Genomic DNA, 117,500 nt, shown 5'->3' with positions numbered 1-117,500 from the left:
CCTCCTCCCCTGCCCATCAAGCCCGCTACACCCGACCACAGAGCAATGGTGCAGCAGTAAAGCAATTCTCAATGATGAACACATTCCTATCCCCTGGGGTGAGGGGGAGGAGGCCAAGATCCAACCTGCAGCTGAAACAACGCACCCACACACACACACACACACACACACACACACATGCACACAAGGCCCCCACACACACACACACACACACACACACACACACACATACTCTCTCTTTCTCTCTTTCTCTCTCTCTCTCTCTCTTTAGTCATCCTCTGTGTAATACACCAAAATGAAGTTCACACTTAATTGACCCTTCGCTAAGCCACGCCCAAAAACTGCCCCAGGCCAATCGTAGTTTAGCAACGGGTAACTAAGCGCGGAGGACCTGACAAGCACTTGGCAAAGTGAAGATTCCGAAGCACTGTGCCTATGGGTTGTGCAAAACCGACAGCCCGATACCCAAAGAGTTTGGAGGGTGGGGTTGAATTTTTGCTTTCCCAAAACCCAAAACTCAATATGAGAAATGCCGTGAGTGGATAAAGAAGTGTGGGAGGCCCCAATCGTAGCTGAATGTTTACAAAGAACACTTATATTTGCTTACAACAAGCTAATGTTAGCAAGCGAGCTAACTCATCTCAGTATTGTTTGCATATAATTACAGTTCTTTGTTCACAATGCACATATTTTAACGTAAAATGAGACTATAAGATACATATCTACTGTTCGCGTTTGACATACTGTTTAATGTATTTTGGCACTTTGTTAAGTCTCCAACATGAGGACAAGCTAATGTTATCAAGCTAGCGGATAGTTAACTCATCTCAGTATTGCTTGCAAATGATTACAGTTCTTTGTTTAGAATGCGTACATTTTAACGTAAAATAAAATGGTAAGAGACAAGATGCAGGCTCGCTTTGACATACTGTTCAATATATTTTAGCATTTTGTTAAATGACGGCCGACACACGACTTCCCCAATCCGATTGCTGCTCTCCCTGTGTCAGTTCCTACGTGGGAGCATCAGGGGGGTTGCCGGAGGTTTTAATATGTATTTCCCCATTGTCTGACTTCGCGCAGATATCATGTATGTATCCATTAAAAGCATACTGAAGCCCCTTTTGCCTCGTTCTTTCAGAGATCTCCCCTGAACTCCAGAAATTAGTAATTATCTCTCTGCGGACGTCAGATAACGGCACTTATCATTGAGATTGATATGCCAGGTACGAAAGCTTGTCAGGCGTAGCAACAGTAGTTAAGGTGGGCGGGGCTTAGCGAAGGGTGAATTCCATTCATATAAGGGGCCTAGCAAGAACACGGTCCCCACCACATCAGCCCACAGTAGTGTTCAACCCTCAGCACCTGGGAGAGCTCCCATCAGAAGAAGGGCCATTCCTTTGTTTCACACTCATTTCTTCTTGACATTATAAATCACGATGGTTAGCGAAGCTGATACAAACGAAATAATGGATAATCATGGTTTCGAGAGAATGCAGGAAATGTGGAAACTGATAAAGTAAAAGATGAAGCTGCAGTGAAGAATGGCCGACATGGCTGCCTGAGCTAGAAGAACCTTAAAATTGTCACATTTATGTCAGTCAGTTTAAAAAATCTTCCACAAGCAAGAGTCCCAAGAAAAGGGCCACGTGCTGTAAGCTCAGGAAGTGGCCGAGACATCCCATTGGCCATACGCATGGCTACCTGCTTCGCTGCTAAATATCGCACTGATGCCAGCGCGTTACGATTGCCATGACTAAGGGATGCGGATGCCTGGTTAGCAGTGGACAGCCCTTTCAGTAGATGGCCTTAATTGGGCTGACCTGTTTAGCACTTGACGCCTCACTCGCTGTTACGTAACGCTGTGTGGTACAGTATGCTGTGTGGCGGAGGAAGGCGCTGAGGGCTGGTCAGGCAGCCAGGCGAGGTTTGCTCAAGGCAACAGCATACAGAGTGCCTCAAGAGTGCCGCTTTTTTCTGTCTTTTTATTTTCTTTTTTCCCCCTCTTTTTTTCAGATTTCACTCCGAACCGGCCTTCTCAGCAAACAAGGCGAAGCCCGGATGAAATATTCATAGTCACTAAATTACAGTGGGAATGAGAAACACACAGTAAGGATGGGGTGAAGTGTGAACAGAACCCACGGGAGGCACCGTGAATTATTAACAGGGCGACAGACATACAGACGTACACACACTCATGCGTGTAAACACAGCAGCAGGGTTTGGGAAGGTTACTTTTGAAATGCAATAGGTTACAGATTAGCCTACTAGTTGGCCTCCTAAAAATGTAATTACTAATGTAACTTTTTAAATGACATCATCAAAATAATACACCTTATAACATTTGATTTGATTTGTATTACTTTTTGATTTGATTGACTGGTGCGATTTAAACAGAAAGAGAAAACAACTTCCATACTGCCAAAAGAATGGAGCCTGTCTGGACAGCAGAAGATGCAAAGCAACAGAATGAATGTCATATTCTACTTATTAGCTTTAACGCTTTTTACCGAAATGAATATATTCAGATGTAACTGTAACAGATTACAAATACATTTATTTTGTAATTTCAGGTAAGTAGTTACTCCCCAGCCCTGCACAGCACACACACACACACACACACAGGTTACCCACACACACACACACACAGGCTCACCCACAAACACACACACACACACACACACACACACACACACACACACACACACACACACACACACACACACATACCTTTAGTGACTGTTTTTAACTAAAAAAAACAAACTACACTGGAGTCCAGAAAAAAAGCAATATTCCTGGAGAAGACCTAATCTGTCGATGGTTTTTGAGGACAGTGAAATCCTTATCAACATGGTTGACTTGAGTGAATGGCCAGTTGTGCTGGTTTGACATATGGCTGTTCAAATGTACACACACTTCTCACTTACTACATATTTAACACAAAGAGGTCAACTATCTTAAATCCAATGAGATGTAAAAGAAAAAAAAAAAAGAAATAAAAAGATGGTGAAGATAGTCCCATATTTCAGCTCAACAACATTGTCTAAAGCTTTCTGTGGATCTTGAGATCAATGCGCTGTACTCTCAAGTGTACACATTCACTGCACCCCCATTTGCAGCGTCTCCAATCAATAAGAGGGGTTCTCTTACCGGGCCTTGGGCACTTCTTTCCTCACTCAGGTTCCTTACCTAGAGACACCAAACGCATTATCAACATATCAGATCCTGAAATTGGACTGACACCAGGGAATCCAAGTGTATTTCTCTAACTAAACTGAAAAAAGTGGGTTTGGCTTCAGATAACGCACACAAATATTTTATGGAGGGTGTATTAGTTTACCAAGTTCAGCTGCTATGTTACTGTAGCCTTCATGAGGATGTTGATTAGTGTAGGACGGTCTTCTGGTGTACCTGTGCCCTCGTGTGGTCTTGTTCTGTTACTACATTCTCCAATCAAACACAAAAGTCAAAATAAAAAGTCATTGTTTAACACTTCCAATGCCATTTTACACATACACTGCGTGCACAGTTATTAGGCATTTGAGTATGTATATTAACTCCAAACCATATAAACTTTAATGTTTATTGGATTTAATCATTTCCATGTAATATCTGTTTGTGTTATAAGGGAGGCTTTGGCCTACAGTGATTAACACCTTAAATTAAGGTGTGCATAATTATTAGGTAGTTTATTACCTCAGGTAAAAAGGAGCCGAAAAAAGAGATTTAACCAAATGTTAAATGTCTTTCAGATGGATGCAACACTATTATAAAACTATTAAGGTGTGACCACCTGACATTCAAATGTTTCGCTGCAAATAATCAATGGTGTTGCAAAAAAAAATGCATTAAGAAGAAAAGGCACAACTGCAAAGGATTCAAGAAGAATTGAACGTGAAGCTACCAGGAACCCATTATCCTCCATTACCTCCATACCCCAGAACTGTAACCTACATGGGGTGTCCAGAAGTACAAGGACTCCAGTACTCAGAGACATTGCCAGGGTAAAGAAGGCTGAAAAATGACCACCACTGAAGAATATTCACAAGTTGATGGGTCAAGATTAGAAATACCGGAAGACAAATTCAGAGGTTTTTATGCACAGATGAAAAGAGAGTGACTGTTAACGACCTAGATGGATGGGCCTGTGGCTGAATCACTATTATGGACACAGAGCACCGCTACCAGTCTGGCGCCAGCAAGGTGGAGAGGGGCGACTGGAACGGGCTGCTAGCATTAAGGATGAGCTTGCTGGATATTTTTGGGTTGAAGATGACCGAATAATGACCTGCCCCCTTATCTCACCTGCCTTAAATCCTACTGAGGACTTGTGGTTCCCTTCCCAAATGTGTGAATTGCAGTGAAGGAGGACAGTGCACCTCTTCAAGCAGCATTTGGGAGGCTGTGGTTGCTGCTTCAGTGCACGTTGATCATCAACAAATCAAGAAACTGACTGCATAGATGGCAGGCTCACGGCAGTTATTGAAAAGAAAGGTGGCCAAAAAAGGAATTTGTCAAACTTAGACTACAAATTTTGAATAAACGTGAGTTGGGAAAATGTATTTAATTTTTGTAATTAAGTTGCCTAATAAAGGTGCACGCTTAGAAAGACAAACTCAGGTTTGTGGCTTAATTACATTTTGGATTGATTGAGAGCTTTTTATTTGTTTAACAATCCGACAAATCCTGATTAATACAATTAGCCAAATTGTACTATACTATATTTAGTAGAGTGCCTTGCATAAGTAAAAACAGATTTCTACACAGTTATGACAATTTAATAAAAATATGTAATGAAAAATAGGAGATCGCATAAGTATTTACCCCCTTTAAAGTGACTGACCTGATTCAACTGAGATCCAGCCAATTGGTGCTAGAAGTCTCACAATTAGTGAAATGGGGATCAGTGTACTGTACAGTGAATGTGTCTTAAGCGATTGTAGTATAATGACACCTGTGTCTGGAAGGTCCATTCACTGGTTAGTATTCAGTAATCAGTATTCCTGGCTACCATTACACCATGACGACCAAAGACTCCAAGCAACTCAGAGAAAAGGTTATTGAAAAGTATAAGTCAGGAGAAGGATACAAAAAAAATGTCCAAGGCACTAAACATCCCCTGGATTTCTGTTAAATCCATCATCAAGAAATGGAAGGCATATGTGTAAATCTGGCTAGAGCAGGCTGTTTCTCACAAACTGAGTGACCGTGCAAGAAGGAGACAAGTGAGAGAGGCCATGAGACACCTATGACTACTCTGAAGGAGTTACAAGTTTCAACAGCTGAGATGGGAGAGACTGCATACAACAACGGTTGCCTGGGTTCTTCTCCAATCAAAGCTTTATGGAAGAGAGCTTTATGGAGCCACTGTTGAAAAAAACTCATATTAAATATCAACTAGAGTTCCCAAAAAGGCATGTGGGAGACTCCATGGTCAAGTGGAAGAAGGTTCTGTGGTCTGATGAGACCAAAGTAGAGCTTTTTGGCCATCAGACAAGATGCTATGTTTGGCAGACACCAAACACTGCTCATTACCAAAAACGCACCATCCCCACCGTGAAGCATGGAGGTGGCAGGACTCATCAGAGAAGACGAACTAGGAGACCCTCCAGTCGGCTTTGGTTCAATCCTTATGGTCTTTTACAAACCTCAGCCAGGCAAAGTACAACGTTGTCCCGGAAGAAAAACTTGCTTCCTTTTGCTCTGACAATGTTCCCCAACTCCGAGAAGTGTTTTTTCCAGCAGGGCAATGCTCCATGCCACACAGCCAGGCCAGTAAAGGTGTGGATGGAGTATCACCAGATCAGGACCCTGTTATGGCCAGCCCAATTTCGAGACCTGAATCCCATAAAAAAAACTCTGAAATGTGATCAAGAGGAAGATGGATGGTCACAAGCCATGAAAAGAAGCCGAGCTGCTTGAATTCTTGCGCCAGGAGTAGCATAAAGTCACCCAACGGCAATGTGAAAGACTGGTGGAGAGCATGCCAAGACACATGAAAGTTGTGATTTTAAATCAAGGTTATTCCACCAAATATTTATTTCTGAACTCTTCCTAAGTTAAAGCATTAGTATTGTGTAGTTTAAAAATGAATATGAGCTTGTTTTCTTTGCATTATTCGAGATCTGAAGACACTGCATCTTTTTTGCTATTTTGACCAATTGTCATTTTTCTGCAAATAAATGATCTAAATGACAATATTTTTATTTGAAATTTGGTAGGAATGTTGCCAGTAGGTTATAGAATAAAACTAAAATGTACATTTTACTTTAACACATACCAATAAATAGTAAAACCAGAGAAACTGATCATTTTGAAGTGGTCTCTTAATTTTTTCCGCGGCTGTATATAACATGACAACCGTTATATCACGATGAGCTGACATCACCTGGTGTCAAGGAGACTTTATATCACTGCCAACTAAAGCGAAACATTTCACATTTTTATGAGGGGAGGCCTCTGGGGGAAATGAACAGATCTGTCAACAGGTACATTGGATGAGTTGCTGTTCAGAGGCAAACAAAAAGGGAGGTTTATATTGATGTACCCCAAAATTTGATTTGACACAGCCTCAATCAAAACCTATTTGTTCACGCCCATCATAAAAGTGATTCTTATTGAAAAGTTTGTTTTTCAAAAGTTATGGTTTATTATTTTCATTGTCAAAAATCTAAATGCTTTTAGTTACAATAACGATGTAATTCTAAACTCACTGTAAAAGGCTAATGTTTCTCATTATTCTATGTGAATTCTATGCACTTTTTTTGAGGTGTTTTCATACATTTGTTGGCCCTGAGGTCTTAAAAACACCAAAAAACGATGTGTTTTTGCACAACGAGCACAATGCATTTACAACATGAAATACAGCAATACAGTGAGATGACTGTTTTGCCTACTGGTGCTAGACTTGGGTTAAGGCCACAGACTTTGTAGGGGAAATGAAATAAATCACTGTGACCGCTTTAGATTGTGATCATGATGACATATGTATATACACACACACACACACACACAGGGCCGCTGACAGGTTTGGCTGGGCCCGGGACAAAATTCTCTCAATTGCCAATTGCACTGTTCAAGGTTTCTTAATGCACATACTTGAAAAGGAACTATTAAACTATGAAAAACACACTGACTGCCAGTTTCTCACTATTTGATGTATGCTCTTTCTCTTAATGATGGTCAATACTAGTCACTAAAGAAGCACTATTTCGATAGTTTATAGATCTTTTCAGTATTTTCAAAATGCACGAGCTTTGCAAGAAAAGTGAGCGTTTATCATAGACCATGCACATGTATGACTGGCGATTTAACTAGCGAGATTCAAAGTAACGTAGAGGCAAATCTTTTTCACACACTTCACGTAGATCATAAACCCTTGAATACTCCATGAAATTGGTTGCGAAATGTAAAAGGTTATCGTGATTTTTATCCAGATAAACCGCAGCTCCTGGCAACTAGCGCTTGTTTGACACGTCTGACAGACCTCTGACGGCAGAGAGCTCCTTTCCCAAAATGGCGGCGACGCGTTTCGCCGAGGCAACGGGCTGAAGCAGTGGAGGCGGCGTCTATCTATACATGTCTATGGCACTGACCACTAATGGAATGATGTCGTCTTTTTTCTTCTCCAAAGACCAAACCATTTTGGCATAGGGGTGATAGGGGGTTATTGGCCGTTTTTTCAAGGGCAATGAAGGCAAACAATCTAGGAGTCATTAATTGAATGCAAATAAAGCACTTTTCTTCTCTAAATCAACACATTTTGAAGTATACATACAATAATTAATCCCAACTTCATGGGAGTCCAGTTATGGGCCCCCCCCCCCCCATTCCAGGGCCAGTCCAGGGCCCGGGACAACGTACCCGTTTGTCCCCCCCTGTTGGCGGGGCTGCACACACACTCCTTACCTGAAGTGTAAGTGCTGCTTGGGGTAGAAACAGCAGGTGGTTCTACACATGTAAATGTGTCTGGTGGCAGTAACCTAATATACAGGAGCAATCTTGCATTTGGACCTGCAATAATAATGTGTTATTTTTGATGGCCTGTCAACACTACAAATACACATCCACTAAATATAACCAATATAACAGGCCAGCCTGCCCCCTCAGAGAGGGGAATGCAACACCAGACTGAACATTTCTCAAAATGCCAGTTCTGCCCCCTGGAGGCAATGCACAGTAATTCCACCCAGTCTTTGCATTCCTCATACATGCCAGAAATGGAGTAAATGCAAGAGGGAACAAACAGCACAGCCACATGTTGAGAAGGGGCCAGGCCGAAGCATACTGTGGTGGAGGGAGAAAAAAACCCAGAGGAAAGCTTTCCCCTTGGAGTCTGGGGTGCGCTTCAATGCACCAGGGTTCACAATTAATGAAAGACATTGATTGGCTTTAAAATTGCAGTCATCTTGTACAGCACGCCTTAATTACCAGCTGTAAGATCAACCCACAAACCAACATGCACTCTCCTCCGGGAATGGCTGAGTAACCTCTGTTCATGAGGGATACGCTCATACAAAGTGTTGATTGAATATTCAACCGTGAAGCCGACTGAAGTCTGAATGAGACTTTGCGTTCATACTGAAACATTTTTCATCCCTTTCCATGTCACTTAAAATATTTAGTGAAATACATTAAAACCTTCCTCAGTACTCACAATCACACAAACAATACAATAGCCTTTATAAAAAGAAGCTCTGTAGACTTAGGAATCTAATGATTATAACATGAATACTTCATAAGTAAGCATATTAAACAATTACGAGTCATTCTCCAATTGAGATCATGTTTATTTTAAAATCACTTTCATTTTTTTTCCCATCATCATCTCTCTTCAGCAGAAAGAGTGCATCAGGTCAGACCTTGTTTGAAAGACAAAAGGTCTTATTTCTCACATTTAATTTCAATAGACCTTTTTCCAAAAAATGTATGTTAAAAATAGGCTATAAAAATGTGACAAGCTGATTCAAGGGCAGTTTCACACACAGTACAATAAAGAAAGATGAGCTGTCTGTGTGTGTTAAGTCAGTGCAAATTGAATGGTGGAAGAACAAAATATAACTGTCAAAGACCTTCCTACTGTAGAGGCTCACACTCTGCAAAACTAACACCCAACTCAGTCCTCGTGTTTCATTTTCAACATTCAAAATGTCTACCTGGCTCCTAAACCCTGCCTAATTACATCAGTTTTTGTTCCTGAACATCCAAAACAAAAGCTTATCTCCATGTGATGGACTCACAGGGAGAGGACTTGCATGCCAAGGCAGTCGTGAAACCAAAAACCAAAAACCAAAGCGGTTCTGGGTTGTTTAGGACCATGGGGAGGGGAGGGAGGGGGCGGGGGGCAGACCACGCTTTGTCTGTTTTATTTGCTTATTGTGTGCAACCGAGAAAAGGGACAAATGTCTCCACTGTTAACCATGAAAACACCAAGGCCAGAAACCAAAAAAGCCAAATTTGAACATGACAGCAGATTTTTGTACCTGGTCAAAATGTGTGGCTTCAATTTGGTCACTACTGAACATTTTCAATACTTTTGAATATTGGCAATTAGAATGATTTAATATTTGGAATTCCACAAAAACATCATTATGAACTGGGCATTTAGCATCAACTCTTATTCATATTTTGCTAATCACAAACACATTCAATTGGACATTTCCATTAGCATCATACTTTTTTCCTGTCATGTCCATGGGGAGAATAGAGCATATTGCACTTGAGCCAAGTGGTGATATGTTGCTATACTTTTATGACACTTTGATAACCTCAAGATAGATATTTTTTTGAAGAGGTTTTTTTTTTTAAGTCATTGTGGTGATCTGAGTGGCGTTCCATGACGGTCATGTACTGTACTGCAGGTGGCATGTCTCAAAGGTTGTTAGAACCGTAAAAAAGAATGAACTAAAAGTATCCATTTGGTCAACCAGGTTGCTTTAAAATTGTGTACATCTGTTGGATTATAAAATATCAAAAACAAGCACAGTTTGTCCTGGTTTGTTAAGTACTCAAGTGACTTTGGGATGATGGGAAGTTAAATGATGGGGAGTCCTTGCCTTCATCCATGGTAGCAGCCATAAATAAACACTAGTAAAAAGTTGGACATCATTTTTAAAATGATCGTTTTAGACCTCTAGAACGGCAACAGGGTTTCTCCATTCCAACTTAACACCAAGAAGAATACAAAGTAGTTTCTCCAACAGCAAAAACTTGTAAATGAAAGTGAAGCGTGAGCGCTTGTCCACTAAAACATCTTCCAAAGTTGAACATGACAAAATAAAAACAAACAAACAAACTGAATGAATGATAACGGGTATTAGATTACTTGAGCAAAAAAAGTAAAGGCTATCATTTTGGGTCTGTGCTTGTCACCGGCCTTCTGGCCTGTTACAAAAAAGTGACAAATTCCTCTTGTTCAAAACAAACTGATTATAACACAAAGTATGACACAAAAGGGTGATACATCTGTGTGTGTGTGTCCCCCCCCCCCCCCCCCCCCATCCTTCCCTTTGTGCAAGTCGTTTCAAAAGCTCCTACACATTTGAAAAGTTATCTCTCCTGGTTCTAATGTCGACTTTGGCCTTCAGGGAGCGGAGTCAGTCACCTCGTTTCAGTGCAACCATGTAATGTTTAGATGTCCAATTACAAAGATCTGATTGAGTTCCTCTTTTGGTCCCCGTTTCCAATTTGATGTCCCAAACCTCGGTGAAGACATGAGGCAGCCAAAGCGAAACCCAATGTCTTCTCTGGGTGTTTGGTTTTGACTGGAAGTCATCACTTGCTTGACGGTCCTTTGTGAAATAGGTAGATCGGTCTCTGAAAACCTGAAAAAACGATATAAACATTTATGAAATGAAACAAATGACAGAATCAACTAAGCTCATCACTAGCACAAAACTGACACAAAAAGGGCAGTGGCAATTTGAAGTTAGCAAACTAATAGCAATATAAAGAAATGTTTGACTGCATGGTGGCAAAACACAGCCTTCTAGCGGTCACATTTTACAGGATATAACTGCACTTCATTAAGGTCTGGACAGACATCTTCTAAGTGTAATTAATTAATATCGAGACACCTTGTTCTCCAGTTTACCTTTACCAACACCTGGCCCCAACTTGGGCTGGATGCATACATTTAATTTATCTTATGGCTTCATTGAATTGAATAGACAAGGGTTTCATTAGTTACTTATGATGCTCATTGATCTTTTGTTATAAATGTTCTAACATGCTAACATCTTCAGCTTACATCTTCACAGTTCAAAAATGGATAGTCTGTAAGTAAACTGCATTGCAGGAGAATGAAACTAATTTGTTCCATCAGGTAGGAAACTATTTTCATTAAATGATATTTATTACTACGTATTATAATACACCCGGTCCTACTTGAAGATAAAATATAAATGTAAGCAAAACCATGCCAGTGCTCAGTACAGTTATCCAGATCATGGTCACCCTGCTTGCCTACACTGGAAAACAAAAACAACTCAAGAACTCCTTGAGGCATGAGGACGGCTTACCTCGTGACAGATGCTCTGGCGTCCCAATGAACTCGTAGCTGCTGAAGCCCACCTCGCAGGTCAGGTACGTAGAGAACTGATCTGGCCTTAAGTGGATGTTGAAATAGTTCTTATAGATGGTGTCCTGGAAGACAACGCAAAAGTAGGGCGTGTAACTGCCGAGGAAAGTTACAAAAAAAGAACACAGCACGGTTTTCGGATCCTTAATCAGCAAAAGCTACGCTGACTAAAAAGCCCAAATTATGCTATCCTGACTGCAAACGGCATAAAAGCTCTGTGGGCAGCGGCTCGGTCCTGTGCGTTCCAGAAATGAAAGGCTCTGCAGTGTCTTGAAAGACTCCGCTCCTATCCACCAGACACAGAAGGGGGCTCATGCCATCACTACACGCTTTACACAGAAACCACAGCACTGTCACCATAGCTTAGGTTGGACTACAAATCACTTAATGACGTTATCCTGTCCAAGCTTCTACAGCAAAAACATCCTCATGTTAGATCATCTATTCCTCATTCCTGTACATAGTCTGAATAATAGCCAACTCCAGTGTTCTCCATTTTTGGACTACATATAGCACTGCAGTTCCCTTGCTTACTTTGCAAGTTTGGTCTAAATTTGTAAACCTCAATATGTGAATAGCTGCTCTATGAAGTGAAGCTCTGTCAAATAAGATTCATAAGAATGGAGTTTTTTTTTCCTTTCCCAATCTACTATCAGTGCAATGGTCCAAAATGGCGACCAGTTAATTAGTCTGAGCTGACTTCTCTTCCTTACCGTTAGTCTCTTCTTCCTGCCATAAGAGCTCCAGGGCTGGGGCTCCAGGATGAGGAGGCCCCCGGGTCGCAGGTGTCTGTAGGCCCTGCGGAAGAGGCGCTTCAGGCCGGCGTCGCCCCAGTTCAGGTGGACCCACTTGGTGACACTGAGACAGAGAATCACATCGTACTCCTCCTTCTCTGGGAGCAGCAGCTGGTCCGCCTCTAGAACATAGTTTCCCTGTGGATAAATAAAGAGAGGATGATGTCATTAAAGACAGAACAACTATTTATTGGACAATGATTGTTTTAAGAGCTGTTCACTAATACTGAAGCCATTTTTCCCCCTCATCGCAGTATCTGTGCGATCTTAAAACACAAGGGCCTCTTTCAAAGTGTACTTTTATCCTGACCTCTGACAGTATAAAAACTGATGAGGTAGGCTCTGAGCTTAATGTCATTATATTCCTCACTCAACCCAAAAGGTTATATGTCCCTTCAAATATGGAACACAAATGCTGGTTACGTGCTGGAAACAAATCAAAAGAAACATGTCTTACTGTGACAAAGGACACATTAGCAGGGAAGCTTCCCCGCTGTTGGCTGGGTGATCGTGGAAGAGGCGGAGCAGCAATAGGGCCTCGAGAGATGCGGAGAGACACGGGGAAGGTGCCACCACCTTTTGGGGAGCCTCTCCCGCCTCCCCCATCCTTTTTCTCACTCGTTCGTTCTTCATTCCTCTCCACCGCCCTTTGTCTCTCGTCCAAACCATTTCCTCCCTGCTCTGCTTTGTTGGACTTCAATCCCCTATCAGTCACTGGCCTCTCCTTTCGGTCTTCTTCCATGGGGTCATTTCTGTGCTCCCTCTTCTCTTCACACACACCATCCTTTCTGTCGTCCGTCACACGACCCCGCTGCCCATCCTCTTCGCCGTGCCGTCGGGCCTCGCGGGCCTGGATCTCTGAGAGGTAGTATCGGATGTTCTGCCTGGCGGCATGGATCAACCCTCCATCGATGTCCAGTCCCACGATCCTACTGGGCCGCCACTGCTTGGCAATGGACATGGTAAGGTGGCCAGTGTTGCATCCCAGGTCCAGCACAGTTTTGCCTTGGAACCACTCAGGCTTCAGCATCTCCATACGTGGGTCGTCACTCGTCCCCGGGTTTCGGTAGCCGTAATATTTGGTGTAGTTGCCATACTGGAACTTCTTCTTCGGTTGCTGGTTGGGCCCACGGTGATTGGAGTGCATCCGCCGACTGATTGTCCTCGATCCTGAGCCCACCACCGGCGTGTGGAAAGGCTGGCCGTGCTTCACCGGGGCAGGCTCCCGCCCCCTCTCTGGTCTGGGGTGCTTGGCTGGGGGGACCGACGACGCTTTCTCAGAGTTCTCAGACCTGCTGGAGACGCGGCGGCGCTTGCGCTGGCGAGTGGGCAGGTGCGGAGGAGCCGGGCCTGTCGACGAACGCACCAGCGTGGCATCCGAGCCAACTGCCACGACTTGGCCGCCGAACCTCTGCGGAGCCTGGGACTTCCTGTTGAGGAAGCTGGAGTTACTCAAGTCTTCACTGAGGGTGTCGACGGTGGCGGGCTTGGCACCTGTGGAAGGCAAAGGGTTGAGCAGGGACGCGCCCTCTGGGAGAGTGTTGCCTACCGTGGTGCCTGACAGAGGGTGTGGTAAAGATGTCGAGGGGGTTTCCTCGGCTGTAGCAGGTGCCCCCTCTACAGATCTTTCACCCTCTGAAAGCTCCAGCTGTACAGCAGCGCACAAACCGGTCGGCCCTCCTCCACCTCCTCCTCCGTGATGGCGGTTACGGTGCCGTCTTCGCCCACCACTCTTCAGTGGGGATATAAGGGCACCCGCATCTCCTGTGAAGCCACTGTTCAGATTCAGAGGATCTGTGATGTCCCTGGGGATGAGAATCTCTACAGGCTCACGACTCTTGGCTGGCAGAGGGGAGGATTTGGGCGTCTCTGCGTTCAGCGCCCGGTTCACCTCCTCGTCCAGCAGGCTGTTGAGGTTGAGCGGGTCGAAGATGTTGCCGCCCAACAGGAAGTTGGTGGGAAGGACAGGGTTGCTCTCGGAATTGGCACGTCGACGCCTCTTTCCAGACATGGGGTGCTTGAAGCCGGAGCTTAGTGTGGTGCGTCGCTTGTTGAGCTTTGGCTGTTGTGCATTTTGCTGCAGTCCACTGTTTGACTCCTGGGGATGGCCGTCACTTTTCTCCAGATCCTTGGTGTCAGAGGTATTGGCCTCCAGTGCATTTGCTGTGCTGCCCATCTCAACCTCTGTACCACCATCATCCTTGCTATTGTGTTTGACAGGAGTCTCCTCCAACATTAAAGTATTATTATTAAAGCTGCTTGTGGATTGTTGATGGGAGCCAACTGATCTCCCCTCTTGAGGCAAAACAGTCTTTTTGTCAACAGACATCTCTATCATCTTCCTTGCAACACAGTTGACATATGGTATGGCATTGACCTAAAACACAAATTAACAGTCATCAAATACTAATACAGTAATGTTTTTTCATTGACGCATAGATATGACCATGAAATAGATTGCAAGGGGATATAATATATAGCAAGCATAACCATAACATTCACATGATATGCTAGTATTGTATCTAACAAAGCAAGGGGGGGAGGGAAAGTATTGACTGTTATTAGAAGTAATACAAGTAACGTTAGGTTCTCATAATGGGCAGTTACTAACTCTACTCATACATTAACAGTGAAAATGAAAACAGGTGGCTCTGAAGACGTCATGGTAACGTTGTAGCTATGTGGCTAGACTACCATACAAGTGTTAACAGTAGTGGACACCCACCTTTGCTATGCGTGAACCCGCCTCCGGGACAGTCTATATTCTGTATATAAGTTACCCGCCTCTGCACGTCACGTTCCTCTCACAGTCATGAATAAATCATGAAACATCGAGACAGAGTTCCATTGAAGGAAAATGCACACATACGGTCAATGTTGTCGCTAAAATACCCAGCACTCTCAACACACCAGCTACAGTGGCGCTTTCTCCGCCTCCTCTTAAAGCGACACTACCTTTAGCCTCACTCGACTTATTTTTCAACATCGACAAGAAAAACAGTCGACTCAGAAGGGTTACCAAGATCACGATAGAATGTATGCAAAGCTAACGTTAACACCGCCAGCGTAACTTCAGTTAGCTAGCAGTATTGATCGTTATCTAGCTAGCTAACGTTATGTTACAAAATCAAAACATAATTTTGGAGGAGACTCCTTTAGATTAAACTGAATTTCTTTTAAAATGACATTTTCAGCAACGAAATAGTTATGTGTGATAAAGTGTATGTTAATGAGCATTATCTGTTTTCCCCCCAACTCCACTCTTCTAAGCTGCACTGACAACTTTCAACTCATCTGCAGAATCTCACAGAACGAAGGGTTTCCTTGCCTTATATATCCCAAGCGCGTGCCTGTTTAGATGGACTACCTTTACAACCAATCCTAGTGGAGCTGGACGACAGTGGTCATCCAGTAGACCAATTGCACGTGCTCTGAGGACGGTCCGCTCTTTCACAGCCCAAAGTCGGACTGTATAGTCGCCCAAAAATGCGCCTGCCACTAAATCAATCTTCCTGAACAATCCTGTATTGGATTTTACAGACTTTTTCTGATAACAATGACTTGTAAATGCAAATCCTATACAACTGCACAGACAAACAAGAGCAAAAACGTCCATATGGAAAAGCAATGTTTACATATTATCAGGCATGCCCGGACGTTTCTTCTACCCCTGCCTGGGGGTAGCTCTACTAAACAAATCACTAACCTATGTCAGGGCTCCACGGGTAAATCAAACCAACTACTATCTGTGTGTCATGTCAACGTGTTTTGTAACGTGCTTTTGATAAAAGTGAAAGAAGAATTTGTCTCATAAGCTCCAAGTGACTAGGCTATATGTTGTTTCCAGAGTCTCCACTAGGCTAGCTACATATGGTCAGGCATGATCAAGTGAACATGGGAAATGAAGTTTTCCTTGTATATTGCCGTGCTGTTCAGAATTTGGCCAGGTTTAAGTATGTAACGTAAGGCCTACATTGTCTTGCGAAAGAGAAGTTAGCCTTCATATCTACTTACCTGCTTGTCTTCGAGGCTACTTTTATCCTGTCTTTTTACTACATCCTCTCCCAAAGATAAGTGTAGGCTATTCATGTCGGGGGTGACTTTGAAGGTAAACTTTGAGATTTTGGGGATTTTCCCATTTCATTGCTACGCCACAGGTGCTGTTACCTGAATTTACCATGCATTCGCTTGTACCGCTTTCACTGTTAAACTAGAAACGGTCCCATACAGGACTCACTGACATATATGACTTCTTTGCATGCATTTTAAGTTCAAATCCTGTGTTGTCATTCAGCTATTTAGGCTATTTGGTCATATTTTGGTACTCATTTTGCATTAGCATGTACAAAAAAACATTCAGATTAAAAGGTTACGTACCATTTAGAAAATGTCTTGTGCTAGTCAGAGACAAAGTTCAGTTTTGCAACAAAAAATGAAAATGCAGAGAAATTCAGAAGGTACTTTCCTCCATGGCTTCATGGAGTACAAATTAAGTGGAAACAGTAGTGTGAACACCCCTGGTATCAATGTGGTCTACAAAATGATGCTGTATAAGGGTTTCAGGAAGAGGATTCTTTAACTGGTGGTGTTTGGGCATAAATATCCTTATTCTTAAAGATGCAGATAACTCTATTCCCCAGGCAGCTTTGGGGGCACTCTGATCACTGCTGGGTTCATCTTACTCCAACCTACAGGCCGAAACTTAAACCTGCAAAGCCTGTGGTAGGGCACAGTGAGTCAATGCTCCATAGAGGCAAAGCAGGAAGTGCCAGATTGTTTTGACTGCACCAACTGGAGTGTTTTTCAAGCGGAACCGTCAACCTGAACAAACTGACTGACTGACACTGACATCAGCTTTTGTGAAGATGTGTGTGCCAACCAAGACCTTCTGCAAATACAACAACAACAAGCCATGGCTCCCAGCCAAGACTAAAAGACTACTTTGTCAGGCCAAGGAGGATCCTACAGAAGTGGGGACAGAGCCCTGTATAAGCAGGCCAGAAACTCACTGACAAAGGAGATCAGACTGGCTAAAATAAACTCCTCTGAAAAGCTGGAAAAGGAGGTTTTCCACAGCAGGAACCTTCCCTGAAAGACCTCTTTCGAGGCCATTTTCGGGGCAAAATAGTACCTACCCCCGGATTGGTCCTTCTGTGCTGCCCTGAAACTGCTGGGTGGTGCTTGCAGTAATGGTTGACTCTTATTGGTTAAACACAATGTTAATGGAAGACAACAACAAACGCCATTTTTAAAACCAGCAAGATATACCAGAAATGATATGGTGCAGAAGTGTATTATAGCTAATATGTTTAGCTTAGTTGAGTTTACAGTCACTGAATGAACACAAGCAAAACGTCAGCTGAAATACGTATATGCTTTAAGTTATCATAGTGGTGCTGATATATTCATTTATCAAGTAATTACAGCTGCCATGTAAAATGTAACTGTCGACTCAACCTTGATGTAATTCTAGCAGACTTTGAGACAGCCCTCAGCACTGCTCCTCTCACAGCATCCTCATCCACGTTCTCCACGTTTCTACTCTTCTTTCTTTAGATGGTTATTACACCCTCCTTAACATCTATAAATACTGTATTGTACAATACTTATACATCACAATTTCATTCCCACATTATTGTTGTTTGCACTACCATACACACACACACTTGCACTTTGTGTATATGGTTTGTGTTTAACATAATCTGTGCATTGCTTGTGTATTGGGTATTGTCTGTAAATAATATGTACCACCCTGGTCACAAACTCTTTGTGACCCTCCCCTCCGGCAGAAGGCTGCGGTCCATCAGGACCAAAACCTCACGCCACCAGAGCAGCTTCTTCCCGTCTGCGGCTGGCCTCATTAACAAGGCCCTGGAGCCCAGCCCCCCAACACGGACTAATCCTGAACTCTTAATTGCACACTAGTCCTGCATTTTCCATTTAATATATTCTGTAAATTTTTAAATCTATTTTATAATTAGTTTTTCCTATGATTAATAACTTAATATGTGTATAATAACTTAATATGTGTATTGTTTATTGTGTATGTTTATTGTTTGCACCAACGTCCCACAAAAAAATCCTGGTAGGTGAAAACCTACTTGGCAGTAAAAAACCTTTCTGATTCTTATTCATTGGCTGTATTTCTTGAGAGTCCCCAATGGCCTGAACAAAATTACTTGTATGTGTTAACATACATACATAATACTGCTCTGATTCTGAAAATTTTCATGAAAACTGTGGACGATTCAAATTCAGATCTTTCACGCTGGCCAATATAGTAGCCATTAGTATGGCCGCCATTTAAACTCCCTCATCCAGATTTTCAGTATGCAGCATGTTCTCACTCAGCATGATCTGTTGGCAAACTATCACATTTTATGAACAATTGTGGCATGCATAAATTAAATATGCTTATGACTGTATCAGTGGTCAGTCATCACTGTTATTGCAAAATGTCAAATATTTCAGTGTTTTTAGCTGCACTGATTTCAGGGCTGGGTTTAGTGGATTTTGAGCTATTATTGTACAATACATAGCTTAAATAAACAGTGAACTGTCTTGTTCAGTGCCATTGGCAAAACAAATTATTCTCTTTTACTGCACTTTGACTATGACACTAACCTTTTCACAATTTCATTGTCTGATGAATTCACAAGTTCTCGAATGTATTAACTTTTGCGGATATCTAAAACAAGAAAATAAAGTGGCACCTTCTTTCTTTTTTTGGCTGGGGATCGGTGAAAGGGGGGGGGGGGGACAGCGTTGCCATGGAGACCATTCATTGGCGGTTACACAAGAGTGTGAGCTCTTGCCATGCTCCCCCTATCTTCCTAAGACTGACACACTTTTTTGTGTTTAGTCATATCACATAACATTATAGTGTAGTGCTGGTGCATTATGCAGAAAAGGATACACACAAGAAACCAATAACTTAAGTAATTTTGGTTTTACGTCAGATGAGATGTAACCTTGTCAACAACCAGTGTATATAGTTTGATTGGAGGTCTGTCCAGTTGAGAAGGAGTTAAATACAGAATGGACTTTGATTGCCTCATGTCTCTCTGTTATTCACTTCAACGACTGCTGAATGGTAGTCTGCGCAATGCTTTTTACTGGTATTATTCACTTCAATGACTACTGAATGATAGTCTGTGCAATGCTTTTTACTGGTATTATTCACTTCAATGACTGCTGAATGATAGTCTGCGCAATGCTTTTTACTGGTATTATTCACTTCAATGACTGCTGAATGATAGTCTGTGAATGCTTTTTACTGGTATTTGAATGCATTCAATGCTTTTTACTGGTATTTTCAATTGGTGTGACACAAAGGGCAGTTTGTTGGTACTTCTTCTTTTTTTTTTACTCATCATCAAAACATGGAAGAAAATAAATTCACTAAACTTTCCTCCTGGACCATGGGTTATCCCTCTATGTCCTCATTGGTATTGACCATCACGCTATAAATAAGGTAATGTTATCATCTATTGTTCTCATTGGTTTTATCATCACCCTATAAATAAGATAACGTTATCATCTATTGTCCTCGTATTGCCCCTTTCAAAGTTTATTTTGTGAATTTAAAGGCCTAATGTAAAAGCTCATGATGTAAAAAAAAAAAATGAAAATTACATACAGAAATGCTCATAATTTATATAATATATGTTTTTACACATTTTTACCAAGTTTTGTAATGACTGTCTATAAGAGGTCAATTTCATATTCAATGTTCTCACATACATATTCATTGATAAGACACAAATGGGTAGGTATTGTATTTAGTTCTGAGTGCTTTTGTGCCATGACATTGATACTGCCATTCTTTATTGGGAAATGTCTTGAGCACGAATTTTAATCATTACAATGGTGACCAGATACTACCATTGTGTTTCTTCTTACAATGTTTACATTAAGTGGAATGCAAAGGTAACAGTCTCATCACCCATTGTGCTTCTTCTAATTTAAATGTCACTGACTGACTTTTGTAACCTGGTGCTCTGAAAACGATTTTTAACTAAACATTGGCAAGAGCAGAAAACTTGATACACATTCTGTGATGAAATCAGTGTAGCAAGGTAGTAGTGGTTAAACTGAATTGGTTACACATAACTTTAGGCTATAGTTGTCATCAAAAACTAAACACCACAGGCATGTTGTGTGGCTACTGTGCACTCTCAATCCAGCCCTGAGTACTGTGCTTTCACTGTTGACATTGGGAACAGCGTCAGGTTTAACTTACCCTAACCCTCGCCTAACCCTACACAGTAAAATCTTACTGACCTAAAAAAAAATCCAGCCTCATACACCTGCTAATGGCTTTCTGTAGGCAGATATGTGTGCTGTCAGTGAGGGGGATTCAGGTGAAGTATGCACCTGGATTTGGTTTCCTAATCAGGAATGTCAGTTGTGCATTAATGGGTGCAGGATGAAACATGCTCCATCCAAGAGGAGATATATGTATGTATAATATTGGCTAGTTTATATATATGGACCATTCTACCGAATTTGTGTAAAGTGCAGTCCCTGAACAATAAAAACTATTTACAAAACAATTAAGTATTTAGCCATAGATATTAACTAAGAATAGGTTATGGTCTATTTAAACCCAAGGCATTTAATGAGATAGTGATAAGCTAAATATATACAAAGTCATCATTTATAGGGAACTTTCTATTGGGAAGTAGCTGTCCCCCACCCTGACATCTAAATTTGAATTTCTGTAAATAACACTTAAAACAATTTTTTTTTCAATAGTGTTATTTCAAAGATCTTTATGATTTAGTTTAAATAGAAGTTGTAAGATTTAGATTTATTGTGGGTTTAGTTTTTAAATAAATAAACTATACTCAAAAAATCATGTCCCCAGTTTTCATGACACTACCGAAACACAAGAGTTTTAGTCCATTGGCTGAGCCTGTGTTTTAGCCACGACCCTGCATTTTTGACCATGCAGTGACACTGCATCCCTGTCCCTCATGGTTGAATGGGCAGGGCCGCGTTTGGGCAATGGGCAGAAGGGGCTACTGCCCCGGGCCCCGGCCACTAGGGGGCCCCGGCCACTAGGGGGCCCCGGCGCGGGGGGTAAAAAAAAAAAAATTATCATATTTTGATCTTTTTAATGCATTTCCCCAGCCGTAGTGAAGTCCACGTTCTATTAGCGTAACGTGTCGTTACCGGTATCAAAGCATGTAAGACAACAATGGCTTCGCATGAAACGATAAGAAAAAACGAAAGTGGGGCTAAAAAACGAAAAATGAATGGCCCGGGGAATTTACTGTGAATTAATCCACCAGTGAAAAGATGAGGAGAGCTATTCTTAAGCGAGTGGTTGAGGTGACTAGGTTTCTGTCAGAGCGCGGTCTTTCATTCCGTGGAAGTGAAGAGACTTTCGGATCACCACGTAGCAATTACCTTGGGATACTAGAGCTTCTCAGCAAGTTTGACCGTTTCTTAGCAGAACACACATTAAGAAATATGGGAACAAGCTGGGGAAGGGGACAACCTCCTATCTCTCTAATACAATTTGTGAGTAGTTCATAGCGTTTGTAGGCTACTTGTTGTTGGTATGTTGGTACAATTGCTATGTAGGTTTTAGGCTACAGTTCCACAAAATAAATGCAAATTTCTTTTTTAAATTATGTCTGTCATAATTTAATTACCAATCCCCCTCTCTCTCTCTAACATATATCAGTAAAAATAATAGCAGTAATAATACAATATTTTATATAATTTATATATATATATTTTTAATCCCCAAAATTAGGGGGGGGGGGGGGGGGGGGGGTACATTTTTTGTAAAAAAAAATAAGTATATTGAGTAATCAACTAAAATGTTATGATACTGATTGGATTAATGTATGTTCAATGTCATCAATCAACAACTCTGGAATCAATATGATCAGTATTTTGCATTTTACAAAGAAATATTGCACTTAGATTTTGATGAATTGTATAAATTGAACTGGGAAATTTGGTAAAAATTTCATTTTTATGGATTTCATTGTGAAAACCTTCAAGAAAAATTTGTAAAAGTACTCTTCAGAGAAGGGAAGAAAACACAATCTGAACAGGTCAATAATAACACTTTTTTACTATAGTAAATGTGATGTTTCGGTAGTGACAATTTTTGGAAGAGTAAAAACATTCCAACACATTCTGAAAATACAATATAAAAATTGATGGTTCTTTTACTAGATATGGGTACTTTAGATATGGTACAATATACATACGGACAAAGTTTTGGGAATAAAACATAAACAAATTCAAACTATTTCCGACCTGACTTTGCACCAATTCGGTAGAATGGCCTATATATATATATAGAAACTAACCTTTATTGTACATACATTAATTAAATTGAGATTATCAGTTTCACTGGCATGACTTCTTTTAGGCGCTGCCTTTGATCCTCATGCCAAACTTAACAACGCTGTGGCCAATGCCATTGGATTTTTGGTGTTAGGAAAGCACTTCAACAACAGTTCAACTGACTTCCAAACACTTCTTAACCTCATTGCAGAATCTATTTTACTTGTGCGTACACCCCTTGCTCAGATAGGTTGTGTTTTCTGTTATATATACAGAATTATTGTATACCAGACAGTTTCAAAGACATGCATATCGCAAGCTTCTAAGTCAGACTAGACTGACCGTGACACATTCGTGCTTTTTTGGTCAGGTCTGTTAATATTTGTCATGTAAACATTCCTTGGTTGTTAAAGTGACATATCACCAAACCTCCACCTCTCTGTGTTCGTTCATTTCACAACAGATGTGTTGTAGGGTTCACAAGATCAAACTCCGTTGTATTCCTAGAGCTAGTCTGAGGCTATGGTAGATATGATTGTTGTTATCGAACCAAAATTAAGACATGGTGTAGAAAACTTTCACACTGCATGAGTACTTTAAAGAAATACTATGCAGCAATATACAGTTTGTTTTTATGGGCAGCTAGTTTTGGTATCGTCTTCAAATTCATACTGATATTATGGATGCTATCCATCCAGGCTATGGTATACGTATGTAATCCAGTGGTCCGGGTCGGCAACCCCCCCAAAAACACACGTACTGTAGGTGAACAGCCAACTTGCCAATTGTCCCATTAGAAAAGAAAATCTAAAAAGAGATCTCTTTATTACACTGAGACAATGAGATTAACATAAATGAAATTGGGATTTAGTCTTAAATCTCCTGCTTCTCGGATGGTCCTATGGTGTAAAAGGAGATATCGCAATGGGGTCACAAATCATGTTCATTTTTTACTAAATGTTAAGACATCTCAATATTTCCTTCTTTTGTTTCTCTCTCGAGGTTACTTTGGTGTTTGAGTGTGGGGCACACAATAAAGTACATCTTATTAGCCTATGACACTAGCCTGTTGAAAACTGTTGCGGAGAAGGATGGTTAACAGATTTTGTTTGTCAATTATGATAGATTTTTACAACAAAGTGCTTCATCTACCTTTGTCTCAAACTGTTTGTCCAAAGGAAGTTTAGGAGAAATACCTATCATTACATTGATCCATAAATGAAACAATGAGAGTCACATAGGTCTCCTGCTGCTTTAAATGCAAAGATAAAAAGATTAAATACATGATTGCATACCAAATATATATTGATGTAGTGTTAAAGAAATGCTTGTTCTTGACTTTTAGCTTTACGATATTTGTCCATGGTTCATGAGGCGGTGATCACACCGTGAGACAATACTGAGCAACTACTGTAAGCTTGCTGCCTTTCTGAGAAATCAAATCTTTCACCCAGATAAAGAAACAATCAGAGTTTCAGAGATGAAAACCTGACGTACTGCAGCCTGGACATGTTTGAGGCTGGCACTGAAACTGTGACCAGAACACTGCGGTAGGCTCTACTCTTCATGATGAAGGATCCAGAAGTGCAGAGTAGGTGTATGTGACGCCAACTCTGTTAGACACATTCTGGGATGTGGTGAGAGATGACGTTGTTCTGAAATGAACTTTGTGTGGAGTTATAAAAGAGACAGTCCACGCAGAGATTGACAGAGTGGTGGCACAATCCCGTCAGCCCAGCCTGGCAGTCAACATGCCCTATATTACCGACCAAGGCTGGTAACATTCTGCCTTTAAACACGCTCAGCATGGCACAGAGAGACACCACACTGAGGGGATATCAGATACCAGAGGTCTTTTACTTGTCTGCTCTTTTCACCACAGGTTGTAGATGGTATGCTGGTGGCAGTTGATGTACTGTGCCAAATGATTAAAAAAATACGGGTATACTTTCTGTCTTCTTTTAGGGGGCTGTGGTCATAACCAGTATCTCCTCAGTGCTGTAAGACAAGTCAAAATGGGAGACTCCAGATTTTAATCCAAATCATTTCCTTGACAGCAAGGGCTCATCTAAGAAAAGAGAGGCCTTCTTTGTTTATTCTGCAGGTATTTTATTCTGACTAGTCCTTGTACCATGCTTTATCTCTTTATATTTGATCAATTTATGTAATATTTATAGATAGATAGATAGATAGATAGATGGATACTTTATTAATCCTGAGGACAATTTCTAAATGCCATCTTAAACATGAGCAGTACACTTTTAGGTTTTTCTGTTTACTTCCTTCTTAATTTAAGTTTCATCTTACAATGAGTGATAATAAACCTGTTCCCTGTCACATCATGAGTTATCTGATATTTATTTATTTTATACACCTTTTGTAGCAATATACACAATGCTTGATTTCTCACTGTAATATTCTTTTTTTGTCACCAAATGTTTGGTTAGTCACTTTTGATAATGGCGTCTGCCAAATGCTTTAAATCTAAACATAGACATAAACATCTCATTTGTAGGCAAAAATGATTTTTCTAAACAGCAACTTACTATGTAAAGTCTACTTGATAGCATGGTGTGGTCGGTGTGACATCCAGTGTTTGTGGTTACGATCAGGGAACAGGATGTGCCTGGGAGAGCAGTTGGCCCAGCTGGAGCTATTCCTGTTCTTCACCTCGCTCCTCCAGAGATTCACCTTCTCTTCTCAAGGTGAGGTAGGGCCAAGCCTGGAGGCCCAAGAGATGACTGTGTTATCCCCCAAGCCTTTCAAAGTCTGGGTGTTGCCTCCCTGATAACACGTTCACTTTGACTCATCACCTTCAGCCTTCTTTGATGTGTGATATGTGCAACTAAGGCCAAACTGAATTCTGAAATTTTCATAGAGTATTTTACCATACGGGTGTTTATCTGTAATTGTCATATCACACTAACTATTAGGTAGCCTATCCCCTCTGAACCTGTGACCTTGTCTACCATAATGGATTTGTTGATGCCCTAATTTGATTTTAAGATCAGAATATCTGAGGATAATTGCTTTGCATTCCTATCTTGTGGAAAAATATGACATCTACGATATCATTATGATTTGCAGTGGTGTATTAGATTTGGTATGTCAAAAACCTTATTTCAAGATTATTGGCAGGCAATATTTGCACATATATGCCACAGGATGGCAGTAGTAGAACTTACTAGAAGAGCTGTCTTCGAAGTCTTCGAAACACGTAAAAATACATTTTATGGAACGCCAGCGTTTTGTAGAGCATTTCACAATGAGGTGAGCTACTTTATTACTTTATTTACTTCCTGCTGTGATTCGTGCAAACTACGTTGTGGTTCGCTGCTGACGAAGATAGAAGTATTGGTGGCTACTTAAAATCACAAAATATCTCGCAGCATTGGTTGGTATCCGCCATACGAAGGTTTAAATATGCGTCGTCAGATGTCCTGTGGAGTTTTTGCAGGATGCATATAGAGATACTTTGCAGCATCACCAAAGATTGAAAACTTGACTAACCTGAATTGTAACAACTATGTGTGCGATAAAGAGTACACATCATTGTCTCTGTAAAGTTAAGCTATATTGGTTAACCAAATATCAACAAGGGAAACTGATAATTGTTGGGCGGTATTGAAATATGAGGAATTGTAATTGGAGGCATTGGTTTAACTCGATAGCGTAAATAGGCTAACCTTAGCTACATATTTGCCATAAGTGCACCCTTAGAGAATCTTGGCTCAAAGATCAGCTTCTCACCTCTGAACTTTGCAAGCAATGAATGATGATCAATTTGCAAGCTAGCCTTTTGCAGACTTTGCAGTAGTAAATAGAATTAACAATCAAATGAGCTGCTTTTCTTTCTGTAGTATTCAAATGTCACGTCTTGTATACCGCTCGTGGACGTCATAAGAGTCAATCTGAGTGCTCTTATCCTCCTGAGCCGAGTCTACAGTGACGGAGTGCAACATGCCTCTTGTAGAGTTTGTTGCAGGATGGCTTTCAGGTAAATCTTCTTGCCAGCTAACGTCAATCCTTAGGTTTTAGTTGTTGTCATTTCAAAAGATTTACACAGCAACAATACTCATTCAATGGTCGTGATGCTTCTTTGTTAAATAGCCTAATGGTAACTACATAATGTTTAGTTTCAGAAATAGTTTATTCAAGCAATTCTCTTGAAGCTTTTTTGTCTCATGTCTGAAATTAATTAATTTCAGGTGCAGTAGGATTGACTGTGGGACACCCAATGGACACAGTAAAGGTTGGAACAGTCTTTATCATATCACATATGTAAATGATAATATTCATGTAACCCACTGAAAGAAGTGTGCAGGCCTACAGTAAATGTGTATTATCTGAATAGGTACGCATTCAGACCCAGTCCAAGTACAAAGGAATACTTGATTGTGTCTTCAGGACATATACACATGAGGGGGTAAGTGTTCAGCAGCACAGTGAAGCAAGTCACACGCTACACACTTTAATGACATTCTCATTCCTTTTACTGATATCTTACACATTAGTTAATATTACCAAAGTGCCACATAATGATATTACCATTGTCCAATGTGATTATCCAGCTAGGTTTGCCCAGAATAACAGAAAATTCCACTAGTCTATTTTCCTAGCCTCCTAGCCTATTTACAGATAGGTTGGTGATCTTGTAACCTAGTCGCCATAAAAGTTAATCAGTAACTGGTAGGTCCAATCTTTGGTAATGCTGCTTTGTCCCTTTGCAATCAGATCCCTGGCTTTTTTAAGGGCATGGCATTCCCTGTCTTGACTGTTGCCATCAGCAATTCAGTGGTCTTTGGTTCCTATAGCAACGCCTTGGATTACCTCACTCAGTCTCAACGGAATGATCGCAGCCAAGGCAACCATGCAACTGCAGCTGCTGTCTTTACAGCTGGATGCTTCTCAGGTGTTGCACAGGTAAGATGGTGCATGCTAAAAACGTCCAAGCTCTATAGTGATGCAAAGAAACACATCATTTGCACTTCGTAATTCTTTTTCACATACAGGTTCACAGGTGAATTGTACTGAAGAAATGTGCCTTCAATCATTATAATAAGCTGACTTGTGTGATTTTGAATTACTCAGTCATATAGTCTTTCTCTCTTTTAGGTTCGTATTCACTTAAGGTTCACATGGGCTAAAGCAGGTGGAGACATCTGTTAGCTTATCGCCCTAGATATTGCCTGCAGGTGAAAGCAACCCTTTAAGCTTACGTGTGTGCTAGCTGTAACTGTTGAAATGTTCTCCGTCTCCAGGTGCTAGTGACAGCTCCCATTGACCTGGTGAAAGTGCGTCTGCAGAGCCAGACTAAAGGAAGGGCTGGTTTAGGAGGAGATCGATACAGAGGCCCCATGCACTGTGTGGCCACCATCCTGAAGGAGGAGGGAGGCAGGGGACTCTTCAGGGGAATGTGGGCTCTGGCGCTGAGGGATGTGCCTTGCTATGGACTCTACTTCCTGCCCTACGAGCTGACTGTTAGGTGGCTGTCTGACAAAGGCCAACAACCAGGTCAGTAGTCACAGTCGGAGGAAATGCAAACATTAAACATAACGAGTAGATTTGATCATGGCACATGCTTAAACATATTTAAATGTTCCAGGTTTTTTTTTGTATTTATCAGTATCAGCTAGTCCATTTAAAATAATGTGCAGTGTATGTTTGAGTAACACAACAAAACTATTCATTACAATTATAAGGTTGAGCTTTATATAATATAAAGTATACATATTGTAATTGGGTTTTTGAAGTGAGGCAATTGTCATGGTGACATTTTCCCACTTTTTCAAAATAATTGCATGACGTGTTTGTTCCTTACCTGCAGGTACCTTTGCAGTGTTAATGGCGGGCGGTGTGGCCGGTGTGGTGACGTGGGCCTTTGCCACTCCCATGGACGTGGTGAAGGCCCGGCTGCAGATGGTGGGGGCCGGGGGACGGGCCTACCGGGGGGTGCTGCACTGCATCACCGAAAGCGTACGTGAGGAGGGTGTCCGGGTCTTCTTCAAGGGCCTGCTCCTCAACAGCCTCAGGGCGTTCCCGGTCAATGCGGTCACCTTCCTCAGCTACGAAAGCCTCATGAGGGCCTTAACATCGGGACCAGACGGCTCTCGCCGCTGAAACAGCCATCAGGCTGGACCTGCTCTCTTTTACCGTCAGATGAGCCATATCTGTGCATAGTACTTCCTTAACACTCCACCGCACCCAGTTGCTTATTCACAGTCAGTGGCCAAATGGGACTTGCATACTTGTGTTTTTAACAGTGCTGTGATTCGGTTACTCCATTCTGTCTGGTCTGCTGCACTCTCTTTGTGCCCTCAATAGCATCAGTAAGAGTGTGTACAGCAGAGGACAGAACTCTAAGTCAGTACTGATTTATTCCAGGTGAGTGGTCTGTGATAAACTACACCGTGAAAATGATTTATGGCTGAATGAACTGAGAACATACAGGTGGGAATGTTAAAATTCAGTACCGTTGTATACCAGGTGTGCAGTCTGGCAGAGATGGCGTTTATAACCGACCAAACTGTACGGAATATCACTTTTAAAAAAAATACTCCAAAAGCTTACTGCTCCTCTGTGGAAGAAGCAGTACTGAGCAATGCTATGAATGTTTTCAGTTTCAAAACCATGTTTACTCTTATCATGTATTGAAATTTGACATGTCAACATGTAATCTGAACATGAACTTTTATTAAATAAGAGACACACGCACATGAATATTTATTTATTTTTGTTTGTTTGTTGAAGGGTAGAGCTGACAACTCACAAATCCCATTCTTTTCTATAATTCCAATGTTAAGCACATTATAGATCACTACAAAAGACTGACATTTTCAGCATTGTTTCTTAACACTGTTAAAAAACAAAAAATACTGCATTTCTTGTGACAGTGTAGTGTAGCTCAAGGCTCCGTCTTTGTCCTAGTCACCACTATTCTGGTGGTCTTTATGTAAAGGGGGAAATAAATTGCTTGAGGTGACAGCATATGAGCCCTTAAACAAGGAATGGGATGCCAACATGTTGTACAGCAAAGAATGTGAAGAGTGAGGAAGCCATTACTGGCAAATATGTTCTATTGTAAAAGGTCACCCTCGCCATCCTTCATTTGGTCAGTTTAGCTGTAGGCCTCTACCACACGAGTACTGGATGTGCACATCTAATCTGTAATCACTGAGTCAGCATTGATGGAAAAGACTTTGATTTGAAAACTGGCCTACTTGATTTTATAACTTGTCAGTCAATTTACACTTGCAATGGCAGGTGGTTTGCTGAAATGTGAATTTCTGTTCTTCTGTTCTTCTAATTATTATAATTAATTATTTTTTATTACTAAAGAGCAAATCTGGACTTTTGCAATCCACTTAAGTAAAAGGAAATGATTCTATGAATAACAAAAATAAGAGAATTGTTCACTGGGCTCAGTTCTTTAAGTGCAAACCTCAGTGATTTTATTCATGACAAATAATCAAAACACAAAATGTAACAACCCTAACCTGTCAAAATCATAAGTCTTCAATTAATTGTTCCAACCTAAATAAGATGTTCCTTAGAAATAGTCTACAAATGTGGTCCTAGCCAACTCATACCTCAGGGCCCAGTATCCAGTGGCAACAGAAGACAAGCAAATGTCTAAAAAAGTCAACCCTATCCCCTTTGCCGATGGATTTTTCCCTGAATGGACACCTAATTCCAAACTTCCACATTGTAAATGTGAATGCCTTTGAATGTGTGTGTGCGTGTGGGTGTGGGTGTGTGCGTGTAAAACAGCTGTCATACTGCAGGTGATAACCATCACCTGATCCTTAACAGCAGAGGAATGAGTACCCAAGTCCACACTTATGACCACAGGTTACCATGGGTTACCGCAGGTGAATGGTCCAGTCGGCCCCAGCGTTCACGCCAGGCTTGCGCAGAGCGAGCAGCTCAGAGGCGGGATCAAACTCAAACTCCAGAGGAGACTCGGTGCCATCTGTGGAGAGAAGCGGATATGAGCTCAAGCCCCAACTGGGTCATGCGTTGAAAGAGGTAAAACATCCAGCGCAGTAACGTAAAAGGCTGGCAGAAGACACAAGTGAGTGTATTATAGACACGGGACTAACCAGCGGTCCTGAGGGTAGCAGCGCTAGGTTTGGGGACACCAATGAAGACCATTTTCTCTACCCAAGAGGCTGTGGAGAACTGAGAGTCTGGAGACAGGTTGCTGGAAATGCAAAAGACAACAAAAAAAAATTCAAAATACACGATTAAAGGCTTCTTTTCTTGTGTTCATCATTTTTAAATTATTCTGGCAGTCTGAGGCTTTTAACAATGATGTAAAAAAGGGCAGAAACAAACCTCGATGACAATGAGCCTTCAGTGAAGGTCAGACGCCGGTGAATAAACTGATTCTGCTTCTCATAGTTGAAAGTGTGGCCATCATCGATGTAAAGTTCTCCCTCTGCCGTTCCCTGGAATATTGCAGTGGCATGTTTCACTTGAATACACAAGACTGATAAGTGCTTTGAACATTCAGTGTTGTGACCTGCATTGTGTTGCAGTGGTTTGGAAATGTTACTTGGCCTAGATAACATAAACCGAGACACGGAAAGTCACAGCAGTCAATAAGTCACTGAAATACGAGGCATGAATAAACCATGCCACGATAATAACATTCTCCTTTCGTCTTGGTTGACCAAACTTTCTTCAACGACTTGGAGTACAATACATGTAGTCCATATACCTGTGCATTTACAGCCACGTAGAGAGTGTAGGGGTCATCTTCCATACAGGACGAGGACCTCCGCACACGCTCCTTCCTAGTGATGATGGAGCCGCCTCTCTGAAAGACAGGAATCTGGAAAAAAGATAAGGCAGCAGGGAGGCATTAGTGGTAGTTCTTCTTATAGGATACGTGTATCTTTAATACCGGTAATAACTAATCATTGTGATACAGTACAGTACAATGAGTACAACATTTGTATTTTAGAGATTCTAATGTTACCCTTCAGGGCTGTTTTAAGTAGCACATTTTAGAAGCAACTACTAGCATCAGTAACTGCAAAGGCAATTAGCGATAGTTTTTTTAAGCAATATTTTTGTAAATGAATGAAACCATTTTAAAATACAACATCTCTGTAATTTAATGTTCATTTAATCTTTGCAAACAATTTGATTCCAGACAGATGTGAAGGTGTGACTTACAGAGTTCATGGTGACAGGAATGTAAAGATTTAGGTTTCCCTGGTGCTTCTTATATGTATGGACATCATACCAAACCTGTTAAAAGAGAGGCAGAGTTATCATTCAGAGAACGAACTCTTTGAAAATAAAAGCACACACAAACACACACACTATGATATAGGAAGTGTGTGTATATATATTCACCTCTCCCTCTCCAGGCAAGTAGGCGGTTACTCCATGTGACCCTTCATCTGTGACTGGATGAACAAGCAGGTCCTTCCCTGAGAGAGAAAGAACGGCAAAGGGCAGGGAGAGGAGGAGTGCAAATCACAACATAAGAATCTTAGACAGAACATGAACACACACACACAGACACAGACACACACACACACACAGACACAGACACAGAACAGACCAAGCATCTTAGACGGAATTACAACAGTGAGGCTATTTTTACCCAGTAGGAACTCATCCTCAATGGCAAAAGTAGCAGCGTCTCCAGGGTACTCTAGCCACAAAGGTCTAGGGAAAAGGACAATTGAGGAAATGGTGAATACACTTTATAACTATAAAGCATTTCATGAGGGCCTTCTCACCAACTGGCACAGAAGACTCAGCGATGCGGTCGAAAGGCGCTCACCTCATGACGGGCTGTCCAGTGCGGTGGGCGTTGTAGAAGAGCTGGTACCAGTAGGGCAGCAAGCTGTAGCGCTGTCGCACCGCCTCGCGGATCAGAGCCGTGTTCTCCGGGCCAAAGAGCCAAGGCTCGCGGCGCGGGGTGTCCAGGTGAGCGTGGGCCCGGAAGAAAGGCTGATAGGCACCGGCCTGGTACCAGCGAACCAACAGCTCTGGACTGGGAGTCTTGAAGAAGCCCCCAACATCAGCTGGATAAAGGAACAAAGAGCCATGCACACTGGGTAAGAGAGGGCTGTGACAGTGAATATAAAATGGCAAGTAAACTCTAACCCTCCATGCTGCCTCTTAGTATTCTTGCCTCTGCATGTTCACACACCTTAAAAACTTCAATGAACCTAAAGAAGCATTTCACAAACAGCTTGTAGACAGCGTTACGTTTACTAGGAGCACAGGAAACATAGGCACACTCACCTCCACAGAAGGAGATGCCCACCAGGCCCAGACTCAGGCACATGGGGATGGACATCTTTAGGTGGCCCCACTCTGCAGCATTATCCCCTGTCCACACCGCACCTGAGGGGAACGTGCCAGTGGAACATTTAGATGAACAGTAGTGTGGTATGTGTAGTGATATGATGTACCAGATAATTGAGTATATGATATGATGTACCAGATAATTGAGTTAAAACATTTTTTAATATTAAATCAAAATTAAATATTAAAAAAAAGACTGATGAAGACTGGTGCTCATTGATCATGAAAGAAGAACAGAGATTGACTGAAGGTAGGACGCACCATAACGCTGGGATCCAGCAAAGAAAGCTCTGGTCAGGACGAAAGGCCTCTCCACTCCACCCGACCTCTGGATCAGACCCTGAGCAGTGGCCATTTGCTAGGTGTGAAAGAAGAACAGAACAGCTTGATGCAAGAGGAAAAGTGGCACGTCAAATTCCTTCTATTTAAGCATAGGGAGCCTGTTCCTTCTCCTAAGAGACCCACATGTATGGTCACTGTGTCACTCACCACGTAGAAGCCGTACAGGTTGTGGACGTCCCTGTGCTCCCATCCCCCGTGCAGTGCATCCTTGTGCATGGTCACCTCGGGGCCATTGAACACTGATGGCTCATTCATGTCATTCCAAGTGTACAGGTTGTCCATGGTGCCCTGAGCGTGCATTGGATGTGGGGAATGGCTGATTAACAAGTGTCTATTTGAACAGTATAGACAAAGAAACTCAATAATTCTTGCTATTTAAATAGTGCCCATACACATTAGTTATTTACACAAAAATACAAAAAGTAGAATTATGTCCATCTCTAAATAAGTGCCTTAACATTGATGATTATGCGTGCCATACTGGATGACTGACAGGCAGCTGAGTTGGAGCAGGGGCAGCTTATTACCTCATACTGGTCATAAGCAAACATCGTGGCCCACCAGGCTCTCATTTGAGGGTTGGTAAAGTCTGGGTAGCCCGCATTCCCTGAAAATGGATGACAAGGATTACAGCCTTTGCTTCAGGAGAAGATCAAATAACATCTTAATAAGATACAATAACACATGAATGTATAATAGCTTAACAAGGATCAGACAAGGAAGCTTACCTGGCCAGCACCATCCTTCATAGTCACCACCATCTTTGTTTTTAATGTAAAAATCCTTTGAACGGATCTCTTTGTGGATCTTGTAACTACTGTCCACTTTGATGTGAGGGTCCACGATGGTGACCATCTGTAAATAAGAGCAAGTTAAAAAAGCAAAAACATTATTGTAAATGACTGTGTGTATCTGAGTGTATGTGCATGCATGATATGTGTGTGTGTGTGTGTGTGTGTGTGTGTGTGTGTGTGTGTGTGTGTGTGTGTGTGTAGCCAGGCATGAACACCTTTCGCTTTTTGTTCTTCAGGTTCTGAAGCATTTCGCGAGGCTGGGAGAACTTATTTGGGTCCCAGGTAAAGTAACGCTTGCCGTCTGTGTGTTCAATGTCAAGCCAAATGAAGTCGTACGGAATGTCGTACTCGTCAAAGCCATTATCCACAGCCTGCACGTCCTCCTGGTCATTGTAGTTCCACCGACACTGGTGGTAAGCCAGGGCAGAGAGCGGGGGGAAAGACTGCGTGCCTGTGGACAAAGGCTCGGTTTGAGGAGACACTCTCACACGACAGACAAAAGATATACGACTCATTGATTCCATCTGAGTGACTCTGGGCTGGCTGCTACCTGTGAGGGAGGCGTACTGAGAGATCACGTCCGTGGGGCGGGGTCCCAGCATGATGAAGACGTCGATGATGCCGCTCTCGGAGATCCAACGCACGTCTGTCTGTGGGGCGTCACCGCCATCCTGCACATAGGACAGGAGTTGGGAAATGCCAAAAAAAAAAAAGTTTTATTTTCTTCAGCTTAATTTCCAGATCACATGTTGGAGGGGAGAAAAAACACATTGAAAGTACACCGCTAAAGAGTGTGTTTAGAGTCAGTTCACTGTGTGTAAAATGGCCACCTGTACGGCTGTGCTGGAGCTGATATCCACCCAGGTCTCCGCTGCGTTCAGCCAGAAGAGACCCATGGTTCTCTCTGTGGTGTGGGACAGGAGCACAGGCACGGCGCCATACAGGGCCATGGGGTTGTACAGCTCGTACTGGAACACATCCAGATTGTACAGCCGATAGGGCTCCCCTCCTCTGCACACAGAAGACCATTTGGGTGACTTTGGACTTATGGAGTCTATGCACAACTCTGGCAAAACTACTGCCACTTTGATTAGTGACATTTTAAATGCAAAAACAAAAAACATTCAGAGGAAAAGGAGTAATAAACCAAATATACACACTCTGTTGATCGAAGTTTAAGGCTATCTGCGTGTTCTGGAATGCCATAGACATGGTCGACCCCGGGAAAAGAGAAGTCTAAACTGATGGAGGATGGACCTGGAACAGACATTCAAAAATGGGTTTTCAAGAGGCCAGTGAAAGTGAAATGAGCTGAACCTGCAGCCAAAAAACGTGAAGTGAGATAAAAGTGAGAGTAGTGTTTGTCTACCGCTGGGCTTGGCGTCACTGTGAGATTTGAATGTCTCTTCCCACATGCCTGGCTGCTCTTCCTCCTCCGTTACTTCCTCTACCTTTTCAGCCTGGGACACAGATCGCAAAGAAGTAATGATAGACAGCACATTTCCCAAATGATTAAGAAACACACAACAAACAACAAAAGATGTTGCAAATAGACACATTTAGTTACATAACAGTTACATAACATCTTTTGTTTCATTTTAGAGACAACAACAATTCAGTGCTCAAATACATTTAACAAAGAGATTTTTTTTTTATTCAGTAAGTAGATGGAGATACACCAATACATTTGTCTGGGAATTCCCTGCCACCTTCACTGCATTTAATTTGCTCAGTTAGTCTGGCGAACTATGCAATGGCGGTCCACTTCAGTCACGTAATTGGACACTCCTTTACCCAATCAGACCAACGATACAGGTGACGGTCTTTGCATCCCGTTGTCAATTTAATCATTGAGAGCGTTTAGATGCACACTATAAAAACAGATTATTATCGGGTTTTGTAGTTAGACTATCTGGTTATTCTAGTGCTCATGTAAACGGAATAAACTGATATTCGTTGAAGGTTTTTGAAAAACCCGTTTAACACACCTATTTGGTTACGTAGTCGTGGTTAGTTTAAATCCGCCAATGGCGCCAGGTAGCCAATAGCCCGTTTGTGATTGGCTCCAAGGATCCTTACAATGCTGAACTAAGTTGGTATAGCCGCCTCGCCAGACTGAGTTTCAAGGCAAAATCAAATTGGCTGGAAAAAGAGGGGCGGGACTTCCCAGACAACCAATAAATACCTTCTCAGCTTCATTCTGTTCCACATCATTTTCAACTCCTTCAGCATCTGCCTCACTTTTACTGAGAAGACAACACACACACACACACACACACACGCACGCACGCACACGTACACGCACACAAGTACACACACTTAGTGAGATAAGTGAGAATGCTAACCGTATGGATTAGACACATGGAGCATAAGAAAGAGTTAGGGCCATAAACATGAGAGCTGCCATCATGCAGATGAGGTGCTAGGTTACATATAGACTACATGAATTAAGACTCGATACAATAACACAAGCCATAAACCTTAGGCATACCTCATACCAAATATAATGACAGAGACTCATGAATATGACCCCGAACCCTTCCAATGGCACAATAGAAAACATTCCCATCACAGATTTGATCCTTAAGTAGCAAATATCGTCATCAGTGTGGCATCAAATTACTGCATGCTTCTGTGTAGACATACAGACCATCTTCTATTAGATTTGGGGACAATTTGAAGTATTTAATTGCATGTTATTAGTCACATAATCAACTTGTCAACTTACTCAAGAAGTGTACCCTCACAAAAGAAGTGTGCTGCTTAACCAGCTGAGACAGTATTAACCTATGTACTGTTTATTAAGTGAGTGGAAATGGGACATCAACTTCTTAACTTAACAAAATGCTTAACTTAACTTAACAAAAGTTCAAAATGGAGGACAAAGAAGACTGCATGTGTCAGTAAGACAGAGAGGGTGAGGTCAGTGTTTATCGGATGCCACCATATAGTAGAGTATGATATCCTACACAGTGAAGACAAATGTAAGGACCTTTTCTGCTTAAAAACAAAACTTACAGCTACAGTGGATCTAGAATTCAGTTTTAAATTTCCTATTACACTGGGTCATACATTTGTCTCGTTTGTCCTCCAAAATGAAACACTCCTGGTACAACCAAAGACTTTGAAGGACATTAAGTTGTAAGGCATCTAAACTGCTGTAACAGATGTTGTATTTATTCCAAGATTTTTCTTACAATAATTTCACTAATAGAACAGCAGTCTACCATGATGATTAAAAACAATGGGTTCAACATTGAAACTCATCAACCAAACTTCATCCAAGAACTGTGGCTATACAGGAAATGTGTTATTCCACAAGGGGGCATAATTCCCTTTGTTTTCAGGCTATGCTTGGTACACGCCAACAGCACTGCAATCAGAACTCATGCACAGTTAAACGCTTAAAGTAAAAGTTGTGCGAGTGGTCCAATTATTTTGTTGCTAATCCTAATATAATGAATATATAGAATAAAGTCTACATTTATTTATACCTCCACAAATGGTACACCACCTCAGTTGGCATTGTACTAAGCATATGGAACACTTATTTAGAATTTAGAAGATGACATCCTGCGTGCACAATATAAGAATAGGTTTGTAGAAGGGGAAGGTCTTAACATTAGGCAGAAAGGTTAGTGAGTGACAGAGAGAATGATCAATCACAGGTCACTGGTTACATAACAGGAGACGTTACTACAGCACAACCACCAGGGATAGATTCAATACCACCACCATTTTGTCTCCCTGAACTTGAGAGTGCTTTGATCTAAAACATGACTTTAACATCAGAAGAATCATATTGTGTTGACGTTTCAAAGGGCAAATAATATGAAGGATTTATTGTATCTGTCCCTTAGTGTGGTGAGTAAGACAAATGTAGCATTTTCATACACCACAAATATCATCTGGCTGTATACAATGAATACTTGAAATAAAATGTTCCCTCAGGGTTGTTTATAAATCATAGCCATTTTATGCCAAAACTGATATTATGCTAATTTATGCTAATGATCTATGATGTAGCTCTTGAAGTATACAGCCAAATGACCCATCCAGTACATTTCTGAACAACAGTCATGATCAAGAACACGACTGGGCAGTTACCTAGAGAACACGCTCTTGATCTTATCCCACATGCTACCGACTGTGCTACTTATTTTATGAGAGATACTGGAGGGCATGGAAGAGAGAAGGAGGGAGGGAGAGACAGAGAAAAAAAAATATAAGAAAGAAAGCAGAGAAAAGGAAGAAACAAGACTTTTAGAAATAATCATCATGTAGCAAATTCACTATACGCATTACAAAGATGACAGCATCTTTTAAATATTTTATCTACTTGGTTGATACTGATTACAAATATGTGAACCAAACATGGTATATATTCATCAATATCCAATTATCACACTGTTTCCCACTGATAAGTGTAGGACGCCATTTATAAACATTTACTGTGCATGTAAACAGAAATTCTATTTCTAATTCTTTTCATCTGCAGATGTTAAGTTCAAAACTATTTCTGCTTCATTTTATGCTAAATTTGCCAATAATGACTTCTGGTTCATTCATTTACTCAAAATAGTGAAAGGAAGTCCGCACTCTTTATTATTATTTTCCTTTTAGCAGCAGGGCATATATCCAGACTAGGCACTCAAAAAAGAAGTTCTCTATGGGAAAAGCATGGTGTTAAAGAGGTTACTGGCTGGTCCATTCGTTTCCAGAATGATTTGATAACTTGTTTGCTGATAGTTTTTGCCCTTTTGGATAAGGCAGCATATAGCTCCTTACTTCAAGGTAAAGCTATCAACACTAAAGAATGCAGGCTTTGTTTAAAACCATCAGCATTGGTGCGGTCAGCAAACAGTAGACCTTCACACACTAAAACTGCAGGAGGGTCCAGCAAATGGCCATCTAAGGACTAAAGCAAATAAATCTACCAATCAGACGCAGAAAAGGTGTGGCACATCTGAGATAATAGACAGTTTAGCAAGCCATCGCAGAATAAAGGAAAATAGTAAACAGGAGTGAGAGGGATGGTATGTCACACGTGTAAGCCTATGTGTGTGTGTGTGTGTGTGTGTGTGTGTGTGTGTGTGTGTGCGCGAGTTGTGTGTATGAGAGGGAGATATGTTACATAATGTACGTGGACACTCCAGTGTCAGACAGACTCACGTGTCCTTGCGCAGGCGGAGGTGCTCAAAAACCAGCAGGCCTCTGGAGTTGAGGGACAACAGGACCTTCGGCCCATCCATGATATCGAGACGGAAGGGACGGGCTTTGATGATGAGTCTCTGGTCATCCACCCCGAGGGAGAGAACCATACCATGCTCATCTCGCTCTAGCAGCAAGAGGCTGTACAGTACAGAGGGAAAAATCATTAGGGAAAAATCATTAATTAATCTAATGACTTGGTCAGTAATGAGAGGATGACTAATGAGGAAGTTATTCTGTTTCCATGATGGGCTCTGAGTATGTAGCCTATAGTCTATAAGGTGATGCACAGAATCACTGGTGGAGCATTGGCTGAATTGAAAGTCAGGAAAAAATATCTTGATTACACAAAGCCATAAGGCACCATCACCGATAATAATACATACACATTGTTTTGCATTTGGGCACTTTGGAAAAGATATGAAAAGATGTGATTATAAAATGTAAAGACCTACGAATGAGTCTATAACTAACAATCATGATGTGCTTAGAAGCACTGGGTATTTGACCAGCGTTTAGGTTAGACATTACTGAACCATTTAACGCCTAACCAAACAACATTTAATACATATACATACAGCCGCAGAAAAAATTAAGAGACCACTTCAAAATTATCAGTTTCTCTGGTTTTACTATTTATTGGTATGTGTTAAAGTAAAATGTACATTTTTGTTTTATTCTATAACCTACTGGCAACATTCCTACCAAATTTCAAATAAAAATATTGTCATTTAGATCATTTATTTGTAGAAAAATGACAATTGGTCAAAATAGCAAAAAAGATGCAGTGTCTTCAGATCTCGAATAATGCAAAGAAAACAAGCTCATATTCATTTTTAAACTACACAATACTAATGCTTTAACTTAGGAAGAGTTCAGAAATCAATATTTGGTGGATTTGGGTTTGTAAAAGACCATAAGAATTGAACCAAAGCGGACTGGAGGGTCTCCTAGTTCGTCTTCTCTGATGAGTCCAATTTTCAGCTTTGCCCAACACATGGTCGTCTGATGGTTAGACGGAGACCTGGAGAGGCCTAAAAGCCACAGAGTCTTGCACCTACTGTGAAATTGGACTCATCAGAGAAGACGAACTAGGAGACCCTCCAGTCGGCTTTGGTTCAATCCTTATGGTCTTTTACAAACCTCAGCCAGGCAAAGTACAACGTTGTCCTGGAAGAAAAACTTGCTTCCTTTTGCTCTGACAATGTTCCCCAACTCTGAGAAGTGTTTTTTCCAGCAGGGCAATGCTCCATGCCACACAGCCAGGCCAGTAAAGGTGTGGATGGAGTATCACCAGATCAGGACCCTGTCATGGCCAGCCCAATTTCGAGACCTGAATCCCATAAAAAAAACTCTGAAATGTCATCAAGAGGAAGATGGATGGTCACAAGCCATGAAAAGAAGCGGAGCTGCTTGAATTCTTGCGCCAGGAGTAGCATAAAGTCACCCAACGGCAATGTGAAAGACTGGTGGAGAGCATGCCAAGACACATGAAAGTTGTGATTTTAAATCAAGGTTATTCCACCAAATATTGATTTCTGAACTCTTCCTAAGTTAAAGCATTAGTATTGTGTAGTTTAAAAATGAATATGAGCTTGTTTTCTTTGCATTATTCGAGATCTGAAGACACTGCATCTTTTTTGCTATTTTGACCAATTGTCATTTTTCTGCAAATAAATTATCTAAATGACAATATTTACAGTGCATGAAATGCCCTGTATTGTTATTCCTAGGCTTCTTCTTCTTCTTCTTCTTCTTCTTGTTACCTTTTTCTGCGATTAATTCAGCCCGAACCGCTTAACGTAGAAACTTCATTCAAACTTTGTCGCGTAGGTCTTGTAAACGACACTTATGCTATGTATTTTTCACTTTTCTAAACTTTATACTTTTTAAGATATTAAAGAAAAACGAATATAAATTTCTCCCATTGACTTACATTGGGCCATTATGACATCATAATAGGGTCTTTAAACTGGCTTGCACCTGTGCTTTACTGACAGCTGCGCCAAATCAAAGGAACCTCTTCTCTCTCTGTCCCTCTCAATTTAACTGTAACTAGGAACATTAAGACACCATCCATTCTCAATTTTTTTTTTCTCCATCTCTCCATCTTTCTTTCTCAGCCTACTTTCTCTCACACTCAATCTCTCTTCTTCACTCCATTTGTATCTCCTTTTTTCAATATTTTCACTCTCTTTTTCTCTTTCACTCTTCTTTCCTTCTTCCACTCATCTTTCCTTCTTCCACTCTTCTTTCCTTCTTTCACTTTTCTTTCCTTTCTTCTTTCCTTCTTCAACTATTATTTCCTTCTTTCACTCTTCTTTCCTTTCTTCACTCTTCTTTCTTTTCTTCTTCCACTCTTCTTTCCTTTCTTCACTCTTCCTACTTTTCTTCTTTCCTTCTTTCACTCTTCTTTCCTTCATCCTCTCTTCTCTCCTTTCTTCACTCTTCTATCCTTTCTTCTTTCCTTCTTCCACTCTTCTTTCCTTTCTTCTTTCCTTCTTTCACTCTTCTTTCTTTTCTTCTTCCTTTCCTAACTTTTGCATTTCATGCACTGGTATTTCCTTCAGGAAATGCATTTTCTAGTTTTATTTGAAATTTGGTAGGAATGTTGCCAGTAGGTTATAGAATAAAACAAAAATGTACATTTTACTTTAACACATACCAATAAATAGTAAAACCAGAGAAACTGATAATTTTGAAGTGGTCTCTTAATTTTTTCCGCGGCTGTATACTCATATGTGGTAAAGAACTTGCAGTCTCGTACCCTATGGTTCCTAAAACATTTGATCACGTTTGTCACCACATCTCTGTGAGGAAAGACTACTTTTGAAACAGGGGAAGAAATAAGTACATTTGGGATTTTAACTGTTATTGCAACACAAAAGGTTAATTTAACTAGACAGGAGTGAGTTTCTGAAAGGGTAGTTCTCATATGTTTTCCAATATGACCAATACTGCACAGCATGACATGCGATGAGGTAAAAGCTGCTATGGCCACACTCACGATTCAGTAGGCGGCTCTTGGATGAGAACATCCGGCACCTCATATCGTGGCCTGAGTGGCTTCAGTTCATTAATTTTGACCCGTGTCATGTTCCCTTGCAGTCTATACAGCTCCAGCAGTAATCGCACCTAGTCCAGAGAGGAATCTGTTCATATTAGTTCAAATGGATCCAATTAACGAAATAACTTGTGTGGGGAAAGATGTGAGCATTCAGACCTTGTTGTTGTCGTTGATGAGCTGCAGTGTAAGGCGTGCCTCACTGAGCTCCATCGTCTCCAACAGAGCTCTATACGGAGACTGTCCAGGCTTCACATCTCGCTGACGCCTGCGGTGATACACACAAGGGATGGCAGCATCTGATCACTGCATGAAACTCAGTATTTAGTGTTTTATCAATATAAATGCAAACACTTACAATACCATTGACGATATCAATGTCAATAATATTTTAATCATCGTTTCTCTTCATACCATTGCATTTCAATTAACTAGATCTATATGTGCAACACTACAGTACTTTGTGTTAGTCGTGTGATGGCTCATGATCTCTTTCAACAAACTCATTCATTCAAAGTGCTGGGCCTAATAAAGCAGTTAGAGGAAGCGCTCACTTGCAGAAGGCACTTTGATCACATGTTTTGAAGTTACTACGATCCACAGCGTCGGCAATGCTAAAAAGGACAGCAAACAGGACCACGAGCAGCAGTCCCATCCTGGGAAACAGATAGAAACAGATTTGTATTAGCTTTAAGCTAGTTCAATATACTAAAAAAAAATGGACACATTAACCTATTAACCATACTTTAACATTAACCTATTAACAATCATGGACATTAAGACACCCCTATAAAAACATTTCACGTATTTGGTATTTTTGGTTTGAGCAATGTGTATCACGGAACATACACGCAAGTTTGCATGTACATCGAGTTGAAATAAATCAGGTAAATGTTCACACTCGATAAACGTATCAACGTATTTCCCGACGACAAAGTGATGGAATTGTTTCTGAATTCTACACCAACTCCAGTCCAATGTATCCTCTCTTATCGATCGACAACAACTATGAAAACTCTATAGATCTACAAATACGCACAATGGTAAAGAGTGAAATATCGCTAAAACACCGTCCAAGTGCAGAGATCCCGTTTGTTAATCGTATTTGACGGTAGCTTACTTATACTAACGTTACCTGTCAGTGGGAGCCGCCATGTTTCTCAACAAGATTGACCTTTACCCCCGCTATCATATGACTGTTTTGTTTTCACATAGTTAGGTTTATTTTGTAACGACAACGAGAAGATTAACAATAGTATACAAATATAAATTAATTTTTCTGTGGTTTTCTTGATCCCAGCAAAAGTAGGCTAATTCAACTGGCTGTAACAATTTTGTTCGGGTTTTCACTGATTGGACTTTGTTCTAAGATCTTTTGATGACGACACCAACTAATGCAACGTGTTGAACACGCGTCTTTTCAGCGCTGTCTTGCGAGTGAAGCGTATAGTTGTAAGTATTTTGAAGGAGCTATGTCGAGTATCTTTATCTAATCTATATATATTAATCAGTGGATAATCCATAAAACGTTGGTACCAAATGGATGAATCTTCACTTAGACTTTAACGGTTATGGAAAGCTAACTTGTTAATCACAGATCTGTTAGCCTAGCTCAGCGGCTAACGTTAGCCAGCTCATTTGCCTAGTTTAAACACAGACTTTAAATATCTGTATTTGCTGACATATATGTAAGGGATAATGTATAGAACGCAGGTCATTGTCGGGAAAATAAGCCCCGACAGGGCGAACAGCACCCCGACGCGAAGCTATCGCGTGATATCTTTGTACGAAGATAAAACGTTAATTCCTCTGGAGAGTACAATGCATACTGTGTTTACTGCCGTAACCGCTACGTTCTAAGTTGGTCTGGCATTGTTCCACCAGAAACTGTTCAGAATCTTTTGTTACACTCTCTTACTTGTTAGATGCACATGTAAGCACATTACCTTGTTAAATGAAGACCACGTTAATCTTGTTTTTACGCAACTATTTCTGTTGATAATAGGTCCAATTCCCATTTGTCTTTTCCACAGATGTTATTGGCGATCAGTCTCAGGTAAATTCATAAACTTCACTGAACCCTATTTGTATAACCTAAAAAAAACCTCCTTATACTAGCATACATGGGATCACGTGTGCTCATGTGTGTAATCTAAAGGAGGAACAGCAAACTGTCAATTTTAAAGCCTGCTCACAGAAACTGTATTCTGTGAGTCAAGCCTTATCCTTTGACACAGCCATTGAATTGTAATGTGGGAGATTTCATTTAGCTGTAACTATCTGTTAAGCCTAGCGGTTAAGTGATAAATGCAAACACCTGTTTGTATTACAATTTCACATTTCTAAAATGTGTGAATTGTTATGGTCATGTTTGCAAGAAAATTCCTAAGACAATTTTTTTCCCTGTTACTTCATAGGAACATGGACACTGGGGAAAACATGGATCTCAGTCATAAAGCAGCAGGGTTGTAGGATAATGACCACACTTTTTTGTCCGTCATCAAGTCAGCTTTAGCAAGGGTGTATGTCCAACAACAACACATAGATAGTATAGAACACAAATATATAGTATTCATTTTTATTTCTAACAGTAGTTTGGATGGTAGCATTATTTTTTTTTCCTGTCATGGGACCAATATTGGTGGAAGCACAGAGAACCAGTGTATATGAAAGTACCTGTGTAACAGTGGTTATTACCCAATAATACCCAACCCAATTTGGAAATTTCAAGAGGCAAAATGCCCACTAGCTTTGATGGATCTATCTGTAGCCGGGACACCAAGGCTTTAAAATCGATACTGCATTTATGTTTGCAGTGTTTCTATTGTTTGCACATTATCAAACAGCTCATATGAATAGTTTTATACTCTGTCAGTGTTCGGTAGTTGCGTATATTAGCCAAAGCTGATCTTGTGGAGTTGGAGTTGCCTCAGTCTATTGCTCAATTTAACGGATTATATATATACACATATATATATAGTTTCATGTCTGTTTGGCCTACTGCTTTGTTGCAGCCTGATGCAGATCTCAGTTTGAAGTGCCCTTACCAGTGTCAAGCGAAACCAGTGAGGGCTAGTCAGGTGCTGCTGATAAGAGAGGCAGAGAGGATGTGCTTATGCATTTTAAAAGGAGAATATATTGTCTGAAGCATTGTTGTCTGAGAAGCCAGTCCTTCAGTTTAGCTTGTTTCCTTAATGTCTGATGACGTATCATGTTCATTTTATGATTCAGTACAGTACATCCATTACATTACGTCCTTTTAAAGTAACAATGCAAAAATTTGACACTTTTTGAGGTATGGTTTGAAAGGGAACTAGTTTCGGTCATGTGAAGGATAGAGAAACACCTTTCCCACTAGCCATGTAGTTATGCATATCCTGGCTGGAAGACCTTGCAAAAATGAAAGAAAAGCTTTCATAGCATGACATTGCCAGCCATACTGCCAAAATACACCAGTTTGTGTGTTGGCAAGCTTCTATCAGTGTCAACTGAGCTATTGGTGGCGTTTGCAAGGTATTTGCATGTCTTTTAGGTAGTTAGTGTGCTAGTTTTGGAACAGAACTCCTTATTGCTGCTTTAAGGGTTATGTTAACTCACAAAGTACCAGAAGAGCCAGCAAAGGGCCAGCCAGGGATTGCTGTAAAATCACTGTCAAAAAGTTAAGTGATTTATATATGTAAGGAAGTGGTACATTAAAGATTTTGAAAACTATTCAAAGATCTGTTTAGTGATTTCAAAGCAAATGCAGACAGGGTGAATTGATTCAGAAAATGTTGCATTCAGGTTTTTTTATTTGAAAATTAAAGAAAAGTCTTTCATGTTGTCATTTGATTATTTTCACATACTTATTATAAACTGTTCTTGAAAACTTTCTCCATAGTTCCCATCACATTCTTCGTTATATCTTTACATTTCTGCTTTGCTATACATGTTTCTATTGCCTATGGCATATTTGGCTGTGCAGTGGTTATTCCCCTGAAGCATATTAACATGAAGGAAATATGTCACCATTAAACTAATGTGAGCATTGTAAAACAAAGCAATTTTATATTATTCTGTCTCAGGTTGTCAGCATATGAACTGTGAACCTGTATCTGGAAAAACACATTACTAAATAAGAAATGGTGAGCTGTTATTATAAAACAATTGGTCGATGAACAGTTTCAGCTGCCAATGGGTGTTTGTAGCACTTCAATTTTGCCAGTCAGGAACAGAAATAGACGGAAAGCCTATTACACGAGTAGAGCCTAATGACCACTCAAGACAGTTGAGCCTACCACTGAAGTGGACAACAGCAAAGATTAAAGCAGAACCTTCGCCATAGAAATGTCCTTAGGCATTTGTTTTACTCTGTTTTCATCCGGGTTAACTGCTTATATGCGTAGAAATTACTTGTATTAGCGTCTTAACTAAATGAATATAGCATGATGCTTTGAAAAATACCACTTTAAAGAAGACACCCTTCTTGGAGAGAAGAAAAACTCCTGGTAGAGGATCTAAAACCGATTTCAAAGTGGATTTCTTCTGGATGCTATGTTGTTCAGGTCCACAAGATTAGTAGGGCCAGCATTTGTAAGTAATAGTTATAATTTAACAGCTGATAACATTTAAATTCTAATATTATAAATATGGTACACGTGCAACCTGCACTACTTTTGTCTTGTGTCAGCCAGAACCAGGAGACTTGATAGAGATCTTCCGCGGAACATATCAACACTGGGTCCTTTACTTAGGAGATGGTGACATAGTCCATCTAGCTCCTCCTTGTAAGCAGTGTTTTTGTATACATTCTGTTGTCGGTATACATATCAGTGTAACTTAGCTCTCCCACTCTTTTCTATCTCAACCCTCATCAATCAACAAATTGAATGTTTAAATGTTCAACCTGAGACTACCAACACCACAGGAAGGATTAACCAAAATATAGCACCATGCACCTTGTCCTCAATTGTTCATGCATTCCGTATTTGTTTACTTGCTCATTTTAATCTATTCTACTCATATGTTCTAGCTGAAATTGCAGGGGCTGGTATAAACAGATTCATGTCTGTGATGTATGATAAAGCTACTGTGCTGAAAGATGAGCTGACAGGGGTGGCAGGAAAGGACAGATTCCATGTAAACAATCTGCTGGACAAGAAACATGAGCCGCGTCACGTGTGTGCCATACTGAGGGATGCCCACAGTCTTCTGGGCCTGGAGTTGCCATACTGTCTGCTACGGGGCAACTGTGAACACTTTGTTACTGAGCTCCGATATGGCAGGGCAGAGTCTCAACAGGTAGGTTGGCTTATATGCACTTATTTGCATGTTTGTGTTTGTTTCTTATCTCATGCTCCATTTAAAATCCATCTATTTGCCCTTTATGGATAATACTGTGAGGTCTGTCAAATTCCAAACAAATTGTCGCTTGTGAAAATGATGCTTACATGGCGACCACACCTATGTCTGTCCTCAGATTCATTACGCTGTGAAAGTAGGTGTCAGGGCTCTTGCAGCTAGTATGAAGATTCTGACGGTGGCTTCCAAACGTCGAGTGAAAAAAGAAAAGAAAAGACATCACTAACATCTTAGAAACCAAAGTGTATATGGTGTGCCTTGTGTCCATTTATTTATGCATAAATGTCACAAATTAATTTACTTATGTATTTTTGTATTGCCCATGCTGATTAATATTTGTGTTTCAGAATTTGAAACATTACCCTGTGACTGAGTGGATCTGAAGTGAATACATATCGATTACATCATTGTATTTATACTGGTGGTGGACATGACATGTCATGACTATTCTGATTTACATTAGAGGGATTACTTGTACTCACACATTTACAGCAATACTCTGTTGTTCCATTTGGCTGGAGTTTACTTTAAAAAGAGAAATAGAGACATTTCTGATTATATAGGGCAAGAGTTAAATAATGGTGAAATGATGTACGTTGTAATATGACAGTATTCATATTATTTAAATAATCAATTGTGATCAGAATTCATTTGTTTTTTATTTATGTGTCTGTTTTTTTTACTACGATGCTATGAAGCATATGTATTTAAAAGCTATGTATTTTGCACTTCTTAAATAAATGAATATCCATCACTCTGCTGCTTCAGCCGAAACGTGAATATTATTTTGGTTATTCTCTCATTATCTGAAGACAGGTTAACTGAAACAGGGGAAAAAAAATCCTTTAACTTTTTTTAAAAGTTAGGCCTATACTGGTATGCGGCGGCATGAATTTTGACCATTTAAGCCTCCAGTTAAAATTACAGCATGTGAAATGACAATCGAGGTCGCTAAATTTGAGGCTGCTAGGTTAAATCTAAAGTCAAGCACTTCTGTAAAATGAGAGGATTGAGGCGGTCATGTATGAGGCCGGAACTGACCTAGACATGAATTAGCCTACATTGCTCTATCTTGGTTAATGTTTTGAAATCGTCGGTAAAATTCCATTCTGATGAGGTTTACAAAACAGCCAGTTACAAAAAAGTGATTATGACGCAACGAATTCAAAAGATCAGCTTGTCATTGATGGAACAAACCGCATTCAATCGTGAGAATATGTAACTTTGATGATGGGATGTGACACTGAAAGGTATGTCAGAAAACAAATTAAATCTGTTTCTACAAATTCGATATTTTAATACGGCATGAATACACGAACTATATCATTAACCCGTTTAATTTCCTTTCGTAGGCTACAATGATTGTTCATAACAAAATAGGCGTTGTGGGGGTCAACAAAGAGGACTCCTTTTTTGAGCATGTAGGTTGAATGATTTACGTCAGTTACAATCTGTAACACTTGAAAAATGTGGATCAGTATTCAGAGGCCTTACATGCACGGCCCTGTTGTTCATGTTTTAGGCCTTGCATTGCATTGCATTTGTTTATATTTTTTATCCATGAGAAATGCAAATTGATGAGTAGCCACGTAAGCCTCTATATGCACAGGAATAGGCTACTGGGAATTATCATCTTATCCTTCTGCCCTGAAACATACATAATTATATATCAAAGTATTACATCAAACACAACATTTTGAACCTTTAAGTACATTCATCCTTAACTTGTCTATTACTACTGCTACTGCAACTACTACTACTACTACTACTAAAAATCATCTTTTTTTTTTAAGACATAAATACAGGCTGTAAAGTTTCTGCTGTTGACTAGTGTTTTTGCTTCCAGGGGAATACATCCATGTTTATGAGATGGGTGCTCTCTGCCACTATGAAGAAGAAAACACTGTTCTACATTTTGTCGCTGCTCGTCTGCCTATTTCAGATGGCTTTGTTGGCATCAGATTTCATGTTTCACTTTAAATTAAAAAACCATCATTTCCCTACTTACATCCACACAGAGGCTATACTGGTAAATGTTCTGCACAACCTCAATGCAACCTTTTCGACTGGATTTCAAGATTTTATGATAATTTAAACATGTATCCTTTCTCACTAGATACATAACTTGCCCTAGATACATTATTCTTTTTCAAGACTATCATCTATTTACCATTCTCATGTAAATAGTCTTTCAACCTTACAGGTTTTTCAGGTTGTGAATTTCTACTGGGCGGTGCTGGCCACAACATACTCCCTTCAGGCAGGCAATAAGACAATGGGCTACTTATCTTTGGCATCAGTCTGTGAGTTTCACATTCAAAGTCCCTTTTTTTTTTTTGTTAATCACAGTTTTCCACTATATGTAACAAGGTTCTGAAGTAATTGCCAACCCATTTTAATCTCCATCCTCTAGTTTTCAACCTCATTGTTTTTGCCTCCCGGTGCGGTTATGAGTTCATGATGGTGCAGTTCAGAGCAGAGGAATTTTGAGGTGATCTGGCTGAGGGGAGTGTGGATCAGAAGAGCTTATCTGGCAACCTCTCTGAATCAGTGCAAACCTACATCATGACAATCCACAGTGACCAGAAGAGTCTAAGCCCAACGCACAGTACACCTTTTCCAAACCCAGACCACAAAGATCAAATAAATGTCACTGGATTGTTGTTGAGTTAAAGAATTAAAGTAGGAGTGTTTCCTGAAAGGTCATTATTTAATAGTCAGAAATGTTAATAAAGTCTTGTGAGCTGAGGGTCAGCTACTATACAAATGCAGTCACTGTACAGATGTGTGGCCCCTTTCGAAAAGAAACATTTTGCTACAGGAGCAAACTATTCCTGTCTGAATCCTTTTGTAGTTCAATACCATGAATGTATGAAGTACCAATTTAATTTGCTGGGACAAATGAGTAACCGTTTTGAACATTTCCAATGATGTCCAACTTTAAAAAAACAAAACAAAAAGACCTGAAAGATGAGTAGTGTAACAGTTGAATGTTGGAATAAGCTCTTTAAAGATTCCAGTCTTTTCCCATTAGCAGACTAAAACAAAGCTTTTTTTTTAAATAAGATCTAACGCATGGCCTTTTATACCCAAAAGGGCAAGTACAAATAAAAGCCATTCATTTTTTATTTTAACACCCTTTTGTGTGATTACACAAAACAACACTGCGATTGCTGAATAAGTTATACATAGTCACATCATATGAAAAACCATTGATATTGGGCATAAAACCATGGACCACGGTTAGTTGTGATTGGTACACTGGAAATGCAATTTAGCAAAGGATACTGGTGTACATATAATGATATGTACTTTCCCATGAACTGCTTCAATTGTTAAAAATATTGTCTTTTATACTTGCCAAGAATTGAATCTATGTAGGAAGCAGAAAACAAAAACCCAAAGGCAAACCGATACTCAATAGGCATAAAATAGAGTGCATAAGATCAACAGCACAGCAAGGCTCTAAAAGGGGCCTACAATTATCGTCTGTGAAAAATATATGATCTAGAGAAAAGAAGACATTGCTAAACAAATCAGTGTCTGTAAATTAAATCCATGTGAACACAGACTACATGAATCTGATAAGGGGGTAGTGTGAAGACATTTAGGTGTTGAAAAACATTTAAAGGTGCTGAAAATGTTGATACACACTGTAAATATCTCTGCAAGTCCGTGGAGGCAGCGCTGCACTCTCACCATGTCCCGGCCAGAGAGCCGTGGTGTCCTGCGTGGGGTCCAGAGACGCTCGGTACTGCTCAGCTGGTCCCACCACAAAAGAAAAATAGAACTTAAAGAACACCTACGGCCGTACGCAGTTCACTTCTAACCGCTGAGCTGCGCAGAGCAGAAGCAAAGCCATTCACATGGGGCCCACCCGGATGTTGGGATTGAGCATGGGATCCAGATTGGGGTCTGATTCTGCCGAGGCTCGGCCCAGTTTGGCCATGATGATGATCAGAGTGAAGAACCCAATGATGCCCACCACCAACAGCATGAAGATCCTCTGCTTTAGTGTCAAGGCCTTCCTCTTTGCACCTGTACGATTCCTTACAAAATAAAAAATCATGAATTCATTATAATATATATCTATGTAGACATAGATATACAGTGGATATAAGTATTTGAACCCCTGCCGATTTCGCAAGTTTGGCCACTTGCAAAGAAATTTGTGATCTATAATTTAAATGGTAGGTGTATTTAAACAGTGAGAAATAGAATATCAACAAAAAAATCCAGAAAACTGCATTGTATAACATTTATGACTTTGTATTTGATGCAGAAAATAAGTATTTGAACCCCCAAGCAAACAGCAAGAATTTTGGCTCCAAATGGCCAGTTAAGTGCCCAAGAAGCACACAGATGTGTCCTCATTAGGCCTAACAAGGTACAGCTGATCTCAACTGGTGCCGTGTATAAAAGAAACCTGTCTAAAGAATCATACTTCACACCTTCAACCTAACCACCATAGGCAAGACCAAAGAGTTGTCCAAGGACGTCAGAGATACGATCGTAGACCTGCACAAGGCTGGAATGGGCTACAAAACCATCGGCAACCAGCTTGGTGCGATTATTTGTAAATGGAAGCAACACCAAAACAACTGTCAATCACTCTAGGTGTGGGGCTCCATGCAAGATATCCCCTCGTGCGGTATCGGTGATCATCCGAAAGGTGCAGAATAACCCTAGAACTACACAGGGGGAGCTTGTGAATGATCCCAAGGCAGCTGGGACCACAGTCACCAAGAAAACCATTGGCAACACACTACGCCGTTATGGTTTGAAGTGCTGCAGTACTCGCAAGGTCCCCCTGCTCAAGGAAGCACATGTACAGGGCCGTCTGAAGTTTGCCAATGAACACTTGAATGATTCTAAAGAGGATTGGGAGACAGGATGTGGTCAGATGAGACCAAAATCAAGCTCTTTGGCATCAACTCGACTTGCCGCGTTTGGAGGGGGGGAAAAATGCTGAATATGACCCTAAGAACACCATCCCCACCGTCAAGCATGGAGGTGGAAACATTATGCTTTGGGGCTGTTTCTCTGACAAGGGTACAGGACGACTCCACCGCATCGAAGGGACTATGGATGGGGCCATGTAACATGGAATATTGGGCTTGAACCTCATTCCCTCATTCCCTCCCATTGAAAACGCAACTTAAGGATTTGGAGAGGATCTGCAAAGAGGAGTGGACAAAAAATCCCTCCTGAGATGTGTGTAAACCTAGTGACCAACTACAAGAAACGTCTGACGTGTGTGCTTGCCAACCAGGGTTATTCCACCAAGTACTAAGTCATGTTTTGCTAGGGGTTCAAATACTTATTTTCTGCATCAAAGTCATAAATGTTATAAAATGCAGTTTTCTGGATTTTTTTGTTGACATTCTGTTTCTCACTGTTAAAATACACCTACCATTAAAATTATAGATCACACATTTCTTTGCAAGTGGCCAAACTTGCGCAATCGGCAGGGGTTCAAATACTTATTTTCCCCACTGTATACATTCAGATATATACACACACACACACACACACACACACACACACACACACACACACACACACACACACACACATACCTGAAAGGACCTACACAATATCACTGTGAACATGACATTAAGACTGACAGTAAAGTTCATAATTACAGTTATCCTAAAACATGGAGAAAAATCAAAAGCTTTCCTCAACATAGTGACACTTACTTGAGAATCTGCGCAAACCAACTCAGAGCTGGACGCCGCCGATACTTATCATCATCAAAGTCAATTTGAGTCACAGAGGAACCAGAGTCTCGTGTGTCATATATCTTTCTTGGGGACGAGGCTAAGTACACAGAAATTAAACAAAAAGGAGCAAAAATTCGAATTATATTAAAACAGCTTGGATTGGTGACAACTGAAACTCATTTGTTTATAATTTAGCCCAATCCAAAATACATCACAGTCACAGCGCATACAATAGGATATGAAGGGTACATTACTTGAACTTATAGTCATTGAGTCATTGGTGGTTGCAGTAATCATATTAAGGACTGAATGCTCTTCTGTTGTAAGTCTTCCATTGTTTTGAATGACCATCTCTTCCTGTTGCTGGGATGAGGCAGGGGTTGGGTCAGGGCTGTATGTGTGTGCGGGATAAGCTGTTGTAGGATAGGTAACTGCGGGTTCCACTGTCGGCGCTAGTACGAAAGGACACAGGACATAGCAGACCTTGACATGGGGAAACAGACTACATGGGCTCCTAGTGCTTATGAGTGAGCAGTGAAGGAGTAGTCAACCAAATGTGAAGAGCAACTGAAACCAGTAACTGCACAATCCCAAAACATCTACAAACCTCTGATTATAGAGTTTTTCAAAATATAATTAAGAAATATACATAAGCTAATTAAGTTTAACAGAAACTTCAGTCCGACAAACCAAAACACAGCCTGTTTAATCTCCATCTTCCATTAATAGTGACATACTGACTTAGTGCTTTCTTTAGGACACATTATCCCTCTGCATATTTAATAGGTTCATGTCCATATGCAGCAATGGCTATGTGCAATACACTAGTGAGAAACAGACATATATGGGACTCACTAATAGCTTAGACAATAGCTGTGCTTGTTTAGTGCAGTATTATTTCAACCCCAAAATTACAAATGTCCAGCAATGCACCTATATCAAAATAGTGGTCACATTCTTATATTACATTAAATTATTCTAAAATATTATTAGGCCTGAAGTGATGAGCAAATCATAGCTCGGAAAAATGCAGTACAAGCTATAAACAAACAAACAGAAAAATAAAAACCCAAGTCACATACTGTCAAAGGTGGACCAGTCACTGTAGTCTGTGACATCATGTGTGGCAGTCTCTAGTGTCTCTGGTGCCTCTTCAATCTTGAGTTGAACAAGAAGCATACATAAAAAGCACAAAAATCATTTCAACCAATCAGTCATCGGTGATCTTACATCAAATCACCTTTCATGTTATTTCACAATAAAACCAGAACAACTCTCTAATCTCTCGTCTCACCAGCGGCAGTCCCAGTCCAGCTCTGGCCCAGTTGACAGAGGAGAGCTGTTCCCTCAGGGTGTCTGCAATGGGACTGGCCAGATTAGGGGGTGGGAACACTGGGCCTTGACAGGTGGGACACTGATACCCAGCAGGGGCCGTGTAGAGGGGCAACCGGGCCGCCAGGTCATTAAGACACGACCAGTGAAACAAATCTGAAAATTAAGAGAAGAATAAGAATTAAAGAATTTGAATCAGCTTTGATTGGTATTGTAAGGAATTTGGTTACGATCATAGGTGGCGCTCGCAAAGACAATATAAGTATTACACAGACAGATAAATACTCAATAGACAGCCAATATACAGACAGTGGTGGACGAAGTAAACCAATTGTGTACTTGAGTAAGTAAGTACAGTTACATTGCATTGAATATTACTCAAGTAAAAGTAAAAGTACTCACCTCATTTTTTTACTTGAGTAGAAGTACAAAAGTATCTGCCTTCAAAAATACTTAAGTATTAAAAGTAAAAGTATTTTTTTTTTAACTGTCACATCAAAACCCCTACTTGAACAGGTGAACAATGCTTTACATTTGCCTAATCAAACCCAAAATACTCAAAACTATGTTATCTTTAAGTAAGACCAAGTGGTTTTGAAGCAACAACACAAAAAGCATTCCTTCAAGTTTCATTATTTTATTTTCCATTCATTTCACTTGTCATAAACAGAGTAGTCATAGGAATGAATTGCGAAGTTCACTTCGCTTGGCCATGAATTCGACTGTGTCCCCGGCGTTATAACGTTTGGTGAGGGAGGCTGTATTAAACTGGCACTTAGCAGCTCCACAGATAATTTGGGTGCTAGCATATTGCTTTGGATAAAAGCACCTGTTAATGTAATGTATTTCAATGTAATATAATCAACCGGGGCATATTTATAACCACTCTGTTAGTAGTAGTCATGTAATGGCGAACTTACACTGATGTGCTTTTTTAAATGTGATGGCGAATTCCAGAATGCCGACAGCGTAGTGTTCTTAATGCAGAGGCGACACTTGAAGTAATAGGACTCTTTTTTTCTTTTCGATGAATTCAAACAATTCGGCTAAATAAGGCCAGGGGTGTTGGGCACCAACTTCTGTTTCATCCGATGATGCTGCAGTCAGCTCCTCAGCTATTTACCTGACAAATAATATTAATAATCTCTAGGAGTAAGAACTCTCAATGACCACAAGCACGTAGGCTACACCACCTTGTGCTTCCAGCTCCAGCGTGATTTAGCAATTCTTCAATCAGGACGACACCTGTTGTTAACTTCAGCAGATAATCGCGCGCTGGGCGCTGCCGCTGATTGGTTATAGTCGCGATACACTTTGACCTTTTGGTATGTTATTAAAAATAAAAAAGGAACGAGTAAGGAACGAGTGTTTCTGTAAATGTAAAGAAGTGAAAAGTATTAATCTTCGCTTTAAATGTAGTGAAGTAAAAGTATAAAGTCTTACCAAATAAATGTACTTGAGTAAAGTACAGATACATGGAAATGTTACTTAAGTACAGTAACGAATTACATGTACTTCGTTACTGTCCACCACTGTATACAGATAATGTTAAAAAAACAAGCAATATACAAAAATGCTTGTGTGTGCTACTGTAAACAATAATGGGATGCATTTTGTATGAAGATGTAATGGTGGATATGCATTTGCATTTATTTGCACTTTTGTACAGTACACACACACACACACACACACACACACACACACACACACTTTGCATTGCATCATCACAACATCTGAACTGAATATTTGGCCAAATGTTTCAAGAGTGTAAATGCATGTGAAGGAAAATGCTTCTGTGTCTAGTGATTTTGGCACACAAAGCTCAGTAGCACCTGCCAGAGGGCAGAGTTTGGAGGAGGTTGAGTATAATAATGATCATGGTGTAGTAAGACTTGTTCATATGCTTTTCTTCATCAAGGATTCCTTATTATTCATTACAATATATGATCATTGATCTTACCATAACAAACCAGTCTCACAGTGTCCTGTGCGTTGAGTGGATTGTTGCACAGGGAGCAGTTAGCATTGTAGTCACTGTCTTGTAGCCATTGTAGGTATGACTGAACTATACACTAGCGAGGGGCGAAAGAGAATGATTGTCAAAAGATATCCACTCAATCTACAAAGTATACACTTTTCAATAGGCTACTAAAACGGACCTTTCACCAACCTTGTTGTGATTTGACACAAGGCAGTGTTCACAGACGTTGACACGATGCTCAAAACAGAATAGGTTGGTCACCTTCCTTTTGGGACACTTGCAGAGACCCATGATCCGTCTTTAAAGCTAAGCAAAAACAATTGGGCTAGTGGTGAGAGATTATAGGGGGAAACAGAGATACAACCTAGCCACAATATTACTTCCACATTTGCAGGCAACGCAAATGGCTCTAGATTAAGAATTACGTCATCTCTTTCTCAGCATTATGGCAAAGTGATTCAGGAACACCGATTACATTTACATTATTGTAATTTAATTAAGAATACATGCCAGTGCTGTAATACCGATAGCTAGATAATAAGGATAACTTTGTTAGCTAGCTAGTTAGCTGTTTAGCCAGCCCAACTAGCTACCTAAATACTTTAAAAAGGAAATATGGCAATGTAGACAAATAACACGGATTTTAAATACCAGAGGAATGCAGGGTCTCCGTTGGTCCCAGGATATTCCCTGTATTACAAAACACTGTCTTAATCCAGTACGTACCAGTTGTACGGAACTAGCTGCTAGGCATTTTCGCAGTCATATTTTGCCACGTCTCTTCCGCTATTGTCGCATATCAATGATGTCACCAGTACGTAAGAGTGTTGAGGCCATTCACAGCACTGATCTCTGGTTTCTTTTTGAGATCAGTGATTCACAGACACAGGAATTTCAGATTGACTGCCACGGATGAAGAAGAGAGTGATGGACGGTATCTCAAGACTGGTTGGGTGCTCTGAGACAACAAAGCACACCTGTGAATAAACCTACACTTCTGCACTGGGGTAGAAGGGCTTGAATTGTATCGTCATATGCAATATATGAGCTCTACACACCTGGTTTAATGGAATTTTTGCATAGCCTTTTAAAAGTCCAAATTTTGTTATTCGACAACATTGTCTTGAAGACAATGCACTTCACAAGAACATTCCAAAAATAATACAGGGTAGGGGAGATAGGGCCGGCATTAAAATGTGTTTGCTGGTAATAAGATCTGAAGTGTTGAAGAAGTGTCTGGTGCATATGAATCTCTTTGCCGTGTTCACAGGCTGTTGTTACAGTAATTCTTAAAAACCTGCATTCTGAGACCAGATGATGAGTGGTTGCTCTGTCCTTGATTATTAATTTAATCGGAAACAGAAAAACTAAAAAAACAATACATTTGACATTGAGCAAGTATGCAAATGAAAGACATTTACAGCTTTATAATAGAAAAGTCTTCATGGGAACAATACCAACTTAGTGTAATGTTATTTTAAAAGTTTTTTTGCAGGCTTTCTTTATAAACCTTCAATTTAAACTGCTTTACATTTTTTTGTATCTTTAAAGTCACATATAGACAAACTTTCTTTAACATTTGCTTAATCAAATAGGTATTATTTAAGGGAAGCATTGTTTCTTTCCTTTTTCAAGAGGGTTAGGCTTTCATGTTGGTTGCAATAGTTAATGTCCTGTTATGGGTTATGTAATAACTGGGGAGTGTGTTTAGACATGAGGTTATCCTCCTGTCAGTCCTCAGTAGAGAAGCATAACCTTCCATTCTCTTTGCTGGAGGGTCATGCTAGAGCAATGGTGGCATTGATTAGGGGAGGAGTCCTCTGATCTATTGTACCGCTTACAGCTCTCTTTGAGTTATTAACGTGAACGCTTTGTATTTACACTTTTGAATGTTTGTTGACATGCTTTAGGAGTTTTCTAAATTACTTACTATTGTTCATCAGTAGCAAAGGTGCAGCTGTTTTTAGTGGTATTTAGCGGTTGTCGTGAGCACGTCATGTCATGTGTTTGTGTGACTGTGGTTGATCCTGTCATTGTGCTCATTGGAATTCAATGAGATACGCAATTATCCATTATGAGTTATCATGAACCATCGCATTGAGCGAACAGGGGCACAGAGGACAACTGAGAACACGTGTCCACGACACAAATAAAGCTCCCAAGCAGCAGAAATATAGAGAAGATTTTTATTTGGTTGCTGATCGAAGCATGGCTTACATGTAGTGCCTTGGTTCTTGAACAGTTCTCACAAGTTGCCAACTGGGTTCAGATAGAACTGTATCCATTCATACTGCTTCCCTTATCTTTTAAGGTTGACTATTAAGCCTCATATTACCTGAGAGATAACAAAGACATTGTCCTAAGAACAGCGTGTAGAAATTTAGCATTCGAATGAGTAGAAACGTAGATGTTGCTCTATAAAAATAAAAATAAATACTTGAATGAAAACTTTTGTTTGTGTTTCTCATTATCTGTGTACATGTACTTGCATGGCTTTGGGAATAAGACCCACACAGAACCATTGATATTGGAAACGTTTCTGAAGGTCCTGGCTTCATCTGTTTCCATGTTGTGCTTCAGGCTGTTGGGTCTGTCTATTGGCTTTATTGACAAATGTCCTTCACGCCTTCCTGGACACTGGAATAATCATCAATATCAGATGGAGGAGGAAGCCTCTGTGAATAAAACACTTGGAGCAATTGCAGCCTTTGTCATTTCGTTGGACCTGTCGGTTTAAACAGAGCTTTTCATCGCGTGTCATGACCTATTGTATGTTTATGAGAACAAATTGGTTGTTGAATTTGTAGATTCATCCTAGAGTATTTCTTGGATTCAGAAGGTTTTCCTGTTTTGGGATTTTCTAAAATTGTTTTCCATGGTGAAGGTAAGATGACTTAATTGTTTCTAGTCTACTTATTAACATGTGTTTGTTTCTAGTCTACTTATTAACGTTTGTTTGTGCACTTTTTTATGTCTAACATAATTGTATTGTCCTTCAGGAATGAAAATCTCTTTGACACATAATGATGAGCATGCTGTTTAGCATATTTTATTGTATTCATATTAAATATATGAAGTTATTCAACACAAATAGAGTTTTATGCTAGTTTTACAAAATGTATCACTGTAGACACCTAACACAAAGAACAAATGAACTGAATCATTTGAACTGATTGGAATATATGATTTTGCTTGTGTTTTAATCAGGTAGTGTTGTAAGCATTTCATTTACAGTAAAATATTTAAAAAAATATATGAAAATAAAAAATTAAGCAATACATAACCTCGGTAGCCACATTTTCTTCAATCAGATCAAAAGTCTAGGCCAGCACAAAGAAGCGTTTGAGGACTTGGAATTTGGGAAACAACAGTTGCTGGAGAGGTTTTTAACCCCTGTGCCTGATCATCCCAAGAGCAAGCACACTAAAAAGATGGCCCACCACCAACCGCACCACCACAGCCAGCACCAGCACCACCACACTCACCACCGTCACCATCCACACCACCACCAGCAGGAGCATCCCCATCACCACCACCACAGAGATCCTCACTGGGAAAACGTTAAGGAGAGCCATCAGTGAGTATCTTCCTACCTTTTCATGCAGAGAGCACTATTTCTACCTCTTCATTAAGAGTGCACTATTCCTACCTCTTCATCCAGAGTGCACTATTTCTACCTCTTCATGAAGAGTGCACTATTCCTACCTCTTCATCCAGAGTGCACTATTTCTACCTCTTCATTAAGAGTGCACTATTCCTACCTCTTCATCCAGAGTGCACTATTTCTACCTCTTCATTAAGAGTGCACTATTCCTACCTCTTCATCCAGAGTGCACTATTTCTACCTCTTCATTAAGAGTGCACTATTCCTACCTCTCCTTGAAGAGTGCACTATTCCTACCTCTTCATGAAGAGTGCACTATTCCTACCTCTTCATGAAGAGTGCACTATTCCTACCTCTTCATGAAGAGTGCACTATTTTTTTCAATACTGCTGAATAGTAAGACTAGGCAACAGACAAAAAACAAGCCATATGGTATGACTCGAATTATATCATATTGCTCTATGCTATAGGAAGGATGAGTGCATATTTTTGAAAACACTGAAGTCTTCAATATGTATCTAAATAGGTAGGTTTCCTTTAGTGTCATAATAATCAAAACATTGACTGTAAATGTAATTACCTTTTAGTTTTGAACACCTTATAAAAACCAACATATTTGAGGAATGAGCATTTCTATTCCCTTTTCAATCAGCTGCATTCTGGCTCATTGAGTTGGGCCCAAAGTGGCATAGAGACGGCAGGTGTGCTAAATGGAATATATTGATACAAATATTTTTGAGCTTTTTGGGTCCATCTCCAATCACATTAGATACATCTTGAGAACACAAACCTAATTTTTAGAAGACTGTCTGTCTTGATAATATTCAACCAAAAAACGAATTGTCTGCTTAAAACTGATTGATTTGTTGTCTGAAATTTACACACAGTAACAGTATTTTACACTTACGTACTGTGGGTTTTTACATTTCTGTGGATTTCCAGGCCCACTTACAACATAATGGACCAAGAAATATAATGCTTAATCAAAAAATGCACCTGAATGAAAACCAGTGATAACTAGTGATGTTTTATTTGTTATTCTCCACAGCTCAGATATCATAGCAGACACCACAGACAGGTTGACGTTATTGCAGGAACCTCACAGAGGATTCTGCATGTAGCTTCAATACTCTTCCGAAAACACAGATAATTAATTAAGTGTGGTAAATGTGAAATGTTTGTCAATTTCAGGGGACCGCTCAGCGCAAAATATTCCAACTAAATCAGTTGAAGCAATGCAGAAATAGAAAATAATAAATGAAGATAAACCCCCCAGACAGAACAAAATCATTAGATATAGATACCCTCAGCCAGAACAAATAGATACCACAAGTCAGCTGTTTGATCATTCTGGTGTCCCTGCATCTATGGAAGTGATTAGGAGCCTCAAGTGTTAATTCATGTGTCCAGATGATTTTGAGAATAGTATCATTGTCGTTTTAGCCACACCCTACGAGGGGCTTCCTACTTATGCCATAAAAGTGGAGCAAATTGATGTATTAGCTGGCTGTTTCAAAGAAGAGAGTAATGTTTTAAAAAGTTCACTAGATGTTCTACAGCCAAGAAATTATATTGTTTTTAAAAGTAAAGTACAACATAAAGTACATCATGTGAAGTGTTTGTTTTGCAGAAGAAATTCCATTATTTTAATGTTCTCATGATTAATGTTCCCAAATTGGCAAATTCATCCTCATCTCTGTGCATGTGTATTACCAAGCATTTTTAAGCCAATTTCACTTCTCATGTGTTCTCACTGCAGCCTTGTGAAATCAGAAGCTGATAGCGTTCACCACCAACACCATGGCCACCATAGCCATGAGCATCACCATGAAAAATCCCATCATGCACCCTCTGACCACCACCATCACCATCACCGTCATCGTCATCGTCATCAACAGCATCATCACAGTCCCAATGTCACGTCCAGTCGTAAAGCTTCAGTTACCTCCTCCAACTCCTCCATTAGCTCAACACATTCATCTGACTCTTCCAGCTCTTCGGATTCCTCCGGAACATCTGGATCCTCTGGCTCTTCCTCATCCTCCACCACCACTTCCAGCTCCAGTTCCTCCTCCACAGGTTCTTCTTCTTCTTCCTCCTCCTCTTCCTCTTCATCATCTAACTCTTCCTCCTCATCTTCCTCCTCCTCTTCATCTTCCTCACCTTCCAGCTGGTCCTCAGAGAGCACTTTGAACCATGCAAGATCTTCAAAGAAGAAAAAACAGGGAAAGAAAGCCCGCCACTCGCTCTCTTTGATGGATATTTCCAGGGGTAAGAGGAGGTTTGGGGAAGATGATGACGAAGATTCACAGCCTTTACTGGAGGAAGGGATCAAGCTCAAGAAGGAGAAGAGAAAGTCCTCACACCGTGCCCAAGCGAAAAGAGTTTTGAAAAACAGTGACGGAGAAAGTATGCGGAAGGCTAAGTCAATGGAGGTTCTGTCCCATCAGCAGGGTAAGCAAGGGGAGGAGGATGAGACTCACCAAGATGAACATGTGACTCGGAAGAAGAAGGAACTAGCCAAGAAGGACCTTACGAAAGAGAAGATGAAGTTCTCTGCTTTCCTGAATGAGATCACCAGGCAGGTGTTGAGTCCCTCTCGGCTGACTTCTCTTGGAGTCACCAATGCCCACAGGTCAACTAGTCATGGCAAGATCTCCAAGTCTACCAGGTCACAATCCAAACCAGGAAGTAGGCGAGGGAGTCGTCCAGATAGTCGCCCAGGAAGTGTTGAATCCTTGACCTCTAGTGCCACCACTCATGTGAGCAAGCACTCACACTCTAGTCGGCACCCTCGTTCCCGTAAACATTCTCACGTCAGCCAGCATTCTCATTCGAGCAAGCACCACTCAAAGCAACACCACCACCATCAACACTCTCTGAAAGGAAATCATCAACATCGACACCACAGTCCTAGCAGCCAAACTGACGCAAGTACTAGCCCTTCACGTAGTTGCTCTGCAAGCGTGAGGCATGGTCACCGGGGACACAAACATCATCACAGAGGCCACTTGACAGATGGAACTAGCAGTAGTCCAGAAACGACTCCTCACCTGCCAAAACGCCACCATTCCCGCTCATCAACACCACACAGCCACCATCCCTCTCGTCACCACTCTCCATCTCATCACCATCACCGTCACCACCACAGCCACCATTCCCCCTCCTCATCCCATCACCGTCGCCACAGCCATAAAGACCACAGCCCAGGTCAACACCACCATCACTCTCAGCACCATTCTCACCATGGATCCCATCACCATTCTCACCACTCTGGGACTCATCATTCAACTCATTCCCGCCATTCCTCCCCCTCTCATTCCCAGGCAACGTCTCACTCTTCATCTCACCCTGATCTGGAATCTGTTCTGCATAGTTCACATGAATCTCACCACCATCAAGATCATCCAAAGGCGCATCATCGTAGGTCCCGCCACGGGTCCCACCACCATCATCCACATGGAGATGACCATGATACTCACCCCCTTCACCACCACAGAGAATCCCACCGTCGGAAGTCACATCACAAGCATCCACACCACTCTGAGGGGCATCATCACCTGGAATCTGAGCACCCCCAACAAGAGCCTGACCATCACCACATGGAGACTGAACTCCACCACTCCCAATCAGATATTCACCCTCATCACACCCATTCAGGTGATTACCATCACTCCCACTCAAGTGATCTCGATCATCCAGAATCTCAACACCATCACACGCATTCTGGTGATCACCATCATCACCATCACCATGGATCTGAACACCATCATTCCCACTCAAGTAATCTTGATCACCCAGAATCTGAACACCATCACTCCCCCTCAGATGATCACCATCATCACCATCATCACGGATCTGAAAACCATCACTCCCCCTCAGATGATCACCATCATTCCCACTCAAGTGATCTTGATCATCCAAAATCTGAACACCATCATTCTCATTCAGGAGATCACCATCACCACCATGACCATCACCACGGATCTGAACACCATCATTCCCCCTCAGGTGATCACCATCATCACCACCATGGATCTGACCACCATAACTCCCACCACGGATCTGAACACCATCACTCCCACTCAGGTGATCTTGATCATCCAGAATCTGAACACCATCACACCCATTCAGGTGGTCAGCACCATCACCATGGATCTGAACACCATCATCATTCCCCCTCAGATGATCACCATCACCACCATGACCATCACCACGGATCTGAACACCATCACTCCCACTCAAGTGATCTTGATCATCCAAAATCTGAACACCATCACTCACCCTCAGGTGTTCCCCATCATCACCAACACCACGGATCTGAACACCATCATACCCATTCAGGTGATCCCCATCATCACCACCACGGATCTGAACACCATCACTCCCACTCAAGTGATCTTGATCATCCAAAATCTGAACACCATCATTCCCCCTCAGATGATCACCATCACCACCATGACCATCACCATGGATCTGAACACCATCACTCCCACCATGGATCTGATCAACATCACTCCCACCATGGATCTGAACACCATCATTCCCACTCAGGTGATCTTGATCATCCCGAATCTGAACACCATCATACCCATTCAGGAGATCACCATCATCACCACCATGGATCTGAACACCATCACTCCCACTCAAGTAACCTTGATCACCCAGAATCTGAACACCATCACACCCATTCAGGAGATCACCATCACCACCATGACCATCACCACGGATCTGAACACCATCACTCCCCCTCAGATGATCACCATCATGGATCTGACCACCATCACTCCCCCTCAGATGATCACCATCATCACCATCCCCACCACCATGGATCTGAACACCATCACTCCCCCTCAGATGATCACCATCATCACCATGACCACCACCATGGATCTGAAACCCTTCTTTCTCATTCAGGTGATCACCATCATCACCACCATGGATCTGAACACCATCTCTCCCCCTCAGATGATCACCATCATCACCATGACCACCACCATGGATCTGAAACCCTTCTTTCTCATTCAGGTGATCACCATCATCACCACCATGGATCTGAACACCATCTCTCCCCCTCAGATGATCACCATCATCACCATGACCACCACCATGGATCTGAAACCCTTCTTTCTCATTCAGGTGATCACCATCATCACCACCATGGATCTGAACACCATCTCTCCCCCTCAAGAGATCTTGATCATCCAGAATCTGAACACCATCATTCACCCTCAGGTGATCACCATCACCACAGCCCACACAGGCCTCACTCACCAATGCCCCATTCAGGTGGCCATAAGGCAGGTGGGGAGCTGGAATCACACTCCAGTAAATCCAGTTCCTCTAGAAACAGTCCTACAGGCCAAGATGATCTGTCAACATCTACGTATATGGGCCCTCCACCAGCCTATAGAGTAAGTGCTGCATTGTAGTCAATATTGTACTAAATGCATATGCTGCTATAGCTCATTAGGCTCTCCAGGCAACAATGGAGTATTCTTGAAGATGTGTCTTTAAAGCACACTTGGTTGAATATATATTCATCACATACCTAATGTGCTCATATCTTACATTACATTTCTGTGGCCATGTATGTTGTATCGTATCTTCAATCAAATAATCTCCTGCTGTGGAACAAGACTCCATGTGCAGTCTTTCTGTAGCAACACAAACACCAAAATGATCAACTGCTTGTCTCTTTTGACAACTAAGCACCAGTCAGTGGAACTTAAGTAATTACTGGCTTAGAAGAGTGAGAATCAGTATGTGTTTAATTTGTGTCTTACAGGACAGTGGATCCGAGCTGGAAAGAATTAGGTGAGTCAGGCCATTGGCTAATTTCTACAGTAAAGCACAGACATTAAAAAAAATAAAAACTCTGACTAGGATATAAATGGTATTTGGTATCCTTGGAGAACTTGTAGTTACATACACATGCATTTGTATGCTTAATGTACATTCTCATTGTACATCATGGTGCATTGCTGTCGTTTTACATCCTTTCTCTTCAAAAACAGATTTCTTCAAGGGCAGAATGAAGATCTCCAGCATACATTACTTCAGACCTCTGTCCGCATGGATTGCTTGGGGGCAGAATTTAAAACCGGCCACCAGGTTCTGGAGAGTGAGTTACAGAGCACTCGCGTGGAGCTCAGCAGCCTCATGGACAGGTTCAAGAAGTAAGGATAAGTAGGATTCTAAAGTGGTGTATTTTTTTTATTATTCTTTAAGTTTCTGTGTAAACCAACATTTATTAATTATTAATGGCATGGGATTTCTGTGGATGTTGAAATATTCTTTCGTTCATGGACTCTTGTTCAGTCTGCAGTCCAATTACTCATGCACTCAAGAGAGTAACAACCTTCTGGAGAAGAAGCTTCATTGTGTGGTGAGACTCTTTTTACTAGGCATCAGAAGAAAATGTCAGTTGTTAAGAGTAGCCTTATGTGAATTCAAAGATTCAAATAAATAATGTAAATCCCAGATGTATCGCAAGAGAGGTAGCTTCAACCATGAAACAGGAGAAGAGTCTATCTAGAAGTTGGAGCTCTGTAAATGTATTTGTGATTTGACGATGCCTATCTTTCCTTTCTCTCTCTCACTCTCTCTCTCTCTCTCTCTCTCTCTCTCTCTATCTCCCTCGCTCTCTCTGCCCCCCTCCCTGCTTGCCATTAGGCTGGAAATTTGGATGGAGAACGTGATCGCTTGAACCAGCGCATAGACCAGTTGACAGAGCAGCTGGCAGTTGCTAAGACGACCATTCACAGCCTGGAAGCCATTAACGTGAGAACTCGATCAAGTCGTGATGAAAAGATCTAGCCACGAAAAAATTACGACAAAAAAAAAAAAACGTGCTCATAATCAGAACAGAGTACGGGGAATTTAATGCTTACTGTTGAAATGAAATGAGCTTCTTCTTCATCCCTTCGACTTCATCCCTGTGGGTGTAAGTCAGAGAGTACAGGATGAATTTACACGCTAAACCATTGTTTACCCCTAACATCCCGGGACAGTATCTCTACTTTTACACCAGTCATGTAACAATCAGAGAGAAACAATACAGAACAAAACAGCAGTCACTTAACTGTTTAAGACCATGCTTTTTTGTGAATGGACACACAAAGTCATTTTCTGTCACACATGTAGATAAACACATACCAAACTGTTTTACAGGACACTACAGTCTGTACACTACGGTTTTGTCCACTCATTTCATTTCAAGGCCGAATCCACCATGAACATTTGCTCTAGTTTGTGACATGGATAGATTTGGAGAGGTGGTGCCATACAGTACCTGTAGCCTTTTGCTGGGATTATACTAGTCATGTCACCTAATGACTTGACCAATGTGAATATGACACTGAAAATGCAACAGAAACTGTTTTCTATGTTGTGCACCTCCAGTAATTGTCCGGATGCAAAGTGGCCTATGGAATGAATGATATATTCCTTATTGTACTGTATATTTAAATAGTTAGCCTACCTCTTCATCACCCCCCATAGGTAACATCAATGTTGCCGGGAGCCATGGAAAAACAATTACAATCCGATGACGCTGCAAAACAGCTCACGCTCCCAGCCACCCCCCCTCCTGTCCAGTTCTTGGACCACAACCATTATAACATTGCTGGTGCTGACCAACCACTGGGACCAGTTCCAGAGGAGGAGGAATCTGATTCGTCAGAGATAGGAGACGAGGCACGTCAGTATGTGCCAATTGGCCATCACGACGGCGCAGCCATCCTGACCTGGATCAGTGGCCACCGCAGTCAGTGGGTGGAGGGAGACACGGAGAGCGAATCAGGTGGTGAGGAGGTCATTCGACAGTATCCTACTCGCCCACTGCAGATACCCCACCTCCAGTTCACTGTGCACCAGGACGTCCACCTGATGGACGACGTCAGATCCACCTCCTTCCAAAAGTCTCACCATGACCCTGCAGAAGATTACCACTTCCCGCCGCCCCGCAAACTGGGCTCGCCCATCCGCATCCTCTCGGCCAGCATGGAGGAGATCAGCGGCGCAGGCCTGAAGCTGCAGGGGCACACGACCAACTGCATTGAGGCCGTGATGGATCACCACCATCCCCGAGGAGACGTCACAGAGTACTCCGAGGAAGAGGGCCAGCAGATCGTCCACAGCTGGAGAGAGGCCCAGGGGTATGGCATGGCTGGTGGAGGGGGTGCTGTGGGTGCTGTGGAGCCTGCAGGCAGCCTGAGAACCCTTCAGGAGGCTGAGAGGCTGCTCCATCAGTACATCAGTCAGTCACCGCCAGGGGTGGCAGAGGAAGTACTCAATGGGGAGAGAACCAAACTGTAAGCCTGGATTCATTTTTGGGAGACGTGTGGGTTGTGAACACATCTGACTACATAGAGGAATTAATGTCACACAGAATCCAGTCAGTTTCACCATTTTAAACAGCTTAACAGCCAAAATCAACATTTTCAGTCTGCCATTACAGAGGGCCTGACTTTCACTTCAGATGCAGATATGTGGCGCATAATCTGATTGGGTTTCTCCATTGATAATCAAAGATACATCCATGCAGCCGTTCTCTGCTCTGCACTGGGAGGAGCTTTGATGTACTCCAGAGACAACATCAAACAGGAGCACGCCACTTTGATTTGGTCGAGTGCCCTTGGATATGCTGTCCTACTTCGGCCCCTCGTGTCATTTGAGTGGAGATCTTACAGGCAAATCTCTCACAGTTGCCAGTGCAGAGAAAACTACAAGGCTAGATAATGAAGCGCTCTCTCTCTCTCTCTCTCTCTCTCTTTCTCTCTCTCTCTCTCTCTCTCTCTCTCTCTCTCTCTCTCTCAGTGGATATAAACCTAGTGGAGATGAAAGTAAAAAAAAAAGTCATCAAATGTACATGTTGTATGTATTTAGTAGTAAGTTCAGTTAGGTTATTGAAGATCAGAATCACAGGGCAATGTAAAGGAGAATAGCATAGTTTCGATAAAGAATTAATGTAGTGAATACTGAAGAGTGTTCAAATCAAGCTGAGAGCTGAGAACGACCTGTGTGTGCAAAAAATGGCAGAATTGAAAAATAATTTGGTGTATATTTAAAAAAGAAAAAACAGTCCAAAGGAGTGGGTGGGAAGGTTGTGTTGATTAAGTCCTTCATGACTTTGAATAGAAAATTGTTAAATTCTTACTAAAGCCATTTTTCCTCATACAAAAAACATCACCCTGGCTCCAACTACCCATACAGGGTGTGTAAAATACATTTTATATTAAAGAAGTATTTAGAATTTAGTTATGTAATACACTCTATTACACAATACAGTCTCAGAGTTAGTTTGTGCTTGTAAAGATTTGTACCTGTTCCTTCAATTTGCTGTACAGAGGAGTGTTTGGTATGGAAGCTGTAAGATCTCATCGATTTACATTTCTTTTACACTCCCGTTTTCTCAAGGTCTCAACTGATGTTATTATCTCAAGATAACGGAACTTTGTTTTCTAGATATATCTATATAATTCATTTGACATCTCCTGAAAACGATACTTTGCAAAGACCGGGTCAAAATTCAAATGTATACTGATGGCAGCTTGGGGCTTCCACAATATGGAGTCGAAAGTTTATGCAATATTATTTGTACAACTATAGTCCTAAACCTATAATCAGACAGTTCATAAACATTATAGGAATACGTTTATATAATACACTTATAAATAATAATAATAATAATAATACATTTTATTTAAAGCGCCTTTCATGACACCCAAGGTCACTTCACAAACAGGTTGTGAGAATTACAAAACTTCTAATAGAAATAAATAAAAATAAGAAAAATAAAAGTCAGTACCACTTAATACTTAAATAAGGTTTTCCTAAAACTGAACTCTTAATGTCATTAAGTAATATGTGAAAAGTTGAATTAGTAGGTATACCTTTGATGTGTAATGTTGTTCTAGAACTAGAATAAGAAAATATGACATTTCTTTGCCAGGAGACCAGTCTGCTTCGATTTATAGCTAGTTTAGAAACAGAGGTAAACACTATGTATTGTTTGCATTGAGATTGTAGTGATTCTGGAAAGGGCTATTTTAAACAGCAGGTTTTATATAGAATGAGAAACTTATAGAAACAAAACGGAGTGCTGCTGCAGTGTATTTTCTGTGGTAAAATATATTAAATACAACACTGTACACTGAACAATGTCATCCTTTCCTGTTCCCTCTCCTTTTCCTTTTCCTCTCTTTCTTTCCCATTCTTCTGCAGTATCCATGTGGATATGCTCATTAAGATGTGTCAAAAAGTAAGGAGAAATATACATTTTTGTCTTATAAACTTTCAAAAAAGGTTTGAAAAAAATCCACTGTTACTGTCACTGTTCGATCCTGTACTCATTCACTCTATTCGTCTGACGTGTGTAATTATTGTCTTAAATAACTCCCCTGCCTGTGTTTTAGAATATTTACTATTATGTGTCATCGCTGTAAACTATGTAAACATCAATAAACAAAAGAAAATATGTCTGAAATCAGTTATTTTGATTGCCAAAACAGTAAAAAATTGTATTCAGTTATCATCCACTCAAGCTGGAGTCTGGAGACCACAAACCATATACAAAGCAATCGGTTCACTCACTCTAATGAGCTCGTTACCAGAGCTTTACATAGGATTATCCTCACTTTCACTCTCATTTTCACAGTCAACACTGCTCTCGCTCTCTCTCCCTCTCTCTCTCTCCCTCTCTCTCCCGCTCTCTCTCTCTCTCTCACTCTCTCTCTCTCTCCTTCTCTCTCTCTCTCTCTCTCGCTTTCACTCTCTCCCTCTCTACTTTTTAGTATTTTGTTAGTGAACACACGATGAAAGACTGTGTATTTTAGTATATTTAGACAGAACCAGAAGACCTTGTTTTAAATCAAAACGGTACTCAGGTCTTAGGCAGGAAATTGTGAATTATAAACCTTTTTCCAAAATGCACACATCTAAAACACTTCCTCCATCATTGTAAAACTCACAGCCTTGTCCCGTACCACAGAGGTGGACAGGGTCAGTTTGCTGAGCAGACAGTGGCCTGGATTCCCATTGGAAAGGCGAGTTTAATAGGATAGGTGAGGGATTAGAGGTAAGATGCCCCAGTCCTGCAGCTTTGGCCCAACCCAGTGTGTCTCACCCAAGCATGGGCACAGAGGTGCAAGGGTACACACTCGGGGCCAAGGGGTATCAATCTTTTTTTGGCAAGGGCTCCGGGGATATTCACCAAACGGATTGTGGAATATCATCGAAAGCGGAGTAAGGATTTAAAGAATCCATTTCAAGGAAGAAAGAAGGAGCCTACTTTTAGACCACTCAACAGCAGTTTAGAGGATTCATTCTTTATTTTGGCCAATTGGAAGAATCAAAGCGAATTTAACTAAATTGTGTCAGGTTTTTGCCTGAACTATTGGATAAATCTGTTGTTACTCTCCTGTCTTCGACTGAGGCGTCTAATCGCTTCTCCATTGAGTTCTCCTCCTCGGGACAAACTCTTGCGAGGAGGCCTCCATCATGGTGTTAATGAAGATGAAGTTCTCTTTCCAGAAGAGGGTGAAACTAGCCCAGAGCCTGTGGCTGCTATCCTGGATGGCCACAGTGGCGGGATCCATCACCTTCTGCCTGGGCTGTTTCCTGAAAATTGAGTTGCGCAAAAGGGCTGAGGTAGCAAATCCTTTCTATGGTTTACATTTACGTCATTGGTGGATGATATTTTATCTATATTAAGATAATTTTGACTTCTGAATATAACTATTTTATCGTTACGCTTGTGATTGTGGCCGTCATTATCAAGTATATGAAGGCAAAGTAACATTTTATGATATCATCCCCAATTGTCCTTCAACACTGTTTTCTCACCATCCCCTGTTGCTTACGTAGGTCAATTTAAATAATGACATTGCTGTTATGTGATGGTTTGAAGTTGTTAAAAGAGTGTCAAAGACCTCTATGGTATGATGTAAAAAGGTGAATCGTATAGTGTATTGTTGAAATGAACCTGTGTGAATATAAATATTCTCTAAGCTGTTAATGGGATTATCGATGAGCTGTCCTCCATAATGAGCTGTCATATTGGGAACAGGTATATTATAATCAGACTGGATATCAAGCTTGTGCAAAGGCCTGGACACAATTGGACCACAGAAAGGAGGTTACAATTAGGTTTTTTAAACCATAGTGGCTGACTGATCATTAAGAACCACGTTAAGCAAACAGCTGCATGATGATTCCCAGTATAAAGCTGGTATAAGTCATATTCATCACCTGCCATTGCATTATGATACAAAACACTAAAATATTAACCAATAAGGAAGTTCTCAGTAATGTACTCTCTAAACAACAACTAAAAGATGTAATTGTGTGTGAACATACTAACCAATCAGGAAGCTTCGATGGAGATGGGTATCCAAGGCTGCCAATTATTTGTCACGTGCACAGAACATCGAGGAGTGTGTCCTGGTGGGAGGGGGGGGGGGGGGGGGGGGGGGGGGGGGGTTGTTATATGAGGTCTTGTATAATAACAACAAATGTTAATGTTGCTCTAGAATTTGTCCATTCGAGGACAACTAAATGTCTATCAGTTCGCCTATCCCACCATGAATGTCACTTAATAATTGAAAAGCAGTGAACTTTGACAGAATGGCATTTTGGAAAGGAGCCATGCAGACAATGTTTTCCCCTACACTCTATCTACTCAAAATCATACAAAATAAATCAGCAGATCATCACCTCTTAATATTAACACCCCTTTGACATTTTGCCACGGACGGAATAGGGATATTTGCATCTGACACTGCTATGGAAGCATATATTAATTATAAGTTATAACTTTAACATTGTATAACACACATATACACAATAATTGAGTTGTAATACATTGTAACAACAATGTTTTCATGTACACACAAACCATTATACCGCGTTTTTTGTTTGTTTGATTAGCTAACCATATCAATTCAGCATACTACATACATTTCTGATTTTTTTGAGGATTTTCTGTTGCACTTAAACTACCCATACACTAACTCCACGTTAAAAGTGAAGGAGGTTTGCTTGTCACTGAGGCCCAGGAGCAGGCCTGATGAACCACGTGACTGTACTCATTCAGACCAATAGGTGGAGCACCTGGTTGCTAAACATGTGTTCCATGTTCTGCTGTATATCTTATAGGAACATCCTTCATTCATACTACTGTATACAGTATATGAAAAATGATATGCTATGTGCTATCAGCATTGTAATTATTTGGCCCCTAACAGTTTAAAAAAAAAAAAAACATTTTACGATTTGAGATGTCTTTTTGCAACAGGCACCTAGAAAAAGCATCTGAAGGAGCAATTATAGTTCTGTTGCTTGAAAGTGTTAGCTAAGCCTTCAATTCAGTTATTAAAATGCAAAGACTAACTTGTAATAGGGTTCAGATTATATCACATGCTCTCTGAAAAGACTGTAAGTGTCATAACATGAAAGTCACAAAGACACTTTTGTAACAGTGAAGGGAGCTTCATATCCCACTCTTGCATAATTCAGTCAACACTAAATTCTTGGACTTATCATTTCTTGTCTCTAAACATGTGACCCTGTAAATTGTTGGCACTCCCCATCTGCAGGTAATGGGCAACACCGACATTTACATCGTACCTCACACCCTGATGATCGTGGGCCTGGGTGGTCTGGGGATCAATTACTTCGCCGGACGAATCTGTCAGGATGCCCTGGATCCGAGTCGATTCCCGCAGTGGAAGACCTTCCTGAAGCCCTACTATGGCGCCTCCATGTTCATCGCCTTCCTCATGTTCATAGCCATGCTTATGAGCTTCATCATGAAGGGCTCCCTGGATTCCTCCCTGCGGATTGGTCTGAGGAATGGCATCCGCTTCTACAAGGATACGGATACGCCCGGCCGCTGTTTCCAGAAGCAGTCCATGGACCGCCTTCAGATGGATTTCCAATGCTGCGGCAACGATGACTACAGTGATTGGTTTGAGGTGCAGTGGATCAGCAATCGCTACCTTGACCTCAGCACCAAGGACGTTAAAGAGTGAGTGTCAATCTTGTTGAGTTCAATTCATTCTGTTCATTCCATCTACCAATGACATACCAGAAGTCTCTTCTAGACTAGGAAAATACTGGAAGCAATTTAGTGGTTTGAATTGAAATTGATTACCCATTTGCCCTCAAATAAACCATACATGTAATGTGGAGATGTTGAAAGATTGAAAATCAATCATTTAAGATTAGCTACTAGCATAACATTAATACAATTCCAACACCTGGTAATAAACAAAATGTAAATTCATCTTCCCAACCCATTCAATCTTTTTTTCTGGCAGCCGCATCAAAAGCAATGTGGATGGACGCTACCTGTTGGACGGTGTCCCCTTTAGTTGCTGCAACCCCAGCTCCCCTCGACCCTGCATCCAGTACCAGCTGACCAACGACAGCGCCCATTTCAGCTATGAGCACCAGACGGAGGAGCTCAACCTATACCTCCGTGGGTGCAGGGAGGCCTTGGTCAGCTATTACGGTGGCTTGATGAACACCATCGGAGTGGTTGTACTTTCTGTGCTCTTGGTTCAGGTGAGAGTAAAAACCACACGGAGTAGGTGTGGTAGTGACAAGAGATAAGAAAACTATTTGATACATGCAAATTTTGTGTGATGTGCCCACAATAAGATTAAACATACTGCCAAAAACCTTTACAGGGTGAAATGCTTAACAAGGAAAATATATGTATAGTTTTAAGACACAGTAATCAAAGGAGTCAACCCAATTGAATGTCATTAATTTTTCTACATACATAGGCCTACTGTTTATCCAGCATAAATTCCCATAGTATTGGTCCCTTATAGGGGTATGGCATACACTACATTGTTTTAAAACAATCAAGAAGTAATCCAGATGTGTCATTCAAAAATATACATTTTACATTTACCACTTCATGAGACTGTTGGGTAGTGAAAAAACATGTAAGGCTGGATCGTACAGTAGACCCTTTTTGAATAATATGGAAAATAGAAATAGAAATAAATATGCATTTTTGCTATCCTGTTCATAACTCTAACTATGAGTGTATAGTTCGAATATGAGATTACCTGAATGCATTGTGAACTTTTAAGACTAATCTTTGGAAATGACTCGTCCCCAACAAAGCTTTAACCTCTACCTTGTCCTGTGCAGGGCTCAGTCCTGGCCAGCCTCCGTTACCTGCAGACATCCCTGGAGGCGCTGGAGGGACAGGAGAACGCAGAGGCCGAGTCCGAGGGCTACCTCCTGGAGAAGAGCGTGAAGGAGACCGTGATGGAGTGGTTAGAGCCTGTGCTCAAACTTCTTCAGCTGAACCAGGTGGCCTCTGAAGAGGGTGAAGCAGCGCCTGCCTGAGCCTGAAGATGGCAGTCATTTGTGTTTCAATAGTGGAAGTGATGATGTGACACCCCAATGAATATTTAATTGGTACTGATCAAATTAAATGAAACATCCTGCTGATATTCCAGTCTGGAAACAAGGTGCTGTACAGTATGCACAACATATACTGTCTTCAGTTGAGCCTGAGTAAAATGTTAACTATTTCCCATAAAGTCGTTTAATTTTGATGGTGAAATAACACAAAATTCATGTTGAAACCTTTTGTACGCTGTTGATGACCATCCTTCATATGCAGTTTATTGACTTACCTTTAGCACCAATCAATTTGGAGTTACAGTGAAGAAAATTACTGGTTGGGCACAATTTCTGCTCCATTTTTATACATCATTAGTGTGGTTATTATCATTATTATTGGGACATTTTTAATAAAGTTAATTTTTCAACCTTTGCACTGATAAAACTGACAACAAAGATATATTTGCATTTTATGTAACCCCAGAATACCATATTTAAATGCTGGCTGTAGTGACTCATTGCTCTGCTATGTAACTGAAGAGAAAATACAGTACTGTACAATTTTAAGCAAATGGAACATAATAAATGTTGAGGTTTTTAAACTGCTTTTTGAGTAGAGCTGATTGTTATACATTTAGTTTAATGTAATGGGTAAAATTGTCCCTAATTGTGTTTCGGCTGTCTTCCTCACACAGTACTGAACGTATGCATGTATGAACTCCTCCCTAATTCCTAATTCTATCCTATTGATTAACTTCCATTCTATTTCTCAACAGCAGCAACACATTTAATCTATCTCTCTTTCTCTCCCTCTCTCTCTCTATCTCTCTTTCTCTCTCTCACACACATACACACACCAACACACATACACTCACTCACACACACAAATCACAAGTAGATGGTAAAGATTCTCTCTGTGCATGCCCATACCCACACTCAGACAGACAAACACACAGACGTGTGCAGACTCAGACACCCACACCTGAATGTCAGTAACTGAAATAGGATTATGAAGATTGATGATTGATGTCAGTAATGCAGTGAAAGCCCTGTGTGTCTGTGTCCTCTGCCTGACACCTTTCAAAACTCTGCTAATCCTCCCGGTTAATACCTGAACATGCTGCTGCAGCACACATTCGTTTAGTGGGGTAAATTAGTGGTGGCGTTCAGTTTTGACAGAGATCTCAAATTGTTATAAAAATGTAACACAAATGTAACACAAAGTAAGCATGACACTTTTAAAACTCCTTAACATTTACAACAATATATCACCTTTATAAGATAAGCTATATATAGTTATGGTTATGGTTAATGTTGTATGGCAGATGCTTTTGTCCAAAGCGAATTACAAAACAGTATAAAAACATTACACACAACAACATTTTCAATAATAACAATAATTCCAGATATAAACATTTAATATATTTATAACGTGTGTTTCAAACACAAGAACCAATTAGACAGATGCTGTTTAAAAAGGTGAGTTTTTAAAGGCTTTTCAAATATACCAAGGCTGTCACTGGAATGGAAATCACTAGGTAGATGGTTATTTAATGTGATCAAATGGACTTGTATTATCACAATGTCACAATTTGTTATAGTAACATTGTTGGGCGTACAATGATGCAATGAAAGGAATTATAATAGCACAAACACAGTATGATGAACTTGAGAGGCAAATTGTTTCAAAGTTAACCATATCCCTATCAGCAGTAAACGCCCTTTTCATTTAAATTTAAAAAAGCAACAATCAGATTGGATCACACCGGCTTCCGTAGTTTAAGTAATCCAGTCTTTACAACAGTTTTTAAAGTCATTTTGGTGAGAAATTTGTGTCCTTTCAGTAAAGATATTTTCAGCGTGAGTTACACAGAAGTACATCCGGAAGAAAGGGAAGAAGAGCGATTTTATGTCCTCTATTGCGTGTCACTTCGATTATTTTATTGGCTCATAGCTAGGGAGTTTTAATTAAGTGTCTGTCATGGTTGGTAGTTAGCGAGCTAGCTGGCAAACCATCTAGCTAGCTAGCCTGGAAAACTAGTCCGGTTTATGTCATTTTTCGTATGTTCGCTTCGCGCAGCTGATTAAACAGTGCAGCCAGGAGATGTATCTCAAGGTATGTGCGTGCGGGCAAAAAATCTTATAAAGAGCCAGATACCTTGTTAGCTGTCGCCACTACTTTTGAAGAACACTTGCTAACGTTATACCTAACGTCACAGGTCACTGCAACTGAGTTGTTACAATTGTATCCAGTTGCAGATTGTTAGCAGCAAGCTAGCTAGACAGTTTGTGTCGAAGTAGAAAATACGGAAATGGCATCCACGTATGGCCGACACCAATTCATTGACTGGAGTTAACAGAAACGAAATTCAAGTATCAGGCGGCAATGGTTGTTCGATAGACAGCATTTTATCGACTATATAGACATTAGAAGAGACCATTACAGATAACTTAGCTGATATTTTATGTGGGTCGTGTAACCCCTGAAAACAACAGGACGAGCTTATGAAGATTAGTCAAAACAGCAGGATGTCAAAGGGATTTGCGGTGGTCATAAGTGAAAAACAAAACAATGACTACTGTCAATACGAGACAGTTCGCGGTGTATTCCTGCACTTTATGCAAAAAAACGATTGATCTATAGTGTGCATTTATACTGTTTACGCTGTATAGTTTAGATTATAATTTGTAGACCGGAAGGAGAAATCTAGTCAGCTTGCAGTACGTTTTTTAGATATAACTTACTTTACATTTCATAAGCACTATGTCTGGAGACACTAGTAGTAGTAGTGGCTGCAGCAGCAGTAGTGGCGAGGATTCTGATAAAGAGACCCGGAAGAAAGTCTGTACTGTCAAACATGAAATCACTAATGGTAAGTAGTAAATGAGTTTCAACCGCACACATTAAACCCCCATTTATGTGCGATTTTTCGCTCACTAATGTTCTTCATATTTTGTCAATGTGATTGATGGGTGCTGCAATCGTCGTAGCACTCTGTTGCAAAATGTTGTTTATACTTCATTACTTTGTCTGACCGTTGAAAGCTTTTTCTGACTTTTATTGATGTACTGTAATGATGCTCTTTGCTACGGAGTGGCATCTTCGGTATCTGGGGGAGAGCCTTGGGTGTGTGTGTGTCACAATATTTCAACTTTCCCCCTCAGCAAACCTAACAGGGTACGCTGAGAAAGTGGGTGTGGAGAACTTTGAACTTCTGAAAGTGCTGGGCACTGGAGGTGAGGGGCACAATTCAGATTCATAATGTTTTTGTTGTTGTTGTTATTGTTGTTGTTGTTGTTTTTGCTGTTCATACCTTAAGTGTTCCCCAACCTGGCTAATCAGTGTAACCTTCAAATGGGTTAATGTTCATTTTGAAAATTCATGGTCTAGGACCAGACCTATATGCACTCTGGCTGTGGATGACTGATACTATAGGGTCAAAGGGAAAATGAGGCATGTCAATGGAAAAAGCAGTGTTGGTCCTGTATGGTTGTTGCTCCTCTGTTTTTTTGGCAATTCTGATAGCTGAATGTCTTTAATGTCTGCTCTTTATTCCTGTGCAGCATACGGAAAAGTGTTCCTCGTGAGGAAGACGAGTGGTCACGATGAAGGGAAGCTCTATGCTATGAAGGTTAGTGCAGCAGCTCCAGTCTGCCTTCCCAATGTTGTACATCAGTGGCTCATCTTTATTAAAAACACACAGCTGATATTTGATTTGAGAAATCTTAACGATCATAAAAGGTTCCGTCCCTTCCCTTTGTAATTAAATTCTGATCATGAAGAAGTGCATCACTTTGGCTTAGGTTCAGCACTCCCTGAATCACTCCCTTTCTGATCTCTCCCATTAGTGGGCACACCCATGTATGTTGAAAAGTTTAATGTGTAACAAAGGGAAAGGTCAGACTAGGTGGATCAGCCCGTTCGCTCTGTCTTTATTAATGAGAGTGTCCTCGTTTATAGGTGCTGAAGAAGGCAGCCATTGTACAAAAGGCAAAAACAGCCGAACACACCCGGACTGAGAGACAAGTTTTGGAGCACATTCGGCAGTCTCCCTTCTTAGTCACACTGCACTATGCCTTCCAAACTCAGACGAAATTGCACCTCATACTTGGTAAGTACTTAATCAGAAACAAAATCATAAATATACATTAGCAAACATATTTATGTACATTTACAGTTTTTATTGTTTAAAAAAAAAAAAATGTATGTGTCTGGAATGGACGAACCTTTGCTGTGCTTGATTTACTTTGTTTTTCTAAAGAACACTTTGCTGTCCCTTCTAGACTATGTGAGTGGTGGGGAGATGTTTACCCATCTTTACCAGCGAGACCACTTCTCTGAGGAGGAAGTTCGGATCTACATTGGAGAGATCATTCTTGCCTTGGAGCATCTGCACAAGGTAAGGACCGGCAGCAACTGTGACATGTCTGTCTGTCTTGTGGGATAAGAGAACCTGTCTTGGGAAAACCTCCAACATAAGTCTTAAAAGATGCTGTAAACTTTTTAATTACTTTACCTAGAAGGACATAGTGCAAAAATCTCTTGTGGATTAAACAAAAATGTTTAACAATACATTATCTGGTTTATGTGTACACCTATGATGCAACTATGATGTTATTCATCTGTACAGTCATGGACAAGAGTTTAAGACCACTCTTAAAAGAAATGGACTGTTTTCTTCTGAATGTAGTGATTGCATCAGAAATTAAATTGATTGCAGGAGACTGCATCCTCCTTACTTTGGCCTGTTGTAGTCACTTTTCAATTGACCATCACACAGTAAACGCCTGTTGCATTTCGCTGTGTTTTGCCTTTTCTTAAAACACACATAGATCGGTAAAAAAAGGCATCACTAAAGGACACCCAGACTGCTTTCTGTCATAATAAGTTCCTTTACTTTGCAAATTTCACGACTGTATTGTGAGCGGCAATCGTACTACACTTTAACTTCTCACCAATTACTTGTTCAGAATATCCTGCCCAGTGAAGAACCACTATTTGTCCCCCCTGGACTGTGAGGGAGTGGTCTTAAACTCTTGTCCACGACTAATGTCAAGAACCAATGGTGCTTAAAAATGTTAACTCTATACGAAGCCGCCATCTTTTCTCCACACCTCAATCTAATCCATTTTTTTTAAACACTGTTACTTACCTAACAGATATGCATTAAAAAACTCTTAAAGTTCTGCATTTACTGGATAAGTCCTAAATCTAATGTATAGGTGTTCTTTATTTGCACAGTCTGAGCTTTGTGTTAAGGGGGTTGGCTAACAAGCATTTTTGTATAGCTGAAATTCCTGAGAAGTGTGTGTGGTTATAAAGGCCATGGTAAAAAGCCAATGGAATTCCTATGTTTGTATTCAGATGCTTCCGGAAGTTCATGCAAAGGGCATTCACCAAAAAAAGTCAGTCAAAAGCCCTTGAAATGAGACATTTAGTGAGCCTGCTGTGTGTGTATATGTGGCAGACATGGAATTGACTACATCTTGTCAGTTGCACGCATGGGTTGTAGCATCACATTTAATTCTGTCAGAGCAGCTAAAGGCCTCTTAGGACCTCAGAGACCGAGTGTTTTTTTCTGACTTTTAAGAAAGACACTCAGCTTCTCCTTGCAGGTACATGGAAGTCTGTTAGTCCTTATATGTGTTGTAAGTCTGAAACTCCTTTTTTTTTTTTTTACACTAGGCTGTTTTTGTCTTCCTTTGTGCTACATTTTAATGTGATATAATAATTGAAATATACTGCCATGCACTTGAGTGTATTGACATACCACACAGAGGTTTAAAGCACATCTACATTGTTGACATAATAGAGCTTTGGCCACTGTATAATAATTAGCTTTGTTTGCAGTGCAGTATAGAGGTGGAACTCTCTTCAAACACTAGTTCTTTGAAAATGTGTTAAACAGATGAGCAGAATGGAAATTGAATTTGTATCTCTTACAAAGAGTATTGCAGTCATTATTGTGATGTTGACTAACCACCAGATTGAATAGATACAGTTCTAGAAAAAAAATGTGGAAATGGACATAATTTGTATACTGCAGTTGCAGCAGCTTATGAAGGCTGTGCTAAAGCCACTTGTGTGCACCCGTCTAGGTCATAGCATGATCTTTGGACTAGTCTTGCCCCTTGACTGGCCAGAGAGAAAAGATGCTTCCTGTCATGCCCTGCTATTTCGGTTTTTATGAACTGACTGTGAACACACACTCTATTCAAAGTATGCAATGCTGTGTCCACACGGAGAGCACCGTTTGATGATTGAACACCAAACAAAATATTTAAAAAAAGCCTGTGCCGTTTCTGACCATACAAAAGGTTGGCCCACGCACAAATATGATCATATCACTGTGTGTGTGCACCCCCAAAACTCCACATGCCAATTCACTGAAATAGGTGCAGGCCTGTTTACAGAACTGATACATTGTCTATTGATAATGACAGTTTAACTCCAGTCAAGTACAGTCTGAAATGCATGTTGTAATATAGGAAATAGGAACCAAGACATGCCCATTACCTGATTAGGCAACCAGTCTCTCCCATTTGATTTGCAAAATGCAACAGCTGTGTACATGAAAGTGTTGTGCAAGTTGACTGACAGAGTTATATATTTTCTGATCAGCATGTCTGAAAGCAAGCATCCATCCCTGTCATACTTGTACTAAGTGTTAAGCCAATTGTGCTGTAGCTTGTACATCTTGAAGGAGCTCACTGAAAAAAATAAAATAGTGCCTTGGCAAAATGTGGTGATTCTGTGTGGTTTTGAATGACTGATTTGAGAATGAGTTAGGAGGGTTTTTTTTCCCAGGCGAATGCTTTTTATCACAGCGTTGTTAGAGCCTTGTTTGGTGTTCTTGATTTTTTCTTTTTGGCACAATCTTTACAGCTTGGCATTGTGTACCGGGACATCAAACTGGAAAACATCCTATTGGACAACGAGGGACACGTAGTGCTGACAGACTTCGGGTTGAGCAAGGAGTTCCTTGATGAAGAGGTACTATTGCCAATGTGGTGAAATTACTGTATGTACCTCAGTAAAGCTAAACCAAACCAATGCAGTGAGTAGCCACTGCTTGAGTACAGAACTTGTAAAGCATAGGATGGTAGTTTGTATGTGTATTATTTTAAAGTAAAGGCAATTTATCTGAGCATTTAGCATGGAAAGAGATCTAGTATACTCAAAAATTAGATATGGCAGTTCTTCTGAACAATCCTTCGAAACCTTTTCGGTTTGGACCTTTAAACTAATTCACAATAAAAATGTTGATGGAAAAAATGCAAATTCCAGCTCTACCAGACGGATGTCGTGAGATATTGTACACTAATCCATATTTAAAGTAACACTATACAAGAATTTTTTAGGTATGGTTTTATAGGCAACTAGTTTTGGTACCATCCTCAAATTCATTTTGATAGCATATGGTCATGTGAAGGACAGATAAACACCTGTGTCTTCCCCACCAACCATCCTAGATATGCCCTATGTAGATTTGTGTAATGGGCTGGAACGCCCTGCAAAAACTTTCACACGCATGATATTGCCAGCTATACTGCCAAAAGACACCAGTTACTGTGTTGGCAAGCTTCTTTCAGTGCCAGCTGGGCTGTTTGTGGTGTTTGCAGGGTTTTTGCCTGTTTTTTAGGTAGTTAGCCTACTAGTTTTGGAACAGAACTCCGTACGCTTTAACTCTCCAACCTAACATTGCCAGTTCATAAAAAAGAAAAAACACAGGGTATGCCATTTTTTAATTTAGCATCTCAAAATCTGTAATTGCGTCTGACCACAGTGGTATATTGGGCGATTTGTGTCAACAGAAAGAGAGGACCTATTCATTCTGTGGCACCATTGAGTACATGGCACCAGAGATCATCCGCGGGAAGCTAGGCCATGGCAAGGTAAGAAGCATAGTGAACTTCAAGCCTTCATACACTCTGAATGCAAGTTAACACTCGGCTTATGCCAACCTGATCTGGTGCCCTTTTACGCTGTGTGCTCCACTAAATGCTCTAAAGGGCCATTTTAGTGTTTTTAAATGTAAACAACTCCTGCTGCATTGAGAGACGTTTCTATTACACAGGCAATAGTTTTGACACATCTTATTGTCAGTGTTGTCAAATCCCCATTATGTGTCCCAGAACAAAACACAAATGCATACAGCTGGCTGCCAGTTCAGTTCTGTTATTGTTCTTGTGACATTTAGTCAGCTTTGTGATTGTTTTCAACGAGTGTGTTGCTCTGGGCTACATCATGGGAAAAGAAGCATTTGTTGACAACGACTGCTGTCTGTGTACTTCAGAGTGCCTGCCGTGATTTGTCATCCATGCTAACACGTGTCGGACGATTGACCTTAATGCCTCGACAAAGGCTTTTTAAAGCGAGTCAAATTGAGTGCTTACTGCTATGTGCCACTAATCAAGGGCAACATTGATCACGTATTGCCTCGACCTGCTCCAACTTGTTTCTCCCTTTCATTGTGTGTTCCGTCAATACCGTTGTTGTCCTATCTGTTCCTGGTGTTTCTGTTCGTCCTCACTAAAGCAGCACTTGTTCATTGCTCTCTCTCTCTGCTCCCTGGCCTGTGAAGTCGGTGGATTGGTGGAGTCTGGGCATCCTCATGTTTGAGCTGCTGACCGGAGCCTCTCCATTCACCCTGGAGGGTGAGAGGAATACGCAGAGTGAGGTTTCCAAGTGAGTCGCACTCTCTTCACCACTGTCCCATCAGAGCCCTTCTGTCAAGAGTTCACTCACGGTTGTACTCATTTTCTTTTCCTTCTGGCCATCCCTCCTCCTCCTCCTCCCTCTCCGCCCCTCTCCGTCTCAGGCGCATCCTGCGCTGCGACCCCCCGTTCCCGTCTATGATTGCCCCCCTGGCGCAGGACCTCCTGAGGAAGCTGCTGGTCAAAGACCCCCACAAGCGTCTCGGCTCGGGCCCCAAGGGGGCGGACGACATCAAGACTCATCCATTCTTTAAGGTCTTTACATCACACTCTCTTGTCTATAACACTCATTAACAATATATCCATGGAATGTGTCTATGATGTTTATTCTCTGTTATATTTAGATATTTCATATGCATAATAGAGATTGAGCAAATGTGAATAGGGGTATTGATAATCCATTTCATCTAAAGAGCACATTTGGTTTAATACTGACATCCTCTTAATGGGATCTTTCTTGGCTGGATCACTGCAGAGCTGGCCAGGAACTGCAGTGTTCTGATTTATTTTTTATTTAATTAAAAAAAGAAAAAGGAAAAGACCGTTTTTTAAAAGAAAAAAAGCTTCAGTCTGTTACGAGTGGAGAGTTGAATCCAGCATACTAGTGAGGTAAAAGCAGAGAGGCCTCAGGAGGCAGTAGGAAGCGGTTTGGTACAGATTTGTGTCGGTATCTTAGAGGTGATATGCTGAAGAACATGAAATGAAATGGACAGTCATACTCCAAAATGAGGGTGAGCTATGTTGAAGAAAGTTCTGGTATTGCTCTTTATTTTACTCTCTCTTTTTATTTTTCTCCTCAAAACCTCATTTGCCATATGTTCTACTTGTTTATGCTCAACCTAGCGCTCGCACAGACTCTCATATAAGAACACACACTCTGCACCGTACACTTCATCAATGGGATTTTTTTTTTTTTGTAGGGGCTCAGCTGGTCAGATCTGGCTGCAAAAAAGGTGGTTAGCCCCTTCCGTCCTGAGCTGCGAAATGAGCTGGATGTGGGAAATTTTGCAGAGGAATTCACTGGGATGGATCCTGTGTACTCTCCAGCCACCACCCCTCCCAGTACTGATCGCCTTTTCCAGGTACATTCTGTTCTCCCTCTCCTACTCCCCTAAGTTCTGTGCTATGAGCAAGACACCTGCAGGTAGGAGATAGAACTGGGACACGAGGCACTTATTAAGCCTAAAAGATTTATCAAGTTCTCCCGACAAATGGATGATGCATGAGGCCAATTTGTCCTCTCTACTTAAAAAGTTTAAGAACCTGCTTCTGTGTCATGTGGCGCTGGCTTTGAGAAATCCCCACGCCATCTTCTGATTCTGGCTTCTCCTCCCTCTAGGGTTACTCTTTCATTGCGCCGTCCATTCTGTTCAACAAAAACGTCGTCATGGGGGACTTCCTGGAGAACCAGGTGAACGTGGACCGGCCTGGCTCAGCCACAGTGAAGCGCAGCGCCATGCTGAAGGTACTTCACACAGAACTCATTCTACTGATTTCTCCTATGTGTAGTGCAGCTATCTTCTACAGGGCGAGCAATAGGAAGTCATTGTCATCCGCCATTCTGATCCTGTCTCTTTACATTCTGTATTGGATAGGAACAGGATAGGCCACATAAAAGAGACCCATCTCTCATGTAGTTAGTTGCTTGTGGACCACAGCCATTGTAACATTTGTTTGCAGTTATTTAATCATCTTTATAGGGTTTGTTTTAAAAAGAATGAATTCACATTTACACATTCTTGTGCATTAATATGTGCATATGTACTGGGCACACACACAGGCACAAACACACACACACACACACACACACATACACACACACACACACACAGGCATCTTCAGCTCCAGTAGTAAAACTACTTAATACATTCTCTGCTGAAGTCTGCTTCACCAACATCCCCCCCTCCACCACCCATGTCTCCATGCCTGCAGGACTCTCAGTTCTTCCAGCAGTACGAGCTGTGCCTGCAGGGTCCTCCTCTGGGAGAAGGCAGCTTCTCCGTGTGCAGGAAGTGTCGACACAAGCAGAGCGGACAGGAGTACGCCGTCAAAATCACCAGCCGCAGGTGAGCACAACGCCCCCCTCCTGGGTAAGGATAGGTTGGGTCACATGGCGGGGAAAGCACTGACTTACTGTGCGACCAAGCGGTCAGGTAATTGACCACTTTCTGGGGCTCCGCTTAGCTGATACACACACACACACACACACTCATCCACACATGGTAAGTTCCACTACAGGGTATTCACATCACGTAGGGATAGTGTGTGGGATTTTAGGTTTCTTCCACTTCTGTTTGTTTTGTTTAAGTTGCAGATGAGGAGGGCTCTCACCTAGAATAGTAAAACCCTTTAGAGTTAGACAACACAGTTCACCTACCTTCAGACACTGCCTTTAAAATGGACGGTTTGCTGTGGGTGGACTTCACACTGATTGAGTGGACCTGGAGTGGCTTGTATATGGGCCATTCTACCTAATTCGTGTAATATGCAGTCCCTCAACAATAAAAACTATTTACAAAACAATAAGGTATTTAGGCATAGATATTTAATTAGAAAATGTTATGGTTTAATAAACCCAATGCATTACATGAGATAGTGATAAGCTAAATATATACAAAATCATCATTTATAGGGTACTTTCTATTGGGAAGTAGCTGTCCCCAACCCTGACATCTAAATTTCAATGCCTTTAAATAACACTTTTCAATTTTTTAAGATTTTTTTCAATGATTTAATTTCAAAGATCTTTATGATTGGGTTGAAACAGAACTTGGAATATTTAGATTTATTGTGGGTTTAATTTTTAAATCAATTTACTATACTCGAAAAATCATGTCCCTAGTTTTCATGTCACTACCGAAACACAAGAGTTTTAGTCCATTGGCTGAGCCTGTGTTTTAGCCACGACTCTGCATTTTTGACCATGCAGTGACACTGCATCTCTGTCCCTCATGGTTGAATGGTAAGTAGCTAAATCCCATAGTTTTTATATAAATGTGTACCAAAGTCTGAAAATAGATGTGTAACCTTAAGAATTGTCACTACCGAAACGCATGATTTCTTCAATTAAGTAAACCTTTTGGGGTTTCATGGAAAATCTTATGTTTGTATGTGTGTTCACCTCTTCAAAGATGTGCTTGCTAGAATTCTTTATTTATGCTTAAAGTTAGCTAGAATTGTCACTACCGAAACAGTCACTACCGAAACATATGGTAGTGACCAGATGATTTCGGTAGTGACAAAATGAAATGGTAAGTAGTTCAATCCCAAAATGTTTTAATAAATTTGTTGTGTGGACTTAAGGTCGGCCCAGAGCACCTTTTGGATGATTTTGGGAGAGAAATGAACATCCATCCAACAGTGCAGTCACTGCCGAAACACTGCAGTCACTACCGAAACAGATAAATTGAACTTGAAAATGTTTAAAAAATTCATTTCTATGGATTTCATTGTGAAAACCTTCAAGAAATATTTGTAAAAATACTCTTCAGAGAAGGGAAGGAAACACAATCTGAACAGGTTAATAATAATACTTTTTTACTATAGTAAATGTGATGTTTCGGTAGTGACAATTTTTGGAAGAGGAAAAACATTCCAACACATTCTGAAAACACAATATAAAACATACGGACAAAGTTTTGGGAATAAACCATAAAAATTTTTAAAATATATCCGACATGACTTTGCATCAATTCTGTAGAATGGCCCATATAGAGAGTGATAGGAGTGTTGGTGGTGTTGCAGTGTGTCTCATAAACGTGTGTTCTGTAGAATGGAGGCGATGATCCAGAAGGAGATCGCAGCTCTGAGGCAGTGTGAGTCTCATCCCAATATCGTCAAACTCCATGAAGTCTACACCGACCAGGTACACTCACACACACACTCACACGCTCACACACTCACACACACTCACACACACACAGACACACATAACCAATCATCATTATCTTCATGGTCACTGACACCAGTCTTTTCATGTGCCAGTGTGTACTCACTATCTCTTGTCAATCTTACATTCAATACATCTCTGAAGAGTTTTATTTCTCATGTTATGTTATGCATTTTATGTATTACATTTCTTTTTCTCATCTTTATGCACTCTATCACTGTTTTTATGCTAATTCTAATAATTATTATTATCATTATTATTTTTTTTGCACTATATCCTAGTTTTTGTGTTTAACTGATGTTTATTTTTATGTGGATCACTGCATGTCATTTCTTTGAGAATGTAATGTATTTGCTGTTAATTACTTTGAGCTGCATTCTTTTGCATTAAAGGTGCTATGTAAATAAAGTTTATTATTATTATTATTATTATTCATTGGTCATGTTCACCCCTCAGCACCACATGTATCTGGTGATGGAGCTGCTGCGTGGAGGCGAGCTGCTGGAGCGCATCAAGCGGAAGAAGCTGTTCGCCGAGTGGGAGGCCAGCAAGCTCATGAGCAGCCTGGTGTCGGCCGTCAGCTTCATGCACGAGGCCGGCGTGGTGCACAGGGACCTCAAGCCAGAGGTACGCCACCACCACAGCCATCACACAGGGAAGTTACACACCAGTGAGAAGCAAAAACAGAACATATTGCAGAAGTGTTGTCATGTTGTTGTGTTTAACAGTTGTGAGCCACAGACGTCACATGTTGCACTGTCAAGAAGGGTCTTTACCGATCCCGGGTACAACATGCAGCATGTGTGTTGTGTCTGTTACCAGCCAGTTGGGCATTGTTGTTGGGCAGTTGCTACAGTGCCCTCCGCAATTATTGGCACCCTTAGTGAATGTGCCCAAAACAGGCTATGAAAAAATATTTGTTTGCTGTTTATCGTCTTGGTCTTTCACTCAAAATACTAACAAAAATCGTACCTTTTCATTGAAATAAAATTATTGAAAGAAAACTTTTTTTTTTCATTAAATAAATACCTTTCTCCTAAACAGGTGTGCCACAATTATTGGCACCCCTTAATTTAATGTTTTGAGCAGCCTTCCTTTACCAAGATAACAGCTACAAGTTCTTCTTCCTATAATGCGTGATGAGGTTGGTGAACACATGGCACAGACCTGAGACCATTCCTACATACAGTATCTCTGCAGATCCTTCAGATTCTGAGGTCAACACATTTGCAGATTCGGCTTCACCTCTTCCCACAGATTTTCTATGGGGTTTAGGTTCTATTGGGGACTGTGATGGCCATGGCAAAACCTTTATTCTGCTGTCGGTGAACCATTTTTGTGTTGATTTTGAGGTGTGCTTCTGATCATTGTCCTGCTGGGAGGTCCAACCACGGCCCATTTTAAGCTTCCTAAAGGGGGGCTGTTAGGTTTTTATTTAATATCTGCTGGTATTTGATGGAGTACATGATACCATGTATCCTAACAAGATGTCCAGGGCCTTTGGAAGAAAAACAGCCCAACAACATCAGAGATCTGCCACCATACTTCAATGTGGGTATGGGGTGCTCTTCTGTATGGCTATCTTTCTGTCTACGCCAAACCCACCTTTGATGTTTGTTGCCAAGAAGCCTTATTTTGGTCTCATCTGACCATATAACTCTAATATAAAAGTCTGCCTTACATTTGGCAAACTATAGGCACTTTAGTTTGTTGTTGATTGACAGCAGAGGCCTTTTTCTGATAACCCTCAAAAACAACATGTGGTGATGTAGGTGCAGTCTGATGGTAGTTTGGAGACTTTCTGACCCCAGGACTAAACTAACCTCTGCAATTATCCAGCTGTGATCTTTGGAGATTCTTTTACCAGTCGAACCATCCTCCTCACGGTGCGTGGGGTTAATTTACAGATAGGTCCTCTTCCAGGCTGATTCCTGACATCTCCTGTCGCTTTTAACTTCTTAACTATTGCCCTGATTGTGGAAGTGGGTATTTCCAACTGTTTAGATATTTTCTTATTTCCCTAAATCCGGATTTCAGCAGCTCAACAACTTTTTTTTTTTTTTTTTAAACTTTTTATTTATGAACACAGCACTGTAAGCTGACCTACAGAACATTCCTGTCAACCCACAGGAAGAATACAGAGGGCAAAAATCATGGACAGCACAGTGCTATAGTGCTTTTTTTAAGGGTTTTTAAAGAAAAAACTACAAAGGGAAAAAACTGAAAATAAAAACAAACAAAAAACAAAACAAAAACATGAGGTCATAGAGATAATGGGCCTCATTCTCGACAGCAGTTGGGAAGACTTTCAGAAGGATTTCAGAAGGAACTCCACTTGAGTGGATTTAGGAAAACATTTGCCATTCTCCATAGTTTTTTCTTCTGTGCTTTCTTCTGAACTTCAGACGACTTTCAGAACGCAAAATAGCAGTCGTAACTCTGCTGGAATCTTATCAAATGCGATTCCACGGGCCATCTTGTGGTTATTTGAGGAATCACATTTAAAAAATCTGTCCGTGTTAAAAGGCTTAACGGCTGAATTTGTGAGAAATCGTTGGTGATTGCGTTCACATCAACTCTATAGACATCCTCGGATTAAAATAATAATACATAATAATAATTACGAGAATATTTGTATCATAAACAATTAGCTTTCACATTTATAGTCATGATTCTATGAGGTAGTATTTATTACATAGGTCTCTATTGCTCGTAGCTTGACTGTTCTCTCCCTTGTACGTCACTTTGTACAAAGGCATCTGCTAAATTACTGAATGTGAATGTAAATGTACACGAACACTGCAAATGTAAGTGAATCAATAAATAAACACTAAACCCAATCTCTAAGAACTGTCACATGAACTTAGCCTACTGCATTTTATACGCCTACTCGTGACCTGTCTTCACACTTATGGTAGCCATTTTTCGATTTTCATTTTTTTTTTTAAGTGACTTCTTAAATGTGTTTTACGGACTTCGGAAGTTCAACGTAAGAAAATATCTCCACCTTATTAATAAACACCTGTTACGAGTTGCTTTCGTGTGGACGCGTTGTTTTTGCGAAGTCGTGTAAGAAACATTTCTGAAGAATGACAGAAAAAGATCGAGAATGAGGCCCAATGTGTACAAGTTATAATCAGTCAGGAATGGCTAGTTAATTTACAATGTCAGAACTAGGTCATTTATGTAAATGGACCATTTTCCCCATCTCTTTTCTCCAATCTCTTTTTGGAGCCGTATGGAATTTGTCATCTGTTCAAGGAGGTGTAAATGTTTCACAATACCAACAAACGTGCCCACAGTAGGAGCGTCTTTCTGAAGCCAATATTTTGTGATCGCCTTTTTCCCAGCTGCCAACATAATTTTTAAAAGATATTCATCGTCTTTGGACAATCCCTCAGGGAAATGGCACAAGTAAAGATAAATGAATGTTACATCCACACTAAAACCCCAAACCTTATCAATGACTTTTATCACATCCTTCCAGTAGATCTGGAATGAGGGGCACAGCCAGAACACATGGGCGTGGTCTACCATGCTTTCTCCACATTCCCTCCAGCACCCTAACTGAGTGTCTGTTTGTTTACCTTTTTGTTTAGGGGTGATAAAAAATCGAATCAAATTTTTCCAGCAAAAGTCTCTCCAACCAAAAGAGTTAGTAGTAGAGGACTGTGTTTTCCAAGCGTTCATCCACATGTCCTCTGTTATTTCAATGTCCAGTTATTTTTCCCATCGTTGCTTCACATACTCTGTGGAGTCCTTTTTGAGTGGTGTGATGCCACGGTTCAGTCTGCTTATCATACCTTTACAGTTCCTACCATTATAGGCATCAACAAACAGCTGGACAACAGTTGACAATTCCCTCTGATTAGGTTCCTTAACCTCTTTACAGAAGTAATCAGAGATTTGTAAATACCTGTAGAAATCCACTTTACTCAGCCCATAAACCTGACATAGATGTTCAAAGCTATGAAGTGCCCTGTTTTTAATTATTGTACATAGAGATTTAATGCCATGATAAACCCATTGTCTATATCTGAGATCATACAATGACGGCTTGTAGTCAGGATCGTACGCAGGCCACCTGAATAATTTTACCTCTCTCTGAAGCTGAGAGCGTTGAACTACACCAGCCAATATCTTCAATGATAAGTTCACCCATTGGCTGTCTGTCTGCACTTTTTCCTTATTATTGTCAAAACAACCTATTAAAGGGATAGTTCGGTTTTTAAGACATGAATATGTATGGCTTCCCCGTCAGCAGTGTCATGCAATCATGCATCACTTACCCCCGACAGCGTCCTGTGAGCAGAGTTCTCGTCCAGTTTTGGTCAAACCGAAAGTAGTCCGGCATGTTTCCAGACCCAGGAAAATAAAAGGTTTCTCTTCCCAAAACATTATGTGTTCAAAAGAGTGATATATTTGCATCCCAAAACCGTTGTAGTGCAAAAAGTCACACCTCGTTATCACTTGGCCCTATTTTCAATACGCTCGATACTGCAGAGTCTACGGCAGATACTACTAGAGAGTCTACCTGTTTTATTTCGCGAAAGTTGATTCGCGAAAGTTTGATTCACCAAAGTTGCCTGAGAGAAACGTCCATCACAGGAAAACGATGAAAACTGAGACAACATTTGATAAAATTGACATAAAGCATCGTTATTTTGTGATGGACGTTTCTCTCAGGTAACTTTGGTGAATCAAACTTTCGCGAATCAACTTTCGCGAAATAAAACAGGTAGACTCTCTAGTAGTATCTGCCGTAGACTCTGCAGTATCGAGCGTATTGAAAATAGGGCCAAGTGATAACGAGGTGTGACTTTTTGCACTACAACGGTTTTGGGATGCAAATATATCACTCTTTTGAACACATAATGTTTTGGGAAGAGAAACCTTTTATTTTCCTGGGTCTGGAAACATGCCGGACTACTTTCGGTTTGACCAAAACTGGACGAGAACTCTGCTCACAGGACGCTGTCGGGGGTAAGTGATGCATGATTGCATGACACTGCCGACGGGGAAGCCATACATATTCATGTCTTAAAAACCGAACTATCCCTTTAATGATTGTATCGGGACATCTGTCAAAGATGTCTCTATATCTTTCCATTTGCCTTCATAAGATGGGCTACACAGGCATACAAGTGGCCTTAGTTGAGCGGCTGTATAGTAATCCTTTAAGGATGGGAGAGCCAAGCCCCCCTTTTCCTTTGGTAACTGAAGTGTGGAAAATTTTACTCTTAGCCTCTTTTTATTCCACATGAATAGTAAAATATGCCTATTCCATTCTCTGAATTGTTTTAGGGGAATATCTATAGGAAGTGACAGAAAAGATATAGTAATCTGGGCAGGATGTTCATCTTGACTGATCTAATTCTATCGCCAAAATCCAGGGGGAGGAGGCTCCATCTATCAAGGTCATCATATATTTTTTTGTTTACACAGTTGTAATTAGAGTTGAATAACTGGGACAGATCTTTAGTCAAATTTATTCCTTAATATTTGATTTGGGTGGAGTACCAATTGAACTTGTATTTTGTGGTGAATTCTAGGGATGCACCGATCCGATATTTGTATCGGTATCGGTACCGATATTGAAGACATTTCTAGATCAGGTATCGGTGACAATGGGCCGATCCATATTTTAAATTTTTTTTTTTTTTTTTTTTTTTTGTAATGTTTATTTTATGTATTTACATCGAGGCTTTGTTTAATTCATATCATGCTCCGGTATCATTGTTTTAAACGGACAGTTATTATATTGAAACACGCACATTCAAAGATTTAGGGTGGCGCGATGGCGGACAATCCAGAGAACAGCCATCAATAGCCTTCCTGCACGTTAACGTGTATGAAAAACTATCTGTTGATAGTGACGTTGCCTAGCAACGCTGTCTGCTCATTTAAGTTCGGTGAATAGTGACAAGTTCAGTTCGTCGCCCATCAGTGGCAAAGTAGTTGTGCCTTATACATTTCCAATGCTTAAATCATCATTTTTCGACATGTATGTGAGGCATTGTGTGCGTACATAATGAATGTAAGGGGTTTCATGAAGTTACGACTGTGATAGGTAGAGTATTATGAGTGCAGGTTGCTATTAGTAGCGATTAGCATGCTAAGCGGAGATTTAGTTATGTTCTGATGTTGATTCGCTGTAATAAAGATGAGTTCATCCTGTTAAGATTTAGACTGGATGAGCTATGAATGAGATTAATGTTGCCTAGTGTAATGTCATTGTCCACAATTATATGTATCGAGTAATGTTAGTTGTGTAATTGTTATCGTGTAGCAATAACGCATGCTAAAGTAATTCAGTGCAGTCCCCATTCTCATTGCAGGCACACACATGTGTACGATCACATGCATCGTCATGTAATGGAAATTGATGAATGCACATTAAAGAGAGATAAACAATACAGTTTTGGTAATTGTGGGTCTTTTAACAGAGTAGAACCAGCAAATGCATTAACAGGTCACCATGCTGAGCCTCTACAATGTAACGTAAAGGTTGACGCTAGCGGATATATGATTGCTAACTAATATGAACACTAGCCCTAGTTAGAACGTACATTATTTGTGATTATTTTTATCCTATGTTATGAATTGATAGTGATGACTAGACATGGTGCATTTTTTGCTCATTTGCTACTTAACATCAAGATCTCATGTCATGCACTCCTCTTTTCTCCCTCTCGCACGTGTGGTCACACACATACACACAGTTACCATACTTTCGCGCTGTTTTTTTTTATATCGGTATCGGATCGGTATCGGCCGATACTAAACCTCAGATATCGGTATCGGAGGTGAAAAAAGCGGATCGGTGCATCCCTAGTGAATTCCTGTGTACTGTAGGAGTGAAATTAAATGTCATAACCTGGGTTTTATTAACATTAAGGATAAATACTGAATATTACCCATATGTTCCCAGCATATCCATTAAAACTGGGAGGCCAGTGGCTGGGTCAGTCAATGTGACAAGTACATCATCGGAGACAGGCTTACTTTGTACTCCACTCCTCCAATGGAAGTACCTTTCAGTTTCGCCTCCTGTCTTATTGCTTGGGCCAAAGGCTCAATAAACAAGTTGAAGAGACTGGGGCTGGCAGGGCAGCCCTGTCTACATCCTCGCTCCAAACTAATGGGATCTGAGAGGCTGCCATTAACCTTGATCCTTGCTATTGGAGAAGAATAAAGCGCCTGAATACCACGTATAAATGTATTCCCAAAACCAAATCTTTTCATTACTGCATAAAGAAACTCCCATCGGACTGAATCAAAAGCTTTTTCCGCATCCAAACTCAAAATGATGGCACTGGATTGTTCTTTGTAAATGTTTTCAATTATATGGAGAGATCTTCTGATGTTATCTTGTGTTTGTCTATCTCTGATGAATCCCGTTTGGTCCTCATCTATTAAGTGACGCATTGCTGTTTCCATTCTTTTTGTTAAGATTGTAGTATAAAGCTTATAGTCTGCGTTCAATACACTGATTGGTCTATACCCTTTGCAATCCATCCTTTCCTTCCCTTCCTTGGGGATAACTGATATGAATGCCCAAGATGGCGGGGGAGAACCCTCCTCCAATATATATTTAAGCAAATTTCCAGTAGAGGTAGCAAATGTACTCTCATGGATTTGTACCATTCCTGGGGGTATCCGTCCGTTCCCGCCGACCTATTATTATTCAAACTTGAAATAGCTTTGTCTATCTCTTCCTTTGTTATAGGTAGTCTTAGTTTTTCATTTATTTCTGTGCCAATATTAGGAAGGTCTAATGAATCTAGAAATTCAGTTATTGTCTGTATGTCTGCCTGGTCTCTTTTGGAGTTTAGGGATGTTTAGTATTTCTCAAAAGCTTTTTGTATCTCTTCTAGATTTGTAACAGTCTTGTTAGTGACAGGGTCTTTTATTTTATAAATTGTATTTTCTGCATGTTGCTTTCTGAGTTTCCAAGCTAGTAGTTTTGCTGCTTTGGGTCCAGCCTCAAACTATCTGTGTTTCAAAAATCTAATTTTTTTCTCCACCTCCTCACTCAGTATTTTATCTATATCCTGCTTAGTAATTCTTACTTGTTGAATAATGACCGGGTCTTTATTGGTTATGTGAGTTTGTTCAAGGTCTTTTAATTTTTCTTCTAGATTTAGCAGATGTTGTGCTTTTGTCTTCTTTGATAAGGCTGTCCAGGCTATGATCTTACCCCTCAAGACTGCCTTAGACGCATCCCATAGTATACTAGGGTTTACAGTCCCATTATCATTTTCTTGAAGGTATATACCTAATTCTCTTACCATTTCTGACACAAAAGTAGTATCATTTAACATTCCAGAGTTTAATCTCCAGAGTGTTTTGCGCCTTCTGCCTTCCAAATGCATAGTTATATGAACTCCTGCATGAGAGAACCCTCTGGCCTATTTTGCAATCTTTGATTCTATGCAAATCCCTGTTATACATAAAGACATAGTCTAGTCTTGAGTGAGTTGCATGTCTACCTGAATAGAAGGTGTAGCCAGGTTCTGAGCCATGCACTGCTCTCTAGGGGTGGGGGAAAAAATCGATTATTCGATTTTAATCGATTCTCTCTAAAACGATTCTGTCTCGATTCAGAAAAGTTCATAATCGATTTTGTAATTTAAATCTTTTTACACATCCATTTTATGTTGAAATGCAAGCTGCATCGATTATTGGATTGTTCATAGGAAGTCAAAATTGTGACAAGGAAAAGCTTTTTCTCTCATAAAAAATAGAGAAGGTAATTCATCTGTTGATTTAATTATCAAACACAAAGTAGGAAGTGTAGCAAAGACTCTAAGTAGCAAACTCAAATGTTTTAAAAGTCGAAATGGATTGATAATCGTTTTATCGGTTTAAAATTGATAATCGTTTTTTTTACACATCCATTTCATGTTGAAATGCAATTATCGATTGATTATCGAATATCAATTCGAAACCGATAAAACGATTATCGATGCATTTTGACTATTGAATCATTTGAGTTTGCAACTCAGAGTCTAAATTGAAGAAAATCAACAGATGAATTACCTTCGCTATTTGCTTTATTAGAGTAAAAGCTTTTAATGGTCACAATTTTGACTTTCTATGAGCAATGCAATAGTCGATGCAGCTTGCATTTCAACATAAAATGGATGTGTAAAAAAAAAAAAAAAAAAAAAAAAATTAAATTACAAAATCGATTTTAAATCGATAATCGATAATCGATTTTAAATCGAATCGTTGACCTCTGAATCGATTTCGAATCGAATCGTGAGGTGCCAAGAGATTCCCACCCCTACTGCTCTCCATACATCATTTAGTCCCAGTTCTCTTAGGGCCTTATTGATACATTTTTCAGTATGGTTCCTTTTCCTATTTTTATTGGTTGTGTCTAAAGAAGGATTAAGGAGCATGTTGAAATCACCAGCACAAATAAGTGTCCCATACGTCTCTGATGCAATCAGATCAAACACTTTTTTATAAAATGGTATCTCAGTCCCTGGGGGGGCGTAGATGTTAGTCACCTCTCTCTGGTTTATTTTACCCTTAACCAAAACAAACCTGCCCTCTTTATCCCTTATTTCAGATATAAATTCAAATGGAGTTGAGTTTGAAATTAGTATTCCAACCCCCCTTTTTTTGCCATTTTTGTATGATGAGAAAAAAGTATTTCTAAAACCCATCTTTTTAAATTTTTCATGTTCATCTCCTGACATGTGAGTTTCCTGCTAAAACACTATATTTATCCTATCCCTTTTAACCTTGGATATCATCTTACTGTGTTTTATAGGGTTGTTAAGGCCATTCACTTTCCATGACATTATAATATTGATAGTGCATTAACCATACCGTTGATATCCTGTGATTGTACATTCCATGACCTCAGACAAGAAGGAAAAGAGAAAAAAAGGAAAAAAAGGGAGGAACTATAATACAAGTCATTAAACAGAGCTTCCAACACAAAAGGCAACATATCACCTTTAGACAAAGGGAGGGGCGGCCACTAGGTGGGGTCCCTCGGTAAGCTAACACTAAAACAAAAAAGTTTTGTGGCAGTCTGTGACGATGCAATTGGTATCAGCCGTTCCAATATAATCACAAAAAAAGGAGGACTAGTTAGGGGATCAACTCTCCTCTTCGGGGGTGTCCATATCCTTCCTGCTGTACTCCTTTAGTCTCTCTCTCACCTGTTGCTGGAACTTCTCCCTTCTGGGTCGGGTCTCCTGAATCACCTCCCACGGCAGTAGTTTGGCCAGAGTTTCCTCTGTGAAAGCCGCCGCCTTTCTCTCACCTGGATCTCGCCCAGATCGAATCCACGTCCTCTCAAATCTTCCACTGCTTGTATCGCTTTATAGTACGTAACCGTACCCGTTTTTAGATGAACTCGCATTCTGGTCAGTGGAGTCTGGAAGCGTATTCCGTGTTCCTTCAGGGCTTTTTTGATAGGGCCATATTCCTTCCTCTTCTTTTGGACAGCCACTGCATAGTCATGGTCGAAATAAACTCGCTGATTATTGTGGCTAAGCCCTTTCTTCCACGCAGCATAGAGAATTCTTTCTTTGATAGTGAACTTGAGAAAACGAACCACCATTGAGCGTGGAGGAGCATCTGTGGATGGTTTCGCTGCAAGGGCGCGGTGTGCTCGCTCTATCCCCAGGTCACTACTCCAGTTCGGGCCGATGTCCTCACTCAGTTGCGTCTTGATCATGTTCACTACAAATAACGTTGCAGAAGTACCCTCTGCCTCCTCTGGAATTCCATATACAGTCATGGACGAAAATGTTGGCACCCCTGCACTTCTGTCAGATAATGCACCACTACTCCCAGAAAAGTGTTGCAATTACAAATGTTTTTGTATTCACATGTTTATTTACTTAGTTTGCATCGGAATAACACAAAAAATCTGACAAATAATGCCAAATCTGACTTTATTACACATAAAACTCAAAAATGGGCCGGACAAAATTATTGGCACCCTTAAGAAAGAATTGTATTTGAAGCATGTAATGCTCCTTTAATCTTTATTTAAACTCACCTTTGGCGAGCCACAGATGCTGGTAATATAGAAATCACATTTGCAACCAGTTAAAATGGAGCAAAGTTGACTCAACCTTTGTGTTGTGTGTCTGTGTATACCGCGCTGAGCATGGGGAAAAGAAAGAAGAGCAAAGAATTGTCTGAGGACTTGAGAACCAAAATTGTAGAAAAGCATGGACAATCTCAAGGCTACAAGTCCATCTCCAGAGATCTTAATGTTCCTGTGTCCACTGTGCGCAGTGTCATCAACAAGTTTACAGCCCATGGCATTGTCGATAACCTCCCTGGATGTGGAAGGAAGAGAAAAATTGATGACAGAATGCAACAAAAGATTGTTTGAATGGTGGATAAATAACCTAGAACAACTTCCAAATAAATTCAAGCTACCCTGCAGACAAAGGGTACAACGGTGTCAGCTTGCACTATCCGTCGCCATTTGAATGAAATGCGATGTTATTGTAGGTGACCCAGAGGTCCCCACTGCTGACACAGAGACGTAAAAAAGTCAGACTTGAGTTTGACAAAACTTTCTTGGGGAAGCCAAAATCATTCTGGGAGAACGTCCTGTAGATAGATGAGACCAAAGTAGAGCTTTTTGGTAAAGCAGTTTACAGACAACAGATGAGGCCTTCAAAGAAAAGAACATGGTCCCTACAGGCTAATATGGTGGAGCTGGACCGATATTTTGGGGTTGCTTTGCTGCTTCTGGAACCTGATGCCTTGACTGTGTGCATAGCATCAGGAAATCTGAGGACTACCAAATCATTTTTGGGCGCAATGTAGGGCCCAGTGTCAGAAAGCTGGGTCTCCGTCAGAGGACATGGGTCTTCCAGCAGGACAATGACCCATAGCACACTTCAAAAAGTACCCAGAAATGGTTAAGAAAAAGCACTGGAGAGTTCTGAAGTGTCCGAGATGAGTCCAGATCTTAATCCCATAGCACAACTGGGGCATGATCTCAAATCAGTAGTTGGGAGAGGGCACCCTTCAAATGTGAGAGACCTGGAACAGTTGGCAAAAGAAGAGTGGTCCGAAATTCCAGTAGAGAGGTGTAAGACACCTCATTAATGGTTACAGGAAGCAATTGATTTCAGATATTTGTATTTCTTTATTTTTAAGGGTGTTCTACTTATAATAAAGTTGAGGGTGCCAATAATTTTGTCCGGCCCTTTTTTGAGTTTTAGGTGGAATAAAGTCAGATTTGGCATTATTTCTCAGATTTTTTGTGTTTTTCCAATGCAAACTAAGTAAATAAACATGTGAATACAAAAACATTTGTAATTGCAACACTTTTCTGGGAGTAGTGGTGCATTATCTGACAGAAGTGCAGGGGTGCCAACATTTTCGTCCACGACTGTATTCGGATGTTATTCCGTCTTGAGTGGCCTTCCATTTCTGTCACTTTATCCTGTAATTCCCGCTGGTTTGTTTGCAACTGGGTGAGCGTGCCCTTAACTCCAATGTCCCACTGCTCTGCATCCACCACGTTATGTTCTATCTCTCCAACCCGCTCGGCTACCTCTTCAATCTGGCCTGACACATCTTGGATCTTTCTGTGTATTTCTGAAGTGAATTCGTCCATTTGTTTTTTACTGTCTTCCCTAAAGCACTTACTAAATTCCTAAAGGTCACTTTTTAGCTCGGCTCTAAGGGTTTCCATTCCTTTAGCTAGGACTTTGCTCACTGTTTCCCGAATTGTGGTCAGACTTTCGTTTTCGCCATATGCTTCAACTTGCTTCTCTCCATCTCCCGTCTTTACCTCAGTTTCTCGCCCTCTCGTAGTCGTCATTACTTTCTTGAGTTTGTCCGCACTCATTCTTACAACTGTATTTGTGACAAAATAATTGAATACTATATAGTATTGAGTGGGGAAAAAATTAAGCTGATACCGGAGCTTAGAAATTATGCTGCCATGTCAACTCTCGCGCCACCGGAAGTCAGCTCAACAACTTTTTGTCGCACTTTGACACTGAGTTCTTTTGTCTTTCCCATCTTGATGAATGACTAAGGGTATTTGGCATGTGTCACCTCATATTTATACCTCAGTGAAGTAGGAAGCCATGGTTGATCACTTAAGAGTTTCTAATGAAACAGGTGAACTCAAAAATGTAAAACATGACTGGTAATATACTTCAGTTAGATTTTAATTATAGGATTTTCTAGGGGTGCCAATAATTGTGGCACCCATGTTTTGGAGAAAAATATTTTATGTAATGTCAAAAACATTATTTCTTTCAAGAATTTTACTTCGATGAAAAGGTAAGATTTTTGTGAATATTTTGAGGGAAAGACCAAGATGATAAACAGCAAAGATATATTTTTTCATAGACTGTTTTGGTCACATTCACTAAGGGTGCCAATAATTGTGGAGGGCACTGTATATAGGTTAGGTTAGGTTGCTCGGTGTGAGTACTTGCATGTGACACTGAGAGGATTGGATGCTGTGGACAGTCCCCAACCAATAACACAAGGAATTTAACTAGGGATGCCTGATAATATCGGCAAGACATCGGTATCGGCAGATATCTGCATCAAAACTTAATTATCGGTATCTGCCGATATGACAAATTTCTGCAGATATACCTGGCCGACAAGGTGACGTGTAAATTATGCGCACGCGAAGCAAATGTTTATGAGCGTCGGCTGTGTGCCAGAAGCCTACTTCACAGTATCAGAGGATGATGACAAAAGGCCTATTTGTCAGAAAACTTTTCAGGAGAAGGAGGAGGAGATGCAGCTTGGCCATAACGTAGGTTGCATGCATAGATGCAGACCACCCACGTGCCACGCTTTACAACATTACCTCTCGCGCTAATAGAAGTTAATAAGTTACGGAGTTAGCTAGACAACACTAGCTTGTTAGCTTGCATGCTACGTGACACCAGAGAAGTTGATGATACCTCATTTCACGGGATGTGAAACGTTATGTCACAAGCCCACGCGGACGAGCGCATCCCGTGAAATGAGATATCATCAACTTATCTGGTGTCACGTAGCATGCAAGCTAACAAGCTAGTGTTGCATCTTCTCCTCCTTCTCCTGAAAAGTTTTCTGACAAATAGGCATTTTGTCATCATTGCAGCAGTGTGAAGTTCATGAGCCGTCCATTGAGTTAAAACTAATACAATTAGATCATGTTCCCGTGATAATCTCCAAGATCTCCGCTGGTAAAGGTGAAAGTAGTCCAACCAATATATATAGCACTTGTTGTCTCTCTACATCTCACTTATGGTATGATAAACTCACTCTCATTAATCCAGCCTACTGATTTTTGCTTAGCCTCCTATCTTGATCTAATTCTTTTTATTCAGACTTTACATAACTTTCATGACCAAAAATATAAATTGGCCAGCGATTTCATTTGTTTTTTTGTGAATAAATGAATGTAGGATGGTCGGAGCAAAGCCTCATGGGAAATGCCTTTATCCAGTGAACGTAGGGAGATGATTGTTTAAATCCCAGGAAGTCTGTAGAATTGAACCGCAAACGTGCACATGCGTAGAACCTATTCAGTCTTGTTGGTCTGAAATAAAACATTGAAAAAGCACAGAGGGGAGGCACTCACTACCTTTGCCTCAATGATGGGGGGCTTGCGATAGCCCACCGGTCGGGTTAATACTGGTACTGCCGTTGTTGTAGTGCAGGCGAGAGAGAACATGAAACAATCTCACAATCTGACCGTGTACTGGGCAGATTGACTGGAACACGGAGCTGTAGCCCCGCCCTTTCGAAACAGCATGTGAACCGAACCTCTTTGAGGAATAGGGGGATCATTTCAACACTTAAAGTTTATAATAAGCACCGCTTGTGTCGACGTGTGTTTGTCTTATATTACTTTTTTTTTTCTTTTTTTCAATTTTGTTGGGGGGGGGGGGGGGGCGTCCCCCCCGGGATCTCCGCCTATGATTAAGGTATGCTAATACAGACCCATTTAATGTGATATTATTTTATGTTTGAAGACTATTCATTTTTATCCAGCTTTGAAAAAAAATTCCTCCTATGTTCAAACCATCATCACATTTGGTTTAATGGTACAAAAAACAACGTCAGTTCAGCATTGTAAATGCATTCAAAAGTAATCCATCGTTTCATTTTCAAGGGTTATCTCGTGAAGGAATTGAACCGTTAACATAGTATTGTGAATTGAATCAAACCGTGAGCCAAGTTTATCGTTACATCCCTACTATTGTGTGATTGTCAAAGGCATGGTCGGACATTCCACCCTGTTAAAAGTCTCTGCAAGCAGATTTGATAGGCCAGAATGTGTGAAATGTTTTTAGGAAATACAAAACTGACATTAATGAGTGGTGTGTTCCAAGGTTGCTTCCAGACAAATTGACGCTTCACTCCCAGATTACCAGCATAATTCTAGAGGTGTCAGACGTTTATATGCCAAACCTCAGAAAACCGTAGAAAATCTACTGCTACTACTGCCGGTGAAGGTGATCTCCACAAACAGGCACACTAGGGGGGCGGAAACACCCACACACACACACACACACACACACACACACACACACACACACACACACACACACACACACACTCAGGCCTAACAGAAGGACACTTGAATCAAGATGGGGGTGGGCATCAGAAATGTTTGTGCTTTCACAGTGGCAGGTTGACGCATTCATTGTGCTCAGTGGTCAGAAATAGAGAGCGAGGATCTGGCAGTGGAGAGGAATGGGAAGGCGGCGTGCTGCCAGTGTCCAGGGCTGCCAACTGGTTTGAGACCGCCTCGCTTGATTGGAATAAGAATGACCGGATAGGCTGTCGACTTCAAGGCACCACAGGGAACAGTTTAGTAAGAAAAAAAATTCACACAATCGGAAATGTGGGTTTGTGTTTCACGAGAAATGACTATCATGAAACACCTTTGGACTGATTTAACAACCACTCAAATGTGTGTGTGTGTGTGTGTGTGCGCGTGTGTGTGTGCAAATGTCACATACTTCCTTCGTGCCTGTAAATAAAAAATTCTGTCCGGAAACTCTTTACAAGTCTGTTCCCAAGGCTGAGAATCGCACCCACTGTGTGTGTGTGTGTGTGTGTGTGTGTGTGTGTGTGTGTGTGTGTGTGTGTGTGTGTGTGTGTCTCTTTCTATTGCGCCTCATGGCTGTCGTCTCATGGCTGACTGTAATGTGTTGGTAACCAGGGACTCTGTGCCGGTGGCATGTTTGTCATGTTAGCTCCTCAGCGGCTGACGTCATCTATTATTCATTTAGGTCCCTCGTCGTTAGTGCATGTGTTGCTCTGGCTCTGCATGAATGTGTCGCTAGTCAGGAACACTGAGATGATGGTGGTGGTGGTGGTGGTGGGTCTCACTGACACAAATGAAGCAGTATAGAGCAGTGGTCCCCAACCACCGGGCCACGGCCCGGTACCGGTCCGTGAGGCATTTGTTACCGGGCCGCACAGAAAGAATAAATAATTTATATAATTTCCGCTATATTCATTGCATTCATTCCGCTCATTCATTATTAGCGTCTGAGAGGTGTTTTATTTTGAAAAATGACCGGATTTTCTAGGACGTATGATTCACCTGTGCCTCTTGTCACGTCAAGACGCTTAGTCTCGTTCAAGTGATACGTCACTCAAAAACTAGCGAAAATGAGTACAAAACTAAAATCTTTGGAGAGCTTATTTGAAAAGGCCCACTAAGGAGCCTACGGCCTACAAAACATAAAGCTTCTTTTAACAGACAATCTAGGAGTCATACTTAAAATACGGGTTTATCGCAACAGGTGATTCTCACGCAACAAGTCTGCTCTGTATAATATTTGGCGACAAGCTAGCAAATAAGCCAATGAAGCCTTCAAAACTGCTTCGGCACAGGGAGACCAAGAACTGATTTAGCGTTATGGTGAGTTGTATTTTTCATGCACTTAACATTCGTAATACAATGGTGTTGGTCGCAAGTTAACGCCACTTCACGTTAATGTCAGCTTTTATAGACTCCATTCTATCAAACTCGCCTCACGGGTGCAATTGATTGATTCACATCAATATGAATGGATGACATGATTTACAAGTGGTGAAAAATTACACCTTGAAGCCGGTCCGTGAAAACAATTGCCTCGTTAAACCGGTCCGTGGTGCAAAAAAGGTTGGGGACCCCTGGTGTAGAGAGTAGGATGGCATTTCTGGGCCTCTCCTGTGTGGTGATGGGAGTAGGACGAAAGTGGGATAGTGTGGAGGTTGAGTTTTTGGAGGCTGGGTCAGGATGGAACCGATGGTTTGTGTTTTTTTTTTTTTTTTTTTTTTTGAAACCAGGGCGAAATTGATACACAGCATGAAGTGAGGAGCCAACATGAAGGGAGACTCTGAATGGATGGCGAACCCTGTGGTATTTCTAAGTCATTGTCTCACCTTTCCATTTTGTGTTTTTGATCTTGCAGAACGTTCTGTTCGCGGGCGAGGGTGAGGACGCAGTGCTGAAGGTGATCGACTTTGGCTTCGCCCGCTTGTTCCCGGCGGGCAGTGCCCCCCTGCAGACGCCCTGCTTCACCCTGCAGTACGCCGCCCCCGAGCTCTTCCACTCGTCCGGCTACGACCAGGCCTGCGACCTCTGGAGCCTGGGGGTCATCCTGGTACAGACCACCACATTCTGGCCAATCAACTGTGTTCTACTTCACTTTCTTTACTCTGCTGGAGAATAGGAGGAGGAGGGGGAGCGAGCAACTGAGCGAGTCATTACTGTCTAATTATAAAATAGTCAATAATTGCTGGATCCAGTTGTGATAAGTTTGTGTGATTTAGCTTAAGCTATTTTAAATAAATGAAACCATCAACATGCTCATCTACCATATCTGAAAGCAAACTCTCTACATGGAAGACTAAAAGAAGTGTGTGTGTGTGTGTGTCTTTCTTTCTTTCTTTCTTTCTTTCTTTCTTTCTCAGTACACCATGCTGTCGGGACAGGTTCCCTTCCAGAGTGAAAAGAAGGGCATGACCTCATCATACGCGGCTGACATCATGCAGAAGATCAAAGAGGGAGACTTCTCATTGGACGGAGAGGCATGGAGGGGCGTGTCAGAAGAGGCCAAAGAGCTTGTGAGAGGTGCGGGGATATCAAAGCACCATGTGTTAAAGACTGCCCACAGGGGAACTGATCAAGACTCTTTAGATCTTCACACAACCCATCAGGCACTTAAAAAAAGTCCTAATATTCTTACACCATAATTTAATGTTCTGGAGAGAAGGGCAACTAAAGGTCTTTAACTTTCTGCTCTCTCTAAGGTCAAACTAAGTGGGCCATACAACACCCATAGGTCAACATTACAAACTCACAGAATGTTCTAGATTTTTTGTAGTGAATAAAACTGCCAAGCCACCCCCCAATAGAATGACTGAAGCCTCCAAGCCACCCAGACCAGACACTGATAAATTAGCACTGTGCCCCTGCCACAGACGAAGGTGTGACTCCTGTGACCTGGGCACTTTTTCACACTCATTGGCTCTCTGTGCTCACTCTTATAAGAGGTGATGGCAAGGCCTCCACCTTTTTCTCTGACATCCTGCCGGCACGTCTCCAGGCTCTTGGCATGGAGGCTACGGAGGAGGACACTTCCTCATTTGCCTCTGTGTTTGACCCAGATTGACATTCTCTCATGATAAATGAATGCAGAACTGGCTAGGAGTTATTGGCACACACTCAAACATAAACCCACACACACACACACACTAGTAAGTTGTGCAATGTCTTCCAGCCCCGTTTAACTCTCACATCCTCAAATCATACACTTCCTCAGACACATTGTCAGGTCCTCCCACTTCTTCGTATACAAACTCGGCGTGAGTTGCACTAATTGGTGTCTTGAAGTTAGTGTGCTTGACAGTTTTTCACTGCTGGCATGGGCAACCTGATCATACTCGGGTTTTCACTCAGCAATGGTCAGGAGTTGGGAAGCTGAGATGTGTCATTTGGCCTTACCTTAGGTTAGAAGCTGTCATTGTTATTCTAAACAGCAAAGAGCCCTTTTCACATGGCAGTCTTTCAAGCCACCTCTCTCTCTCTCTCTCTCTCTCTCTCTCTCATATTTCTCCCGTTCTGCCCATCCCCTTGCCTCTGTTGTGATCTGCTTTGCCGTGTCTCTCCCACCCCCGGTGCTGTAGGTCTGTTGACGGTGGACCCTGAGTGTCGTCTGAAGCTGAGCGATCTGAAGGAGAACGGCTGGCTCCAGGGCGGGTCCCACGTCTCCTCCACCCCGCTTTGCACCCCAGACGTGCTGGAGTCCAGTGGACCCACCGTGCGCACTTACGTCAACGCCACTTACAAGGTACAGGTCACTCCACGGCTCGGCTCGGCTCAATTTCATTTGTTTCCTTAGTTTCCATCCAAAACTCTCAGGTCGGGTGTTTCCGTAGGCTGAGTTTTGTTTCAAAGCTTGGGAATGCAGCGGGACCGTGGTTTTGGAAATGGTCACTTGGGGATTAATGCAAGTTATTAACATAGTCCCTCTGTTTCCCTCGTGTACTTGAATGGGAAAAAAGATGCTTGTATTGTTACACTGACATGATGTTACAACTCAATTTTTTTCTTTTTCTCCCATCCCCCTGCGCCCTTCCTTTCCCACACAGGCGTTCAACAGGGGGAAGAGAGAGGGCTTCTTCCTGAAGAGCGTGGACAACGCCCCTCTGGCCAAGCGCCGCAAGCTGAAGATGACCAGCACCGGGGTGGAGACCAGACGCAGCTCTTCCTCGTCCTCGTCCTCTTCCTCCTCCTCCTCCGCGGTAGTGGCGGCGACCACGCAGTCCCAGGCGCAGCTGCGGCCGACCACGACCACACAGCCCCAGGCGTCGTTACGGCCGACCATGACCCCAAACCCCGACCCCTGAGCCGGCCTGCGGGAAGAGGCCTCGGAGGGCCCCACCCCACCCCCACCGTCCACCATCCGAACTGAAGACGCCTACAGGGTCCCAGTGTGACTGAATGAATCACTGAAGAAGGGAAAACTCTTTAAATCACATCCAAAAAGCCAGATCTTATAATTGTGGCACAACATGCGGTATAGGACCATATGTGGTCTGACGGCAAAGGGCTTATGCACTCATTTCGAATGGATATGTGAAGTCTGTTTTTTTTGGCCATTCATGTTTTAGCAAGAGAGTGGGGGACAACTGTTGTATATTTCATGCAAAAAAACGTAAACGTTCAAAATTGGTGTCAAATCGTTGAGATATTTCACTGTTGCTTCTTAAAACCCGCTGGTCGTAAGATGTTCCCCGCAGATTGTTACGTATGCATGTTTACCAGTGTTGAACTGCCAGACACCTTTTAGTCTTGTGTTTTTTTTTTATTGTTCACTCGTATGATTTGAATGTACCTTTTAATGAGTGGGATTGGTTTTTATGGCAGCTCGGTGCTTTTAAGACGCGTTGTAAAGAGGCTGAGCCGTTTTTAAAAAGGGAAACTTTCAAGATAGGTGGGATAACAAGCCATGTGAGAGTCAAAGCCATAGGTACTGAGAAAAGGGGACGTTTGTGTGGCCCCCTGGCCATAGACAGTTTGACCAGGGACTGGACAGGAGGAGTAGCTGTTATAAATATAACACTTTATATCAAAGGTGGCTTTCGGACAGTTTAATGGGCTTGATGGTTGATTTATTTATTTATTTTAAATCCACAACAGGAAATAAGGACTAGGCCTAATTGTGTGGGTCAGGGTGTGAATCTGTGTGTCGTTGTTTGGCTTACTTAGTGCATGCCTCTCAGTATACGTGGTGAAGCCTCTGAACGGCAGTCTTCAATATATAGTGTTTTTAATGACTGAACCCTTCACTAACGCTTCCCTGCCGTGCTCTCATGGTGTGGACCGGATTAGTCTGTGATGCCACGAGCCTGACTCTGACCCCTGGGAGTCGTTTGAGGTGTGTGTGTGTGAGAGAGAGACTGCATTGGCTTGTGTGTCCACCTCCTAGGCACAGGAGCGTGGGGCACTGCTGGTCCTCCTCTGCTGCTGCAGGCAGGGTGATGCAGCGCCGTGCGTCATAGTCCAGGCCACGGGTCTCAGGAGTGGCGGCCGTGTTCAAACATAAACAAGGGCTCCATCGCATCCCTGGGCACACACACACACACACTCTCCCAGTCGTCTTTGACACGTGGGTAGAGAGATGGTGTGAGGAAGAGGACTGAGCGAGAGGGAGAGAGAGACTCCACTCATCACCCTGCAGGTAAACATACGGCACTGGACACCCACCCACTGTGGTGAATATCTCGCTCTCCTTCTCCTCAATTTAAGACTTGCATTAAAAAACAACGAAAAAGCAACAACACTGAATCTGTGTGAATGCTAAGTGAGCTGAGGCAGGGCACTCTAATATGGAGCTCACTTCTCTGCATACACTGAGGGGGAACTTACTGTAGGTTTTCTTTATATTTGCCAAGGACAAGGATATTGTTGTGTATCATGATCAGCATTTTCTTTAATGTCTCTTCAGAAATTGTAATGTAGTACCCGGTTAATGAGATAACCGCATGCATATTTATAGAGTGTTCATGACTTTTGCGAGGGTGGGTGGGAGTGGGGGGTGTTATATCCTCGGCACTGGTTGAAGTCGATCATCCTGTTGGGGTGCCTGTAAAAAATATATATATCATGAGATGACACTTGAGATCCATTGGATGGCCATCTTTCTGTGATTGCAACACTGTAAGGCCTGTGTGGTCAGAGCTTTTCAATCATGCTCGCTCTACTGCCATCTCCTCATTAGTGTCACACACCAAACTCATTTATTTTAGTATTCTGGGGATTGGAGTGTGTGCAGGATGACACTGGTCATTTAAAAGAAAGACACTTGTAGTTCCTTTTTTATAATTACTGTTCCAACTTCAAGTCGCACAATTTTAATCTTTGAAATGATTTTGCTTTTGTTATCAGCTTTAACTTGCTTAACCTTTTAGTATTTATTGCTTCAGTTATGCCTTTGTGTTCTTCTTTGTGTTTGGTGTGCAGTAATGGCTCCCTGTATGTGTTAATGAATGTTGAGTAATTCTATGTCATTCTATGGTGTGTCTTGCTGCCTTGTGCACCAGGGAAAAAAAACATCTATTGTGAAATTACACAACTGTACATTTCTGATTTTAGATCATTTTACACACATATATATCAATGATTTTATGTCTACAGTCTAAAATATGAGAACGCTACTATTTTTATGAATATTAGTAACTGTGTTTTGTGTCATTGTTTTGACTTGCATGTACTTTTTTTCATTTAGATAACTTCTTTAATAAGTTATTCTTTTCTCTCCTTTTGCCAAAAAGCATTTTGTAAAAAAAATAAATAAAAAAGAAAATCACAAGTACAAAGTGCTCTGTTTTCAGATAACTGTAGGTGCTTTGTTTTGCATCATGGTAACTGTTGAAATGCAGGGTATCAAATAATAACAATAATAATGCCCTTCCTGAAATACCTTTTCAAGTTGTATTAATCCATTCAATGTGTGAGACACTTATGTCATAAAGTATTGGATATTATATGGTGGTTTATGACATAAATTATTTCCTTATTAGGTGAGGAATTTAGGTAAATCTTGAATGCACGATTAATTTATCACACAGCCTTCAACATTTACTACAGAATAGTCAGTTGAATCATAGCTGTAGCCTGACTGGTTTTAGGCTTGGCTTGGTTCCTCCATATTGACAGTCATGCAGTTCAGGTTGATGGGCACCAGGGGTCAGTGTGGTGCTTGCCGTTCACTGGCACATAAAGAAGGCAGAAGGAAGCCATTGGATTACTTGGCTATGATGTGTTTGCCATCATGTCATGAATCAAAATGAGCCCTGAGTGGAATCATTTGCATAGGAAATTGTGATAGATTGAGCATGACACAGATGGATATGGATCGAAAGCTAAATCAAAACGATTCCATCAATTACAGTCCCCACTATTGGACGTTACCCAAGGTTTGACTTCATATAGGCCTAGGCCTAAGCTCACGGTACACACAGCCAATGTTTAATGTGTGTGAAATGGACTTTCGGGAGTACTGTCCCTAAAAAGCCATCGCCATGGACAATTGTAGGGCTACAGTCTGTCTAGCTGTCGCTCACATCCCCTCTGGACTGCCAGACCCTAACTCTCAGGCTCCGACCCGCATGCGCTTGCAGTTGCTCCGCAGACGATGTCGAGAGAGCCTACTAACCTGTCACACATGCTGACTTTGTCTTACAGTATGTTTCCCCACAAGGCCGCTGAATAATTCACACGCACGGGGGTAGTGCAGCCCTACCAGTGTCAGTAAGTGCGTCAAGGTTGATTTCATAGCAGATCCTCCACTTTCCTTTCTCTGCTCATGAAACTTTCATCCGGCGCTTTCCAAACACGCTCTCCATTATTAAGCAGCTAAACATGACAGACCCCATTCCATGGAAGAGACCCAGGCAAGTTCAGTGTTCACGCTTAGTTCTCCGTTGAATTTTATGGCCCAGAGGGATGGATAAGACATTTCTTTGCTTTCAGGTACACCTCACCTAGATGAAGAGAACCTAAAAGTTGAGAGCATATAAGAGGGTCTTGGTCTGCCTGCGGTGGCTGGACTGGATTTCACCTTGAAAAAGAAATCGTAAAGACACGCTCTGAATTTAGAAACGTGATGATAGTTGTACAGCACACGTTCACAGAAGCAGATGGTGATACTGAATTGCCTTCAAGAAATGTTTGGGTTTTTTAGGGGGGGGGGGCCGATGTCATTTCACTTGATACCTACTTAAGAGACACTTTAAAATACTTCTCAAACTTTAGTGTAGGATATGTTTTGACATGCTAAACATGCTTGTAAATCAGGGTAAAGAAAACAATGAACAGTCTGAAAGTAAATTAAATTGTTAATCTTACCTCATATTGTGACAAACATGTTGGCATGAAGATATAATAAACATGATGTATATTGACATTGATGAATATTGCATTGTAACATTGCATATACTTTGGCACAATGGGCCATCTAATATAGTCCACCATTTCAGTATTAGAGGCACAGTCATGTGTCCAAGTACTAACCACACTTGGTCATTTGTGGAGTTTATAATGTTTTTTTCCTAATATCATCAGAACTTAGAACTAACACTCAAACTGTTTAAATTGAGAAAAATTGCCCATTCCAAAAGAGAACTAAGATTGAAAAGCATTTATATCTGGTCAAAAGTTATTACAGGTAATTTATCCCATTCCATTCTATGAGTGAGACATTGTCACAAGTAATTGTTAGAGTGCTTATTAATGTGGTAAGTATTATCGCTCTGTGTTGTTTAAGTAAATGTCAAAAGAATATATGTCACAGTGAGGGATTCCTACTGATGCTGCTAAAATGTCAATGGTGTTCATATTTGTTTGAGTGTGTGTGTGTGTGTGTGTGTGTGTGGTGTGTGTGTGTGTGTGTGTGTGTGTGTGTGTGTGTGTGTGTGTGTGTGTGTGTGTGTGTGTGTTCATGTGCAGTCGATGAATGATAGACAGTGTCAGTGTTCTTATGCTTTGGGAGAGACTATGCTGAATACTGCATTAGCCAGATGCCAGGCACAACCCCAGTCCAGGCAAAGTGAGGGTGATTGGTGGGGAGTGTCCTGTCTCCCTTGCTGTGCACTCTCTCAGTTTGTGACATTTACACAAGACTTTTTAATATTGCAACAGTCAACATCTGGGACCAGATCTGAGACATCTGACTGGGTCTGTGTACATGCACACTCAAACACTGCATTCTGGGCCGCGCATTGATGTGGCAGAGACAATCATCTGCTAATTAAATTGTCCAAATGGCAATGATATAACTCTTGACTAGTTTACGCCCAGAAGGACTGCATTTTTTTAAATATTAATGCCTTTTTAGTTGCCTGTAAATGTGTCTCCTGGGACTTTTTTCAGTGAGCCTGGTGCTCTTTTAATTAATGTTCAGATTCTTGGAAATTAGCAATTACCCACCACGTGTGCCCTTTGAAAATGCTCAGTGGAGGAGTTGTATTTATTTGGCATATTTAATAGGTTTGGGTTCACACACACTGTGTCAATAGATCAGTGTTTGTCTTTGTTCCATCTGGCCCCCTGAATCATTCAGCTTCGATGAATGTTTTAAATATTAATTAGCTCAAGTACATAATTGTAACGTAGCAGAGGGAATCAAGTTTGTGACTGCTTAAATGTGTTTACTTTTATGATTAGCACTTTTTGTTTACATATGCCATTACACTGTAATGACTGCATCCAAATATTCCAAGTCTACCTGCTCTGGGGAGGGGGAAGCGTTGGCTAGAAAGCAGACACAGACAATGTTATTCGCTCTTAATACTCTTCACAGACACCCATAAAGACCCATTAGTTGTATTATTAAGGTAAAAGCCATTAGAAACTAATTAAACTTCAGTGCTCCATACAGTGCAAAATGCATTTGTGATTAGTGAACCAAATGAAACGCCGTGTCAACCCCATCTGCAAATGACTGTCAAAGTGGAGCCGCAAGCAAATGTCTGATCATTAACCCCTGAGAATGTCACATCTGAATCAGAAATAAATGGATGCCAAAGCGCAACCAGGCCACACGATGCTAGCCATACCCTTCAATAGTGAACTCCGCCAGCACAGAGTTTAAAGGGGCTTAGACCTCTCTGGCTGTGGCCAAGAAGTTTCATCCAACGATTAAATATATCCTAAATTAAATAAAACAAGGGTCTGTCGAGGAATTTGGCCCACTTTTTCAGCACACCCCCACCCCTACCCCCAGGACCCCCTAATGCTCCCCCAAACTGCTGCGGCAGGCTTTCAGACAGACAAATGGTGAATCGATTCGCCAACTAGAAAGGCCATTTTCAGTTTGCATGCCATTTTAACCCCTCACTCTCCTCCAATTCCATTAACCTCACCCTCCCCTTTGGCTCGATCCCCCCCCCCCCCCCCCCCCCCTCCCTCTCCCGTCTCCATGTCTTTCGCCCCGTCCCCATCACTCTCATCCCTTCATTTCTGGTTCATTTGAGAGAACTGACCCCCATCCGGCTCCCTCCCTCCCCTCATCCCTCCCTCCCTCTCTATCTCTACCCCTACTCTCTCGTGCGGGGTTGATGCAATGCCAAAGCCCCCCTTTCCAATTATATCTCCTCTCTTCTCACTGCCTCTTTTCCTCCTCGCTCCACGCCATCCTCCGCTCGTGCTGATTATTGAATTGCACTCCAAGTGAGTGAGAAACAAACACAAGCCGTCTTGGAGAAGAAATTCTTGATTCAGACTACAGCCTCCGCCTAAAATGAGCTCATGCCTCCCATCAACAACATCAACGAAAAAAAGATGTCCGCTTTATTACCACAAATAACCTTCACTGTACACAGAGGAACTGACACACTGACCCAAATGGATCTGGTGATGTCGGGCATGTACACAAAACAAAAAACACGTAAAAGCGTAAGCCGCCCTCCATCCATCTGAGAGTGGGCTCCTTTTCAAAGGGTATAACCAAAGGAGCTGTGGAGTCCAGAATTATGCCTTCAGATCTGAAAATAAAAGTGAGGAGACATCTGAGATGTCAAAAGTGTCAGAAAACTCAGAGTAACTGTGATGGGATGGCAAGGAAGAAAAGTGGAAAGATTTCAAGTGAGAGAAATAATGACTGTCTATGTCTATGTCTCTGTCTATGTCTCTCTCCTTCACTCTGTCCTTCTCTCTCTCTCTCTCGCTCTCTTTTTTAAGTGTGTCTTCTCACCATGATCTTCAGGGCAGTGTGAACTGTATTAAAAAATGAAAGTCATTTTAAATGAGCTGAAAATGCCTGACCCCTGCTCCTCCCCTCTTCTGCACAGACTAATGGACCATAGCATGAAACAGACAGTGCATACGTATTTGTGTTTGTGTCTGTTTATATTTGTTATATTTATAATTGCACTATTATTTCACAAACAAATATCCACTACCAACCCGTTTCTTAACGTGTCTGTGTTTACCGATGTTCACTTTAGCTGCCAATCCATTGTGGTCATTAGAGCAACTAATTTGACATTTCCCACTAGTCATTTTGCCTCAATAGAATGACTACATTCTTGTTATCCATCTGTCCCGCACACAAAGGGAGATCCCTAATGTGGTTAAGTGTGTCAAGGGGACCATGCGTCCTAATCTTGTCCCGGAACATCAGCCAGTGACATTGTCATTGCCCTCAGGCTACCTTCACCCCGTGACCCCGTTGAAACGTCTTCAGTTCACGGTATCCTGATGGGTGCAGCGAGGGCCTCATATCTTGTCTCGTGCAGATCAGACAACGCAGCTGTGACGCGCCAGAGCCTCCCTCAGTCAGCCCCGCATCAGAAGGGGACATGCTGTCATGAACTGTCACATCCATCCCTGATTTAGGTCACGCCTTTCGCCCTACTCTCATGTTTGAATTTCCACTGCGCCTCACCAGACAAAGAGAGCGGAGGACTGTTAAGGAACCTTGACATCCCATTGTGGCAGAGTCATACTTTGATTGCTTTTTCTATACATTTTATTTGAGCCATTTCGGAGGCGTCGACGCAGCACAGGCAGAAGTAGACAAAGGCACTGCGATTTGCGTGTTCTGCGCTGTCACCGAGGCCAGACCGCCGTGCCAACTGCTGATGAACGTTTTGTTCTATGTGCTAATGCTATCCCGGGCGGGCAGTCAAAACCGAGCTCACAGAAAGACACGTCTGCGCTCTCATGCATCAGACAGCGGTCTTTTACACAGCATAATGAGCAGCACCAGAATGATTCACTCTGTGATTGAGGGTGAAGTGGGGAGGGAAGGGGAGTGTGTGTGTGTGTGTGTGTGTGGTGGGATGGTGGTATGGTGGCGTCATGGAAACCAGACAGAAGAGTGCGTTAGAGTATCGGCTTGAGGAGGTGAGACTAGGCTCATCGCTCAAGAGCGGGCTACTGTCTCACCATCATCGCCGTCATTGTCATTATCATTACACCGGTCCTCCACGTTATCAGGATGCATTTGTCAGAGGACATGCCGTTGGCTGTCCAAGCAGCTGTAGCCTGTATCAGCAGGACAACAACAGACTGGGGAGAGTCTGTTATCAGCGCTTAGGTACACAACAGCTACCAGGCCAGAGCGTCGCATTCAATTAGCAGCTGTCAGCTAGTGTGCACTGGGCCGATTAGAGCAGCTGGGTTTGTCAATGAAAGTCCATCATTCAGTCTCTGGGTCACTCGCTGTGAAGCAGTCTAAATGTTTAGATTCCCCTGTTTACACTCTTGATTAAGATGTTGCATCAGCTGCATCAGTGCAGCAGTTTTGTTTATTGTGATTGGCTGGTTGAGATTCAAAAATCTTTATGATACCCAAGATTGCTTGATGAAATTGTTATAGTTCTCAGCATAAATCAATAGTAAAAGTACGATTTTCCCTTTCACTGGACTAATTTAACATCACCATGTATGCCAAAGCTTTTGGGCCCTGGCCACAAGTCATGAAATTCTACCGTTGCTATGATAAGGCATGGAGAGGTGCTGTACATCTTTAGCTAACATAGATTGGCTTTGGTACAACATTGGAGCTGAATTAAATTACCTTGGTTGGCTTTTAAATACACTCTAGCAGTCCACTCTTTATAGAACTGCAACTCCCAGAGGATGCAAAGCACCCTGGACCATATGTATCTATGGCAACTCCTCAGGGTGTCTCCTCCGCTAATATTCTGCTCCCCTATGCTCTGTGACGGGCTGAGACGAGGCAGCCGAGTGGAAAATGAGATCTCTAATTGGGAATCTTTAAGAAGGAATCCTTGATTAGTAATTTCACACGTCTTTGGAGCCTGCGGAGGATGAGCTGAGAAGAATGCACGCCAGCAACATCCAAGGAGCACACATAGAGAAGAGGGTGTGGCAACTCAAGCATCTCTCTCTCTCTTTTCTTCTTTCTCTCTCTTTCCCTCCTTCTCTCTCTCTCTCTCTCTTTTGGCATGCTGTGTGTGCGTTTCCTCCTGGTTCCTGCTGCTCTTTCCTCCCAGAGGTTTACGTTAGCCTAAACTCCAGCCCCATGAGGCATAAGCGCTGACTCAACATCGCTCCCTTTAGAACCATACTCCCCGTGTGGCTCAGCACCCCCTCCCCCCCAACACACTCACAGCAGCAACATC

At 41.3% G+C, this 117,500-nt stretch overlaps 7 protein-coding genes across 8 annotated transcripts; 4 read left to right on the top strand and 3 right to left on the bottom strand.

Annotated features, from left to right (window-relative positions):
* Positions 1–10,513: 10,513 nt before the first annotated feature.
* On the bottom strand, positions 10,514–15,636 carry mepcea (methylphosphate capping enzyme a). The gene is made up of 5 exons (XM_080847557.1): positions 15,098–15,636; positions 12,830–14,749; positions 12,292–12,510; positions 11,520–11,643; positions 10,514–10,823 (listed from the first exon to the last, which is right to left on the bottom strand). The coding sequence occupies exons 2-5, from the start codon at positions 14,708–14,710 to the stop codon at positions 10,774–10,776; spliced, it is 2,274 nt and encodes a 757-aa protein (XP_080703683.1). The 5' UTR covers positions 14,711–14,749; positions 15,098–15,636; the 3' UTR covers positions 10,514–10,773.
* A 10,300-nt stretch (positions 15,637–25,936) lies between these two features.
* Positions 25,937–28,925, top strand: slc25a45 (solute carrier family 25 member 45). Its single transcript, XM_080847619.1, has 7 exons — positions 25,937–25,953; positions 26,544–26,680; positions 26,892–26,935; positions 27,038–27,109; positions 27,418–27,606; positions 27,945–28,197; positions 28,511–28,925. The coding sequence occupies exons 2-7, from the start codon at positions 26,644–26,646 to the stop codon at positions 28,801–28,803; spliced, it is 888 nt and encodes a 295-aa protein (XP_080703745.1). The 5' UTR covers positions 25,937–25,953; positions 26,544–26,643; the 3' UTR covers positions 28,804–28,925.
* Positions 28,926–29,468: 543 nt separating this feature from the next.
* LOC308370315 (neutral alpha-glucosidase AB-like) lies at positions 29,469–43,581 on the bottom strand (the record flags this gene model as incomplete). Its single annotated transcript, XM_080844973.1, has 25 exons — positions 29,469–30,655; positions 30,786–30,886; positions 31,021–31,133; positions 31,406–31,519; positions 31,867–31,941; positions 32,050–32,126; positions 32,303–32,367; positions 32,486–32,729; positions 32,953–33,054; positions 33,277–33,373; positions 33,505–33,645; positions 33,885–33,964; positions 34,086–34,212; positions 34,367–34,602; positions 34,702–34,822; positions 34,982–35,162; positions 35,312–35,408; positions 35,521–35,611; positions 36,337–36,397; positions 38,259–38,324; positions 39,324–39,503; positions 42,370–42,497; positions 42,586–42,694; positions 42,981–43,082; positions 43,562–43,581. The coding sequence occupies 25 exons, from the start codon at positions 43,579–43,581 to the stop codon at positions 30,546–30,548; spliced, it is 2,838 nt and encodes a 945-aa protein (XP_080701099.1). The 3' UTR covers positions 29,469–30,545.
* A 3,472-nt stretch (positions 43,582–47,053) lies between these two features.
* On the top strand, positions 47,054–48,305 carry LOC308370304 (phospholipase A and acyltransferase 3-like; the record flags this gene model as incomplete). Its single annotated transcript, XM_080844962.1, has 3 exons — positions 47,054–47,192; positions 47,225–47,706; positions 47,885–48,305. Coding segments are annotated over 3 exons (729 nt in total), but the record flags the coding sequence as incomplete, so codon positions are not given.
* Positions 48,306–50,520: 2,215 nt separating this feature from the next.
* zfpl1 (zinc finger protein-like 1) lies at positions 50,521–57,584 on the bottom strand. Of its 2 annotated transcripts, none has more exons than XM_080847591.1 (8): positions 57,457–57,584; positions 56,995–57,111; positions 56,785–56,896; positions 54,787–54,980; positions 54,575–54,650; positions 53,747–53,944; positions 53,469–53,589; positions 50,521–51,815 (listed from the first exon to the last, which is right to left on the bottom strand). In XM_080847591.1, exons 2-8 carry the CDS (start codon positions 57,094–57,096, stop codon positions 51,629–51,631), a joined length of 990 nt encoding a protein of 329 aa, XP_080703717.1. In that variant the 5' UTR covers positions 57,097–57,111; positions 57,457–57,584; the 3' UTR covers positions 50,521–51,628. The 2 variants fall into 2 exon arrangements, with proteins under 2 accessions (XP_080703717.1, XP_080703718.1); XM_080847592.1 differs by having other exon boundaries at positions 57,532–57,584.
* Positions 57,585–71,911: 14,327 nt separating this feature from the next.
* rom1a (retinal outer segment membrane protein 1a) lies at positions 71,912–75,778 on the top strand (the record flags this gene model as incomplete). The annotated part of the gene is made up of 4 exons (XM_080847608.1): positions 71,912–72,061; positions 74,008–74,438; positions 74,731–74,977; positions 75,578–75,778. The coding sequence occupies 4 exons, from the start codon at positions 71,912–71,914 to the stop codon at positions 75,776–75,778; spliced, it is 1,029 nt and encodes a 342-aa protein (XP_080703734.1).
* Positions 75,779–77,561: 1,783 nt separating this feature from the next.
* On the top strand, positions 77,562–110,690 carry rps6ka4 (ribosomal protein S6 kinase, polypeptide 4). The gene is made up of 18 exons (XM_080847547.1): positions 77,562–78,651; positions 78,944–79,015; positions 79,343–79,410; positions 79,740–79,890; positions 80,063–80,178; positions 82,665–82,772; positions 83,594–83,674; positions 84,364–84,467; positions 84,601–84,751; positions 85,417–85,578; positions 85,836–85,961; positions 86,429–86,562; positions 88,268–88,361; positions 88,842–89,012; positions 105,815–106,006; positions 106,317–106,476; positions 107,532–107,695; positions 107,997–110,690. The coding sequence occupies exons 1-18, from the start codon at positions 78,543–78,545 to the stop codon at positions 108,252–108,254; spliced, it is 2,421 nt and encodes an 806-aa protein (XP_080703673.1). The 5' UTR covers positions 77,562–78,542; the 3' UTR covers positions 108,255–110,690.
* The last annotated feature ends 6,810 nt before the right edge of the window (positions 110,691–117,500 follow it).

The sequence above is a fragment of the Sprattus sprattus genome, assembly GCF_963457725.1.
Source record: "Sprattus sprattus genome assembly, chromosome: 1".
Classification (NCBI taxonomy): Eukaryota; Metazoa; Chordata; class Actinopteri; order Clupeiformes; family Clupeidae; genus Sprattus; species Sprattus sprattus.
The sequence above is the reverse complement of the archived record's forward strand: the minus strand, read 5'-3'. Positions and strand labels throughout refer to the sequence as shown.

Bases quoted from the DNA above. Each gene is read 5' to 3' on its own strand.
- zfpl1 (XM_080847591.1), bottom strand. From the start codon at position 57,096: ATGGGTCTCTGCAAGTGTCCCAAAAGGAAGGTGACCAACCTATTCTGT. The intron at 56,897-56,994 runs GTTGGTGAAAGG...GCCCCTCGCTAG, and splicing joins TTGTGTCAAATCACAACAAG to TGTATAGTTCAGTCATACCT. The intron at 53,590-53,746 runs GTAATGTACCCT...CTGTGTACTTAG, and splicing joins CTCAATGACTATAAGTTCAA to CCTCGTCCCCAAGAAAGATA.
- mepcea (XM_080847557.1), bottom strand. From the start codon at position 14,710: ATGATAGAGATGTCTGTTGACAAAAAGACTGTTTTGCCTCAAGAGGGG. The intron at 12,511-12,829 runs GTAAGACATGTT...ATTTATCCACAG, and splicing joins CTAATGTGTCCTTTGTCACA to GGAAACTATGTTCTAGAGGC. The intron at 10,824-11,519 runs GTAAGCCGTCCT...TCGTTTTTTCAG, and splicing joins GCCAGAGCATCTGTCACGAG to GTTTTCAGAGACCGATCTAC.
- rps6ka4 (XM_080847547.1), top strand. From the start codon at position 78,543: ATGTCTGGAGACACTAGTAGTAGTAGTGGCTGCAGCAGCAGTAGTGGC. The intron at 85,579-85,835 runs GTACATTCTGTT...TCCTCCCTCTAG, and splicing joins GTACTGATCGCCTTTTCCAG to GGTTACTCTTTCATTGCGCC. The intron at 85,962-86,428 runs GTACTTCACACA...CCATGCCTGCAG, and splicing joins AGCGCAGCGCCATGCTGAAG to GACTCTCAGTTCTTCCAGCA.
- slc25a45 (XM_080847619.1), top strand. From the start codon at position 26,644: ATGCCTCTTGTAGAGTTTGTTGCAGGATGGCTTTCAG. The intron at 26,936-27,037 runs GTTGGAACAGTC...TTATCTGAATAG, and splicing joins ACCCAATGGACACAGTAAAG to GTACGCATTCAGACCCAGTC. The intron at 27,607-27,944 runs GTAAGATGGTGC...CTCCGTCTCCAG, and splicing joins GCTTCTCAGGTGTTGCACAG to GTGCTAGTGACAGCTCCCAT.